The sequence below is a fragment of the Lactuca serriola genome, chromosome 7 (genome assembly GCF_051521515.1).
Source record: "Lactuca serriola cultivar US96UC23 chromosome 7, Lser_US96UC23_V15, whole genome shotgun sequence".
Lineage (NCBI taxonomy): Eukaryota > Viridiplantae > Streptophyta > Magnoliopsida > Asterales > Asteraceae > Lactuca > Lactuca serriola.
Genome location: NC_136414.1, coordinates 153,118,639 through 153,262,817, shown reverse-complemented (window position 1 = coordinate 153,262,817; position 144,179 = coordinate 153,118,639). Strand labels below are relative to the sequence as shown.

The 144,179-nt window shown below is 37.1% G+C and overlaps 2 protein-coding genes, 1 long non-coding RNA gene and 1 pseudogene across 3 annotated transcripts; 1 reads left to right on the top strand and 3 right to left on the bottom strand.

Moving 5' to 3' along the window:
* Positions 1–8,728: 8,728 nt before the first annotated feature.
* Positions 8,729–12,321, bottom strand: LOC145061600 (putative LRR receptor-like serine/threonine-protein kinase At4g37250). Its single transcript, XM_079009134.1, has 2 exons — positions 10,641–12,321; positions 8,729–9,536 (listed from the first exon to the last, which is right to left on the bottom strand). Exons 1-2 carry the CDS (start codon positions 12,226–12,228, stop codon positions 8,911–8,913), a joined length of 2,214 nt encoding a protein of 737 aa, XP_078865260.1. The 5' UTR covers positions 12,229–12,321; the 3' UTR covers positions 8,729–8,910.
* Positions 12,322–59,941: 47,620 nt separating this feature from the next.
* LOC145062894 (reticulon-like protein B11) lies at positions 59,942–90,580 on the bottom strand. Its single transcript, XM_079010487.1, has 7 exons — positions 90,364–90,580; positions 89,981–90,161; positions 89,628–89,769; positions 89,458–89,527; positions 89,172–89,360; positions 87,767–87,841; positions 59,942–59,972 (listed from the first exon to the last, which is right to left on the bottom strand). The coding sequence occupies exons 1-5, from the start codon at positions 90,413–90,415 to the stop codon at positions 89,194–89,196; spliced, it is 612 nt and encodes a 203-aa protein (XP_078866613.1). The 5' UTR covers positions 90,416–90,580; the 3' UTR covers positions 59,942–59,972; positions 87,767–87,841; positions 89,172–89,193.
* LOC145064991 (uncharacterized) lies at positions 62,892–63,701 on the top strand. The gene is made up of 2 exons (XR_013688187.1): positions 62,892–63,202; positions 63,318–63,701. It is a non-coding gene; the product is annotated as an uncharacterized LOC145064991 (long non-coding RNA).
* Positions 90,581–114,643: 24,063 nt separating the features above from the next.
* On the bottom strand, positions 114,644–116,716 carry LOC145064465 (pyruvate dehydrogenase E1 component subunit alpha-3, chloroplastic-like; annotated as a pseudogene).
* Between the last annotated feature and the right edge of the window lie 27,463 nt (positions 116,717–144,179).

Genomic DNA, 144,179 nt, shown 5'->3' with positions numbered 1-144,179 from the left:
CATAAGGGTGCATGAAGTGGTGCTTTTTTTGGGGGGTTGGCGGTAGCTGTTGTACCACCTTCGCCAATAATACGAGTTGAAAATGGTACCACTTAAATGGTCGTATACGACTTGATGAACCCTTGAATCTTCCAATTGCTCTAATTTTTAATGTTTTAAATATTCATGTAACGCCTTGTTCTTGCTATGTATTTAATTTATAATTTATTCTATTTTATACAGTAACTCGACAAGTTAGGAGCCCCAAACTCATCGAGTAGAGATCGCAAGGGATGCGTATTTTGAGTAACATACTCGACGAGTTGGGAGGCCTTAACTCGACGAGTAGGCTGGCAGAGATGAAACCCTAATTTTCGGGGGTTGCACCCTATTTAAACACCTTAAACATTTCATGTTGGCCTCATTTCCAGCCTCCAAGTCCCAAACCCTAAATCTCGAAACCCTAATGCTATTGTGAGTGTTTGTGAGCCATTCTAAGTGTTTTAGTGTGTGCATTAAAGCCATTGGAAGAAGAAAAAGCTTGAGGACACAAGAAGGAGTTTGTAGATCCAGAATCCTTACCTCATCCATGACATTTTGCTGGTATAAAGCTTGAACCTTGATTTGTAGTTGAGTATATATCCTTTTTGGGTTATTTTGCTTAGTTTCGTCCAAATGATATGATTCTTGGGATTTGGACATCCCAAGTGGAGAACACTTCAGATCTAAGGTCTTGAGGGGTTTTCATGGCATAAAGGTGCCAACTTTATGGCCATGGAAGTCCCATGCAACCTTTAGACCATCATTTTGGCCTTTTGAAGCTTTTATGGCCATGCATGTGGATAAAGTTTAAGACTTTACATGATCATTTAGTCCCTAGAGTCCGGATCTATGATCTAATAGTTTATCTTGTAGCTTTGGTTGTTTTTAGATCAAGAAATTGGCCTTTTGGGGTTAGGGGTAGAGCTTATTTCTTCTAGAGTGGGTTTTAATGGGTAAAGTTGGAAACTTTACCCTCCTAGATGTATTTTCGGCCCAGAGCTGGAATATGGGACTTTGACTTGAAGAATAAGGGCTTAATGCATTAAGAAGGGTTGACAGACTGATGAACTCGACGGATCCATAAGGGAACTCGGCGAGTTGGTTTGGGAATGTTCCCAATTCTGTTGAAAAAGAAGGAACTCGGCGAGTCCATAGGGGAACTCGACGATTTGTATTGGGAAAGTCTCGATTCTATTGAGAACGAATAAATTGACGAGTTAGAGGAAAAATCAACAAGTTGGATCGCGATATAACGATTCTGTGATTCTTAGAAACTCGGCGAGTTGAATGGCAACTCGACGAGTTGAGTCAACTCGTGGCGTTGACTTTGACCAAAGTTGACCCCTAAGGGTTATGAGTATGAAATGACATCTAAGGGATTGTTTTGGGTTCAGGGAGTGAGTAGAGCTGATTCTGGGGAAGAGACGTTTCAGCTATCATCCGACATTAGAGGTGAGTTTCCTCCTGTATGAACGGGTCGAAGGCACCAATGTCGGCTCGTATATTTATGTTAGTAGGTTCCAGACTATGGTCCGATGTAGGGCGGTGCCCTATGTATGCTTATATGATTTTCGGATCGCGGTCAGATGCAGGGCAATGCCTGAGGAATGTTTGTATGCTTGATGTCTTCATGATTCTTGCATGTGTCTGTATTTGTATGTTTCTTGCTTTCGAATTTCGGTCCAATACCGGGCGAGGCCCGAGGAATGTTTATTTGTTTATGTTATGTGATTATTTTGTGTATTTGTAGATATGTTTATATGTATATCGAGCTTTGCTCGATGTCGGGCGGGGCCCGATGCCGGACATTGTCCGATGTTGGGCGGGGCCCAATGAAGGGGCAGGGCCCACGATATGTTTATATGTGATTATATGACTATGTGTATGGTATGTGGTAGTTTGGGGAGACTCACTAAGCTTCATGCTTACACTTTTCAGTTTTGGTTTCGGTTTCAGGTATTTCCGGTAGCAAAGGAAAGGGCTTGGGATGACTATATTGCACACACTGTGATGTTTTTTAGCCTGAGATGTTTTACTTTGATATATTTGATAGATGTTTTGATATGAATATATCGTTTACGATGTTTTAAGATACTATGACTTATGTTTTGATGAGACGATTTTGATAACTATGGTTTTATTTAATAATTAAAAAAAATTTGGTTATGCTTTTTGGGATGTTTCGGTTCATTTGTTTTTTTAATAGAATTTTCTATTATAAATACCTCATATATCCTACTATTTCAAAACCAAATCTTTCTTTCTTTCAATTTTATTCCATTTTACTCTATTATCTCTACATTTCTATTCAAAATATGAAAATGAATATCATTCTTAGGTCTGTTGTAGAATGGTCCAAAATCAATGAAGTGGCGTTGGCTAAAGTATACGTTGACACTTTCGAAAATGGGCAAGTTACGCAACATATATCGTCATTTTTTTGGGGATTAGTTTCGGTTCATTTAAAGCAGCAGCTTGGGAGTTCGGATCGTTCAACACATCAAATTGCTTTCAAATGGAAAGATATACAATAACAATTAACATAGTTTAATGTTGTTTTCACCTACAAGATGAACACCCGGGAGCTCGAAGTTTCCAGCGAAGAAGTTTTAAACGTAACAAAAAGTGAGTATCACGAACAACATAAAATTAAAGATTTTTATTACGAGGCAGCATGTAATATTTTAAAAAAATGTTTTTCCTTTTTTAGAATTTAAGTATGCCTTTTAGTTTGCCGTTTGTAGTATGTTTTTTTAGTTATTTTGTTTGTCGTTAGGATTTAATTGATGTTATTGTAGTGTGATTTTTTCATTAAATTTTATTTTTAAAGACTAGAAAAAAATTTAAAAATGTTGTGTTTATTTTATTTTTTATTTTCTAAATAAATAAATAAATAATGTTATGTTTTATTTAATTTTATATTTTCTAATTTAATTAAATTAAAAATAGTGATGTGACAAGTGAGTTCAGTGGGTTGGACAAATACAATTTTCATGTGTTGTAGTTTGATGGAAGAGAAATGAGAGAGAGAAAAAGTGATATAAAACTGATGTGGAGCTGATATGATAGTAGGTCAAATGAGCTGGAATGAAAGTAGTCCTTCCACCCCAAGCCTAATGAAATAGACTACACTATGAACACCTTTATAACTTAAGTTTTGAAATAAAGCTTCATATCTCTTTCAAAAGTAAAGAATTAAGTTGTTGGATCATTATGTCCTTTTTTTGTAATCTCATTGTTGAATTTGGTGTGGACGATAAGGTAAGATTTAAATGGATTCAGAAAAGCAAATAAAAGTATAAAACTGAAATGCCACGAAGGGCCCGGTCCTTTTAGTAGATTTGTCATAAATCGATCACTACTAGAAAATATGCATTTAATGACACATATTTTTGTGTCATTAAATAGTACAAATGACAAACAAATGATTATCACTAAAACATCAATCATAAATGATGATGACATGCATTTGTGTATCATATATTTACGACCCGCATTGTATTTCATAATTTGTTGACAAATAGTTTGGATGTTATGATTTTTGAAAGATTTTATAGAACATGTATTATTTTACAAATATTGAAATTAAATCATACATTTAATGTTTCATAATACAAAATAAAATATCATACACAAAAAAATACAATTTATTGCACACAATATAATATGTCAAATACAAATAATTATTCCAATGATAAATAAATATAATACATTGATAATATGGGTTACATATTCCTACAATTTGTAAAGTTTGTAACTACGTTGAGAAAGTTCTTCACATACTCATTTACTCAAATCAACAACCACCTTGTAATTAACATCGATACTAGATGAAAATGTAACGACCCTTGGTGACCAGAAATATTTCTTTTGGAAACAAGCATGTGCAACTCAACCTAAATGGAGTATTAGAAACAAACAACAACCAATAAATATACACTTGAATTGTTCATTACCGCATGAAGATTAAGAATTAAGATTTGAGAAAATTAAAACGCCATTGTAAGTTGGAACATACCTAAATGGAAAACCCTAGTACCAACAACACTTTTCAATTTTGTGGCCCTATATGCACCAATCCTTCGATTTCAGTAAAAAACGAAACCTTAACCCTTCGATTTCGATTTCGATTTCATGGCCTTGTAAGTAGAAACCCTTCATTTCCAGTAAGAACCGAAAACCCTAGTTCCAACAATAGTTAATTATGTGGCCATGTCGGCACAAATCGTTCGATTTCCTGTGAGAATTGAAGCAATGGGGATTGAACTATGGAAGATATGGGTCGATTAAGGGATGACAAAAGTCCTAGTTCTTCCTGGATTTTGTGAGGAAGGGACATCTTTGAAGTGTGGTTTAGGATTTATAAGACGACACTTAGACTAAGATGACATGCATATTTCATAAAGTTTATTGCGTATATATATTTTTTATTATGATACTGAAACATGACATATAAAAATGAGTGTTATGGTGTCATTAAAGGCCGAGTTTTAGTAAGTCTTTTCAAAGGGAATTGATTTGTACACAACACTTTTTTTCCGTACACAACAATTTGTGTTTTAAAGTGTTGTATTGTATAACTCTATAATGCATAAATTGTTATGTATGACAAAAAATTGTTGTGTACGAATCAGTTCCCCTTTTCAAATCATATCTTAGACCACAATTAAGACCTTAACTCTGCTTGGAAATGGTTAATGGCTCCAAGCCACATTTTAGTCTTAATAAAGATGTCACGATGCATGATTTACTACTTTGAGGCTTAAAATCATAACAGGGCAAAAAGATGGTTAGGAGACTTACCTGAAAATTATAGTTCTCATGTGTCAATTGAAAAAAAATAATAAAAAAAAAAAAAAACAAACCCGATGGGAACTCAATATCTCGGCTTGCTCCTACTTACTAATTCGAGATTTTCTTTAAAAAAAAAAAAAATTCGTTGGTTTAAGTTTGATCATACCTTATGGAAATTGATTTGGCTCGGTGGCCATATGTATTTTTGAACCGCTAATTTGTAATAAGCGTGCGTACCATATGCAATATGTGAAATACAGTGTTTATTTGTACTTCAATCCTCATTTTAGACGTATTCAATTTATCATGTATGGAATCCTACTATCCGTATTCGTGTCATGTTAACGTTTTTCCTTTTTAATATTGGAATCCTACTACCCGTATTTTGTCCCTCTTGTAAAGACATATTATATTAATGTTTTTCCATATGAAATACGGGAATCGTACAACTCTTATTTTATTCTCGTATTATATTAATGTTTTTCTAGTAGGGACTACTACTTATCAAAGTAATGGTTGTCCCCATTTCAACCTCTTGTCCTTTAATTTCTTTTAGTTTTTTTTGTTGTTTTTGAGTATATCGATCATCTTACGTGAGAATCTATGTTGGTCTATGTAGGTTTTGGTTAAAATCTTGTTTTGATGGGAGGGTTTTTTTTCTTGATTTTCTTGGTTATCACTTGTTTGACATATTCCATGTATTGATTTTTCCTACATTTATTCTTTGATTGTGTTAGAAAACTTGATTTTTCTATATTAGAAAATATGTTTTTTCATCGACTTCGAACGCGTGTAAGGAGACTTAACGACATATTACATATCTAAATCAGAGTTAATGCCATGGCATTGTGTGTAGCTAGCAAATTGCCGACATCGACATAGCTGCTGACACATCACACATAGATGTTGACATGGGCCTTTATTCATGAACCAAAAGCGTTGATCACTTGAGTTCCATAAACATTATTATGTTTAAAAGAGTTTCCAATTATATTAACACGAAAAACATCTACTATAATAAATGAAGGTTTTTTTGTCACATGTCATCTTCTCCTTCATTTGGACACATGTCATATTCTAACATTTTTAAATTTTTTATTTTCCACTTGTCATTTTATTAAATTAAAATTCCACATTTAATATGTAAGGTAATATATATGTAAAGGTATTTATTAGAAATGGTTTATATATGTAATGTATCTAATACATTAAAACCTCTTTAATTTTAATAATTGAAAAGATTCATCATTTTTCTTATAAATTCAAACTTTTCAAATTGTTAATATTTCATATTTAATTTTTTTTTAATAAACTCATGTAATACATGGTCTCGCACCTAGTTTGTATATCCAATCATGATGAAGTGTATACAATTAATTCGATTTAATCCATTTCAAGAAATAGTTTTAAAGGTATAATAAATATATTGTCCCCTTATTCACATAAAAAATCAAAAACACTTACCCACTTAGACTCGAAGGAGTGGGAGTGATGTTTCCCTCACTTTTGGTGGGTTATACCGTTCTTTTCCTCATCTAAAAGTCAAGGAATTGGTGGGAAGCCCTTCCCTTATATATATATATATATATATATATATATATATATATATATATATATATATATATATATATATATATATATATATATATATATATATATATATATATATATATATATTAAGTAAAATAATTTTTTTTGCTTTATAATTATTAAATTAATATCAAACATAAAATTTTAATTAAAAATAAAAAACATTTCATTAAGTAAAATAAAAATTACATTAACCCATGTATTTAAATAAGTAGAAAAAAAACCGCAAAAAAAAAAAAAAAAAAAAAAAAAAAAAATCAAACAACCTACAACATAGTAAAAATTATTAATTAATATCCTAATTTTATCTAAACCTAGATACGTCAGTACTTGGAATCATCGTCTTCGTCCTCGCCTTGATCATCTGCATCATTCTCCCCAGCGTCACTCTCGGCGTCGGAATCTTCACTCTCGACGAACATATCAGAATCCTCATCTGATTCGTCAAACAAATCATCGTGAGATAACTCGTGGGGGGGCTGAATATGAGCCCTATAAATGTGCTCCACCAAATCAACACGAAGGGCCTAATGAATGTCGTGATTGTGTATTTCTCTTCTATTCACCCTATACTCTTGTGTACCAACGGCTACTACTTCGACATTTGGCAAAACTTCATTTTCGTTGTATCGGCATATCTCTTTTCCTTCGTCTTCAAGAATCATATTATGCAATATGATACATGCATACATTACATGTTGTAACCTTTTCACCTCATATGACCTTGCCCCGACCGTTAGTACTTGCCAACGTCTCTTAAGTACACCAAATGCTCGCTCCACATCTTTCCTGGCTGACTCTTGCACCTCTTTAAATTTTTTCCTTTTCGGGTCGTTAAGGACATGTAAACGATTTCATAAAAATAGACAAGGGAGGATATATATCGTCAGTAAGATAGTATCCACGCTTATATGCTACCCCATTTGCTTGAAAAGGTACATCGTGTGACTTCTAAGGTAGATATCGTTGAATACAGGCGACCGGTCTAGCACGTTGATCTCATTGTTTGCACCACCTGGATCAAAGAATGCATGTCATATCCAAAGATCATGTGATGCGATAGCCTATAGAATGATCGTCGACTCTTTGTGGTCGTCTCTCATGTACTGACCACGCCATGCGTTGGGGCATAATGACCAACTCCAATGCATGCAATCGATACTACCTAGCATTCCAGAGAATCCATGTTTGCCATCATGCACTGTATACAATTGGTGGATTGATAGTTAGTTTGCGTAAATATCGTTGTCTGTAAACCAAACAGATCGCTTTGCAGAACTTGTACACAGAGTCCTTCACGGTACGCTCTGACATCCTAAAATACTCGTCCCATTTGTCTGCGCCCATGTCGTATGCTAGCTGACGAATTGAAGCCGTGCATTTTTGAATGTGAGAGAAACCTTTTTTTCCCTTGCATCCATTTTCCATTGGAAATATGGAAACCGGCCTTCCAAATCGCCAACAATACGTAAAAATAGTTCCTTCCTCATCCGGAACCGACGTCGATACTCTACGGCGTAGACAACGTCATCTGCAAAATAATCTTCTATAAGACGATCGTGTCCGGCTTCGTGATTTCTATGTAACGGCGGCTTTCTTAGGTTAAGTCGTGCACGTGATGTTTCGCCAAGTCGGTTTTGATAGTATGCAACCGTTTTCGCCATGACGGAACTGATAAACTTAGCCTCCTCTACTGCCGTCGAATCGAATGATGAAGATGATGACATTTTGAGTAATATTTTTTAGAAAGAAATATAGAGAAATATAGATTATGGTTTAAAAAATGATAAAATGTTTGAGTATTTATAGATTAAGAAAAGGGAAAGAAAAAAAGAAAAAAAAAAAAATATATATATATATATATATATATATATATATATATATATATATATATATATATATATATATATATATATATATATATATATATATATATGTTAACGGCTATATAGCCGTTTGAGTAAAAAAGAATTAAAAAAAAAAAAAAAAAAAAAAAATCATCGGCCAATGGTTAGAAGAGAGAGAGAGCGGGACTCTCTCCCCCCACTTGCTTCCCGCGGTTTCTTTCCCGCACCCACGATGAGGTGTGCACAGGTGCGGGATCGGTTCCCGCTCCTTTCCCTCATCCCACTCCATCCGGCCTTATACAAATTATACAGAATACACCAAGCGGAGATAACCGTATAGATTTCATTTATCATGCATACAATGATTTGTGAAACTAGCTAAACGACCCCTATATAGTCTTTAAATAGGGCCAATATTATTGTTATTTACTTTAAATAAGGCCGATAATTAGAAAACCATCTTTCAGAACTCAGAATTGAGGGGCAGAGAAGCCAATATACTAGTTATAAACTTAAGAAATAAGCTCTACTTTAATCGGTTAATAAGTCGAACATACAATATTTCTAGGTCAACGTTGATCCTTCTAAATCTACCACATCAAGTGAATGTGTAAAGACGCCACCTTTGACATGCTTTCCATCGATCCCTTTAGTCGCTTTATAATGAGCATGGAATTTTTTCAATCACTTGCAACGCCTCTCTCATTGAAGGTCTCTTTAGTGGGGCAAATGACGCACAACTAAACCCTAACTTAAAACATGTTAAAAGCGAATCTTTTTTCTCGTACACCTCAGCAATAGTAAGCCCATCAACCATCTTTAAAATCTTGGTCTTGTTGTCTTCGAGGATTGATGAGTCCATGTTCCACTGAGTTAACTCGTTATTCAAGAACACCTTCCCTGAAAGAAGCTCAAGCAGAACGATCCCAAATGAGTAAACATCCCACTTCGGGGTCTTCGTTGACTCGGGGGCATGATAAGGGGATGTGTTCCCATGTGAACTGAGTGCAAAATTGTTCTTAATCGTTGTTTCTTCATGTGATGAAGTTGATCTCCTGTTTCCATAGTTTCGAGTTGTAAAACTTGTTTTACCTGATATGAGCCATTCTAATCCAAAATCACTAATTACAGGATCCATTTCTGATGTCAGAAGGATGTTGCTTGGCTTTATGTTACCATGGACATGTTTCTTGTCGTGAATATAGGATAGTCCCTTTGCAATCCCTTTTGCTATCTTGAGCCGGACATCAAAAGATAAATGGGATGCAGAAGATCCACCCATTTCTGAAATTGATAAAAACAATGAATGTTCGAAAAATCAACAATACAATTTAACAAGTGCAATCGCTAACAACTTACTATATATCTTTAATTATAATTACAGTTGTTTTATCAAATATTATAACTCTAAACGATATATTTTTAATGATAAAACTGATGTTGGAGATTGATATTAAAAAAAAACTTGCATATATGCAACGTACAAGAGAGTGGGGATGAAAATGTTTGGCATATTATTTGTTTTTTATGTATGGAAAGATAAGGTGAAATTGCAAAAAGCCAATCCTTTGAGAAGTGAGAACCACAAACAGATGCAACAGAGATATTCTATTTGTTTTCATATAATTGGAGAGAAGCATATATATATATATATATATATATATATATATATATATATATATATATATATATATATATATATATATATATATATATATATATATATATATATATATATATATATATATATATATATATATATATATATAATTGAAAATACATAACTTATGTTCAAAATATAAAATTAAAAAGACTAATTAGTGTATAGTGTATATATTAATCAAATCCTGCTTACCTATATATCTAACATGAAAATATATATATCAAAACCAGTAGATGTAAACTGTGGGTTGAAAACTATATCTATCCAATACTTTATTTTTGTTAAAACTGATGTATCTCACAAATTAATTTAAAGCCCTAGAACTTAAAACCGAAAATGTGAGATATTTTCAGTTATTCTTTCAATAACACAATATGATTATTTAAGTTTAAGGAAAATGATATAAAAATGTACTGAAACATAAACTTATTCTTTTATTCTGTGTTCTTGAGTTAGGAAAAAATAAAAAAATTAAACAATTTCTTGTTCTAATTGAATTGTCCAAAAGAAAAAAAAAACAAACATTTTTACAATTATATAATTTGTTTCAAATTTTCTTCTAATTAAGACCACAGGGTAATTTTTTTTGCTATATTAATTATCATATTATTTTTGTGTATTTTTTGCAGGTGGCAGATAACGGCAACGTAAAAACTTATGTTAGCAGTAGTAGAAGAATCTATTATGCTAACATGTGCAGAAAAGTATAGAGAAAGGTGGCGTACTGTAAGCAGCGCCGGCTAAGCTTCCATTGGAGACATAATCGTAGATTACAAGCTTCTCATCTTCTCCCCAGTAAAACCCACGCATCTTCACCAAATTCCGGTGCCGGAACTTACCAATTACTCTCACTATCTTTTCAAACTCCCTCATCTTCTCCACAGCACTCTCGCCAATCCTCCGAACCGCAAACGCCATTTCTCCGACACCACCACCGCCCACCACCGCCTTGTACATAATGCTCCCACGGCTTGAACCCAATATGTACGCCGACGCCTTCAACAACGTCTCCATGTCCAACTCTGTCTCCCCATCCACCATAACCAAACATCTCTCCTTCTCTTCGTTGTTCATGTGATTTTTATTATGATGATTTCTGTTGTCATGGTCACCCTCGGGTTCGGATTCAGTTGCCGTTTCCGATGTTTCGTCTCTGATTATGAAAGGCAAGCAGGAGCAAGAAGTTGCAACGCCACCTTTGGGTTCTTCAATATTGATTTCTTTCTTGTTTTGGTTCGTTTTCGTTTTCCGAAAATGGTATGCGTATAGGAAAAGAACAGCGAGAAGCACGATAGCAGCTATATCTCCGATAACAATGGCTGTAATCTTTCCGGGCTTGACTTTCTGGCCGCCGTGAGTATTCGACTGTCTTGCTGTTTTGGGAATGGCTGCAATGGCTGCGGTGGCGGTGGCGGTGGCGGAACCGTCTGATGTAACATTTGTCGGGATTGAATGTGATGACGGAACTGTGCACATTCTCTTGAGCGGTTTCCCACACAAATCCAGGTTTCCGGCGAAGTGCTCTTCTTTCTGATTGTATAAAGGCAGCATTTCAGGGATTTGACCCGTTAGAGTGTTGAACGAGAGATCAACGACGGCGTTTGCCGGAATATTCTCTGCAAATGTCAGATACACCGGACCCGAAAGCTTGTTGTTCGAGAGATTCAAATACTTCAACCTCCCTCCTCCAAAATCCAAAGGCAAAGTACCATTAAACAAATTGGAAGATAAATCCAAAACTTCAACATAATCAAACCCACCTAGAACACTACCGGAGAAATAATTATTATTCAACGAAACCTGACTTAGTTTCTTCAAAGAACTCAAACTCTTCGGTAACTTCCCGATGAACCCATTATGGGAAAGATTAAGAACCTGAAGACTCTGCAACGCACCTATCAACTCCGGGAGCTTGCCGGAGATGAAGTTAGAAGACAAAGAAAGTGTTTGGAGCTCCGAACAGTTGAAAAGCGAAATGGGAAGAGTGCCATTGATTGCATTATCGGAGAGGTCAAGAGAACGAAGGTGTTGAAGACGACCAAAATCGTCAGGGATGGAACCCAGAAGGTGAGAGCTTGGGAGTAGCAAACTGGTGACGTAACCGTATTGGGGTTCACAGGTGACGCCGGACCATGAACATGGGGTGGCATCAGCATGGTTCCAGTTTTGGAGAAGTGTAGATGGGTGAGAGAGAAGAGAGTTTTTGAAAGAAAGGAGGATGGTTCCATCGGAGTTGAGACCAGAAACAGAAGAAATTAGCACCGGAATGGCGAAGAAGAAGAAGAAGCGGTGAAGGAGAGGAGTTGTACTCATGATGATATGATTGTTGTTAGTCAATTTTCTGCCTCATAAAAATAGAGGCGCAAAGATATTTAAAGAGAGAGAGAGAAAGAGAGTGACTACTCTTTCAAGTTTAAGCACAAATTAAGGTATATAAAGAGAGAAAGAGAGAGACTACTCTTTCAAGTTTTATTTGTTTCAATTCTAATTTCCATATGAAAAGTACTAATTGATATAATGTGACCTAGTTGTTTAACTACTAATTACACGAGATTACGTTTTATTCCCGGTCTTTTTTGTTTGTCTTTAATTGGTAGATTTCATTTTACATAAGAGGTTACCTCTTCTATGTTTTGTTTTTTGATTTTAATTCTCGATACTTGTTTTTTATGCTTGTATTATAATTTTTACATTGTATTGTAAAGCTCATTTTGACTTGTTTGTTTGTATCATTTATACCCTATGTTGAACTTATCCCACAACTTGTTGGTGCTCATGTAGCCTTTCGACCACAATTTCGACCACAACGGAACACCATGCCGCTAAAGGCTGTCTAGTCGGCCCTGCGATTTGGAGACCCTAACGTGACAACAGTCAACAATTTTCATTTCCTTTCCCCACTATTTTTTTCGTTGGTTTTTAATAAAATGAAATATATTTTCGTTAACCTCCTATAAACACCTACTTAATCTCCAATATTTTTACATAGCCATTTTATTCTATATTATTAAAAAAAATTATATAAGTTTGATAACTGAAAGAGGAATCATCTTCGTTATCATCTTCATCTGGCCATTGGTCAATGGATAATGACACAATTTTTCACAACAAGCATAGGAGTATCAACCCTTATTTTGACTCATGAAGCTAAAAGTCTATGTCTAAAAAGGAGAAGAGTTGTTTTAAACATAGATCATGAGGTTGCACACGAATGTCTCATATGAGACTATTTTTCTAAAATGTCACATATGATGTTTATATGTTTAGAAGATTAGTCTTGATGAGCACACAACTATTCTAACAGACAGTTCATGATTTTGAGAGAGAGTTTCTATTTTATAGATTAACATGTGATACGAGAGATGGAAGAGCTTTACTTTATTACATAAGCGTACATCCACATTTCGATAAATAAGATATGGCATTGCCACCGACTCTTGGGATAAGTATTTAAAGAAGCCTAAGAAAACTTCACGTGAAAATATTTATAAGTTTTCTGAAGGTGTCATTAGACTTTATGACACATTATCTGTGTAAACCTACATGAAATGAAATTCAACAATTGTATGAGGCGCATGAAACCAAACATGGTTGTCTTATAATTCTTGGAACCTATTGGTTGTATGCATTGGGATGAACAAATTGCACTAATGCATAGTGATATCAATACATACGATACAATCGTCCACACCCAAATACAATTTTAGAAGTTGTGGTGTCATGTGATTTATGGGATTGACATGCATTTTTTGGAGTTGTCTATTTTAAAACATCAATGTTCTTGATCAATCGTTGATGTTCAACGACAACTTAAATAAATGGCACATGTGTATTTTTTTGAAGGTAATAGTGAACAATACAAGCCCATATTATCTTATGATGAGATATGTCCCGACTTAGTATGCTACATTTGTCAAATTAGTCACATGTCTATAAGATGAAAGTGAAAAAAGTCCAAGGCTTCAAAAGAGGCTACAAGAAATGATGTGGAACGAGCATTTGGTATCCATAAACAACATTGGCAAATAATGAAAAAACCTACGTGGGCATGGTCTCTTGAAATAATAAGAAACATAATCTACATAACATGATTTTAGAAGACAAAGGTTATATGGTTTGTATCAACGATGAAACCGATATTAAATGGTTTTATGCCCAAGAAAATATTTAGGAAATATATACCCAAGAAACACTTAATAACCTTCGATTAGAGTTGGCAAAACATATTCACTCCACTTAGTTATCCAATGACAAAGAATACTAGATATTTGTATTTTAATTTTTTTATTGTTATTATTTGAGTAAAATATATTTTTGGTCCCCATCGTACGTATAACATCCCAAAAATTATTTTTGGTCCCCATCGTACGTATAACATCCCAAAAATTATAAGGTAAAATTTTCATTTTTAATTCAACAAGAAACACCAATTATCTTTTTTCCAATCATTCAAAAGTATTTCAGAATAAAAACAGTTATCAGAGTACAATCCCAAAATCATATAGTTGCGGAAACATGGGTGGATGCGCTGCGATCAAGCAGGGCCCTTCCCTTCGAATCGGAAGTACCTGAAACCATAACCATAAAACTATAAGCACAAAGCTTAGTGAGTTCCCCAAAGTACCACATACCAAGCCTACAGTTGGGCTTAACCCTGAGGTATAATCCAACCCAATATACAGATATGGGCCCCACCCTAGGCTGTATTTCAACCCGATAAACACATATGGGCCCCGCCTTGAGGTATATTTCAACCCAATCATACAATAATGGGCCCCGCTATGGGGTCTATTTCAACCCGAAAATACAATAATGGGCCTCTCCCTGTGGTGTATTTCAATCTAGCATACAATCACATATAAGCTACATAGCAGCTATCATCCTAAATAATACAATAATGGGCCGACATTCGTGCCTTCAACCCACGGATACAGTGAGAATACTCACCTCAATCTGAGATAACCAAAACACACGCACTGCTGCTACCAAAATCCTCATATTAAACACAACAAAAATATCACTAATCAATAATTTAATATAATTTCCCAATATCCAAGGTCTCAAACCATATTCTATACTTCTAATAGGTAAAAGACCATTTTAACCTTATCATATCTGATCCAATAACCTATGGCCCAAACTCCAATAGACCCAAGGCCGAAAGGCCCAAAAGAAGACCTCGTGAGTACGCCTTGCGTACCCAAGTCGTACGCCATGCATATGGCCCATTTAAGCACAAGGTTCAACGCGCTAAATCTGAAGGATGGGGACTTCATGCAATACGTTGAGCGTACGCAAACATACACCCAACATACTCATCAGATTACCAAAACTTCATATTAAGCACTTAATGCTTAAGACCAAAACGTCCAAACTCAGATCTAACCTCTAAATAAGGTCTTCATCCATAAAGTAACCAACTTTACTCCTTTGCATGCCTTAATGGGACACAAAACCCATTTTTATCCATCAAAACCCATCAAGATGGTATTTTTTTGGTTCCTAATAACTCCATAATGGATAAGGTTTCCAACTTTATCCATTACAATGGTCCAACCAACCAAGATCTAGTCTTTAAATATCAAAGGGACCAAAAGTGGATCTTTTCCTACTAAAACCATTAAGTCCAAGTCTCAAGATTTTAGATTGTAATCAATATGATGTTTAGATGGATAAAGTTTCCAAGTTTATCCATAATAAGGTCACAAACTTTCAATATCTAAAATCTATGCACTAAAGTAAACAAAAGCTCATAACACCCAAGACTAGCTAGATCTATCAAATGCATCATCAAGATTCAAACTTTATACCTCTAAAAGAAAGATCAAGGTAAACAAAGTTTTGGATATACAAGCTCCAAAGTAACCAACACTTCTCCAATGAGATCCTTCTTCTCCAAGATGCACCAAGAACACTAAAAAGTACTTAAAAACACCTTCTTTTTACTCACAAGGCTCAAACTAGGGTTAGGGTTTCAAGGGAGGGTGTTGGAGAGGTGGAGGCAGATAATGGAATGAGTTTGGGGAAGTTGAGGAGCTAAAATAGGTCTCAAACCTCGAAAATAAGGTTTGGTCACTGATCGTGTGCGCCCAATGTACTCCTGATATGTCCAACATACTCAGGGATACCCTAGTACGCCCAACGTACTTCTCCGTACGCCCATCGCACGCAGCTTAACCCAAAATTACCCTAACTACAAATAGTCATAACTTCAACGTTTCAACTCCAATTTCGACGATCCTTATATCCACGGAAAAGTAATGAGAAGGTCTATAACCCCATCAACTCTCCTTAGTCTTAAAACTTTCCAAACATAAATCCAAAATCCATAACAGACCCAAACTATCGCTTTACGGTTATACCCTTGGGCTCCAAAGCACCAACCGAACTCTCGAATCACCTAATCTACATTACCCACATCCATATGGTTCATAATCTCTCTTTTCCACAAGGTTTGAAGCGTTATGATAACTGATCTTTGGGTCAAGGCCCCGATGAAACGATTCGAAACAGGGTGTTACAACTCTTCCCCTACTTAAATTAGATTTTGTCCTCAAAATCACCCCTTACCACCTTCCTGGCAGCCAGAAAACCCGACCAATTCCTCTCGAACCCCGGTCCATCGAAGAGACTGGCTTATATTCAAACCGACCTTCCAATGCTACCAACGAAACCCAACTTTAACAGAACTCATACACCCTAATGGAGAACGAATTATTGATCCACTAACTTATTCAATACAAAAAAAAACAGCACATTACTACTATAACTTCGAAACCCCCAAAACTTTACATGACCTCTTTATAGGCAGAACCATTCTAAAACATAATCAATAGATCCTCTCTCTGCAATCTCAACTGAAAGACATCCTTCCAATCCAAAATTATCCAACTGATACCCTTAGCGGGTAGAATCTTTGACCATAGCATGTTGTTGAAAAGATCTTTCATACAAGAAAAGGCGACTCCAAACGTGAGTCCCAACCCTTTGTGCCAACGCAGAACATGACTCACTTTCCGAAATCCAAAGACTTACACTTGCATATATCCGAAATCTTATGATTCCACGAAGACCTTCCACTAAACCAAGATATAAAATCCCCAATCCACCATGGAGACTAACAGTCTCACACCTAGTCCCACTACAAGGCTCCGACTAAGAGTCTAAATAATAAGGGCTTCCCTAGCCTAACCATCACACTGATACCAATCACTAACTATAGATTCATCCCACTCTAAACACGATCTAATACCTTGCTTAATCCAATTTCCATTGGGTCTCACCCACTCTAGCATAACCCTACGGGCCTCGCCCATAGGTCTCACCAGCCTGTACAATCGAACAAGCCTAACCTTCCCTTGGATCCAATGATCCTCATACCAAAACAAGATAAATCCTCTAACAATATTGTCTACCTCGACCTAGGCATGTGTTGATCCTTCCTCATCCCAACGCCCACTCCTGTATTGGCCTACCTCATTCCGATGAATGTTGCGACTATATCACAAACTTATAACACTTCCTCGTCAACATATCATCCTTGTGTATGCTACAGCTACCCCGTAGTCTTACAACACTCATGTATCATCCATGAGCCTGAATCATGGTCTTGATCTCCGTATACCATACCAAACCATAATCAAACATGGGTCAAACCACATTGACTACATCCCAATCAGGTGTTCGGGTCTTGCTTCGAACCCCAAATCCTTCATCAGATAAGAACAGGCACATAGGCTCTAATAAAACCCTCAACGTGTATCCAGTCACACATCTGCCATGCGTTACTACGAATACTCCAACCTATCATTGAAAGTTTCTGATCCTCAACCTTGTGTGTCCTCTATCCAAACTGCCACTTGAATTGGCTTCCTTTTCGAATAGGATGTGGGAATCTCCTAGGTTTCACACCTAATTTTATTCCCGGAAATCCAAACGGTTCTCCTGCACTTGGATATAACTACACCTTGCCAACCTTAATAAAAACAGTGAATAATGAATTCCCTTGCTGAAACTGACTGGTCACCAATCCAACATCCCACTTACCGAAGGGTCTATGCAATCCTAACCATATTCAACCGATACGATTTCAAAATTTCTTTGGCATTTCCAATGTGTAAACAAGTTCACACTACCTCCATCATCATCCTATTACTACCCTTCCTTCCCTAGCAATGGTAGCGATCAAACACAAAAGTCCTTCCATAAACGATCGTCATCCCTATCGAGGGATGCAACACTTCTAAACTCTAACTTCATTGTTGAACTAATCATGCTAATTTGTCTACTGGTATTCCAAGCGATACCCCTCAATTGTTTCCACCAATGACCCACAACAAACTACCTGACCATCTAAATCCAGCTCAATAAGACGTACCCACCATAACTCTTGACATGCAAAAATGGCATATATCAATGCTTAATAAAATCAATCGGGCAATAACAGAGAACTAAACCAAAGATAATGCTCTCCACACACAAGAACATGTATCCAAAGCACACACACACACACACACACACACACATATATATATATATATATATATATATATATATATATATATGTGTGTGTGTGTGTGTGTGCATATATAAATATATATATATATATATATATATATATATATATATGGTTAATAAGGCACGAAGAAAGCAAAAGATGACATACCCACGATAGAATGTGCTGGAACTCTGGCCTCCCCGGACTGAAGCTGCAATGCTCGAATCCTTTTTGTTGGGGCTTCTGCCTTACCCTTACGACCTTCAGTGATCCTCAAAGTAACTAGAGCATGTGCACTCACTGCTCCAACCATCACCCTCGGACAGTCGTCCTTATACTATCCTACCTTGTTGCAGTGAAAACACATTGGAACCGATCCACAAAAGAAATCCCTACTAAAATGACCCATAAGACCACAACTGAAACATCCTCCTCCTGTCTCCCGACATCCTCCTTCATGTGTTCTCCCACACTTGGCACAATGACCCCGACCCTTATGGCTTCCCAAACAAGAATCCTGAGTCTAGGTCTCTTCCCCCAATCCACTGCGATCTGAATCTGCTCTGACTTCCTCTTCCTGAGGTGCTCCAAATTAATCTCCTGCAATCGTGTTGTAGCTATCATGTCATTTAGGATCTTGTACCCTGTCAAGCTCAAAAAATCACCGATGTCATCCCTCAACATATCATGATACCTTGCATTTTATATCTCCTCGTCTGCCGCATATTATGGAACCAACAAAGCCCTCTCTTGAAAGAGGGAGTTTACGTCATTAACTGTCCAACCATAATCTTGACCTGAAAGGCCCCAATTTTCTCATCCAAAAACTCCATAATCATAGTGTGGTACGCGTACTAACACTCTTGCTTAATCTCCTTGATCCCATCCTTGATCGTACCAAAGATCACAGGAGTTTGCTCTAAAATACTGCAGTGGTCTCTGACAAGATGAACTCATGTACCCGCTCATCAGTCAGCTCAACACCAAAACCTGAGCCTAAACCAGAACCCTAACCTCCCCCACGAGTGCTCATCACCAGTCTCAAAAGAAACCAAACAATAATCAGAACATACCTAAAAATCCTCATCCACAGGCTTCCTAGATTCTCTATGACTCCCCTCGATTCGAGTATAGATCTTGTAATTTATGTAGTACAGGCCCAATACTACATTTCAAACCTATACATACTTTCCTCAAGATTTATCTCGAATCCTCTAAGTCACCTTCTCAAATCGGTACTCCAAGCACTTGCTAAACAGAGCAGCCAAACCCACTAAATCACTTCCTAGGCTCTTCTAGGTTCTGACCTCACCCTTCCATCAGCTGCTGAAGAACTCCCACTAATATCAGCTAACTACTTCATGAATATAATCACATGCCACAAAGCTTAGATAATCCTTAGAGTAATAGACTCAACCCTACAACGGTTAGACTTAAACGAGAGTTACGCAATAGAGTCAAACCCATCACTCTGAGATTATTTTACCTTCGTAACATGTGACTTGACATATTCACTTAATAGTTAACTCACATCACTAAGAGCTCCACAAAGCACAAAGAAAGCAACATCCGTGCAGTAACCTCCACTCTCACTGTGTAACAACTAGAAAAAAAAATTGAGTCAAACAAAGGTTAATGGGTTTTGTGTATAAGTGTACCCACAACGAATATATGTTGCAATAAAAATCATTGAAAGCCAAGAAGGCATCAATTGTATGATTTAAATATATACATATGCCTTGAAAATCATATTCGTAACAAACACCCGAAAGTTAATAAGATAGATCAAGAATTTCGAAAATTCCATTTGCATTTAAGGTGTTTAAAGCCAAGAATGAAAACCCTTGTGAAGGAATACCACTCAGACCAGAAACTCTTTGCTTTGGGAGTTCTCGGTTAGGACCGAGGACTCTAGTGTTCTCGGCCCCTCTTGGACCGAAATCTCCGCATGTTCTCGGTAGCACATAAGGCCGAAAACCCATGTCCTCGTTAATAAGGATCTCGGTTGGGAGGAAAAAGACGAAAATTGACCTAATGAGTTGATGTCTCACCCTTTTCCCATGCCAAACATTAGCCAACAAACATCAATGTTATTATTCAAAGTATAACCAAGCAAACATCGCATCCACCTCTTCCTTTTATATTCGGCCGAGAAGGCTTCTCACCTCACCATCGGTAAGCATTTTCGTGATAACCTAGTGTTTCTATACATTTTTATGTTAGTTTCATCATATTTACACACATTATTATGTATTAAACCCTTAGGATAATATCATTCTCAAGGAAGTTCATCAACCTCATTTAAGTGTTTAGGCTTGGAATTTTCACCTCATCTCTTCAAACAACCCACAAGTCCACTCAAGGTGAGTTTATACCCCCATTTTTTTGAGATTTTCATGTTTTAGGGGGGGGGATACAAGTCAAAATTGGTTTATTACACAAATGCTTGCATGCTTTATCTTTATGTTGAAGTATAAGACATTATTTGCACAATATATAATTATCACTAGCCTTTATACAATTATTTCTGATGTATTTGTTTTGAAATCAAAAACTAACAAGAACTTAACACATTCTATGTTATAAAAAGAAAAATCATAATAAAAATTATGGTTTGTAAAACTACATGATTTTGAAACTTTTTATAAAAGATAGCCTTTCTAACAAAAAGGGGTACTTTATTGTCATTTTACTATTTTGTTGGGTTACAGACCAAAAACATTATGTGTGACCATCTATTTTGACACAAGATAATAACTTTATATTTGTATAAAAGATTATATAAATAGTTTCAACAAACAAACAGGATAAACTATAATTTGTATAGTTTGGAGTCACAAAACTACACTATCATTTCCTAAGAATCAAATCATTATCTAAAGCTATAATTATTTCATTTACAAGCAAAAGGAGTTTTCAGTAAACGTAAATCGACGGATACAATATTGTGAGTCAGTTAGCTTCACCGTACCTACTAGAGTACACGCTAAAGTCCTAAATTATAACCAGAGTCTCTTGTAAGGAGAGCATGACACTTGTGTATAGATCTATACGGGATTAACAACCCCGCACCTAAACTGTTAGCTACAGTTAGACCAAACTATATGTAATATTGAGTTACCTAATCAGTCCTCGTTAATTTAATTAGTCTCTTTTGATCACAAAATTAATTCTTGATCAATACCAATTAAATAATATGATTTTTCAATTATAATATTATACTTATAATATATTAATAGATCACAAATAACCTCTTTCTCAATTATCCATCGTATCAGATTGTTTTGGTGAAGGCAACCTGAAATAGACCATGCTACTATCGGTTCAAGTACATACCAATTATAGTTATGGGCTTAGACACCTAATCCAACAAAATCCTCGTCAGATGATACCTTGAACATAAGTTGGTCTTGGAGAACCAAGACACACCCTGCAGCTAGTCGAACAAAACATCTATCCTCAGGAGTGGATAACGGTTCTTCACCGTTGCTTTTCTCAACTCTCAGTAGTCAATGAACATCTTGCGTGAACTATCCTTCTTTTTCACAAATAGGATCGGTGCTCCCCAGGGTGAACTACTGATTCTGATGAATCCCTTGTCTAATAGCTCCTGAAGGTGTGTAGATAACTCCTGCATCTCACGAGGTGCCAACCGATAGGGTACACGAGATATCGGAGCCGCCGTCAAAACCAAGTCAATCCGAAACTAGACTTGCCTCTCCGAGGCACTCCAGGAAAATCCTTTGGGAACACATTGGGATAGTCTCGAATGATCAGCCCATCAGCAACCATATTCTTTCCCTCCTCTAGGGTATCCAACACATAAGCCACAAAACCTAAATAGCCCTGTTGAAGATACCTCCTCGCTCTCGTAGCTGAATAGAGAGCTTGTCCACTTAGGGTTTAAACCCTCGCAGTCAATCATCGCCCCATTAGGGCTCAACCAATCCGTACCCATGATAACCTTGTCTCATGTAGAGGGATATGAGCCAAATCAACCGAATACCTCTCACGAAATAACTCCAACACACAACCCTGATGAAACCTCAATACTCGTATTGGATGATCGTCGGTGATATATACCTTTAACAGATAATCAAGCTCCTCAAGAGTGTCACTAAATCTCTTTTTCAGTGCGAGAGATACGAACGATCTCATGGTGCCTGCATAAAAAAAATAAATAGATTTGGAGCATTGTTCATGAGGAACGTCCCTTTAGAACAACATATACAATAAGCATAACATCAAAAACAATAAATGAGATAAAGAGAAGATACATACAAGTAACCACATCTGGAGTTGCACGTGCCTCCTCGGATGTTAGCTAAAAAGCTTGATTCCTCATAAATGGTGCATCTGCCTTGCCCTGGTGGCCGTCAGCAATCTTCAATGCAACTGGAGCAGATGCTGCAACCACTCCTCCTGCCAAACTCAGACAACTGTACTTTTTTGTGTCCCCTCTTATTTCAATGGAAGCGAAGCATATCAAATACCTGGGTGGTGGTGGTGTAATCCCTACTAAAGTGACCACTCTTGCCGCACTTCTAGCAGCCGGAACCACCAACCTTGCAAACCCCCTCGTGTGACTTGTCGCACTTTCCATAGCGGCTTCGGCCATACTGGCCCCTCGATCGAGAATCAAAAACCTTGGGCTTCTTTGTTGAGCCCTCAGATACCTGAAACTCAACCGACCTCCTCTTCCTTACAGCCTCTAAATCAATCTCTCATTCCAGGGCTCTTGTTACCATGTGCTCCAAGGTCTTGCAACTGGACATGCTCATAAAATCCAGTATCTCATCCTTCAGCGTATCATGGTACCTTGCCTTCTTCATTTCCTCATCCGTTACATACTGCAGAACCAATAAACCCCTCTCATGGAACATGGCGGTGATCTTTGTCATATTCTCAGTAGTCTAACGAAGGTCCAGAAACTCCCTTTCCAATTGTTGATCCTTTATCACTGGAGAAAACTCAGCCCTAAGTCTCATCCCAAAATCATCCCACGTCATCATCTCGATAACCTTGCCTCCCAAGGCATAGTCTATCTCCTCCCACCAATCACGAGCTCTATCCTTTAGTAGACAAGATGCAAATCTGACCTTCAACCCCTCGGGGTAGAAGCTAATCCGGAAGGCGTTTTCCATTTCTGCCAACCAACGTCTACTAACAATAGGTTCCTTCTTCCCGAAGAACTTAAGAGCTTCACATGCACAAAACTCGTGAAAATTCATAGAGTGTGTACCGACCATCAACATCATCTCAGTATGGAATGCGCCCATACGCTCATCCAGAATCCCCATGATGTACTCCTCGACCATACTAAAGATCACAGGAGTCTGCTCCAGAATACTGTGGTTAATCTCAAAAGATATGAACTCTCTAATCCGCTCATCATTCAGGTCGGCCCCAGAGCCCAAACCCGATCCATCACAACAACTAGAACCTCCTCGAGTGACCACCGTATAGAAAAATAACCAATGCAAATTAGCAAAAAAATACTCGAATAATCCCACACTCTACAAGTTCCTTAGTATCCTCGTGACTTCCCTTGACTTGAGTATAGATCATGTGCTTTCAGTAGTATGGGCCCAATAATACCTTCCACACATATCTGTAATTTCCTCAAGAATTGCCCTGATTCCCCTAATTTACTTCCTTACTACCAAAACACCCTCCAGAACATTGAGCTCTTCCCCTTGGAACCGAAAGTATCTAAAAAACATTTTAAACATAAACCGTAAGCACAAAGCTTAGTGAGTTTCCCTAAAATACCACATACGATACATACATATCAGCTTCAAGCTATAATTGGTTTATTTCGCCTCTGGTTTATTTCACCCCGGAGTCTATTTCAACTCAATTCGTGTTTTTCAACTGAACGGGTCTATTTCACCCCTAAGTCCCTACTGAATATGTTGGTATTTTTCAACCATACGGGTCTATTTCACCCCCTTGTCTATTTTACCCTAGATACATATAGCATGCAGGTGGTAAACAGGCTACACATTGCACAACCCAGATTACGCCCTTCATAACCAGGCTGTTTTTTCAACTTCCACTTTAAGGAATTAATACCTTAAGGCCAGACATCCAATTCTCTAAGTCCACTTTAAGGTCTTAATGCTTTTTCATGGCTCAAGAGGTTATAAAACCTAACCCTAAGTCCAAAAACCAATCATAAGCTTAAGATGTCTTGCATGAATTGATGGGAGTGCCCAAATTCCCATTTTTATGACTCCCCAAACTCAAATACAACAGAATAAGTGCTCATAAGGTATGGAGTAGCTCATACTCCATAAAACCAAAGTCCTGGGACCAAAATCACATCAAACCATGAACCAACTCAAGATCTAACGAAATAAAACATAAAGGTTTAATCTTTATACCACCTAGAGGTGAATGATAAAGCACAAATATGGATCTTCAAGCTTAAACCCTTTCAATGCTTCTCCAAAGGGCTCCCTTCTTCACAAAACACACAAAAATCACACTAAGGCCTTAAACTCTCACAAATAGGGCTAGGGTTTCAAGAGGACTGATGGAGAAGGTGGAGACTGGTGGTAAGAAGGGCCTCCAAAAGTTTAAGGTCATTAAATATGGCCCAAGACCCCAAAATTAGGGTTTTCACCATACACAGTCACGCCCTGCGTCTTGCATTAAGTCCCACGTCCAAGTTAATGAGTTATGTCAGGCATAACTCGGCTAACTACACCCCACATACAACCAACATTTACAAAATAAATAAATTTTAAATATAAAGAAATGCACATGGAAAGCAGGTGTTACAACGGACCTATGTATTTAACAACAAAGGAGGTGCTCAGGTTGTGAATGACATGATTGATGGCTTTGTTGTTGTTCCATGTCATAATAATTTCATCAACATACATAAACATGTAAAAGAGTGTACCATGATTCGAGTAGATAAATAGAGATGGGTCTGTTTTAGAGCCTTGGAAGCCAAGAGGAAGGAGAGCTAATGCGAGCTTGTGAAACCAATATCTAGTGTCTGCTTGAGACCATAGAGGGATTTGTGGAGGAGGCAAACATGATCTGGTTTGTGAGGATCTACAAAGTCTTGAGGTTGTTTTAAATACACTATTTCTTTTAGGTCAATGTGTAAAAATGTGTTTTGGACATCAAGTTGCCGGAGAGACCATTGTTTAGTAACCTCAATTGAGAGAACAACTTTGATGGTGATGTATTTCACCACTAGACTAAATGTCTCTATGTAGTCAATTCTCGGTTGTTGTTTGAAACCTTTTGAAACAAAACACGCTTTGTAGCGTTAAATCATCCCGTGTTGATCCCGCTTAATTTTGTATACCATTTGCAACCTATAATGTTGGAACCAGTAATATAAGTAACTAACAACCAAGTGTTATTATGGAGTAGTGTCGAGTATTCATCAACCATGGCCTTACACCAATGATAATGTTTGTTAGCCTTAGTAAAACTTGAGGGTTCTTAGGTGGTGGAGGTGGTGTGGAAAGATGCATGATCAAAGGGTTTGGTTTGTTTGGGATTTTGGCAAAGATGAGCGAAAAGGGAGGACAAGTGGGGTTGGTTTGGCTGTTGGTGGGTTGGGTTTCAGGGCTTTCGGGACTATTTGTAGGATTGTTGGGACTGTTTTGAGGGCTATCGGAGTTGTTTTGAGAGATGGTGGGACTGTTTTGACAAAGCAATCAAATGTGAAGGCTTAATGTGAAGAGTTAGGTGTGTTGTGGAGACAAGAGTAGGTTTGCGTTAGAATGGTATTAGGTGTAGTAGGGATAGGTATAGGAATGGGTGAGGAGGTTGGATAGAATAAGATATAGGGGTTTGGTGGATTGGTGGGTGAGGAGTTCGGTGATAATGTTGAAAAACAAAACAAATGTTCATTAAAGCAAACAGGACGATCAATGTAGATATACTCGGATCGAAGGTCGAAGCATCGATAACCGTGATGGAGAGTGTTATAGCCAAGAAAAATGTCACACCCCCAAACCAGGCGGCGGAAACGTTCGGGGGATGTCGTGACTCAATTGAATACCATAACATTGAATATATATGAAACGTAACAACATTCGTCACCATGCATTAATATAGTACAACCAGTAGAGTTTACATGAAGTACATTGTTTAAACATTACATTCCCAAAATAAATTGTTCGATTCGTACATAAATAAACTGCAAGCCATCACTGAATATGATTTCCTTTGATTCAATGGTTCCCTGAGAATACAAGTATTTTGAAAAACGTCAACATATGAAATGTTGGTGAGTTCATAAGTTGTATTTGAAAAACAATGTTTCGTATCGTTTGAAAACCACCAGAAAATCCGATATTTTCTGAAAAGAGAAGCTTTTGAAAACGTTTGTGAAGATCCATAAGTATGCTTGTTTGTTTCTATACTTGTAAAAAAATTGTGCATTGAAGTTGTATGTATTTCGAATCTGTATGTATTGAAAAACCCTAGGAAAACCCGATGTTTTCCTAATTCTTTGAATTCCATGAATTTACAATGAAACCATTGCAACGCATGAAGTTATCATTACCAGACGACATTGGATTATGATTATCTGCTACAAACACGCGTTACACAAACGACTCGTCTATAGCAATACTAACGATCCCGTAGGCGTCGTCCGTACTAATCACGTTATCCAACCGCCCTGACTACGTGTAGTCCCACATCCGAAGAGAAAGAGGACACGAAGGCCTCGATGACTCCATTAGCCGGTTGGGGATAAAAAGGTACGAGGGGTCCGAGACCCGCCTCGCATAAAAGGCAGACTCTACTAGCGACACTAAAGGACCCTTGGGGACCAGTAGTCTACAAGCCATTGAAAGTCCGGTTACGTCGTGTCGGATCGGTAAAACCCAACACTTCGTAAGATTGAAGTCTTTGGGCCTTAAGATCAGGTCGTCGGGCTAGCTAGGCTCAACGAACAAGATTTTACACTTGTGGGGCCCAAAGATAGTGCGTAGACGTCTGTGCACATTCGCATGTATAATGAATTCCAAATCGTTAGTTGTATGAATCGTAGTGTTGTAGTATCGTAGTGTCGTCGTGTTAGTAGTTTCGGATTTTTATTGGTTCGAGACCGAACCAATTCGTTTAACAACGACTTTTGGTGTTGTAATGTATTGTATTTTGTCGATAGTCGTGGTACCATTATTTGGTCAAATTGCATGTATTGAATTAGTCTTGAAAATTTTCTGTTTTCAGCCCCTCCTTGTTTGTAAAATTTACTTTTTCAACCCTTTATTCAAATACTTTCCGGTTTGGTCCTTAAATCAATTTTCTTGACATTTTAACACCAAAAATTTTTGAAATAAATATTTTCCAGCATATTTTTCATAGAAAACAGCTTAAGTCCCTAAAATTTCAGTTTTCTCGGTTATAACCCTTCTTTTTCGCAAGTTTGACAATTTTGGCCCAAATTGTAAAATTTTTGCAACTTTGGTCCTTTTTAATTTAAAAAGCATTTTAAACCTTTGAAAAGGACTTGGATCACTTATGGTCCACTGTTTTACAGAAAATCACAGTTTTGGCCTTCCAAAACAGAAAAATTCGCATAATGGACCTCATTGGGCCGAAATTGTCATTTTTAGCCCATTAAGCTTGAAATTTATATTTTTAATTCTCTAAATGAGTATATTTCCAGAAATTGTTTTATTGAAACTTTTTTGACACACTTCATCCATCAGAATTCGTGATATGTCAATTTGGGCCCTTAATTTTGTATTTTTCACATTTTAGGCCCAAAATTTGTGTTTTTAGCCCAAAGAAAATTGTTACTAAACCACTTAGCTATTTTTCTTGAAACACTTGGTATGTAGAAATACATTTGATGCTAAAATCATTTAACATAAGATATATCTCGGTTTTGAGGGGTTTTATGGCTAGATCCAACATTATAGCACACAAAAGCATACATGTAAGCATGGAAATCATACAAGGCATACAAAACACATATAGATCTACACTTTCACTTGTATTCCCCCCCCCCCCACCCACAAAACTCATGAAAACAGAAAATAGGGGTATGAAGCTCACCTTGGGTGTGGGGGCTCGGTTTTGCAAAGAAAATGGAAGGAAAATGAAGTGATTTTCGGCCTTAGCACCCTTCCTTGGTAGATCTCGAGTTTGGTGACTTCTAAGGTGTATGATCACAATTTGGAATAGATTTAGAAGAGGTTTTTGATGGAATGAAATAGCTAGATCATATATATAAGTAAAAACTTACCTAAGATGATGATTAACTTGCAAGATCCTCTTGAGAGCTCCTAATTTTCGAGATTTTTGGAGTGGGGAGGAAGGAGTGTTCTTGAGTGATCTAGAGAGAATTTGTGAGAGATTTGTGAATGTGTGTGTGTGTGTGTTTCGGCCGAGAGTGAGAGGGAGGAGAGAAGAGAAGTGATTTTGAAGTGATGTGCATGGAGGTATGTGAGATATTTTGCATGGAAGTCCTTTGGATAACAATGATGTGGCACAACAAGTCAACTCTTCCATCCTCTTGGGCTTGTGCATTTGGGCCGAGAATTTGGAAAGAAAAGGAAAAATTTGGGCCTTTGCCCCTAAGCCCAACATTAGTGTTAATCTTGAGTATGTTTTAAGTCTAAAGAAATGTGGTAGGATTTTCATATTTTTATTGGACTAGTTTAGGTTATTCATGTATCAAGGCTTTTAATTCTTTTCATTCTAGGTCCAACATAGCCCAAAATGTTGAAACAAATAGATGTGGGTCCAATTAGAGCCCATTTAAGAGTTCTAAACCCAAGATAGTCAAATTGGAAGTTTATTGGTCCATTAGGTCCAATAAGGAAGTTCTAGTCCAAAATGGACCTAAGTAAGAACTTCTAGGGTTTCTAATTGTTTGATGACTATTTGTAGTACTTGTATGATGTATTTGATTGAAGTTTTTGATGTCATAATCATAGGTGTTACACACGTTCTTAAGTTTTTTATTCACATTAGCTTTAATGTATAGTTTACAAGACACAAAATTTCCAGTTGTGACATCATCCCCCCGTTAGAGGGAATTTCGTCCCGAAATTCTGTTTGAAAGCTAGATTTGAGACTGCTAGAATAGGTGAGGGTACTTTTGCTTCATTTGGTCTTCGCGTTCCCAAGTGAATTCTGGCCCACGCTTCGCGTTCCACCGTACCTTCACGATTGGGATGCGGCTCTGTTTAGTACGCTTCACCTCCCTGTCCATGATTTCGACTGGTTCTTCGACGAACAGGAGATTCTCATTGATTTCGATTTCGTCAAGCGGAATGACAAGGGTTTCGTCTGATAGGCACTTCTTTAGGTTTGAGACATGGAACACGGGGTGTACACCGTTTAGCTCCGTGGGTAGTTGTAGTCTGTAGGCTACCGGACCTATTCGGGCGACGATTTCGAAAGGTCCAATGTAGGGTTCAGCTTTCCCCGTTTTCCAAAACGTATAACCCCTTTCCAGGGTGAGACCTTCAACAATACTCGATCACCGACCTGGAATTCTAAGGGCTTTCGCCGTTTGTCAGCGTAGCTCTTTTGTCGGTCGCGCGATGCTTGTAATCGAGCTTTGATCTGAACGATCTTTTCTGTGGTTTCGCGAATGATCTCCGGTCCTGTTAGTGCCCTGTCCGACGTATGCGTTCTTGCTAGTTGGGTGTCACCTACTTCAGCCCAACATAACGGTGATCTACATTTACGCCCGTACAGTGCTTCAAAAGGAGCCACCTTGATGCTCGAATGGTAACTATTGTTATATGAGAATTCGATCAACGGTAGGTGGGTATCCCAAGACTTTCCAAAGTCTATCACACATGCACGAAGCATGTCTTCAAGCGTTTGAATGGTTCGTTCACTTTGACCGTCCGTTTGTGGGTAATATGCGGTGCTCATATCGAGATGAGTTCCCATTGCCTTGTGGAGTGATTGCCAAAAGTGCGATGTGAACCTACTGTCCCTATCCGAGATGATAGATTTTGGCACTCCATGGAGTCTTACGATTTCTCGTAGGTACAACCGCGTCAGTCTTTCCATCTTGTAGGATTCTTTGATTGGCAGGAAATGGACAGATTTCGTCAGTCGGTCGATTATTACCCATATGGTGTCCAGTCTGTCCGACGTCTTGGGCAGCTTGGTCACGAAATCCATAGAAATACCCTCCCATTTCCACTCAGGGATTGCCGGTTTCTGTAACAATCCTGAAGGTTTCTGGTACTCCACCTTTACTTTGGCGCACGTAAGGCACTTACCAACATAGGTCGCGATTTCCGCCTTCATGTTAGGCCACCAATAGTGTTGTTTAATGTCCAAATACATCTTGTCCGATCCAGGATGAATGGAGTATCGTGTCTTGTGGGCTTCCTTCATAACGGTCTCCCTAAATCCTCCGATTTTTGGGACCCAAATACGGTTCATGAAGTAGTATACCCCATTCTCTCTTGCCTCTAGGTTCTTTTCCATCCCGCGCAATGCCTCGCTAATTCTATTTTCCGCTTTCATAGCCTCCGGCTGGACTGATGCAATTTGAGTGGCCAGATGAGATTGAATGGTTATCGAGTGCGTTTTCGTACGGCGATTAGTGTACTCCTTCCGACTTAATGCATCAGCTACCACGTTGGCCTTACCTAGATGGTACTTGATCTCGCATTCGTAGTCGTTTAGCAATTCCACCCATCTTCGCTGTCTCATGTTCAGCTCCTTCTGATTCAAGATGTGCTGGAGGCTCTTGTGGTCTGTGAAGATGGTGCACTTTGTACCGTACAGGTAGTGCCTCCAAATTTTTAGAGCAAAGACCACGGCTCCCAGTTCTAGGTCATGGGTCGTGTAATTTACCTCGTGCGTCTTTAGTTGGCGGGACGCATATGCTATCACTCTTCCACGTTGCATGAGAACGCAACCTAAGCCCTGATTCGACGCGTCACAGTAGACTACAAAATCTTCCGTTCCTTCAGGTAGTGATAGTACAGGAGCGCTACAAAGAGCTTGCTTCAAGGTTCAAAACGCAATCTCTTGTCGGTCTGTCCACTTGAATGGCACGCCCTTTTGTGTAAGCAAGGTAAGCGGCTTGGCGATCTTAGAGAAGTTTTGGATGAATCTCCTATAGTAGCCTGCTAGGCCTAAGAACTGACGAATTTCTGTGGGCGTAGTCGGAGTTGCCCATCCTTCCACAGCTTTGACCTTAGAGGGGTCCACATGAATTCCGTCTTGGCTAACCACGTGGCCTAGGAAATTCACACTCCGAAGCCAGAACTCACACTTGGAGAGTTTGGCGTAAAGCTTTTCTGATCGCAGAGTGTCTAGAATTTGCCGTAGATGTTGGCCATGCTCCTCTTTGCTTCGAGAATAGACGAGGATGTCATCGATAAATACAATGACGAAGTTGTCAAGGAATGGTCGACAGATTCGATTCATTAGGTCCATAAATGCGGCAGGTGCATTTGTTAGACCGAAGGGCATTACGACGAATTCATAATGTCCATAGCGGGTTCGGAAAGCGGTTTTGGGAATATCCTCTTCTCGGACCTTGAGTTGGTGGTATCCAAACCGTAGATCTATTTTGGAGAAATAACTAGCTCCTTGGAGCTGGTCGAATAGATCATCGATTCGTGGGAGTGGGTAGCGGTTTTTAACAGTGAGTTTATTCAACTCTCTGTAATCGATGCACATTCTAAAGGATCCGTCCTTCTTTTTGACAAAGAGCACCGGGGCTCCCCACGGCGAGTAGCTAGGTCGGATAAATCCCTTGTCCAGAAGCTCACTGAGTTGGCTGGACAATTCCTGCATTTCAGCAGGAGCCAACCGATATGGTGATTTAGCGAGAGGAGTCGCTCCTGGAACAAGGTCGATTCGGAACTCAACCTGTCTCTCTGGGGGTACTCCTGGTAGATCTTCAGGAAACACGTCCGGGAATTCACACGCTACCGGAATATCTTGGATGTTAGTTTCTTCTTTGGTCCTGTCCACTATGTGAGCCAAGAACGCCAAATTGTTCTTTTGCAGATGTTTTTGTGCTTTGATGCACGAGATAAGACGAAGATTCGTGCTAGGTTTGTCTTTGTAAATTACTAGGGTTTCGTGATTCGGAAGACGAAGGCGAACGGCCTTCTCGCGGCACAAAATCTCAGCATGGTGGGGGCTTAACCAATCCATGCCGATAATTACATCAAAACTCCTAATTGATACTGGCATTAGGTCTATTCGAAAAACGTGCTGGTTAAGGGTTAGGATACATCCGGTGTAGATCTCCTCAGTGGATTCGGTTTTCCTATTGGCCATTTCCACCGTATATGTTTCATTTAGCTTCTGGGGTTGTTGTTTTAATAAATGTTTAAACTTCTCGCTTACGAAACTTCGCTCCGCTCCGGTATCAAATAAGATGCATGCATAAGTGTGGTTTAGGAGGAACGTACCGGTTACAACTGCAGGATCCTGGACTGCATCACTCTGATCCATAGTCAGCATTCTTCCTGCTCCTCTGTTTCCTGAGTTGTTGTTAGGGCAATCTCGGCAGAAATGCCCCGTCCTTCCACACCCGAAGCAGGTGTGGCTAGGCCCTGCATTATTGCCGCCGGCATTGGTGTTGTTGTTATTGCGGTAGTTGTTGTTGTTGTTGTTGTTGTTCTGGTTGTTTCCCTGACTTTGGTTCCTAGGAGGGTACGTCCTGCAGAACCTTGCAGTGTGTCCCCTTCGGTTGCAACTGGTGCAATGGAGTTCCCTGCATTCTCCGTGATGGTGGAGGCCGCACTTATTTCAACTGGGAAGATTACCGGAGTAGGGTCTTGAAGCATTTGAAGCAGCTGAGGCTGGAGCATGTGGTGTGGCTGGAACCGGTGCGGTGACAGCGTTAACTGCCACTGTTTGCTGCCTTTTAGAGGTCTCGGGGCCCTGACGCCCCTTCCTCTTGGGGTTCTTCCCTCTCCTGCCATCACCCTCCTTTTTCTTCTCAGTCTCTACTGGCTTCTCACCCCTTTTGTTGTTATGATCGTACAACCTCTTGGCCAATCTCTTCGCACTGTCAAATGTTTCAGGGTTCGCAGCTATCACATTTCCTTGAATGGGGGATGTCAGTCCCCAGATGAATCGTTCAACCTTCTTTCCTTCCGACGTGATCATACCCGGGCACAATAAAGATAATTCGCTGAATCTCGAGATGTAGGCGTCGATGTTCGCATTCTGCACCGTGAGGTTCCATAGTTCCTGCTCCATCCTTTGTATTTCGCCTCGAGGGCAGTACTCAGCCATTAACATTTCTTTCATTTCTGCCCAGGGGATAAAGTTGGCGACAGGGAGCGTCATAGCTTCCACGTGTCCGTTCCACCAAGTGAGTGCTTGGTCCACGAAAGTGCAGGCCGCGAACTTCACTTTCATCTGCTCGGGGCAATCACATATCTCGAATACCGACTCTACCTTCTCGATCCATCGCTTCAGAGTGATCACTCCTCCAGTGTCGTTGAAATTTCGTGGTTTGGCGTTTGTGAAGTCCTTGTAGGTACATGTTTTGGTAGGTCCTTGATTCATCCCGTTGTTCGAACTTCCTGCCCCTTGCCCGTTGCCTCCTCCATTATTCCCCTGATGGAGTTGTGTCATAGCTGCGGTGACCGCAGCAGAAACGGCTGCCTGGAATGTTGTGGAGTCAACTTCGGGTGGAGTTGGCCCTGGGTTTCCGCGAGTAGGTCGGAGAGGCATCTTTCTGTCACGAAACGGAAAGATGTTGAGTGTACGTGGTCTCTGTGAGGTCGTGATCCTACTAACTAGATGTATGGTACGAACCTAAACATTACTACCATCGGGCATACAATCATAACGTCTCAACACATAACAACTGGTAGTATCATAGCAAGACACACAAAAGTTCATTAATATTATTCACATTTAATACAAGAAAATTTGCTCGTAAGAGCATACATAAGTGACACTAATCCGACAGCATAACGGCTCCATGAGTAGTGTAGTTACTTAAACATAGAGCCGAAGTACATAATATAGTTCCTAATGTCCTACCATGGTAAGCCCATCCTTAATCACGACGTGCTGCGTCTGGAGGTGGTGCCGAAGATGTGGATGGTCCCTGAAGACGAGCCACTAGGCGTTCTGTGTCCTGAAGTCGAGACGCCCACCTTACCTGCCTTATGTGAAACTCCCGGAGGACATCACGTGTCTCCTGCTCCGCCCGCTCGACCCTAGTCCACAACTGGCGCACTTGATCAGCAGTGCCCTGAGCAAGGTCGCCGGTGTCCCGTAATCGTCTCACCATGACCGGTAGGGCTCGGTCGGCCGGTCCTCCGTCCCTCAGATCAAAGAACTCCCGTGACATGCCAAACGGGGGTCGCTGTCCCTGATGTCTGCACCATCTCCAAAGATCGATGCCCCAAGGAGGGGTAGGTCCAGTGGGACCCACACGATAAGCAGGCACCCTGATCGGGTAAGGGGGGTCGATGACCTCGGACTCTGCGTCCGACTCACCCCCTTCGCTATCATCGAGCTCCTCTTCGAAATGCTCTTCGTCTTCTTCGGGTTCGGCAGGCTCGCCCTCGACTTCTGCCTCCGGTTCTCCGTCAGATTCTTCTTCGGGGTCTTCCTCAGGTTCCTCTTCAGGCTCTTCCTCAGGCTCCTCCTCCTCCTCTAGCCACCCGTTGTTTCCCTGATTAGGGAAATAGGGGTCTCCAGGGTGATGAAAACCAGCCATGCTGTCTGCGCGAGTATGTAAATATGCTAACATTATTCCTAGGATGCTATGACTATTGTACAGACCAAGCAAACGTTCTCTTGTTGGTGATAAAGGGTATAGTTTTAGGTTCCCTAGCTATCCCGATCTCATCAAGACGTGGGTTAGTTTTACTTTGGAGAGAATGTAGTTGATCAGACTACATTCACTCCTTGGTATCACTAAGAACAGTCCCGAATTAACCGAGATACCAGCATTATTGTGTTTGATTCGGCGTTAGGTTCTTATCCCTAATGCAAGCAAGCGTGTTTTATTTACTTGTTTTGTTCAGAGTTCTGTTAGTCCCTCTTTTTGGTTTATAGTTGCATATCAATGTGTGGCTCGACATGCTAGTTCACTATAAACAAAGCTCTGATACCAACCTGTCACACCCCCAAACCAAGCGGCGGAAACGTTCGGGGGCTGTCGTGACTCAATTGAATACCATAACATTGAATATATATGAAACGTAACAACATTTGTCACCATGCATTAATATAGTACAACCAGTAGAGTTTACATGAAGTACATTGTTTAAACATTACATTCCCAAAATAAATTGTTCGATTCGTACATAAATAAACTGCAAGCCATCACTGAATATGATTTCCTTTGATTCACTGGTTCCCTGAGAATACAAGTATTTTGAAAAACGTCAACATATGAAATGTTGGTGAGTTCATAAGTTGTATTTGAAAAACAATGTTTCGTATCGTTTGAAAACCACCAGAAAATCCGATATTTTCTGAAAAGAGAAGCTTTTGAAAACGTTTGTGAAGATCCATAAGTATGCTTGTTTGTTTCTATACTTGTAAAAAAATTGTGCATTGAAGTTGTATGTATTTCGAATCTGTATGTATTGAAAAACCCTAGGAAAACCCGATGTTTTCCTAATTCTTTGAATTCCATGAATTTACATTGAAACCATTGCAACGCATGAAGTTATCATTACCAGACGACATTGGATTATGATTATCTGCTACAAACACGCGTTACACAAACGACTCGTCTATAGCAATACTAACGATCCCGTAGGCGTCGTCCGTACTAATCACGTTATCCAACCGCCCTGACTACGTGTAGTCCCACATCCGAAGAGAAAGAGGACACGAAGGCCTCGATGACTCCATTAGCCGGTTGGGGATAAAAAGGTATGAGGGGTCCCAGACCCGCCTCGCATAAAAGGCAGACTCTACTAGCGACACTAAAGGACCCTTGGGGACCAGTAGTCTACAAGCCATTGAAAGTCCGGTTACGTCGTGTCGGATCGGTAAAACCCAACACTTCGTAAGATTGAAGTCTTTGGGCCTTAAGATCAGGTCGTCGGGCTAGCTAGGCTCAACGAACAAGATTTTACACTTGTGGGGCCCAAAGATAGTGCGTAGACGTCTGTGCACATTCGCATGTATAATGAATTCCAAATCGTTAGTTGTATGAATCGTAGTGTTGTAGTATCGTAGTGTCGTCGTGTTAGTAGTTTCGGATTTTTATTGGTTCGAGACCGAACCAATTCGTTTAACAACGACTTTTGGTGTTGTAATGTATTGTATTTTGTCGATAGTCGTGGTACCATTATTTGGTCAAATTGCATGTATTGAATTAGTCTTGAAAATTTTCTGTTTTCAGCCCCTCCTTGTTTGTAAAATTTACTTTTTCAACCCTTTATTCAAATACTTTCCGGTTTGGTCCTTAAATCAATTTTCTTGACATTTTAACACCAAAAATTTTTGAAATAAATATTTTCCAGCATATTTTTCATAGAAAACAGCTTAAGTCCCTAAAATTTCAGTTTTCTCGGTTATAACCCTTCTTTTTCGCAAGTTTGACAATTTTGGCCCAAATTGTAAAATTTTTGCAACTTTGGTCCTTTTTAATTTAAAAAGCATTTTAAACCTTTGAAAAGGACTTGGATCACTTATGGTCCACTGTTTTACAGAAAATCACAGTTTTGGCCTTCCAAAACAGAAAAATTCGCATAATGGACCTCATTGGGCCGAAATTGTCATTTTTAGCCCATTAAGCTTGAAATTTATATTTTTAATTCTCTAAATGAGTATATTTCCAGAAATTGTTTTATTGAAACTGTTTTGACACACTTCATCCATCAGAATTCGTGATATGTCAATTTGGGCCCTTAATTTTGTATTTTTCACATTTTAGGCCCAAAATTTGTGTTTTTAGCCCAAAGAAAATTGTTACTAAACCACTTAGCTATTTTTCTTGAAACACTTGGTATGTAGAAATACATTTGATGCTAAAATCATTTAACATAAGATATATCTCGGTTTTGAGGGGTTTTATGGCTAGATCCAACATTATAGCACACAAAAGCATACATGTAAGCATGGAAATCATACAAGGCATACAAAACACATATAGATCTACACTTTCACTTGTATTCCCCCCCCCCCCCCACCCCACCCACAAAACTCATGAAAACAGAAAATAGGGGTATGAAGCTCACCTTGGGTGTGGGGGCTCGGTTTTGCAAAGAAAATGGAAGGAAAATGAAGTGATTTTCGGCCTTAGCACCCTTCCTTGGTAGATCTCGAGTTTGGTGACTTCTAAGGTGTATGATCACAATTTGGAATAGATTTAGAAGAGGTTTTTGATGGAATGAAATAGCTAGATCATATATATAAGTAAAAACTTACCTAAGATGATGATTAACTTGCAAGATCCTCTTGAGAGCTCCTAATTTTCGAGATTTTTGGAGTGGGGAGGAAGGAGTGTTCTTGAGTGATCTAGAGTGTTAATCTTGAGCAAGGTTCTAAATGGCGTGAGGCGTGGCGTGGCGGCAAGGCCAAGCCTCAAGCTTAACGAGCCATGGCGAGCCACGGCGTTTTTCAAGGCGTGATGTAAGGCGGCAATTTTTTATTAATTTAAAATTATATTATCACATAAATATAAATTTATATTAAATATAACTACTTTTTAGAAGTGTTAAATCAATAACTAATAACAAAAAGTTAACAAAAACCACAATACTTGTATCTCCGGTTTGAAAAGACATAACAAAGAGAAAAAAACTGTGTCTCAAACGAAAAAACACGCGCCATAACACGCCATAACGCGCCATGGCGCGCCTTATCACGCCTTGCCACACGTTACGCCTAACAGCAACGTTATGAAGCTTTTCGTAACGGCGAAGCCACGCCTCACGCCATGGCGCGCCTTGGCGCGCGCCGTGGCGCGCCTTTTAGAACACTGATCTTGAGTATGTTTTAAGTCTAAAGAAATGTGGTAGGATTTTCATATTTTTATTGGACTAGTTTAGGTTATTCATGTATCAAGGCTTTTAATTCTTTTCATTCTAGGTCCAACATAGCCCAAAATGTTGAAACAAATAGATGTGGGTCCAATTAGAGCCCATTTAAGAGTTCTAAACCCAAGATAGTCAAATTGGAAGTTTATTGGTCCATTAGGTCCAATAAGGAAGTTCTAGTCCAAAATGGACCTAAGTAAGAACTTCTAGGGTTTCTAATTGTTTGATGACTATTTGTAGTACTTGTATGATGTATTTGATTGAAGTTTTTGATGTCATAATCATAGGTGTTACACACGTTCTTAAGTTTTTTATTCACATTAGCTTTAATGTATAGTTTACAAGACACAAAATTTCCAGTTGTGACAAAAAATGCAAGAGATATATAAATAATCCATTTTGTTGGAATTATATGATCGAATATGAGGATAACATTAGCATCCGAATACACAAAGGAAAGAGAAATCGAGTTGGTGTTTAAAGAGATATTCAAACAGAGAGAAGGTGGAGGTGGCTCGGGAGGGCATGCGATTTATGAGGTAGAATGCGGTTTCAAAGGAAAAGTGAGAAAAACGCTGAGGAACATGAGATTGTGTCATGAGGGTGAGGCCAATTTTGACAATGTGATGGTGATGACTTTTAATGATTTCGTTTTGTTCGCTGGTATGAGGGCACAAAATAAGGTGAATGACACCGACTGAGGACAAAAAGTGGGATAATTTCCAAGACTCCCCGCCTCAATCAGTTTGAACGGATTTGAGTTTAGTACAAAATTGGCATTCAACCATTTTTACAAAGTGTGTAAAAAAATGAAGGCATCAAATTTACATTTTAAAGGAAACAACCACATGAATTTGGAAAAATGATCAACACATATAAGAAAATAAGAATGGCCATCAAATAAGGGTAGGAGTGTGGGACCACAAACATCAGAAAAAAAAGGTCTAAAACACGAGTACTTTTATAAGAAGAAGATTGCAAATTAAGTTTGGAAGACTTGCCAATAGAACAAGCATTATAATGAAAATCAAAAATTTTATTGGAAATAGGTAAACAATATTTAGAAAGCATAGATTGACATAGATGAGAGTGAGGATGCCTGAGATGTTGATGCCAAGTGGTTGTGCTTGCATGAATTGTAGAAAAAGCAACTTTGGGATGTGGAAGAGTTATGGGAAGTTTTATTGAACAGAGGCCACCATCACTTGGACCCGTGAGGAGGATAGTGTGAGTATTCGAATCCTTGATAACAAAAAAAAGAAGCATGAAATTCAAAATAGACATGTTTATAATGACAAAATTTTTAGACAGAAAGAAGATGTGTCTTGATCTTAGTGACATGAAGGATGTTGTCTAGTTGACATGTTTTGGTAGGTGGGTAAAGTTTTGAAAAACCAATATGAAGGATAGGAAGGGTGTAAACCCCCCCCCCCCCCCCCAATTCTTGAGTATTAATTTATGGTTAATAATTCTCATGATTTAAAGGTCTACTCGACGAGTTGGTTGTCCTGACTCATTGAGTAGCAACGGCTTGGTCCACGTGTTTAAGTGACCTACTCACCGAGTCTAAGAAGGGACTCAAAGAGTAGGATCTGGAGGATGAACCCTAATTTTCGGGGTTTTGCACCCTATTTAAGGGATCATTAGCCTCCTTTGGCCTCCTTTCAGTCCCTTGAGAGCTCAGCAAACCCTAATACATGTATGTGTGCTCCATTTGTGTGTTTTAAGCTTTGGAAGAGGATTCTTGGTGAGAAGAGCTTGGAGAACAAGTGACTAGAAGCAAGGAACGTGTGGGAATCAGAAATCTACCTCAGTTAGCATCAATTGAAGGTACCAAGTCGTTATCTTGACCTCATTACCTTCTAGATCTCATTTAGGTGAAGATTAGGACTTTTCTTGCATATTATGAAGCTATTCTTGGGTATGAGCTCAGATCTGAAGTTGTAACTTCATATCTGAACTCTCTTTGGTCTCTAAGTCCATAAACCTCTCAGCTTTGACAAGTATGAACCCCTCCTTAAGTGTAAAACTCCATTGCAAGCTTGGTTTTGTCATTATAAGACTTTAGATCCTTGAATGCACGTAATGTTGCAACTTTACGTGATAAACATGCCTTGGGAAGCTGGATCTACAATATGGAACCTTAGCATGGCTTAAAAAGCATCTGAGTGGATAATGGACTGAATGGACTCGATGAGTTTCATGATCAACTCAGGGAGTCCGAAGAAGATTTTCGTGTACTCGGCGAGTTAGTAGGGTGACTCGGCGAGTCAGTTAGGGTTTTCCCGACTTTTAGCACGCATGAACTCAGCGAGTTGTAGGGAAACTCGATGAGTCGGACAAGGAGTTTACGGCCGCAAACATTAGGGAACTCGACGAGTCACTCAAGTGACTCGGCGAGTTGACGGGTTATGCAAGGAACTCGATGAGTGGCTGGTTGTACTCGGCGAGTAGAGGTCAACATGGACTATTGACCTTAATCATTGAATTTGACTTCGACCAAAGGTTGACTATTTGACTTTTGGGGCATTTTGGGAGATTGGAAATTTATGAGTATGGTTCTATGGTGAACATAGGTGGTGGACTTTCTGGCGGATCCGAGAGTTTGAGCTTATCCTTCGAGTCGGCAGTTGCGAGGTGAGTTATCCTCATGGTACTCAAGGGTCTAAGGAACCAAGGTCGGCCCTTTGATTTGTTATTTGGGATTGTTACTGTTGTGATATGTTAGCTTGGTAACCTGGTAGATATAATGGTTGTATGCTAGTGTGATCTATTAGATCTGTATCCTGGTAGATCAGATGTGATTATGCATAGTGACTTATAGTTGGGTCTGACTTTGTCTATATGTTGGTAGGAGATTACCTGTTATATGTGCACATGATTGATTGGTAGTTGAGGGTATTCCATCCCGAGGATGATAGGACCCTAGTATGTTGTCTTTTTAGACTATTATATGATTATCTGGTATAGGTGCACATGTTTGATTGGTTATGTTGGCATTCCAACCTGATGGTTGAGGGCCTGGGGTATTCCATCCCGAAGGATGACTGGACCCATAGTATTTGTTATATATATAAGTATAGTATGTTGGCATTCCAACCCGATGGTTGAGGGTCTGGGGTATTCCAACCCGATGGTTGATTGGACCCATAGTATGTTGGCATTCCAACCCGATGGTTGAAGGCCTGGGGTATTCCATCCCGATGGATGATTAGACCCATAGTATATGTTCTATATGTATTGTGTGTCGGCATTCCAACCCGGTGGTCGTGGGCCGAGATTATTTCATCCCGATGGATAATTGGACCTATAGTATGTTGTTTGTTAGTGTATGTGTATTGGTGTATGTATGGGTATTTTAGGGGTGACTCACTAAACTTTTGGGCTTACAGTTTCAGTTTATTGTTTCAGGTTCAGCGGATGACCGCGGGAAGGTGAAGGCGTGACTGTACACTTCCTCGATTGATTATTATGATTTCTAGGATCTCTGGTGTTTAAACTATTTTGAAAACAAATTGTAATAACTGAATGGTTTTAAATGATTTAAAAAGTTTTAAATTGGCTTGAATTTTATCAATGTTACAAAGGGCCTTACCATTTCCAACATGTAGATTGTCATCCCCATAGTAGGATGCTGTTGAAGTGAAACTTGTCATGTCTGGTGCCACATGATTGCTAGAGCTTGAGTTCGAAAGCCAAGAAGTAGAGGTGGTTGAGTAATTATCCATATAGTTTTTGGATGACTGTTGTCTTCCCCAAATGGCGGATGGATCTCGATTTCGGCGTTAGGATGGAATATGACTAAGCCCGCACCTATTATAAGTATCATACACTGGGTTTTGATTAGAGGCCCAATTGAACTGATTTGAATTTCATTTTCCGCCTCCTTGTTTACGATTTCCATATCCACCACAGTTTCTAAACCCACCTTGGTTTTTGTTGTTATTAGGAGTTCCAGAGTTGTTTGTGTAGTATGTGTGGTGGATTTGTGTAGATGAAGCAGTAGGCGTTGGTTGGAGTTGAAATCTGAGATGAGACACAAGATTTTGTATAACATGAATTGTATTTTTTGGAAGAGAATCTCCTATGGTTGTGTCGAAAGCGAGGGATTAAGACGAAGGAACCTCAGAAACTAGTTTCTGAATAAGAAACTCATGATCAGCCAAGAGTATAGGAAGTTCGGAGAAGAAGATGGTAAAGTGCTTGGAAATGAGACTTTTTGACTCTATTATACTCATCCTAAAGACCTAAAAAAACTAACATAACAATATTTTTGTCAGACATGGTTTGCCTAATGTTAGAAAGAGCAGTGGCATACTTTTGTGCTCTAGGGAGGTAGGCAGCAGAAGTCTCATCATCTTTCATTTGTATTTTCAACAATTGTTTTTTTAACTTAAATTCTCTTGATTAAGTGTTAGGGGCACACGAGAAGTTGTACCTTGGACATGTTGGAATGATGCTTCTGATATGTTAGACATGAGGAGCATATGAATATGTGCATCATAAAATTGAATGGCTAGGATTGGAAGTAGTAGTAACGGGATCTCCTTCTTTACCTGGTTTTGTGACCAGAGGTGAAGGGCATCGGATTGTACCTTCAACATAGCCAAAAATATTGTTGGTGATGAGAAAGGGTTGAATCATAATAGCCTTCAAGTATCCATAGTTCTTAGGAGAAAGGGTGAAACCAAACTTATGGGAGTTGTGAGATATCTTTTCTACTAAAGAGAATTCGGTGAGAGTAGCCATGATGAAGAGAAGTAGCAGACAAGGGTAGTGGACAGCAGGTGGTAGTATCTGGTAAGAGGCAGTGGTAGAGATGTAGGTGGCGGCTAGATTAGGGTTAGGGTAGGAGGCGCCGATTTTTAGAGAGATGATTATTGGCTTTGATACCAAGTTGAACTTCATAATTGTGAATTGTATTACATTTTGAAAGGTAAAATATACAAAGTATATATAGAATAAACATTTATACAAAGGACCTTCTAATATAAATATTTATCTAAAATATATGATCAGGGAGGCTCAAATTGAGGCAGTCAAGGTGGAGAACAGGTTTAAAAAGAGAGTTAGAGGTCAGATTTCAGCTTTTTTCAGAGATATTTGGGGGTTATTGACTCGTTTTGGTCGGGTTTTGGTTCAATATTCTGGTGGTACATGACATCTATTCTTGGATGAGGTTCACAAATCCAAGTTTTTTATTCATTTGGGTGTGACCAAGATGTACAAAGACCTTTGTGAGGATTATCGGTGGTCGTGTATGAAGAGGGATGTGACATGTACGTAGAGAAGTTTTTGACTTGCTGGAAAGTCAAGCTTGAGTGTTAGAAGCATCATGAAAAGCTATAGCCTTTGGATATCTCGATGTGGAAATGGGATCATATCACGATGGATTTGATCATGAAGTTGTCGAGGACTCCTCAAAATGTTGATGCAATTTGGTTCAACATCGATATGTTGACCAAGAGTGCCACTTTATTGCTATTCACAAGAGCTCCTCAGCCGAGAAGCTAGTAGATATCTATGTCTGAGAGTTGGCTTCCTTCCATGGTGTACCAGTTTAGTGGTTTCCAACAGGGATTTCGTATTTACTTCTAGATTTTGGAAGTGGTTTCATAAGGATATGGGCACCCAACTTCACTTCAGCATCACATATCACCCTCAGAACGGTGGACAGAGTGAGAGGACTATTAAGACTCTAGAGGATATGCTGAGGGGATGTGTTATCGACTTCGGTGGGAGTTGGGGTTTATATCTTCCTTTGGTAGAGTTCTCCTACAACAACAATTTTCACTCTTGTATAGGTATTTCTCCTTTCAAGATGTTTTATGGTAGGAAGTGTAGGACCACGATTTTGTTAAGGATTCTATGCATCAAGTACACTATAAACTAGGCAGCGTAACAATCAAAACTATGATATACCTAAGTGTACATGCAACCTACGGATCTATGGTTTCATACTAATTACATCTACCCTAGAAAACCAAAAACACGGAGGAAGAATCACATACCTCTTTTGCAGCAAAAGACCTTCGTGCTTGAGCTCTCATGCATGCCACCTTGTTTCGATGTAAAGGACCCAAACCATAATCCCTCTATTGGTTCATGCCTAATGAACTCAAAGGAGTATAATAAAAAACAACTAGTAGGAAACAAACTATAAGGAGAGTTTATCCACAAGGAGGGAGAAAGAAGCGGCGAAAATTCAAGCCAAGAATGAGCAAGGAAGAATAAATCTCTAAGGCCCTATTTATAGCGTTGGATACCTTCTAGGGTTTTATCCTCAAGCCCATGTGGGATGGATAACCCTAAGAACGAAATTCCCTTTATCCTAAGGGAATTTTCATCCACCATCTTTCTTTTTATGGTTCTGGAATATTCCTGATTAATTATCTATTAAACAAGTGATATTCAACCCTTTTATTAAGTAATTCCCAAATTGTTTTTCCAATTAGTGTCTAATCAATTATTAAACCAAAATAATTAATAAACTAATTCGTCTTATATTTATTCTACTTAATTTGAGTCTTGAGGGTAACCCAAAAGGACCCTGCCATTATTAGAAATATTACAAATAGTTAATAACCTTGGACACTCTTTCTAATAGTCTCCTACTTGGACAAGTCATTAACTATATATTGTCCAATACTTCTCTAATAACTAATAGAGATAATGCCATCCAATGCATCTTTCGAAATCTGATCTAATCAGTTTCGGTCCTCAAATAATAGATCAACTATTCCTTCGTTCTCATGATATGTGTATGAATTAGAGACATGGATAATGGTATATCTCAAAATTCAAGATTATATTTCCCGAACACATCAATTTCAATTACGACCCGACCAGATATTCATGATGTCAGCATCAAATCATCGAGGGGACCATAGATATCGTTTCTTCTATTAAGGCAAAAGGGACGAATAAGCTTTGACTACATAACTTTTGTTTATTTCATCATATCATATATAGACATACGCTTTATTGCTACCAGTTACGGATAGTGTTGGAATATACCAATACACAACATAATCATAACGCAAAACCCCACACGTATCTAGGTTTGAAGAATAGAAGCTATTATCATCTTAGAATGACTCGTGACAGTACCCATGAAATAATATCCAAGTGCGGGTTTTTCCAATACTTAAATCTCCTTTAAGTACTCATGAGTGTCGGTGCAATCACTATGATATGCCTAATTACTACGGTCAATCCACCAATACTCATGACAGTCTTAAATCACTACTTACTGCCAAGAGTATGACCGATTATGGAGGTTTGAGTAAATTAATACTCGGGAAGTGGGTTCTAAACATGCAAAAGTGAAACACAGTAATAAATTAACATAAATGATAGCATCGCCATCACTTTATTAAGTCTCCACAAAATAAACAACAAATCGATTACAATTCATATAGCTAAATATTTCAATAAATAATCAAACTAACAACTAAACAATTACAACATATCATCAACAAATCTAATACCTATTGATCTAGTACGACTATCATGCTTGATCCTTGATAATGGCTTCATGAACGGATCAGTTGGATTATCCTCTGAAGACACTCTGTTCACGATAATATCTCCATCCTTGACTCGCTTTCTCATGTAGTGGTATTTCCTAAGTATATGTATTGATTTAACATAGTCCTTGGGCTCTTTAGTCAATACAACCGCACCCCCATTGTCACAAAAGATTTCCAAATGATCCTTGATGCTCGGAACGACAGCAAGATTAGCAATGTAATTCTTCAACCATGTAGATTCTTTTGGGTATCAACTGGCTACTATATACTCTAACTGATAAGTAGATTCCACCATTATCTTCTGCTTGGAACTCTTCCAAGTGACTGCTCCTCCATTTAGCAAGAACACCCATCCTCACTGTAAACAAGAATTATCTCTATCAGTCTGGAAACTTGCATCTGTATAACCAGTAACTCTTAACTCGTCTTTACTACCATATACCAAGAACATATCCTTTGTTCTTCTTAGGTATTTTAGAATGTTCTTTAGTACTGTCCAATGATTGTCGCATGGGTTTTCCTGAAAGCGACTCACCATGCTCAAAGCATACCAAGTACATACGCAGCCTCTCCTAGATCCTTCATAGGGAAACAACTCCCAATCCACACCTTAGCACCTTGAAACGTGGGGATATTGTTTCCTATAAGGAGTATGTCATCCACATACAACACTAGAAAGACTATTATACTCCTACTAGCTTTGATATAGACGCACGACTCATCTTCAGCTGTATAAAAACCAAACTATTTAACCTTTTTATGAAAGAAAAGATTTCATCTGTGAGACACTTGTTTAAGTCCATATTTGGACCTTTCAAGCTTACACACTCTATACGGATATTTTGGAACTATGAAACCCTCAGGCTCTGCCATATACACACCCCCTGATACTTTTCCATTAAGGAAAGTGGTTTTCGCATCCATTTGACATACTTCATACTCATATAATGTTGCTATGGCAAGGAATATTCTAATATACTTGATCTTGGATGCTGGCCAGAAGGTTTCCTCATAATCAATCCCTTGAGTATGAGTATAACCTTTTACAACCAACCTAGTCTTGATTGTGTGCACATTCCCATCCGTGTATGTCTTCTTCTTGAAGATCCATTTACAACCAATAGTTTTAATGACAGCTGTAGGATCAACCAAATTCCAAACATGGTTGTCATACATGGACTGAATCTCACTCTCCATGCTTTACTTCCACTTAGCAGCCTCAGTGCCTTCCATCGCTTCCTTATAGTTATATGGCTCATCCAAATCAACCAGTGTGCGATCATTGATCAGTATGTCTCCCTATGAGGTAATATGGAATCCATAAAACTCAGGAGGAAGAAGAACTTTATTGGATTTGCGAAGGAGAGGTGGAGATAAATCATTTTGTTCAACATAGGGGTGAGCATTTGGACCGGTGGACCGAACCGGACCAGACCGGACCGTTTTTTTGGACCCCCAGGCCAGTTCTCGGTTCTAAGATTTCTCGCCGGTCCGGTCCGGTTTTTTCCCGGTCCGGTCCAGTTTTTACCGGGTTTAGAACCGGTTGGACATGATTAAGATTTTTGTGACGTTTTTTAAACGCATATAACTCATTCGTTTTAAGTCGGATTGACCTGCGGTTTTTTCCAACATTTAGTTTACAATTTGTAGATGAATTTAGACTATAATTTTGTTTATTTTGGTATTATATTCAGCGTGTTACAATCCTTCAAAGTAGAGCTATCAAAGCTGAAAAAATTCAGCTTTTCAGCAACATTTTATAAGCTGTGACGTTTTTTAAACACCCATAACTCATTCGTTTTAAGTCGGATTGACCTCCGATTTTTTCTAACATTTAGTTTACAGTTTGTAGATGAGTTTGGACTATAATTTTGTTTATTTTGGTATTATATTCACTGATCTACAATCCTTTAAAGTAGAGCTATCAAAGTTGAAAAAATTCAGCTTTTTAGCAAGATTTTATAATCTGTGACGTTTTTAAACACCCATAACTCATTCGTTTTAAGTCGGATTGACCTACGGTTTTTTCCAACATTTAGTTTACAATTTGTAGATGAATTTAGACTATAATTTTGTTTATTTTGGTATTATATTCATTGAGTTAAAATCCTTCAAAGTAGAGCTATCAAAGCTAAAATATTTCAGATTTTTAGTATTATTTTATACTATAATTCCGAGTCCGCGTTTAGCACTTGTGGTAGAGTTGTAAGTGAGTATCAAACTAGTTTATCGACATTGATAGTTGAAGCTTTGTTATGCACCCAAGATTGGGTGATAAAGTTTACAAATCCGATAGTTGACAACGTTGGTGACATCTTGAATGATGATGATATAGCTTTGGGTAAAAAAAATTACAATCTTTATTCTTTTTTTATACAATTATTACTTTTTATTAAACACTAACAACATTTTCATTTGTGTTTATATAGAGATTGCACAAGCTTTAAATATGTTACATATGGATGACAATGATATGGGGACGAGGCCAATGGAAGATTAGATTATGAGTTTATGAAATTTGTTAGTTTGATTGATTTTAAAGTTTAAACTATGATTTTTTTTGTTACGGTAATACTTTTGTATGTTTGTCTTAAAATTGTTTAACTTTTGTTCGTGAACTTGATTTATATGTTAGTTGCTTTTATTTGGAAAATTAATTTTTACAAATTGCAAGTTATAATATTATACATCAATGTAGATTAGTTAGGCATGAAACGGAAACATATTAATTTTGCAAGTTATAATATTATACATCAATGTAGATTACTTATTATACTCTATGCAATTAAAGTTGTACCGGTCCAAACGGGTCCAAAAACCGGAAAACCCGGACACGGACACGGACACGACTCATCTGGTCCAGTCCATGGTCCACAAAATTCTCCATAACCGGTCCGGTCCAAGAGCCGGTCCGGTCCGGTCCGGTTCGGTCCGGGCCGGTCCAAATGCTCACCCCTAGTTCAACATGTTGTTCTACCTCAAGTTGAGGTTCCTCAATAGGTTGTTATGCCTCATTTTGAGTGCTAGTGTCAACTATAGGTTCTTCTTCACTTGACTCTTGATGTTATTCAAGGTCGATATGGCTCCTACTGGCCTCTTTGCAAAGGAGATCTCTCCCGAGGAAGAATCCCCTTCAAGTAACAAACACCTTGTTCTTAAATGGCTTGTAGAATAAGCATCCAAAAGATTTTTATGGATAACCAATGAAGTAATACTTCTATGATTTGGGTTCGAGTTTATTGTTTACCTCAGGACAAACAAATGCCTCACAACCCCAAACTTTTACATGTACTAGAGAGGGACATGTCGCACTCCTTATCTAAGAGGGTGTTTTAGCAACCTTTTTATTTGGTATGAGGTTTAGGATGTGGGTGGCTATCTCTGACGCATACCCCTACCAAGATATCGAAAGTGTAGCTAGACTCATCATAGATCAAACCATATCTAATAATGTTCGATTTCTTCTCTCATCCACACCATTTAACTGTGGTGTTCTAGGAGGATAAAATTGTGAAACTATTCCACAATACATAAGATGATCATAGAATTCAAGGCTTAAATATTCTCCATACCTCTCGAATCAGAGCATCTTGATCTTTATGCCTAATTGGTTCTCTACTTCGTTTTGAAACTCTTTAAACACTTCGAAGGTTTCTGAATTATGTTTGATTTTATATATATATATATATATATATATATATATATATATATATATATATATATATATATATATATATATATATATATCTTCTAAAAGAGTCAGTGAAAGCCACAAAGTATCTTTCACCATGTCTTGTGGCAGATTTGAATGGTCCACAAACATCTGTGTGGATGAGGTCCAACAAATCCTTGCCTATTTCATAGTGACCTATGAATTGCACCTTTTTCATCTTCCCAAGTAAGAAACACTCACATACATCATCTGACAGGAGGTCAAATGATTCCAAGATCCCATCTGATTAGAGCTTGGAAATGTGTTTCTTGTTTATATGGCCAAGTCGACAATGCCATAAACATGATTTATCTAATTTAATATTAGATGAACCAACATTCAATAATAGTTTATCAATTTACCTACCCCAACAAAACTTTCATATATACCTTTACAAGGGCTAGCTTTGAATATAAAACAGCCATTTTTATAAACTAAAATATCACCATTATCATTGTCAAAAGAAAACCAATAACCATCCTTATAAAGTACATGAAAAGAAATAATGCTATGTGCTATATTAGGCGAAAAGCAACAATTAAATAAACTAAGATAAAAACCACCACCAAGCACGAGCTCATAGTTCCCAATTCTTGTAATAGCTGACTTGTGCATGTTTTCCATGATTAGGTTGAGCTCCTCATGCCTCAACTTCCTACTTTGTCTTAGTCCCTACATCTCAGAGAAAATGTGAGTACCGCATCCTATATCAAGAATGCAATAGTTAGAAGTATATATGTTATGGAGTTCTATCACAAACATACATAAGGTGCCAATCATCTAGACTTTTCCCTTCTTGAGGTCCTCTAGGTATTTAGGGAAACTACGTTTCTAGTGTCCCTTGTATTGGAAATAAAAACAAATCCCCTCATTTGGATCAGTATAGGGATCTATCTTAGTATGGAATTTTCTCTTTGGACCTCGGTTATATTATCCAACCTTATCCTTTCCCTTTCCTTTGGGATGACAAACCCTTTTTCCTTTTAGCATCTCCATGATCAATGGCCAAGGTGAGGTTGACGAACTTGACATTCTCGTGAATACTAGCTTCATCTGCTATTAACAAGTCATGAAATGCCATGACGGTCATATTGGGATCATCCATTTTGTTCACTAGGAACTCTTTAAATGAAGTGGGAAGAGAGCATACAATTTAATCCATGATCTACTCCTTCATAATCCCAACACCTAAATCATTCAGTCTCTCAAAGTATGTTTTCATCTTATGAAAGTGCACACTTATAGATTCCCTATATTTATACTTGTAGTCCATAGGAGATTTGGTGCTCTCAAACTTTTCAATTCTCACATTGAGAGGATTGGAGGGAATTTCATAGTTATGAGTTAGAGGAGGAGGAAGAGGATTGGTGTTGTTGTTGATTGGGATCAACATTAAAAGATAAGATGCCAATTAGTTTGATGTAGAAAATCCTTAATAAATAATTACCCTAAATTAAATTATTAAATTAAGGCTAGGATCCATATTTGGATCTATTATGCCTAAAGCAATGTCGTAGACACACCATAAAGTTTTTTAGGTGGGTAAATCCCTTTGCCAATTTCAATCACCACGAAATTCCTAGATCTTTGAATTCATTGACTATAAGTGGCATGTTAATCTCAGATTATGTTCATCTTAAATTCAATGATGGGGATGCCACAAACCACTGAACAGATAATGAATCAACCAGACAAAATTGCATGCTCCATGGCTCAAGTTACACTTGAGATTCGTAAGTTCCATATCATTCTCTACTTAAACTCTTCAATTGACATGTCAGTTAACCACACGAGCTACATCAACAAGTTATAAAGAGAATGTGCAATTTTAATGGATAACATAAGATTAACATTTTAATTAGGAAAACATTATTTTATTTTATACTTGTATTTCAAATACTTTTTGATTGACCATTATCACTATCAAACCCTTTCGGTAACTCCATTCTCAAATTGCAATAGGGCGGTGAGGGTGGTAAACGTGAAGCATATTAAAAACCGAGCTCATTAGGAATCACAAAGACCTCCTTAAACTCCTACATCAGAATGAGTGAGCCTAGTCATGGTAAGACTGACAATATCAATATTTAAAACATATTAGGACGCATGTTGCAGTTCTCTTATACATACAATAGATATGAATCTCATATATATATATATATATATATATATATATATATATATATATATATATATATATATATATATATAAGAGATAAATTTAAAACTCTTTAAATTTAGTTGTCTATTATTAATTGTAACTAAATGAAAGGATGCAATATAATAATTAATAAATCATGAGGGGTTAGTATTCAATATTCATAAATCTCTATTATAAATAATATTAAATATTAATTTAACCATTCAAATAATAAATAAATTTTCAAATTCAAATAATCATATTTAAATAATATTTATTGTTTTTCCAGATTTAAAACATTTCAAATTTGGTATTTATACATATTAAATAATCTTTAAGTTTGAAAAATAAAGGGAAATCCTAAATCCAGGTTGGTCACGTCGTGAGTACAAGGCTCTCACATCGTGACCTGCAACAAAGATTTCTTTCGAAATTTCATCTTCTTTTCAGTTTCAAACAAGCATTTATAGAAAATATGGATTAAGGATGCATATAATTATGAACCAATGGCTATGATACCACTGGTAGGGATTCTATGCATCAAGTACACTATAAACTAGGTAATGGAACAATCAAATCTATGATATACCTAAGTGAATATGAAACTTATGGATCTTTGGTTTCATACTAATTACATCTACCCTAGAAACCGAAAATACAAAGGAAGAATTGCATACCTCTTTTCCAGCCAAAGACCTTCTCGCTTGAGCTCTCGTGTGTGCCACGTTGTTTGGATGTAAAGGACCCAAACCATAATCCATATCTTGTTTTCATACCCAATGAACTCAAAAGAGTAGTATCAAAAACAACTCGAAGGGGATAAACTATAAGGAGAGTTTGTCCACAAGGAGGGAGAGAAGTGGCGAAAATTTAAGCCAAGAATGAACAAGGTAGACTGAATCCCTAAGGCCATATTTATAGCCTTGGATACCTTCAAGGGTTTTATCCTCAAACCCATGTGGTATGGATAAATCTAAGAACAAAATTCCCTTTATCCCAAGGGAATTAAATCCACCAACCTTTTTTCTAGGGTTCTGGAATATTCCTGATTAATCAACAATTAAATAATTGATATTTTACCATTTTATTAATTAAACTATTAATTAATTCCCAAATTATTTTTCCAATTAGTATCTAGTTAATTATTAAACCACAATAGTTAATAAACTAATTCCTCCTTTATTTATTCTGCTTAATTTGAGTCTTGAGGGCTGCCATTATTATAAATATTACCAATAGTTAATGACCTTGGACATTCTTTCCAATAGATTTTTTAGGGAAAGGTTGGCCAGAGGGTTATGGGGACCACTGATGTCATGGTCAAGACAACTAGGCTCATTCACCAGGAATATATGAGACTGCAGACTATATAGAGTTAGCAGAAGAGGTATACAGATAGAAAACATTTTGAGTTAGAGTTTCAGGTTAGATATTTACTCCTTCTGAACGTGTCACATTGGAAATGTTTCACCTTGTAAATGTGTAATTCGGTTTCAAAATAGGGGAAAGTTGGGACCTAGTTATGTCGAGCCGTTTCATATCCTTTCTCCTTTGGTTAAGGTTTCCTACCGACCGGATTTGGATGAGGAACTTAGTAAGATTCATAAAAAATTTCATGTTTCTTAGTTTATAAAGTGAATTGGTGATGAGTCGGTACTCAGTAGTAGTACTCTTGGAGGATATTCAGGTGGATGAGCACTTGAAGTATCTAGAGATGTGAATTTTGATTTTGGAGAGAAATATGAACACCTTGCCTAACAAGATGATGGGGTTGGTGAAGGCGCAGTACCAGCACTGGAAGGGCAGTAGTAGCATTGTAAGGGTTCTTAGTGGACTTGGGATCATGAGCAGTTTATACGCGAGAACTACCTTGAGTTATTTATGAAAGTAGATTTTTAGGACGAAATCTAAGTCAAGTGGGGTAGGGTTGTAACACCTGATTCCCTGGTATGTATTTCAATTGATTAAGTATTTGGTTTATTGAAAAATTTAGGGTTTCTTGTTGGGTATGGCATGTCACTTTTGGGTGTGGCACACTTAGCACGTAGCAGGCATGGCGCGACATAAGTAACATGTGTGGTGCACTTTTATTGATGGGTCAAACCCCAGGCCTCGGTATTAGGGCCCAATTTAAGGGCACTAATCCCTAGGGTTTCATCATTAGCCTCCTTCATCTCAAAGAAAGCCTAAAGTGAAACCATATCCCTCTCTTGTGCGTTTGAGTGATTTTGATGCTTGTTGGTGTTTCTTGAAGAATAGGATAACATTATGGTGTAAAGGAAAGCTTTCTCCAAAGAAGATCCGGCCTTATCTTATGCTTATGGACCATTATGAGTCATAAAGTCTTTACTTTTATGCATTTCTTCCATAAATTTAGGTTGTTGGTGATGTTGTGGTCATTTTGATCCCTTAATCTTGTTGTTCTTGGAGTTTGAAGAATTCCATAACCTTGTTTTGGTAACGTTGTACTTTCTAGAGATTTCTTTATGGATAAAAAGATCATGCAAGTGTTTTCCTTAAGCCATGCACAAGGATTTGGCCTTTAGAGTGGAAACTTTATCCATTAAGACCATTTTTAGTTTCAAATATGAAAGTTTGGGTCTTTGAACTCAAGGGATTAAGAGTTGAAAGAAAAAGGTTGTAAAGTTGTTGGACGTTGCGCGCTTTTTGGACCAAATGCGACTATTTTGACATGTAGAGGGTCGCGATGCAACAGGTCAAGGGTCACAGTGTTCTTGGGCGTTGACCATTGAATTTTTAACCAACTTGACTGTTGTTCAAATTTGGTTGGTTTTGAGCTATAGATTGAAGTTGGACCTCTTTTTTGTTTAAGTGGTTAGTTTATTTAAGGAGATGTGCTAGCATGACTATGGTTCATTATCAGGTGAGTTTTATCACTATACCATGTAGAAAATATATGTATTGGATTGATAAATTGCCTTTGTAAATTTTTCATGAGATACTATGGTTGGACTGTAGCAATTGTATGAAACACTATGGTTGGACCAAAGTATTTGTATGAAAGACTATGGTTGGTCCATAGCAGTTATATAAAAGCCAATTATTGGACCATAAAAGTTGTATGAAAGACTATGGTTGGACCATAGCACTTGCATGAAAGACTATGGTTGGACCATAACAATCAAGACTACAGTTGGACTATAGCAACGAAAGTGAATGTAAGACGATGTTTGGATTGTGGAATTTACATAAGTTGCCTTTAATGTTTGGTAAATTCTGTTTATAAATATGAAAATTACCAAAAGGTTCACTTATTTAGTTTTAGATATAGTAACTTTTTTTATCATTTATATAAATATGTTTTAAAAAACATTAAACCATTATATTAAAAAAATATTTTTTTTTACATATGATTATATTAATAACATTACAGTTTATATTTTCCCAAAAAACATATATTAATAATATAAAAAATAACTAGATAAAAGCATCAAAAATATAATATAAATTTGTATGTAATATTAAATGTTTCCATTATTATGGAGGATGGAGTAGCTCGGTTTGGATGATTTTGGGTTAAGGGTATCGGGGTACCTCCAAGATAACTACTCCCCTTCATGTGGTACCGTTAGATTGGTGCCTCTTTGGTGCTTCAAGCGGCTTATGTAGCCCGCTGACTTCCCCCCTCTCTATAGTCTCTCTCTCTCTCTCTCTCTCTAACTTTTCTTGTACTTTATGTTTCTTTATTTGTACCATAGTTGTTTTGTATATTTTTAATTGAGTAGGTTGAGTGTGTTGAGAAATATGTTTTTTTCATGTGTTATGGGTTGGGAAAGATTGAAGAGAGAGGATAGAGAAAAAAAAATGATACAGAGCTAATATGGAAGTAGGTTGAGTTGGTTGGGAGGGAACCATTCCTTCCTTCTTTACTGGCTAATATGCCTTGCAGAGAAGAAGAAAGAAATAATAATAAGATAACATGTTATTGCATGGTGAAGGGAAAATGAGAAAAAGGTAGCATATATATTTGGTTATTGAGTGGTGAAGGAAACTGAGAAAAAAGTTCCATATATATTCGGTTGGTGATGGTAGAAATAACCTTTTCTAGAAGGAGGTATGGATTGGAAGCGAGTCTTTGGGATCTTTGTTTCCGAGATTGGCTACCCTTGATAGTAACCCTAATTGTCTCAATGCAAATAAACATGAAGATGGTGATTGGAAATGGTTTTGGAGATCAGAGTTGAGAGGTGGTGCACAATCGGCCCAACTCTCGGCTGTGTTGGTTTTCTTAGTTATAGTTGATTTTTGAGACAATAAGCATTTGTGGGTTTGGTATATTTCTTATAATATCGAATTTACAGTAAAAGACACAACGTTGTTAATTGATGAGTTGTTTTTACCTCATGGTGTGATTGAAATAAGGTGGAATAGGCTAATTCCTATTAAAGTAAATATATTTAGATGGAGAGCTTGTATGAATCGGCTCCCCACTGAATATAGTTTGCTTCTTAGAGTTGTTAATGTTTCGAGCTCTTTTTGCCCTATATGTTCAGATTAAGTGGAGACAATTGATCATATTTTTCTCGAGTGTATGGTTGCTAGAGCCTTGATGCAGAAGATAAGTCATTGGTGTGATTTTAGTAGCTCTTTGTTGAGTTTGGTTCAAGGGTTTCATTCTTTCATAGATTTGGTTAACTTAAGTTCTACCAAAAAACGGTTCTAAGGCGATCCTTTGCACAACTTAGTGGTCTATTTGTAATTTCATAAACAAATGCATGTTTAATACAATGAGACCTAGACAAGATAGAATTTTTGATGATATTTTTGCTTTTACTTTTTAATTTAGAAGTGGATCGGAAACATAAACTTCACATTAGTTGGAATTTATGGCTTCGGAGCCCCATTTTGAACATTTCGATGTAACTATTTTTGTTTTGGCTCTAGTTCCTTGCTAGGGTCTTCCGGTTATATATTTATTCAGTCGTTCAAAAATAATATGGGTTAAATGGTAAAATATATATTTTTTTATTTCTAGTAAAGAGTTTTAAATAAAGGGAAAATGTCATTTTAACCCAGCATGTCATGTTTGTTTTAAAAGTTCACTCAAGTTTTTTTTTTACTTTAAGGGAATAAAGTCTGAATTTACCTGCTAAAAAGGTACCTTAACTTGTAATTACCGGTTTCCAGCTTAATCTCACTTAAAATTTAAAAACAAAATCCACATTACATTTGCATTTAATGATTATACACGTAATATTCCCAACACAAAAATGTTGGCTGTGGTGGGATGAGCTTGATTTCTCCACTGTATGCGAAGCAGTAGATCCTTATTACTTCACATGAACAACTATCATCCACACAGAAACACTTTTAGAAGATGCATTACCTACAAAATATTGGAAGATGGAAGCAGTTGTCTGTAATGAAGATGTTCAAGAGGTAGTACAAACAAACTTTTAGGAGCAGATATAGACCCAAAAGTTAATGATAATAGAGAAGAAGAAGCCATGGATGATGATCAGAAAAAAGAACTTCAATGGTGAACAAGAATCAACATGGCTAAAACAAAGTGATGGTATTACAAACAATTAAATAAACAAATCAGAAAAGATAAAGATACAAAGTGTGTCTTTAGCTGATTTTTTTACTACGGATCAAATCAGAGGCTATTTGTTGAGTTTTACCCCTCAAAAGGACGTAGTATCAGGAAACATAATACAATCAGTTGCTCAAAACAGATGCCAGCTTACCATGGATAAACACCCTGATTTCACCACTAGAATCTTTTACGATTCCATTCCCGATGGACTTTTGTGGTTGCCACCATTGTAGTTGTGATTGCTAGTCAAACTATGATATCGGCTTCATTTTCGTACATCACTTTAGGGATGAAAGTGGGTCCAAACCCAGAAAGGTAGACCTGGACCCGAAAACCCGGGAACCGGTTAACGAGATTTCGTAGGACCGAAAACCGGACCATTATATAAGAAACGATTCTGATTCGGTTCCAGGTAAGGTACCAGGTAAAGTGGGTCTAGAATCAGAAAACCTAGAAATATCAAAGTGGGTCGGATGGAACAGGATAAAGTGAGTCTAGAACCGGAAAACCCAAGAAAACAGAAATTTTTTGGTAATTACTTAGTAGTTGAACTTTGAAAATTTTCAACTTTGATATCGCAACTTTGGGGGACTGTAAGTCATTGAATATTAAACCAAAAATAACAAATTTATAGTCCAAAATATACAAACTCTAAACTATATGTTGCAAAAAAAAACCTCAACGAATTAAATATGCATTTTTTAAAATTTCACAAAATATACAAAAATAAATTTGAAAAACAGAAAATTCGCAGCTTTGATATCCTGATTTGGGAGACTATAAATCAATGAATTTGAAACCAAAAATGACAAAATTAAAATCTAAAAACATGTACAAACTCTATACTATACTTTGGAAAAAACCACATGCTATTCCGACTTCAAAGGAATTAAATATACATGTTTTAAAACTATCAAAGAATACAAAAAAACTAAAAAACTTAAAATTCCCAGCTTTGATATTCTGATTTTGGGAGATTGTAAGTCAATGAATATAAACCAAAAAATGACAAAATTATAGTTTAAAATCATGTACAAACTATAAACTACATTTTAAAAAAAATCATGCCAATTTGACTTCAAACGAATGAACGATGCATGTTTTAAACTTTTGACAGAAACCGGTTTCGACCTCTAAAACTGGTTCCGGTTCTTATCACGGTTCAGGTTCTTATCACGGTTCAGGTTCTTAAACCCGGTTTACCCGGACCTGAAGGACCCGAAACCCGGATAAAGCTATTCCTTAAACCCAGGACCCGGGCCAGTTTTACATGTTCCGGTTCTAACGGTTCTAGTTCGATTCCGGCTCTGATCCAGTTTTCCGGTTCTAAATCTCATCCCTAATTCAAAATCAATTTCGAAGCTTTTAATTAATTCATAGGTCATTCAAAGGCTACATGCACCAAAATTACTTATTAAAGATACAAAACTACAATAAATTAATAAGCGTTTTCAATAAGCAGTTTCAAACACCGCTACATGTATAAGCTCCAAAGCATTTAGTTTAACAGAATTTATATATGGTATTATAAAGTATTTTACTTTAATTAAAAGTGCATTAACTATGAAACTGATAATCAATATTATTATCTGATCCACATCAACACAACCCTTTTCTGAATTTTATAATATTTTATTTTGACCATGTAGCTTTTTTAAATTCCAAAAACAAAATATTGTCAACACACAAAATCAAGAAAAAAGTTTCCTGAAGTAAAAGCCATGAACTAAATTATTAAAAACAACATTAACTTTTTTGTTGGGCTGCTTTTGGCTGTTTATAGAGGTAGAGTTGGGCTGCAACATTCTCTTTTTGAATTTAAAAACTCTTTGGTTTTCAAAAAATTAATATTTTAATTTTCTATAACATGAAACTTATAAATGGCTTATATTAACAACAAAAAACATTAGTACGAGTGAAAATAATATTAACTGATATTAGAACCAAAAATATGTCCGTTACAAATTTAAAACTTAATCCAAGTATGCAATTACCAAGTGTTAAAAAACAATGTCGTTAAAAGTTATAATCTTCTCTAATAAATGAAGGTTTTTTTGCCATTTGTCACACTCTCATTCATTTTGCCACATGTCATTTTATGGTTATTTTGAATTAATTTTTATTCCATATCTAATTTTGTGGTTTTCCTATTTTATTAAATTCCATATGGTATTTAAATTTAATAATAAATGCATATCAATTTCATTAATAAACTTTCCTTATAATTTCAAAATTACCAAGTTAAAGTTTTTTAATAATTTCTTTTAATTATTTATCTAAATTATTTCTATAAATTTAAAAGAGAAAAAAAACACTTGAATTTTTATAATTCAATTTTTTTTTCAATTTTCTTATAGATTCAAACTTCTTAAATGTTTAGAATTTTATATTTAATTTTTATTTTAAATAAACTCATATAATACATGGGTCTCACACCTAGTTATGAACAAATAATTAAACAAGCATAATCATGAAAAATATAGTTTTTATGTTTGATAACTCACAAATGGAATATGCAATCAAAACAAAATTATATATATAAAGAAAAGTATCCAAGAAGCTTGAAGGTAAATAAATGGCTTCCATTAACACCCAAAAAAAAACCATGATTATCTCTCTTTGCATTCACCAAACTTTCACACCCTCAAAAACTACCATGATCTCAACAAGCCATAGCAAAAACCTGTAAATATATTAGTGTTATAATAAAATATTAAAATATGTTAAATAGATAATCCAAGCTACATTTGAACCACTTAGATGTCATTTGTTACACAAATGACAAGACAAACATGACTCCATTTAATATTCCTTAAACTGTGTGAATAAGTCTGATATTAACAAAATTACAATTTCTTGTTACACCTAATAATAATAATAATAATAATAATAAAATAAAAAATAATTTTCATCATAAAAAGTAATACTAATAAAACCAAAATTTTGAAGGTAGTTGATTTGACATTAAATGAAAACACATTAGTCAAAGTTGGTTCCAGGTGCTTTTGTAAGCTTAAAACACTAAAAGGTAGAGTAAATTACAAATTTGGTCCCTATATTTTATAATTTGGTACAAAATTTAATTTTGTTTGCAACTTATGCAACTTCTGTTGAATAGTATTAAATCACAAGGGTTGTTTTAATTTTGAAGAATGAAGAATGAAGAATGATAAGGATTTAAATTTTAGGGTCCTATAAAGAAGAGGAAGCAGGTGAAAGCAACAAGGGCATAATCGTCTAATAGATTAAACTAATGGGTTGTTAAGTTTAGCAACCTAGGGACTAAACACGTGATAAAACATTGAAGTAAAGACCAAAATTGCCTAAGAGATACCTTTTTGGACCTAAACCTTAAAAATAAAAAAAAATAAAAAAAAGCAACTAAGCATAAGATCAAAAATGTAATTTAGTCTAGAGTAGATAACATAAAAAAAATCTGTAAAAACAATCTATGGTATTTTATTAACGTAAAAGTTATTATTATTATTATTATTATTATTATTATTATTATTATTATTATTATTATTATTATTATTATTGTTATTTTTGCAATTAAGCCCAAAAAAAGATAAACGTTTGCAAAAAATTGTTCCCGGCTAATACATGTTTTAAGGGTTTTTCTGAAAAATTTAAGGACTTTTCTGAAAATAAACAATTATATATAGCTTTTTCGTTAATAGGGTTAAATTTTAAGAACTTTTTCTGAAAAAAAAAAAGCTTTTTATATCTACTAAATTAATAAAGAAAAATCATATTTATTTATTAAAAAACTCAAAAATAAAGATACCATCTACATCCTTTTCAATAAAAAACAATCTATTTTTTATTTATTAAAAACTACAATAATGAAAATGTATACATCATTTTTGGGTTGTTTTGTGATTTCTTCAATAAATATATATCATTTTTAGCATGTGTTTTTATAACTAATGTATCTTAATGATTGTAGTTATCATATACAATAGATGACTTTGTTATTTGTGGTACGAAGCTGAAGAGTGTTTATAGGCCATATGTTACCAATATTTGAGTTTTGGGTGTAAAAAAGAAATGAATTGGGTGTAAAGAATGACAATGGATAAAGTTTTTACTTTTTAGAAATAATCAAATTAAGTTCAAGTTGTTCTACAACACATAACATAAATGCTAACATGGTTAAATAGTTACAAAGAATTAGTAACACATGCAAACATGGTTATATAAAAGATAGTAACCATTTCATAGAGTCTATTAATTTGGCCACTTATCTCAATTGAATTTTATTCAGATTAAAACATGCTATAAGACGACCAAATAAATAAAGAGAAATGTCATTGTGCACTTGCTCATACAATTTCAAAGAAACGACATCATTTTTTCCTAACTTTCTTTAGGCACCAATTCAATAAACTTGTTACTATTATAGGGTCTTTTAGCAACACCTTGTTATAACCATAAATATTTTAAACTCTGATTAAAACGATGTCGTCTAGTATTATTACACAAGCAGCTGTGTATTGTCGTCAACCTTGTATTCAATAACACAATGACCAAAATGTGATTATACCACATGCATCATAGTGTAAAATTGCATGGGCGGCTTAGAAACATACATCTCTATGTTGAATCGCACTGCAACCAAAACAAGAAACAAATTTCATGCATCACACTATGAATTCAAAGGATGTAATGAAATCTCTAGAGAGTAGAGAGAAATATTGTATATAAGCACTTTCCTTTATCAGAGTCTCAGAGATTTATGAAGTACCTCTTCTTTTCTATAAAACAAAACTATGTGTTACAAATTCATTTTTTCAAAGTCCAAGAAAAACATATTGGAAATGGAGAATTTGTATTGAAATCAATATCCAGAAACATAAAAAACAAGATTAGTGTTATGGTTAGGATTAGACCTTCATTTATAGGAAAAGTGGTTAAGGCAATATGATGGAGAAAACATGATGAGAAAGATGTTGTCACACCCCCAGTTGTGGCGACAAAACACGCCGAGCTATGCAACCAAATTTATGGATCACAGGTAAACCGAATATATAGCAAAAATACAACAATAAATAAAATAGCATTCATGTTCCATCATGATATTTGAATACAATTTTTTTACAAATAATAATAATACATGAATTGCCTTAACAGATAAACATATAATACAACAGCAAATAGACTAGGTCACCTATAATCCAATCTGTCTTGAATGTTTATTTAGTGATTTCTGAGATCACATGTAGTTTTGAGGGCCAGCACAAGGTTTGTGAGGGTTACAGGTTTTCTGCAACGATTCTTGAACTTTAAAATACTCTCGGGACCGTTTCGTAACGAATTTAAACTAGTGGGGGTTGTTTGGTAGTTTGATTAACCAAAGTATGACCTATTTGGTTTTGAGTCTTGGATTGGTATTGTTAAGAAATCTGTATGGGAGGGGCTATTTTGAATAAATGGAGTCAAGGTTTTGGGTTGGGACTGATTTTCTAACGTATTGTTAAATGAGGGTCGATTTTGATTAATTTAAATTCATGTTTGAATTCTCTTTGACTTTTGACTTGGTCAAAATCAAAACCCGTTATCAGTGTTGAAGCCCTGGAGAATTAGACGATCGACTGATCTTGACCTCGAGAGGGAGGAACGAGAGACTGCAGGCGAAGGGAACTCGAATAAACGATACACACCTCCGGTATTGGTTCAAAATAGGAGAAAAAAATGAGGGCAAGGTTCGATTGGGGTTCTTCATCCACATCAGATCGAGAATATGAAGGGAACACGTACAGGAATCTCACAATAGAGCATCCGTTTCGACTGATTCAGAAGACAATTGATTGAAAACAGCAACAGAAACGAGGAAAGGGGGAAGGACTTCGGTCTCCTGTTGATCTGAGAAGAAGGAAACACGAAATCAGGTGAGTGGATGGGGTGTTGCTTCCGTTTTCTTTTCCTTTGTTTTTTCCTTTTTGTTTGTTTTGACAGAAATCAAAGGAGGAACAAAATGGATGTTTGGGTTTTGATGTTTGATAGGGGGAAAGACAACCACCAAAGGTGAGAAGGGTTGCCTCTGTGGTGATCGACGGGAACAGGTGAAAGCAAAAATCACGAGGCTACTGCCTCCTTGCTCATTGGGAGGAAACAACACCTCCGATGAGTAGTTTCTGGCAGCAATCGATGGAGGAATCAGGCAGCAGCAAAACCAATTCTCAGGGGGGTTTTGGATGGTTCGATTGACAGCTTGATTTTGAGGAAGGAAACACGTTTCCTTTGTGTTTGTATGTAGTATTGTCTAACAAAATTGCTTACTTTGTACGTAGCTTTGGTTTTGGTTTGTGTGTAGCTTTGCATGTGTAATAAGCAATGGCTATCAAATTTGTGTATCTATAAATTTTTTAGGGATTTTGGAGAGTATAACTCTATTTTTTTTTTGGAAAATGACTTATATGGATAACTATGTTTCAAAATCGTTCAGAAAATATCAATGAAGTTTGGTGTGTCCAAAAAACACCAAGTAAAGCATTTGTACAAAAAACACCAACGAAATACATTCTTTGTTCAAATTTGACCTTGTGGTAACCGGCAATTACCGGTAAAAATAGGTAAAGAAAAAAAACAATAGGAAATGACTCAAACGGGAAACTATGTTTCAAAATCGTTCAAAAAACACCATCCAAGTTTGGTATGTTCAAAAAACATCATCCAATTACTTTTTGTACATAAAACACAAAAAACTATATGTTTTGTTCAAATATTACCCACCGGTAACTGACTCTTACAGGTCAAATGATGACTTGGCTTAACTATTATAACATGGTATAATAAGTATTGACAAAACAATAAATGATATATTCCTCCTTTAAAAGTCGATTTAGGGTTTTTTCATGAACGAATGACTTTCCCCTATGATTGCTCTTCTTCTTCTAAAGTGATGATCTCAAACTCAAGTCCAAAACCCTAATTCTTGACTTAAGGCAAAAAGTGCTCCAATGGGCCTCCCTCCCCACTAAGGCCCAAATCCATAAAAGCCCAAAAAAGCATCCAAGCCCAACTACAAGGCATCTAAGGCCTAATAGGCTGCTCATTGTTAAAAGAGTTTATAGTCTTGACTGGTCTATAGATAGGCACGTCTCTTGTCCCTTCCTTGTTATTTTATTGTTTCGTATCATTTCTTTTGCCTGTTTCCTGGGATATGGTTCCGATACTTGTGTACGATGTATTCGAATTTATATTCGTTTATAACAAGTCGTGGTGTCTATAACGCCCATTTGGTGATGGATAATGTAGGTTTTGGGGACCGAGTGTTCGGTTTGTGTTGGAGCCCAAGCACATATCAGTAAGTATCAATTCGAGCCTTTATGAGGTTTAGGTTTATGTTATAAATTTTGTAAGGCAAGGGGGAGTTGATAGAAGTGTAGAGCTTCTCATTTGCTTCCTATGGATATAAAGAATGACGAAATTGGACTTAGAATGAAGAAGTTATGGCCTTCAGAAGATTTGTGGTTCTTGACCCTAGCCGAGTACAATGGGCGTACGCTAGGAGTATGCCGGGCGTACTGGCTTGAAATCCAGATCGTAGAGGCTTCAACATATACTGGGCATATGCATGGACTTGTTTAACTTAGGCCTCGGGCCCACCTGATTGTAGCAGGTCATTTTTTGGGCTTAAGGCCATGTTGGGGGTTCTTGGGCCATATTGGGCCTTAAAGACCTTGTAGTTAGGCTTGGATGCCTTTTTGGGCTTTTTACGGATTTGGGCATTAGTCGGAGGGAGGCTTATTGAGGCAAGGGTAAAGGAGCCCTTTTTGCCTTAAGTCAAGTATTAGGGTTTTGGACTTGAGTTTGAGATCATCACTTTAAAAGAAGAAGAGCAATCATAGGAGAATATGAAGTCCATTTGTTCATTAAGAAACCCTAAATCGATTTTTAAAGGAGGATTATATCATTTATTGTTTTGTCAATAATTATTACGCCATGTCATAATAGTTTCATTTAACCTGTAAGAGTCAGTTACTGGTGGGTAATATTTGAACAAAACATATAGTTTGTTGGTGTTTTTTGTACAAAAAGTTTACTTGGATGGTGTTTTTTGAACATACCAAACTTGGATGGTGTTTTTTGAACGATTTTGAAACATAGTTACCCCTTTGAGTCATTTCCTCTTGTTTTTTTCCTTTACTTATTTTTTTACCGTTAATTGTCGGTTACACAAGGTCAAATTTGAACAAAGAATGTACTTTGTTGGTGTTTTTTGTACAAATGCTTTACTTGGATGGTGTCTTTTGGACACACCAAACTAGAATGGTATTTTTTGAACAATTTTGACACATAGTTACCTATATAAGTCATTTTCCCCTATTGTTTTATGTGTGTGTTGTGTGGGTTGATTGTGTGTATATTTTCATACATTGTTGGTCCTATGGTGAATGTATTTGTACACGTGTACGTTTTTAGGTATTTTGGTAACAATTTCATATACATATAATGTATATTTATTTACTTTATAGGTTATATATGTATATCATTTTATGGGTTAAATGGACTTAGGCTTTATATAAATAATAACCCAAAGTTTTTATCATATTAGTTTTATTATTAAGGTTAGTAAATTATCTATGAAATACATATAAATTTTAGTATATAATAATATTGGAATGTCTTGCTTCTTATTATATATATATATATATATATATATATATATATATATATATATATATATATATATATATATATATATTAGACACATGTATATAGTATATTTTTTAAAAACTTTAGTAAACATATTTTTCATTTGACCATGAAAACATGTCGTGTATATATATATATATATATATATATATATATATATATATATATATATATATATATAAACACACAATTTATATATTAATAGATCTTGATATGTAAAAATCATTATATATATATATATATATATATATATATATATATATATATATATATATATATATATATATGCACACAAACACACAATTTATATATTAATAGATCTTGATATGTAAAAATCATTATAAATGTGTTTGTTTATTGTTTCGGTCGTGGTGATTCCTAAAACATAGATAAAATTGAATTTCCATTGAAAAATGTTAAAATTAATAAATTGAGGTTGCATGCCCATTTATATGTGATTTATGATTTTTATGAACTGGTTCAAAACGTATGATTTTTTTTTGGAATTTTATAAATATATTTCAAGTATGAAGATAAATAATATTCCCTCCGTCCCAAAATTATAGTTCATCTTTCTTTTTTGGTTTGTCCCAAAATAATAGTCCACTTCTAAAAATAAATAACATTTTTACCAAAATACCCATCAATACTACTTAACCAACTAAGCATTTAATGGAACATTAAATGCAAAGTAAGGACAAAATTGTCATTTTATTATATAAAGTTAGTGGTAATTAATGTTTTTCTTAATCTGTGTGTTTTTGTCTGTGGACAATAATATTGGGACGGAGGGAGTAGAATATGACCTGAGTACAAAAACTTCTCGAAATTTTCCATCTGAGGTGTGCAAGTCCCTCAATAGATAGAAACGGTTTTGACAATTTTAAGAAATACAATATTATGTTGGTTTTGGATTCTTAAAACGGTCATATCTTTTACATACGAACTCTGTTTTGGACGTTATTTATATTTTCAGAAAGAGGGAAAATCGTAATACGAGACTAGAGCGTTTTTTTGTCTTCAACTGCTTAATACAAAATTTCAGTTTTTCAGACACATTCTTAAGGTTGCAGTTTAAGCTATTTGATTTGTTTGCTAGTTTACGAATTTAGAGGTAAGATATCATATGGTATCTTATAATAGTTCTAATGAACTCATTTATTTTCCATTAGATTCACTAAAACTCAATGAATCAAATTACCAAGAGGTTTACTATGAACTTGACCGTTTACAGTCTTTGACTTAAATTCCGGGATGTCACAGATGTCAAGATCGTATAAAACCGACAACTCATAGGATTTATTAATGAGTCCATTTCTATGTTTTCAAAATGTGACCATTCCAAGGCATTATAATTTCTACAATTATACTTATTTGTTTTCTAGGATTTCACAACCCTTTGATGTTCTGCCAATTGGGCTGCAGTGGTTGGATTTGTTCCTTCATCAGTGGTTAAACCACTGGGAGGGGATGGAGAATCATCAGTAAGAATATTGGAAACATGAAGAGTTTTTAGATAAAACAACATCTTTTGTTTCCATCTTCGAAAATCTAAGCCTTTAAATTTCTCAGGCTTTTCCACATGTGTTTTGATGATGGAATTTTGATCCATTCTTCAACTTTTGTTTTCTATCTTAGATTGTTATGACAGTGGTATATAATCAAAATCAAATATATAATTGTAAATGAAACGAAATCAAACAGATGTGTTACATGAATCACAATCCAAAAAACATAGTTGAATGTAGAATTAATATAGAATACATTCACGAAATTTGTAGAAGATTGAGGCCAACTTTGTAGTGTCAGAAGACAGAAATTTCCAGAGTATAGATCTGTCTTGAGGATACAACAATCAATCAAGAACAAATCTTGATTCTGGTGAAATTGTCTATGTTCGCATCTTGAATGAAGAGTTCAAAAATAGAAAGAGAAAGAGATTTTATCTAACACTGAAATCTGTGTTTGGTCATATATATATATATATATATATATATATATATATATATATATATATATATATATATATATATATATTCCTTCTTAATAAAAGAATCCTTTAGTTACACATGTCATATCCTCCACCCAAATCCTCTCTAAGTTAAATTACTGGTTTGTCCTTCCTCTAATAATAATCTACATCCATCTGTCTAGAACCCGATCAATTCTTTTCCTTTTTTTGTTATCCCAATAAATCAGGGAAGTCATTCATCTCTCCATAAAATCAAAATCAAAATTCAAATCCTCCCAAATTCAAGCCATAATTTACACACTGACAATCAAAATCGACGAGATATATGAATCGATTTGCTTATCTTTTTAATTGTTCTATTTCTTTCTCAGTTTTACAATGAAAACCTGATGTCTTCTTTTTATCGATCAAACACTTATGCTTGTCTTTGTTTTTGTTGGTTGCAATGAAGATGTTGTATGTTATATAATGAAGTTGAAAGAGAGATAATAGTTTTAAAATGAAAATTTTATGTACTTTGAGGGGGTTTTATTTTCATTTTTTGTAAAAATATTTTAATTTTTGCAATATATTGGTTACTTATTATGGTTTCTAATGTCATTTTGTAAAGAGTTAGACTCTTCGTATATTGATTTCTAATGTAATTTTTGCAATATAATGGTTACTTATTATGGTTTCTATCTTGATTTCAAGATCAAGAAAAAGAGTTTGATAAACTTGAAAGGTGATGTCGCATCCATTGTTGGGATTATAGGAATAGGATTTGGAAAATGTATTATGTGCATCTTTACTTGGTTACATGCCCACATTACAAGGTGTTTTAAAAAGAAAGACGAAGAATTATAAAAAAAAAAAAAAAAAAAAAAAAGAAGGCAAGACAAATGACAAGCTTGGAAGGACATTTCCTAAGAAAAGCAATACAATTTCAGAGGTGCCTTTTTTTTTTAATTTAGATTAAAACTTCCATTTATATTAGTATTAAAACTTATTATATTTGTATAACCATTTATGATTAGATGCATCTAGATCATAACACAAACATATTACTTTCACTTCACATGGCAATCTTTTTATTAATAACATGTATTTGTGGTGAAAAAAAGAAAGATCAGAATATGGAAGATTTGATGTAAAAATAGAGGAAAATGACAATATAGTCTTTTTAAGATATTTTATAAAAAATGGGGTTATTGTTAGTGGTTTGATGGGTAATGACAGCAAAAGGAGAATAGGGTTAAGTGATATGGCAATTTGATCTTTTAATTAGCAAAATAGATAGGAGTGAAAGTTAAAATGATGAATTGTTTTACTCGGTAAAAATAAAAATTAAAAATTGAAGTGTTTTGACGCTGTCAAGTTAACTTTTATGATAAAAACATATATAAAGTAAAATTTGAAAACGTTTTTTTAATTCTTTTCAATGTATATTATTTAATATAGGAATTAAATAGTACATGATGATTAAGAACCCTTTGTATTTCTGGGAAACTAAATCCTATACATGTTTATAGACCATATATTTCACATAAAAATATAATTTCATAGTAGTTTCATTAAGAAATATATAAGTTTTGATTTATTTCACCATTTAATAACCAAACATTAAACTTAAAGCCGAAAAACAATATGGAAAACTTCTAAATTGAAAGTTTAATGTCACAGTAAATCCTTGAAACAAAATACAATGCACCATATAGTCTATTCAAACTCGAGTTTATTCATGATTAATTTGATGTCAATTTATAATCACCGAGTGGTTTAGTAACTGATATACTATATTTCATTTATTTTTTTCCAAGTTTTAAAGGCTTTTAACTGAAAAGACGGAAACCATTAAATACATTTAAAAGGAAACTATAATTTGAATCCATACCAATTAATTGAATAAAAATTTGAAATAATTGTTATCTCTACCAAATTTGTTAATAAGAATCCCATTAAATCACGACATGCATTATATTTCATATTTGATTTTCACATAGACTCTCACAAATACTTTGTAGAAATTGAAGAACAATAGATCAAGATTTCCATAACTTTTCATCATTAAACAAAATTTAAATCTTATTAATTTAATAAAAAAATTTAAATCTTTCATCCGTGGTTTCCACGGGTTGTAACCTAGTATATATATATATATATATATATATATATATATATATATATATATATATATATATATAGGAAAGTTCAATTGAGAAAAATAAAAAATGTTAAGAATGGGGGAATCATTCTCAGCCAATCATTTATTTTTGCCGCAGAAGCCTCCAACATACCGGTGGAAATGGGAAAGGAATGCATATGTGTTTCCCAACAAAACATGTTTCCTTAAACTATTCTAATCATTACCTTAATATATATAAAAACATAGTTTTTTATTTATTTTTTTATTTTTTAAGGAATTATTTTTATCGAAAAATAATATTAAATATATATCAAAATTCATAATTTTTTATTCTCTATAAATAGACATCTATATTGATATAGTTTTAAGATAAATTAAAAATTTTATTTTTTTTATAGTTTCAGTTTTCGTTATTCATAAGTGAATAAAAACAAATCAGTTTTTTCCTATAGTACATCGTTATTCACTTATGAATAAAAAGTATGATTAATTTTTTTTGTACAGTTTAGGTATCTTTCATATGTGAATATAGCATATAATAAACATAATATATTCATATTTAAATATTAGACGATACATTCACTTGTGAATATTACATAATATATTCACTTGTGAATGTTAGATGATATATTCACTTATAAATATTAGATGATATTTTCATATGTGAATATTATATAATATTACATGGTATATAACATGAGAATAGTACATAGTATATTCACTTATCAATATTAGATCGTATATTCACTTATGAATAATAGTTGGTATATTCATATGCGAATATTGCACAGTATATTCATATATGAATATTACAAGGTGTTTTAAAAAATATATATAATTTTTATATGTTATTCACATATGAATAACATACAGACTTGCATATTTGTTTTGTGTTTTAATAATCACATATTGATTCAGGTGAGAAAATATATTCATATGTGAATATAACGTGGTAATTTAGTTTATGCATTTCATCAGATGGTTGGAGTGCATACAAGTTAACTTTTTTAAAAATGTGATAAATATGATACTTTGACTATTTAAATCTTACAAAATAGTAGATTGGTAGAGAAATATATGAAAATTTTCAAACAAAAAATGATTTGATCTTTTTCTAACCTTAATTTCGATGTTTATTTGATGATCGATGTTGAATGAATTATACAAATTGAATTTTTTGTTGATTATCAATGATGTTGCTCTAATGATGCGACGTAGATATTGAAGATATGTTCGTATTCAAGCAGAATTGAAGGTTGGATTGAAAGAGCAAAAAACGAATTTTTGTTGTCAACTGTTGAATGGTGTTGATAAATGTGTTATTGACGAAGATCGATGATTGATTAACACAGGATGACGTTGATCGATGATTTAATTGAAGAAATCTGGATGTTTGTTGAAGGTTAGAGGAGAAATTTGGATGATAAACGATCGATTAGAATGGATTTCAACTGTTATCTAATTCTCTACACTTACGTATTTGTGATTGAAGGCTATTATATCATATTTACAAGTTTGTCACCATATCCTTTATGTTTAGAGCTATTTAAATGATTGGCTGAGAATGATTCCCTCATTCTTAACCTTTTTTTTTCTCAATTGAACCCTCCTCTCTCTCTCTCTCTCTCTCTCTCTATATATATATATATATATATATATATATATATATATATATATATATGTGTGTGTGTGTGTGTGTGTGTGTGTGTGTGATGCCAAATGGCAGTAAATAACTACCTTTCCCTCCAAAAAAATTGCTAACCAAAATTAAATGTTAAACCAATTAAATGAATTTATCAGATTCAATATAAAATAAAAAAGTCAAAATTGAAATTAATATATAAAACTATTTAATTAGTCAAGGAGACCATATCTAACCCAAACGCTTTAGCTCAACCTTTTGATCTAAATATTAAAGTATTAGAAAAGAAACTTTATAAAGATGAAAATGTTTGCTTCCTTCTTCCAATGTGGGACAAGTCCCACTTTTGTATTTTAGAACAAAGTTCCAACATAGAGAGTTTAAATTCCTACTGATCACCATTAGACCACTTTGATTGGTGTAAGATATATGTAGAGTTCCCTATCAACTCTCTAAATGAGACCTTATGGAGAGAAAGAAGATACACTAACATTGGCGTCCTCCACCGATTGGTCCACAACCAACGTGAGATAAATCAAATTTTTAATGTTCCTATATTACAGAAAGTGATACCCAAGTTTGCACCTAAGAATTCACTCGTTAATTCTTACATTCTTAGCTTTAGGAAAAACGTTTGAAGATAATAATTATTCAAATATGGTTATGATGTAGCTGAAAGTCTTAGGTACCAAACCTGGACATGTTCCTAAATCATTGATGTTATGTGGCCTACCTCTCATTGTCACATGTTGGTCTGCTGTGCGGTGTAGACACTGTAGTTTTTACTTTTTTGTTGTTGAAAATCCAAAAAAAAGTGATTTATACCTTCTGTTTAATTTTTCTAAATATATTACACAACTTAAACACTAATTGTTGGATATGTTTACCATATTTATTCAAATTAGAACATTCATTAAAACTATGTGTAGCAATTATCGACCATTAATTATTTTTGATGCTATTAAACAAAATCATAATTAAGCAATGGAGTTTATAAATCAGGAACCTTGGTGATTGAGAAAGTGACATCATGTGTCACAAGAGAAGATAGCAACTCATCAGTTGACTGATGCCACAGGCTCTCTTGGTTACAACTTTGAAACTCTTTAATGCTTTGTGGTTCCTCCTTCATGGTTGATTTTGGCAATGGGTCAAATATCGCATCTGATAGTTGATTCCTGAAAAATATAACATTAGTTTAATATAATATTTTTCGTTTAAAATTTGAACTATTGTTGTGAAAACTAATTTATCCTACATACTACGTAGTACAATGATCGAACGTAGTGGCTTCATACGTGTTTTCAGATGAACTTGAGGTAAACATATTTGGGTTTCGATTTGTACCATCACAAACATTTTCAGGCTAACAAGTGAGATCCTCGTTTTTCGATGAACTTTCTCCCTGTTGCATCTCAACTATCAGTTACATTTTTTGAACAGCAAGATTAAAATATTAATGGATTAAGTCCTTAATTGATTAAGCCTTTAATGGGTTAAGTAGGAACACTTAACCCTAATTGTCATTTTATGTGAAACCCTAATCTGACTTGAGCTTTGTGCTGGGCCTTCCTATTGGGCTTTGGCAATTGGATTATTAATAGATCATCCAAGAATGATCATATGTACTAGAATATGTTGATGAGCTTTAGGGTAAGGCCCATATGAGGGGTTAGGCCCAATTTGGAAAATTAGGCCATAGATGGGCCATAGTGGGGCCTTCATGACTATGTGATATTATGCCATGGGAATTGGATGGGAATAATTAGATGGGACTTAAGGAAATACCATGAAGAGGTCTGGGCCCAATTTGGAAAATTGGGCCATGTGTTGGGCTTTAGCCCATTACTTGACTATTGGGTTTTGTAGTGTGAGTTCGACCTTGGGCTTGGAACCCAATTATTAATTGGGTATTGTTTGATGTTGACAGTTCGGGAAGCTGTCAACCAGCAGTGGAAGTTTTATCTGTGAGACTTCAGCAGTGCCATGTGAGTTCTCCTCACTATATCAACAGGGCCTAAGGCACCAATGTCGGCCCTTATCAGATTTGTATTCAAGTTTATTGTATGCTATGCTTATTGATTTGCATCCTTGTAATTGGGATGGTGATATGTTTAATACCTGGTAGTTAGGGTGTTGTCATGTTATTATGATCTGTTAGATCGGTATCCTGGTTATAGTATGCTTGTATGCTGTTATGATCTGTTAGATCGGTATCCTGGTAGATAGGATGTTGTTATGCTATTATGATTGTTATATTGGTATCCTGGTAGATAGGATGTTGTTATGCCATTATGATTGTTATATCGGTATCCTGGTATATAGGATGGTGCTATGTTAGTGACCTGGTTAGATCGGTATCCTGGTTATAGGATGTTGCTATGATTGGTGAGCTATTATATTGGTATGAGTGTTATATATATGCAAGTGTATGATATTTATGTACACATGCTTGTTGGATTTGGGGTGGGGTTGAGGCGGTCCTGCTATGTGCTGGAGGCCAACATACCCAAGGCGGTCCGGATAACCAGAAGGCCCTATAAAGGGATTCAGTCATACCGAAGACCCGGCGAGCGGTCCGGATAGGCTGTAGGCCCTACGAGGCGATCCAGACGTGCCGAAGGCTCGGAGAGTAGTTCAGATAGACTGAAGTCCTGTGAGGCGGTCCAGTCAGGCTGATAACTCATTATGCATGTTGTTCTGTATTGATTATATGATATGGTTATGTTTGTATGGTGTTGGTATTTTGGGGAAACTCACTAAGCTTCGGGCTTATAGTTGTTGATTTTGTTTTAGGCACTTCTGATGATTGCGAGAAGGCGAAGGCGTGATCATGCACCTCCTCATATTTTCATGATTGATTCTGGGGATACTCTGATGTCTGAACTATTTTGAAAACAAACTATAATAACTTAATGGTTTTAAATGTTTCGAAAATTTTAAATTTGGCTTGAATTTTATGGGTGTTACAAGTTGGTATCAGAGCCTTGGTTTGAGTGAATTGGAGGGACAGTCGTGTGAATCCAGTCTCAAATCAAGGAAAGGTTTTCAAAATGATTTCTAAAATGGTTTTCAAAATAAGTAAAGGAGGATGCAGGGTGTACGATCAGCCGGATCCAGTAAGTAGACCCCAAAATACCGTACAGTTATTTGATTATGTGATATGTTAGAACAGCATGCTAGTGCTAAGCTAAGGATCTTCAGGAATTGCATGATAGAGTTGCCTGATTACATGATGCCTACTAGCCTAGGGTTTCCTTTTTATGAGATTGACATCATTACTGTAGTTGTTTAGTGTATGCATCACAGTTATACATAATTAAGATCTTATAGCCTGAGAATGTTTGATTTGGCCTTATGTTCTATTCTTGTTGATTGGGAGCTTAGGGTAGGATTGGATATTCGAAAGTCTATAGGGTCCGGAGTTATGTATGGCTAGCATACACTAGTGTTGTAAGGTTGGTGGAAGTTTCATGGATGGGTGGGTTGTGTGAGGTCGGTAGGCCAATTTTGTGATATTTAACATTCCTCTAGGAGTGAGGATTGAGCGCTCGCTATGATTATGTATATTGTTAGGGTGTTGTGGTGATACTTGAGACAAATATGGGTAGGTGTGGAAGGTAGTATGGGCCCGTACTACTGAAAGCACAGGACCCATACGCGTAGCAAGGAAGTCACAACCCCTAGGGTTGGGTTTGGGAGTTGGTTCCCTGTTATTATATGGGTTATTAGAGATCTTTTTGGTGTATTTCTATAATGGTGGTCACGAGACGTCTTGTGACCGGATCCAGGATAGGATTGGGAGCTGGCAGCCAGGATAGGCCAGCATTGTCAGAGGACCATGTTAGTGAGATCATCCGGGAGGAGGTGATCGGGGTTGTCTGGAAATAGTTTTCGGGGATGTTTTGGTCTATCAAGACCGCCATGGTTGAGTATTTTGACGAGCGCGATGCAGCCATTGCCGAGATGGTTATCGCAACAGCTATAGCAGCTGTAACGACGACAAGGGGGAGGAGGTGGGTAAGCTTTCCAGTACCGAGATTTGTTACTGGGACATATTCTGATGAGCAAAGGGCTGCAGTTATTTTTGATCAGGGAGATGTTCTGTACTTGTTACATTCTGTGGGTTAAGCAGGAAGTCTAGCACATGCGTTTCTAGATTTGAGGCTTCGGGGGTTTTGCTCGAGGCCGGAATGTGAGTCGCGAGGACTCCGGAAAGGAGTAATGGTTATGTTCAAATGGATTTATGCAACTAAAAGTAGGGTGGTTAAGTGGTAGGATTGGAATGTCGTTTTCCAGGGCAAGGATTGTGCTCTTCCAGTTTACGGGCTTGAAGGATTGAGCAGGTTTGTGACCCCAGGATCAAGTTGTATTCAGCTCGGGGCCAGTTAGTCGCAGGGATTGGCGACAGTATTTCAGCGCGGTGGAGCGAGGGTGGATCGAAGTGGCCTAAGTATCTTATGAGATATGATTCGTCTTGGGTCTCTTGTGTCGGATAGTAAGGATTGATTATGCAAGCTATTGCACTTTTGGTATTGTAGACTATGTTTTGGGAGTAGTTGTAGCCCGGTTTAGGGCAAGGGTTGTCTCCGCTACTGCAATTTAGTTGTGGGTGATTGAGTTGGGCAGTGAGTCAGGGTGTGAGGCCTTGAAGGATGTGAGTTCTAGAGCCGAGAGCGAGATGATTGTTGGAACACTTTGGGAAGAAAGGTATTATGTGGGAGGTCTGTAGACTGGGTCCCACAGGATGGTCACTCAGCATTGTCAAGATTCAGTAGTTCAGTGACCGTTATTGGTTAGCGGTGGAAGACGCTAAGGTAAGTACGCGCGCCACACATGACACACGAGCCATGCACCAAGAATTAATTATTTTGTAAGTTTTGTATCTTCTGCATATGGGCTCCATTTTTTATGTTCTTTATACCCATGCATAACTATTGCCAAGTACTATAACTTTCCTTTAGGTTGTTTTAGCAAATTCCAAACTTATTTTTAGCCCATTATTTGTAAAGAGGGTGTATTCTAAATTATTTTTCAAAAATCAAATATCTTTCATGTGGGCTTCGTTTTTGGTGTTCTCTGTATTATCGATTTTATAACGAGGAGTACTTCGATTCTCCTTTACATAGTTTTTGCTAAAACTCAACCGATTTTTCTTTAACTTTTTACAACACACATCTTTTGTGAACGATTGATTTTAAAACTTTATAAAAATCATAACTTCTCCCTAAGAAGTTAGATTCTTATGAGATTTATATTTCTGAGATCCGTACGACGTATACTTTTGGAATATGTTATTATTTATACAAAATATCACAATTTTTTGCTCACTTGTTTTATAGTTTTCGTACGTTTGGATTGATTTTTCTTATATATTGGAATGAGAAATCTTGTATTTTTTTATCATAGATTGATAAATATTTCATATTAAGTCTATTATATTTGACGTTCGTTATGTTTGGTGAGTAGCTGTTGGCAACAATTTTTGCAATTGTCATATACTCCTCTCATTGAAGGAATTTCATCATGAAATTCTATTTGTAGTGCTTACCAATAGGCACTAACCAATAATCGAGGGTAATCTTGTCATGTTAATTTTGCATGGGTATATTATGAGTTGTGTGCAGTCCAAGGTTGGGCATATGACCAGGTAAATTATTTTACTCTGACTCGTAACCAAGGAAGAACAAAGAATAAGGCGGAGTTGGCATTCTAACGCTACAGAATTCTAGTTATAACCTTACAACATACGCTTTGTCAAGTATAGAATATAAATATAGTCTCTCAAGTTATAGCTGAAAGAATTGACTCCTATATGTAAATCGTATGTATTCCATGATTGGTAAACAGTTTGACTATTGTTTCTTCTTCTAGGCTCACTATTTCATGGGAAAATCGGAAATAAACAGAAGTAAACATTTTATGAGGTGATATTCTCAGTCTATTTTGGATGAGTTGACTTCCTAGGGTTTTCTTTGTTTGCCTATTTTACACTAATAGGAAACCTAGGAATGTCATTGGAAATTCTTCGGAAAATCTGTACAAATGTTCATCATTCTGAGATTCCATTTGTTTCTTATATTACTATTTTGGGAGAGATCAATATAACCTAGTTTCTGATTTTTTGGGATAAGCAATTTGTTTCCTAATACTTGGGTTCATAAAGAATCTCAAATGGTACTACTTAAATGTCAGGATTGTAACCACTTATAGCAAGTAAAACTTAAGTGAAGATAGACAAGTATGTTGTATGTTGCCAAGACCTGCCGATTCTACAACTCATTGAGTATTTAACTTTAACAAATCATAAACTCTTATTTGTTACTTTCACACCCCAAAACCAAGAACGGCGGAAACGTTCTGGGGCGGAGGACGTCATATGTAGTATCACAACAATTGAATGATAGAAAACAAAGCAACAACATTCTTTATATATATATATATATATATATATATATATATATATATATATATATATATAATATATATATATATAATATATATAATATATATATATATATATATATATATACATATGTAAAAGTGATTACATCAAGATCAAAACATTACATGCGGTTATAGTATAAAAGTATCAAAAGATAAAACGAGAAACTACTGCTCCGTCTTCACGAACTCCAGTTGGATACCTGTCTTAATATTATTCCTGAGAATACAAGTATTTTGAAATCGAGTATCAGCTATAAAGCTGGTGAGTGCATAAGATTTAGTTTAAAGTAATAAACTTCTTTGACATTTGAACAAGTTTGAAAGACTGACAAGAAAACCATATGTTTCCTTAAAAGTAAAGTATTACCGAAACAATTTCTTCTATAATCATTTAGTTTATATTACTTACATATATTCAATACGAGATGGATAGTCGGTTGTGTGATTAGGTTGTACCCCCACATCCAAACAAGGAAAAGGAAAGTAAAACTGGGTTCACACAATCTCCAATCTATCTAGTCTTTATTATATATAACCTTACGTATAAACTGAAGGATTATAGTTATAGTTAAAAGTAATTTATGATATACGGATTCTAACTAAGTGGTGAGTTATTATCCATGAAAACTTAGCTTATACACGTTATGATATAATCAAGATTGGGCGGATAATAAAATGTGTGGTTCTACCCTAATTTCCCATCCAAAAAGGAAAAGAAATTAAGTTAGAAATCTCGCATTCTATTGTCTACCAGATCTTCATTATATATAACTCGGGAATGTATAAGCGAGGAAATCATAATAATAACCTTCTCACAAATCCTTATTAATGAACTAGAGTTCCTAGTAAATGTTACTAGAATACCTAGAAAATGTTACCATGAACCTAGGAAAACCCTTATTCCCTAACTGTTATTGAACTGTGGTTTTATCCCCTAAAACCGTTATACTGAAGGATGGCGTACTGTGATATGGAATAGTTATCTTGTAACCCTCCAAAAGTACGACTTAATGAATGTATAAATATACTATGGAATAGCATACTTAGTTTTATATCTCATAAAACCATTCCTGTATTGGATATTATGCTATTGAAAGCAAGTTCAGTCTCAGTTCATAGTATAATAAATATACTACGAAAAGACTATAGTATGATCTTTATGTTCTTCTGATTAGTACTTTGAAAAGACTGTCTCGTGATTCACATAGTACATACTTATTATACATAATCAGAAAAGGACGAACAATTGATTGTGCGATCCTGTCGGACCCCCACATCCAAACAAGGAAAAGGAAAGTAAAACAGAGTTCACATATTCAGCCGTCTATCAGTTTCTCATTGTACATAACTTCTGGGTACATACTAGGCAATCATAGAAACTACTACCTATGTTCGTTTTATGTTTGGGTATTGGTACTATGCGCGCGTACCCACCTATGTTTGGTGTCGTGGTACTATGCTCGTATACCCATGTTAACTGAAGGTACGGTACCGTGCCCGGGTACCCCTTTTATACGTGTGGTACATTGGAAGATGTACCTTTTTGAATTCCTTAAGTTTAGTTCGTATTATTGTTCGTACATTCTGAATAGATAACTAACAAGTATTATATCTCTATGTATAACTATGACATCCATGAACTACCAAGTGAAACGTATTGATCTACCAAGTAATGAACATTGACTCTGTAACTATACTCCTTATAGTTACTAGTAAGTTCTTTATATCTAACTGACTGAACTGAGCTGAAAGAATACCATTGCTACCCAAGGTATTAACTGACTTCTAGAACTTTTATATCTACATACATATACATGATATACTAGTAATATTTAAACGACATTCGGACAAACAACCTTACTCCAAACCCACATCCAAACAAGGATAAGGAATTAGGGCTGGTAGTCAGTCCTAAGACCTTTAAACACTACTTGTATAACTATATCTATATAGACATCAATTTTACACAACATAAGTTAAAAAGATTTTATAAAACATTTAAAAGCATTTTCTAATATTAAAGGAGTTAAAAACCATTTAAAAGTATTTTCCAATATTTAAAAGCATTTTGATGACTTGATTTCATTTACTACATTTAAAGAGTATTATATATTATGAACATAATTTGTTGTGATTAGACTTGTATTCCTCCCTTAAAATAGTGAAAAGTGACAAAATGTAGGGGTATGAACTCACCTGTAGTGAGTGGATTGGATGGAAGTGTCGGACAATGTGCTAGGTGTCAAGTGGAGACTTGAACACACACACACACTGATCCTATTAACATATAAAGACATATATATATATATATATATATATATATATATATATATATATATGTATATATAATTAGTGATTATAACACTAATTAAACAAGTATTAACACTCTAAATCATGGAAATCACTTCGATTCAAATGTTATAATTACTTAGGGTTGCATCTAAGCGTTGAAATGCATTGCATTGGAGTTTATGGCCTAGGGACCACTCCCCTTGGAGTTTACGGCCCTAGTGGGTTTACGGCCGTAAACCCAAGGCAAACTCCACAAACTCGAAGTTTTAGGTCCTTATCTCAATGGTGGTTGGTTCTAGTCTAGGTTCTAAGTAAAAGGAAGGAAATTAGGGCAACATTGCACCCTTATAGGGAGTTTACGGCCTTGGGAGATCCTTGGTTGTAAACTCTCTTCCAATCCTTACTTCTTGATGTTTCTAAGATCCTACAACATCCATTGAAGGTTCAAGGTCTAGGGCTTGGTAACTAGAGGATTTTAAGGTCCAATTGATCAACAATATTGAGTTTACCTCCAAGGGAGATCTTGGGCCTTAACTCATGATCTTCATGTGTTCTTGGTGATTTCAAGGTCTAAACAATTTGATTCATGTATACAACAAGCTAAGGGTAGTGTACTTACGATATAGAAGCTTGAAAGGGTTGGTTTTGGCCAAGAACACTAGTGTGTGTTCTTGGTGTTTCTTGAAGATCTAAACAAACATGATTTTCATGGATGAAATCATGAGATGATGCAAGTTTAAGAGATGTAACAACAAATTAACGGATGGATACTTACAACTTTCGATGATCTAGGATGAAGGGTGTGATGATAGTTGAGAGAGTTTGAAGGAAAATCAGCCAAGAAATGATAAAAATGGCCATAACTTGCATATAAGGGGTGAGTTTACGGCCCACATGGAGTTTACGGCCGTAAACTCCTTTGTGGTGGCCGTGAACTCCTGATTTCTGTGTTGGAGGCTCGATCATTATTCCGTGGTTCTAGCTGGTACTTCCTAGCACTCATTTCTTGAGTGTATTGGGCTCAGAACACTCAAACATGCTCTAAACAATGCCAAATGTTAGCAGGAGTGAGTATGACTTAAGGTTGCTTGGACTGGCTTTTAAAGCAAAAAAATTTCGGGTTGTCACAGTTACTTAAACGACAAGGAACTTACCGGTTATCATGGGTAGGTAGGTTGTGTCTCTCTTGCTAATCCTGAATGCTCTACATTGGGCATTCTTTTTCTTGAATTTTTCTTTATTTTGTACAATCTCTTTTGAAATGACCTTGATGTCCACATCTATAATAGTTGTGATTACCACCAGAACCAACTACTCTGTTCGTGGCACGTGTTGCTCTTCTGCGGGACTTGGTGTGTAGCCCTTTCCACCGCAGTTGTTATAAACTAGTTCTCTACATGCACCCATGTGATGTAGTGGCACTTATTGCATAACGCAAGATTTCATGCATATTGTCTTCGTGGAGGGGGTGATGTAGTATGAGCTTTCTAGATATCTCATTGTTCTCCTGAGGATCAACTTGGATTTCCTTTGGGATCACCATTATAACTCCTCTAGTTAGTCTTGACCTTTTCACGTCGTTTTGTCTGACCGATGCTTCTCTACATATTGTCTGTTCTGTTAGGTCGAAAGCCAACTTCTTAGCATCATCGAAATGCATGGTATAAGTTACTAAATAATTTCCTACTACAGTTATATGATAGTTCTTTCTCTAATTTTTTGTCTCCTCTTTGGTACAAAATTCTGCTATGAGCATTTTCTTCATTCTTTTCCCAAGAAATTGTGTAACTTGCGTCTATGCCTAGGGTCTTGATGTGGGTATTACACCAAGTAAGAGATGCATATTATTTGCTATGAGGCAATTCTTGGAGATTTATATTGCCAATGAGATAGCCAACCATAACCTGCCTTTTCTAGAGGGTTGCATCCTTACACATCCTACCGAGTATAATTCTATGGACATATAGCGCTTTACCAATGGTCATTATATGGCTAGGGAGTCCATGGGGAGGAGTTTGAAGTCTCTTATTATGAGGTTGATCTATCGACTCTTCGAGACTTGGATCCTAGGGCTCTAGCTTTGTTGCGTACGGTTGAGAGCAGCCCTATGGATGGTTCTTGGAGTATTCCGGTCGACGACCCGATTGTGCCTCTTCAGCAGGTAGAGCCTGAGTCTGCACTGCGTAGACAGAAGCGTGTTATGTGGGCTACAGCAGCAGCTCAACCGGACCTGAGCAGGAGATCGACCTATGCTACCTAATCTAGCGTATCGAGGTTTTAGATAGGCGACAACAGAGTTTTGACAAGGGCGGCGAGGATGATTATTTGTGATATGTTTATCTTTTGTATGTTTGTTATGTTTTATATGTTTTTAGACTATTTGGTTTGTACGATATATTTTGTATGGTGTTACTAATATATGATTTTCCCTATGTTCTAAGTTATGTAATGTTGTTTAAGCCTCTTAGAACCTAAAAGTGTGTAGTCTATCAATTCTTGTATTAAAGTTTAGTAGTGCATTTGGTTTGACCATAAAAAACATAGTTGATCAGTCTACATTTAGTTGTGGTTTGGCCCTTGTAATATAAAACTTTCTTAGGGTATTTAATCTAAAACCTCGAGTCCAAGATAATCCCGGTGTATTTTATATCTAAAGTTTTCTTATTTTAAATTTTTGTTATGTACCTCTAGACTATCAAGTAAGGATCAGCCAAGTAGGAATAGTCGGAGGGTAAGACTATTTTAGCATATAACCATTCTGAAATCCAACAACCCAAGACGATAGTTCCAGCCTAAGCACCTCTCTCGTCAGTAGTGTATCAGTAGTGTAATTAGGAATAATACTTGTATTTGTATGTTTGAGGACAAACCTTATCATAGTATAAGCCCTAGTTATAGTCATAATTTTCTAAGAAAGTACTAGTTCACTATAGCCAATGGCTCTAATACCAATCTATCACGGCCCCGACCGAAGGCGGAAATGTCGGGTTGTGCGACGTTCGATGTTGGATCACAGTCATTGAACAATACAATAATATGACATTACTTGTGAATATTTCATTACCAAAATACCGGTATTACATTAGTTTGAAAGCCTTGAACATTAGGTTTACATAATAAAATATATTACTAGCTTATATCTTTGCATCTTGGTCTCTAGTGATGCAATCTTCCATCCTTCGATTCCTTAGGAATACATGCGATTTTGAAAACGTCAACATAATGTTGGTGAGTTCACAGGACTGAATTGTAATAACTAGAAAATACATTTTCATACAAACTATGTTTAGTTGTATATAAGTATTTTTAAATTCAATGTTGGAGTAACTTTAATTAAAAATAACATTCTATTATTTAGGTACTATTGCTTTCATATTCCTTTTTGGTGTTCATAGTAGGTTAACATGATACCGTCATATTCAACCTATGTAGTTGTTTACTTTAAGTAGGTCAGGAAGATATTGTCCCATTCAACCTATGTAGTTGATTTGCTTTGTCCCGGTACCTTTAACTCATAAGTAGTATGCTACTTTTAATAGGCAATGTAACTTTCGTGCTTTTCCGTTCTTCATGATATAATTTGTATGACAGGCATTCCCCTATCAAATATATATATATATATATATATATATATATATATATATATATATATATATATATATATATATATAAAATATGTGTGTGTGTGTATACTACCTATTATCTTTATGAAATTTCCTTTTCAATTGTATGTATAGTAATACTACTTTCAAGGCGCTCCCCTTTAGGTAGTTTAATTAATTAAGGCTGGCCGAACAATGTTATAATGAGTTCCTGTAATCGAGCTTTTGACAATTGAAATGCCCCATACGACGCTTCATCAGACATCGTAATAAGTTTAGACATTTATCCCTGTCGTGGTTGTAGTTAGCAACCACATGCGGGAGTGTCAACCCCGTATAGATCTATACATAACTCTCCTGCTTACTTAAGATTTAACGATTATAGGCTTTCGGGGTATCGGCTAAAATTTAATTAGCATAATATGATGAACTTGTTGTCTCATTTAACACTTGTTTTGTTTAGCCTTATAGTATACTTTGGTTTCCATATCTTTGCTTATATAATTATATTTAACTATACAATTATAATAGTTTAGTTGTTTTGAAGGATATCCGGGCAGAGTAACGATTAGGTACGGTGCTACTCGAGAGATTTTGCATGGTAACAACTAGGTATAATATTATTTGAGGTATTTGACCAGAGTAACGGCTAAGTATAATATTATTCTTAGAATTTGGGCAGAGTAACTACTAGGCATAATGTTATCCTAAACGTTTGTGCATCATAACGATTGGACATAATATTATCCATAACAGTTGGGCAGAATAACTACCGGGCATAATATTATTCTAATGAGTGTCAACCCCATAGCGTGCTTTTCGGACTTTGGGTTGCGTCAGGACTTGCGAGAGGGAGAGAGCTCTGAACTCGAGAGTATGAGTGAGTGGTTTTGGGGTGCAGAATGAGTCTACTTCGACCTTCTATTTATAGTAGGTTTGGAAGCACGCGTCACACGATCCTTATGGGTGCACGCCGCTCTTTTGCGTGTTGGCTCCACCCGGGCACGGACACGTGTCTCGCTCTCATCAGGCCTCGTCTCTTGGACCTTCGTGAATCCGACATTAGTACGTGTTCCACGTGCGACGCGCGAGCCGCACGCCTAGAATTAATTATTTTGTAAACTTATATATTCTGCATACGTGCTCCGTTTTGAACGTTCTTTACTTACACGTATAGCTATCATCGAGTACTACAACTTTCCTTTAGGTTGTTTTAGCAAATTCCAAACTTATTTTAGGCCATTATTTGTAGGGGGGGGGGGGGGGGGTATTTTAAATTATTTTTCAAAAATCATATCTCCCTCATGTGGGCCCGTTTTTTGCGTTCTTCGTCTCATCGGTTTATAACGAGGAGTACTTCGATTCTTTTTTACATAGCTTTTGCTAAAACTCAATCAATTTTTCTTTAACTTTTTACGAAACGCATCCGGTTGATTTTAAAACTTTAGAAAAATCATAACTTCTCCATATGAACTCAGATTCTTATGAAATTTATATTTACGAGGTCGGGACGACGTGTACATTTGGAAATATGTTATTATTTATACAAAATAATACATTTTTCCCGCACTTTATTTTTATAGTTTTTGGACGTTTTGACTGATTTTATTATATATTGAAATACGAAATCTTGTATTTTTATCATAAATTGATAAATATTTCATACTAAGTCTATTATATTTGACGTTCGTTATGTTTGATGATCAGTTATCGGTGACAATTTTTACAATTGTCACACTAGCTTTTACTCCATGAATTATAATTGCAGCAACCGCGTCTTCATTTTCCACATAAAAGCCTTCCATATCTAAATATAAAAGAAACGGAGATAAAGGATCGTCTTGTCTTAACTCCTTTGCAATGTAGGTCATGAGTCTGGCTTCCATCAGCAAAACTGAATTTGTGGCCAAATTCAATGTAGCTTTTATCTAAAGTATCCATTTCTTCCTGAAACCCATAAATGTCATAATTTGTAATAAATACGAATCATTAGCCTTTTACAAATTCAACATTCAATAGAGCCAACTTTTTTTTTCTCTTCTTGTGTCATTCAACGATCACATTGAACATTAACGGCCCATTCAAGAATTTGCCTATATTTAACAAATGAAATACTTTAAAGTTTAAATGAAACCGGACCATAATCAACATCCTCCGGTTTCAACAAAATAGGTTTTATGATACGAGTCAACCCTTTCAAGAACAATCGCCATGATGTTTGGTGTCACCTCTAAGATAGCTTATGAGATCAAGAATCTATCTAATTTACTTAACTTCTCACCATTCCTACTAACACTTGTAAAATTATATCCCCCAAAATGGAAAATCATACAACCTTCCATTACTAATAAACTCATTAAAATGATTAGATGTGGTTTGTCAAAAAACTTGATCCAAACCTTTCATCAAGGCTCCAAACTGCGTTAAAATCTCTTAATATCATATATTTCCCATGATGTTAGTTCATAAATTTAACAATACAATCCTATAAATCTTTTTTTCCTTTATTCATCTTGTGGCACATACACATTGATCATATAACAATGAAGTTTATGAAAACCCCACTAAACTAAAGAATCTTCATTCTAAAAAGATCTAAACGAGTCATACGTGTTTTTTGTAACCCCAAAAAGTTAACATTATTTTTATACAATATTCATTTATCAACAATACTTAAATTAAGAGTATAAGTGTAAATAACATTTTACTTTTTATAAGGATATTTAAATAAACAAGGACTAAACAACTTATCAAAAACTTATAATTCAAGGTAACAAGTATTTTTTTTTTTTTATAATTTTTCTATTCAAACAATTTCAAGGCTTCTGATTAAATAATAGATGAACGTTGACCGATTCAAAGATCACCTATGAATGATTTTATTCTGAGATTAGCGGATAGCCCCTAAAATGGTTTATTAACAGTAATCAACTACAATAAATAAATAAGTATTTTAAATAAGCAAAATTTCAAACACCCTTACATGTATAACAGTATAAGCTCCAAAGCATTTCGTTTAACAGAATTTAAATATAGTATTATATAAAGTATTTTACTTTAATTAAAAGTGTATTAAATATGAAACTAATAATCAAATATTATTCTTTGATCCACATCAACACAACTCTTTTCTGAATTTTATAATATTTTATTTTGACCATGTAGCTTTTTTAAATTCCATAAAACATGTTTCCTCAAGTAAAAGCCACAAACTAAATTACTAAAAGCACCATTAACTTTTTTGTTGGGCTGCTTTTGGCTGTTTGTAGAGGTCGAGTTGGGCTGCAACATTCTCTTTTTGAATTTCAAAACTCTTTGGTTTTCAAAAACTTAATATATTAATTTTCTATAACCTGAAACTTATAAATGGCTTATATTAAAAAAAAAAAAAAATTAATACGAGAGAAAGTAATATTAACTGATACTAGGACAAAAAATAAGTCCGTTACAAATTTAAAACTTTATCCAAGTATGTAATTACAAAGTGTTAGTCAACAATGTCGTTAAAACTTATAATTATGAACAAACAATTAAGCAAGCATAATCATGAAAAATATAGTGTTTCTGTTTGATAAATCACGAATAGAAGAATCAACCAAAACAAAAGTAGTATATATAAAGAAAACTATCCAAGAAGCTTGAAGGTAAATAAATGGCTTCCATTAACACCCAAAAAAAAAAAAAAAAAAAAAAAAAAAAAAAAAAAACCATGATTATCTCTCTCTTTGCATTCACCAAACTTTCACACCCTCAAAAACTACCATGATCTCAACAAGCCATAGCAAAAACCTGTAAATATGTTAGTGTTATAATAATATATTAAAGAGTAAATTACTGAAATCGTCCTTGTGGTTGGTCAAAATTGCACGTTTGGTCCCTAACTTTTTTTTTGCACTCGGATCGTCCCTGTGGTTTGATTTTGTTGCATTTTTCGTCCCTTACATACATAAAGTTAGGGACCAAACATGCAATTTTTACCAAACCATGGGGACGAAAAATGCAACAAAATCAAACCATAGGGACGATCCGAATGCAAAAAAAAAAAGTTAGGGACCAAACGTGCAATTTTGACCAAACCACAGGGACGATTTCGGTAATTTACTCTATATTAAAATATGTTAAAATATTTAGTTAGAAAATCCAAGCAACATTCAAACCACTTAGATGCCGTTTGTTACACAAGTTGTTGCTTAAAATGATCAAACAAGGTTTTCCTCATCAAAAAAATAATAAAAATTAAAAATTAAAAACTTGTTCATTTCCTTCTAGTATATTCCAGTCTAATCAAGTTAAATTTATAAAGAAAACATTGAAAATAGATGAAACTTGACAAACTTTGGAAGGTACTTGATTCTACATTCAAAAGTCAAATCTTAGACACTTTAAGTCAAAGTTAATCACTAAAATGTAGACTAAGTTACAAATTTGGTCCCTGTTTTTTATAATTTGGTCCAAAATACAATTTCTTTTGCACCTTTTGCAGTTTTCTGTTGAATAGTATTAAATCACAAGGGTTGTTTTAATTTTGAGGAATGAAGAATGGGTAAGGATTTATTTTTTAGGGTTCTATAAAGAAGAGGAAGAAGATGAAAGCAACAAGGGCATAATCGTCTAATCGATTTAACTAATGGGCTTTTCAAATACTTGATAAAACAGTGTAATAAAGACCCAAATTGCATAAAAGATTCCTTTTTGGACAAAAAAAAATAAGCACAGGATCAAAAATGCAATTTAGTCTAGAGTAGATTACAAAATTGCAAAATTCAGCTATACTCAAGGACCAAAAATAGTCTTTTTACTTGACACAGGGACCAAAAACGTTACAAGAACCTCAAATAGGGACACAATTGCAAGAGAAAATAATTTTTGGGACCAAAAATGCAAAAATCAGCTATACTCAGGAATCAAAAATAGTCATTTGAATTGAAACAGGGACCAAAAACATGACAAGAACATCAAAGAGGGACCAAAATTGCAAAAATCAGGTATACACAGGGACTAAAAATGTAATTTACTCTTTGTTCTTTTAATGTAAAGGGAAACAAGCACACAGAGCATCCTACTAAAAACTTCTGGGACAAAATATTGATAATGTGCAAAGAGGAAAGAGAGATTTTACCTTGTTAACATGTACTTATTGGCTACTGATTCTTCTTTTGCTTATATTGTACAGAAGGTATCATTTTAAAGACAATATCAGCTTTCCTCAAGACTGGAAGCAAAATCTTGTGTACTACAATTAACTTTCCATCCACTTGAGACTGGAACATGTCATATAAGAAAGGTACTGATAAACTAAAAAGTACACCTGAAATGAAGTAAAGAATTGGAACATGTTATGGGAAGTTTTATGTTTCAAAAGCATATAGACAATATTTTGCATAGAAAGAAATAAAAAAACTCACCTATATAGATCAATGTAAGGAAGTTGAAAAAGCTACCAATATAAGAAATCAGCCATAAGCTGGAGACAACCTGAGGAATCAAACACAAATTATGTGATTGTATAATTGTAATCCAATGTTTGAAACAAAAATTTCAAGAAAGCAGAAGGAGAATGTTGATAGGATCTTACCAGCATCAATGCTTTCAAGTTTCCATCAACTGCAATTGCATGTGCGAGTGAGAAGACATGATTTACCCACACTTGCATCTCATCAGCAGCAATAAGAACAGTTTCCTCTGAAATGTCCAGTTCAGGAATTGGAGGGAGAGGTCTACATTTAGCAATTATATGTATAGAAAATCTTAGAATGTGGACTCCGAGATCGGATTCATGTATGCAAATCTAAGTAAAGCGTGCTCTAATATTGATATGGAAGAAGTGTTGATTTATGTAGACTTGTTAAAACTTCTTGCGCCAAAATTGAATATGGTTTTAATCAATTGGTGATCTGTAATTAGTCTCCAAAGACATATTAGACAAACCTATTGAGAAGGGATGCAGATTTAGCCCAGAGAAAGAGTATAACAACCAAAAGCAGTAGATTATTGGCGATGAATGCGATGATGTTATATCCTCCTTTTTCAAATAGGAACCACAGGATGCTGGAACCGATTAATACCGCTCCTCCTCCGTAATAATTCCTCCATAGCAATATATCAGCAACTGCACAACCAAAATTCGCAACAACGATTCAATTGATTGCATCAGGTAGAGAAAATAAATCGCAGATATCACGATCCCAATCGAATTACATCACAAAATGCATACAGATATTCAATTGACTATTGTAACTGAATGAATCGTTTCTCAGATTGAGATTGGCAGCGATTACAATCAAAGTGCGATGAGATGAAATGAGATAGACCTGGGCCACCTCCGAGAGCGTTATGGACTGAAATCCGACCAAAATCGCCCATGGCGAGTAGGGTTTGTGACGAAGAAACTGACGGATACCAGAGAGAGAGAGAGAGAGAGAGAGAGAGAGAGAGTGGAGGGAGACAATGTGAAGAGAGATTTTGGAGAGGGTGACTTCGTAAATTTCAACAGACCAAGATTCACATAACTACACACTTGGATCCATAGGTATACACTTTAGATGAAATTTCCTCTTAAAAAGCATAAATTTGTCGATTTTTATAGCTAATGTTCTACTATTTTGGCTCTATTTAAAATAAAATAAATTAAATTAAAAATTAACGAAAAACGTGGAATATCATATAAAACGACGAATTGACCCATTATAGCTAGTAACCACTATTTGCAAATGGTAACAAATCTACGTGACATTAAATGAGGTTATGTGGCAGCTGACTCAACCCGTCATTTTATTTGATACATTGAAACATTAAGAAACAAAACCAAAAACATCATCCAAGCTAGGTCAAAGATGGCGTTCTCCTCCACCATCTCCAACAATAGTGCTAATCGGTCATCCAAGCAAGGTCGAAGAAGGTGTGATTGTGATGATCCAATTAGTAGGTGAACTTTAAGGAAACCGAAAAACCTTGGAAGGAGATTCATTGGTTGCCCCAATTTCAAGGTGAGTTAGTAACCACTATTTGCAACTGGTAACAAATCTATGTGGCATTAAATGAGGTTATGGGGCAGCTGACTCAACACCTCATTTTATTTAATACATTGAAACAGTAAGAAACAAAGCCAAAAACTTATATCGATCATCCAAGCTAGGTCGAAGATGGCGTTCTCCTCCACCATCTCCAACAATAGTGCTAATCGGTCATCCAAGCAAGGTCGAATAAGGTGTGATTGTGATGATCCAATTAGTAGGTGGACTTCAAGGAAACCGAAAAACCCTGGAAGGAGATTCATTGGTTGCCCCGATTTCAAGGTGAGTATCTTCAATTATTTGAAATTAAACATAATATAAGTTACAATGTTCAAAATGTCGTTCAACGCAGGATAAGGAGGTGATTGCAAATTTTTTGAGTGGACGAATCCTCCATTACCAAACCAATGGTACAAAGACATGTTGTTCGATTTTCACAACCAAGGATTTCAAGTGAATTTGACGAATTTAAAGACTTTCTGGAAGAAGAAGAAGTTGTGGTAAAAAGTAGTGCAAGGTGAAGGTAGAATTGTTGTTGGGTTGGAAGATTTAGTGTTTGTTGGTTTGATTGTAATTGTTTGGTTTATAGTTATGTAATTTTAGGATATTTAATTATGTTTTATGAAATGTATAGATTCCCTATTTATTTTACAATGGAATGGTATATCAAATCTATGAAATTTGGTTTGTTCCGAAGGTATGTGTTGACAAGTAGTATGGTTTGATTACAAGTAGTATGGTGTATTCATAATACAATCTGCATTCACATTATAAACAAATAAACATTCCAAAGTAATACCAAACCACAAATTACATTCATAATACCAAGCATTCATAATACCAAGCCACCATTTTTGTTACAAGTATTATGACACAGTGGTTAACATGCTAAAAAATGAACAAAATGGGCAATCATGACTTAATTAACTACGACATCCCCAATTTTCTTGTCCCGAAAAAATTGTTCTATTTATTTATGCTTATTTTAAAAACAGAGTTTATTTATAAATGCGGAATTAGATCCCGTAAAAGTATTTTCGAAGAAATGTTTTTCTTTATTTATTATAACTTTAGGATGTGATAACTGATACAAGAAACATAGCATAAACATAATCCTTACAGGACTTATGTTAACTTATTGTACTGATGGCCTAAACTCCTTGAATCTTGTAACAACCCAAAAACTAGATAAAATTTTTCATTTTTAAAAATGGGAATTTCATTCATGATTCATTTAAAAAGAAATCCATTACATCAATTCATGACAAAAGATCAGAGTATCCATAACAATAAATGCGGAAAATGATGGAGAGTGAATGATGCGCAATCAAGTCGGACCCTTCCCCTTAGTACCGGAAGTACCTGAAAGCACCTAAACAAACTGTAAGCAAAAACTTAGAGAGCTTCCCAAAATAACGCATACCAATCATGCAAATAGGCCCAACCCTGGGGTTCATTTCCAACACAACACAAATATGGGCCCCCTCCCTAAGGCCTCGCCCTGGGGTATATTTCAACCCAACATATCACAGTGGGCCCCGCCTTGGGGAATATTTCAACCCGACATATCATATTGGGCCCCTGCCATGGGGTGTGTTTCAACCCGATTACAACATATAATACACAACGACTAACATTTTGCATAAACAGATAATGGGTCGACCTTAGTGCCTTCGACCCGTAATATTGGGAAGAGACTCACCTCGGTCTGCTGAGAACAATAGCTGCTCGGCTACCAATCCAAAAATCTCACATTGTATAAATATACAAATTACCCTAATTAGGATTATGACACAACCTAGCCAAGGGTCCAAAATCCTAAGTCCAAATTCCTCCAATATGGCCCAAAATCCTTTCTTCCTAAATGGGCCTAACATCCAAGGTACAAACCAATAATGGGCCACAAGGCCCATTAGGCCCAACCATGTCACATGTAACATCCGTAGATTAGGGCTAGTCAATTTAAGGACAATAAGCGTCAAAAAATGACTTTTTGATGGAAGATTATTTTGAAGGAATAATCTTAACTAAGTTGTAGTATATGTTACAAGGATTCCGTACATATAAAGAACGCCGAAATCCGAGTTATAACGAAGAAGTTAAGACCTGTCGAAGTTTCGCGACAGAACCAACACGACATAGCGCGACGTAAAAAGTGAATTTACGTTAGAGCGATATTTATCCTTAGCGATCTAAACAAAAGTCGTAGAATACGTTAAACCGTGAGCGTGCATAAAAAGAACGTCCAAATCTGACTTCGTATGAGGAAGTTATGATTTTTCTAAGTTTCGACTTAGCGGTATGCAGCCTGAATACTCGATTTGAGATCGAGCGGTTTTTAGCCAAAACAATCTAAACAAGAATCGAAGATCTCGTTAATAGTAGTGAAACAATAAAAAGATAGGCGAAAACGGACGTCAAATGAAAAAGTTACGAATTTATAACGGAATTTTCTTGTCCCGGCCTACTAAAAATAAATAATAAAAATAAATTCAAAATTAGCCGACGGAGTCTAAACGAAAGTTGTAGAGCGTAGTCTCACCTACGCGGGGATATAAAGAACGTCGAAAACGAAGCTCGTATGAGGGAGATATGAATTTTTGAAGTTTATTAAATAAATTCGATATTAAATTTAAATATAAATTTCCGATATTATCCAAAGGGGGGAGTCAGCGAGCTTATCCAAATTACACCCAGCGTAATTCGGTGGTTCAGCCCCTATAAAAGGGATGCGAGGGCAGCCTAGTTCTTTGCTCATTTCTTCCCTTTCTCTCACGTTTTTGCATCGTTTTTCGTGCAAGAAATATCCCGAAGCCCCGATATCATTCCCGAGCCCCAAAGAAAGTACCGAGGCCCCGAAGATCCCAAGAAGTGAAATTCCCTAGCCGAAGCTCTGCCTGCGAGGAGCCCGGTTTTTGTGAAGATCTTCCAAATCTACCGAATAATACTACTTTTACAAGTTGCAGTGTTGTCTGATCATCTTCTGATCAAGTGAGTGTATAGTTGCTTTCTTCTAACACATAAATATAAAGTATTAGCTATGAAATATGTGCTATGTGTTGTATATATATATATATATTTTTCTATTTGAGATGGGCTTGGAATTGATGTTTTTTTTATACGGGTGTTAAATGATTTAAACTGTATATGTATTTTATATCTACAAATGTGTCGGGTAGAATATGGGTAGATGAAATAGCGGCGATTATGAGACATAGTGCCTATTGAGTAAAGCCTTGGTGACGATGCGACTTCGTGCCTATTGAGTAAGCTTTGGTGACGATGTGACTTCGTGCCTATTGAGTAAACCCTGGCGACTATGTGACTTTGTGCCTATTGATAAACCTTGGTGACGATGTGACTTCGTGCCTATTGTATAAACCTTGGTGACTATGGAGCTAGCGCCTGATAGCTATGGATTTAGTATCTGATAGATAAGCTTTGACAGCAATGGACTTCGTGCCAATTCCTTAGGTAAATCCTTAGGAATGAATGAATGAAGGATAGTGGATTCTTAGGGTAAACCCTTGAGAAAATAAAGTAGATATGGGGATGGGTATTTGGGTTGATTGTTTGATAATTGAATATAATAAATTTATTATTGTGGGTTGAAAACCCTATATGCTCACCAGGCTCCCAAGCCTGACCCACTCAGTTTTCTTTGCATTACAAGTAATGACACAAGAGTATAAGTTGGTGGACCTGACGAGAGATTTTGGATTATATATCAGTAGTTATAAATTACTATTGTAAGGTCTATTTTATATTGTTTATGCTTTTGGTCTGTATCGGAACATGACATCCCGAGGTTTTATTATTTAATGAAAATACATTCTCTTTGAGAAACGTTTTGATAAATTTTAGAAGATTTTGTTTTGGGAACAAATTCCGCAACTCTTTTAATCAAAGGATTACTCTGATTTTATAAAAACAAAGCATAAACAAATCGGTCTTTTCTGACCGTGAAATTGGGGATGTCACACCACATATGGTCCAAAACAAGTACAAAGGCCTAACAACTCTTAATGGGTCCAGGCCCAATGCTGAATAGGGCTCAAATAGCTTAAAAGCCCAACGAAGCCCAAACTCCACTTGGATCCTTTGGTTGTACGTGCAACGTAAAATCATTACACCTAACATACAAGCTGGTTTTGCACAAATGACCATTAAGTGCTTAATTAATGTAGTCATTTCGTCCAACTCCAGATCTAGGTCTTATTAGAGGTCCTAGGGCATAAATTTGGCAACTTTATTCCTTTGCATGCCATGTGGGAACCCAACACTTCATTTTATCCATTAATACTCTCTTTAAGACATTAAACCCATGCATGGTGCCATAACAACCATCAAGTTAGCATTTTTATGCTTTTAACTAGACAAAGGGACCTAAATCTAACATCCTTAAACCCTAGAGTAGAGTTGCTCAAACTCATAAAAGAGGATCCATGGACCAAAAATGAACTCATAACTAGCCTTAACTCATTCTAGAAAAAGGAATAAGCAAGGTCTGGAGTTTTTACCTCCAAGAGCTCCCCAAGATGAAGTAGATGTAGGATCTATAAGCTCACACACGTTTAAGACTTGACCACTACCTTCTCCTTCTTTCAAACCCACTAAAATGCCCGCCAAAAACACTTTTAAGCTCAAGGATCACACTCTTTTGCAAAACTAGGGTTTTGGGACGATAAGAGGCAATGGAGGCTGTTTATGGTAAGGTACAAATAGCATAAGAGTGTTTAAATAAGGTCCTTGCTGTAAAATTAAGGCTTTGGTCTTAAGCCACGTACGTCCCACATACTGCTTGATACGCCCCGCGTACATGGTGCATGCTCGCGTCCAGTCCTCCCTAGTACACTAAGCGTTAGAATATATATATATATATATATATATATATATATATATATATATATATATATATATATATATATATATATATATATATATGCCCAACGTAAATAAGGACCCTCCATGCAAAATAAAATTTATTCTAAGGGTAAAAAGGGTAAATACATGCATTCCGACCATTACAAATCTCCCAATGGATTGTACATTTGTATTGTTTCCTGTGATACAAAGAAATTGAGTGGGTCGGGTTGGGAAACCTAGTGAGTACATAGGGATTTCAATTCCACAATATTATATATATATATATATATATATATATATATATATGTGTGTGTGTGTGTGTGTGTGAATTGTTACCAAACAATATATAGATGTGCCTACGACTTGGATATCTATAAACCCCCATACCTAAACATACTCACCGTAATCGATTCTCATATATCCTAGTCTACGGTTATCAGGAAGAATTAATTCGCCTAATGAACCTTTTAGAATATACATACATACCATTACGGTTGCCTGATCTGGACCCACCATTTATGGTCATCCAAAAGATTATGCAGATATACCATTACAGTTGCCTAATCTGAACCCACCATTTCTGGTCATCCAAAAAATTATGTAGACATACCATTACAGTTATCTGATCTGGACTCACCATCCCTAGTCATCCAAAAGTAATATTATATTGTACTCCAGTACAGAACTACCATACATCAACACTTGATAGTGTCATATGACAGAGTTCTACTCTCTGTTCCAAACGCATATACCCTTCACATGATGCTACCCACTATTAAACTTAATTTGAACTAAGCATCCTTTTATAAGTCTTATTTCCTTAACAGGCAAGACTACCCGACTTATGAACCTTTTTTTAAATACCAACTGTATTTTAGGCAACCTTATCCTAATATTAAAATAGAGTATTTATATTTGCTTTATATTTTTCACAAATAATACTTTTATTATTTATTTTCATGTAATAATATTATTTATATACTATAACACATATAGAACCATATATGGTTCGCACCTTGTATATAAACATATATATTTCTAACATATATTTCAGGAAATAAGCATATAGTTCACATACATACTTTCTAACATATATTTAATACTTGTATTAAAATCATGTTCATGAAAGGGACTATGCACTCACCTGACTTAGGTGACTGGAGATTTCAGTAGCGTTTCGCCAAAATACTTGACTTTTCCTCTGACGTGACTCATGTACGAGTGTAACTAAGTCTTAGTCTAATATTCTTGGTGAATAATGATAATCTATATTACTCACTAATCCTAATGTCTACGTCAAGATCTATCAAGTAAGGAACAACCAGGTAGGATCATATCGTAGGTAGGGTCCGTTTGGTATATAGAGTATACTGATTGGAAGTCTCAACACCTCACTAAATCCAGCCTAGACATCATTCTCGTAAGTAGATCAATCGGTATAATGGCTTGGAATTACTGATAAATCGTATATATATAGGTTCATAATAACGACTTATGACTATAAATACGAGTAACACTGAAAGCAAAAGATTGTAGCTTAACTTACAGAGTATACTGATAAAAACCCGACAATTATGCAGGCAGAACTCAAATCTGGGAGCTTCTATTCACCAACTATCAGACACTATAAGGCTTGACTGAAGGGGTCGAGAACTAGAAAGTAAAAGGGACGAGAGGTACAAAAGAAATATAGAGAATTCTGAAAGAAAATGTGTGAGAAAATTACTAAATTTCGACTATAATTTATAGCTGAATTTGAATTGCACGCCGCGCACCTGGTGTGTGCATTTCACGCAAATTATCGGAAGAGGTGAAATGGAAGCTTCTCTGTGGTGACATGTGTCTAATTCTTGTCGTATGTAAGATGCATGTTGTGCATGTGGTCGGCGCACGCAAGTACACGAGGATAATTCTTATTTCTTTAAAAAATCATATCATCTCCATACGAGCTCCGTTTTCAACGCCTTTTATATCCACGTGTAGCTATCGATGAGATCTACAACTTTCATTTACACTCCGTCGGCTAATTTGGAATTTATTTTTAAAGTTATATTTTTAACAGACTTAGACTGTTAAAGTCCAGTAAAAATTCATAACTATCTCATATGGTATCCGTTTTCGACTGTCCTTATCTTAACGGATAAGTGTTGACGAGAATCTCGTTTAGATTGTTTTTCCTAGTAATCGACTGATTTCAATTTTGATTTACGAGTCATATACTGATACGTTGAAATATTAGAAAATTCATAACTTCCTCTCACGAAGTCATTTTTATAATTTATAACATCTTAATTGACTAGACAGAATCGGCGGTGTTACGTTAACCAAAGAGTTATAAACAAAATCCAACAAAATTACTTAATTACGAAAAGAGCATTCATGACTTAATTGCCCTATTCTAAACTAAGAGCATTATATGCACCCATACTAAATTTGTCCACCACCTGATTCTTTATCTTCAACTGAGTGATCCTCTATGATGGCTTCCTCCTCCTGATTGCTTCGTTGTTCCTCCTGATTTCTTGGGTGTTTTTCCTCCTAACTTCTTGGGTATCATCAATACCCTCTTCCTTCTCTTCACTCTATTCATGTCAAGACTGAGTATCACCGATGCCATTGTCTTGGGTCTCTAGTATTGACTGAGTCTCTTCTTGAACATTAGAATCCTAAATAAAGAACAAATAATTTAGAGAAAATGACTTAATTGAACACACCTTAAGAAGTAAAAACTAACAATTGGATTAATAGATCCAAACTCCTTTAGTTGAGATTCATTAATCCCAAGACAAGCCATTATTTCAGCATCACTATACTTTGAAGCCATCAAATTTTCAATGGAGATTACAATATATCAATATCTGATATATCCATGCCATCCCCTTCACATGTTCCAGTTTCAAAGTTAAACTCAGCTTTAGTCTCAAAGTCAAACTCAAGTTTACTCTCAAACTCAAATTGTGGGCCCTTTGAACTTTCATGCATCTCACCTCTACCACTTGATGGCTCTTTAGAACCACCTCCATTGACTCTACCGCCTGTTGGATCCATTCTTCCTCCCCTTCACCACTTCTACAATGTGTAAGATCAACGTCTAACTTAGGTCTTTGGATCATGGATCACCTTGGGATTTTTGCAAGATACCTTATTGTGACTCTTTTCTAGGTGGATTTTATATTGGAAAGTTCTACCCTTATATGGTACTTGTGAAAACTTGTCCTCATAATCAGAAACATGTCTCTTTCTCTTGATGCATGGCCTTCTTGGAATCCTTCTTTCAATAGGCGAGAGTGGCTTTGTATAAAGAGATTCCATCCACAAATTTCTTCCACTGACTGGCAGTATGTTAAAAGCGTAAGTCAATAGGTATTTCTCCTTATCAAACCAAGTGCTGGTGAAATTCACATGATCTTGTTATGTATACCAAATAGGGGCTTAGGCATATACACATGGTATCCCTGTTACCTCCCACAACTTACATGTACACCAATTTCTCTGTAACTCAACTCCATAAGAGTACAAACCAGTCATCACTTCAAAAGCAGTAACACCACTAGGATGAACATACCAGCCTTATAATTAAAAGTAAATTAGCATATAAAAGATATTTTCCATCTTGTAAAGTAGTTATGAGTGCTTACTTCAAACCTTCACCAAATTCATCCATCTTCTTAATTGTTGTTAGACATACTTGGGTATTGCATTTATGTCCTTCCTCCTTCGAGTTGTATAATCTTTCCATCATGTAAAGTATAATTTCCTCAAGCATGGTAAGTATAGGTTTCTTTCTAGTATCCATGATGACTACATTGAAACATACAACCATTCCATTTTCTATTGCCTCACATGTTAATCCTCAACCAAAGAAGGTCATGCACCAATAACTAGGATATATTCCCATTAAATGTTCATAAGCATATGAGCTGATATCCCTAATCCTTTTTATATTCATCTTGAATTCCTCTTCAATAGTTAATTTTGCAGCATCCCAAAACATGTTTTTGAACTACACACCACGATATACATCTCTAAATTTGGCATATATGTATGGAACATTGTACGTGTTTTTCAAGTGGTGGGATTTCCTTTGTAGCCTCAAAAAGACCTTTTTTTATAACAAACACAATTACATTAGTCAATTAACAATGAAGTATCTTGTATATAATTGTAATTAAATAATAAAGTATATATGAAGTACCTTGTGTTGATCAGAAATTACTGTCATACCCCTTCCACCATCCAATTCTAAGTCATGTGCAACCAAATCCAAGAACCATTTATAGTTTGGCTTGTTCTCAATGTCAACCACAAACCAAAAGATATGATACACTTGATTATTTGCATCCCCCTATAGCAGTTAACAATTCTCCCTACATTGACCCTTTAAAAAAGAACCATCTAGTCCAATAACCCTATGAAAACCAAACTTCCATTCGTCTTTTATTGCTTTAAAAAACGATATATACATTCTTTGGAAAGAAGTTTTCTTATCAAGGTTTTGACTAACACAAATTTTAATTGTACTACCTGGATTTGATGTCAACAACTCACCACCATAATCCCATACTCTAGCATAGTGGTCACTCAATTTCCCTTCTATCAAATACATGGCCCTATACTTTGCTCTATATCAGTTAAACCAAGACACATTGCAATGGAATTTGCTTTGGATAACTGCCTGTATTTTCTTACACTTCAACTTAGGCTTCCTAATCATAAATTGGTTTCCTAACCATGTTGGATCCATAAGGTTGGCATTACTCTAACTCCTAACATACCTATGTTGGTCATAAAGTTTCTTAATATGAAATGACCTCTTTTTTCTCATCCAAGAAGCCCTAACAATAAAGGGATAATGAGTTTTTTGGATCACTAACACATGCAACAACTAGCCTAATACTATCACATTTCTTGAACTTTATCTTATAACTAGTATAAATAGCATGGTTGGTTAAATATAAGTTAAGTTGATGAGGTGATTCATACCTCTCTCCAAGAAGTTCTTTCATTTTATTTCATTTAATCCTTGGAGTATGAGTATTGTACTCACACTCAACCTCATAATCTTTGTCACTTTCACTTGATACTTCTTCATCAGTCCCATATATGTCATCGGACCCACTCCCTTCTCGATTTATGTCAAAGTGATATTTTTCGTCCACAACATCATATTCATTTAGCTCAGCATCATCTTCAATATGTTTAATTTAAAGGGTTGCAAGTCATCACCTTCTTCACCAGCCTCATTGGGACACAAGTTGTTCAAAAACACGTCAGTGCATCTCCTAGTTTACTTCTTCTTGAAATCCTTGTCTATTTCAACATCAATAATTTCAATATCCCAAACGTCTTTCATTTACAGGGCTTGGAAGACTCGAACTCGCGTCGTCTGTGTTGTCGTCTCCTTCAGAGGTAAACCCTAGTTTCCATAGAGGGGAATTTGTGTTAGCTCTATTTCTTACTGTTTCAATGTATTAAATAAGGTAGGTGTCGAGTTAGCTGCCCACATAACCTTATTTAATGCCATATTGACTAGTTACAAGTTGCAAGAGTGGTTACCAGCTAAAATAGGTCAATTTGTTGTTTTATCTAGTATCCCATGCTTTTTCGTTAACATTTTTTAGTTTATGACTTTTCATAAATATGGCCAAAATAATAGGACTTTATTGGAAATATCCTATTTTTTATATTATTAAAAATATTTTCAAATTTAATTTTAACTAATTTGATAATTAAATTATTATATTGTGGGGAAATTAAGTAATCTAAACATATTTTAGAGTGTTTTATAACTAATAACCATGTTTTAGTTTTTAAAACTAACCACTTTCTTTTGGATCATTTCGGAGCAAGTCAAAATAGGACAAGTCCACTACTGTAGCCTAATAATATATATATATATATATATATATATATATATATATATATATATATATATATATATATATAATGTACCCCATGAAAGTCTGTCATGACGTGACTAGCATGACAACAACTCGTCTAGCAAGGTGACTGCTCACTCGACCAGAAAAAGAGAGAGAATAGTTGAACGGCTCTAACCGGCTATCCATACAGGTCAGCAGGAGAAAGTGCCAAGACAAGTACTTGGCGAGACAGATGATAGGCTCAAATATCCTCATGGGATGAGGTGGATGAAAATTGGTTAGAGATCATCTAGAATTTTCGTCCAAAGGTGACTGGATAAGGAGATAAGGCGGTTTGATTATTATACTAATTAATCTAGGCTTTATCCCAAAACCCTAGCTTTTTCCCCAAGATTCCTTCAGCTATATAAACATCCCCTAGCCTTCAATTTTTGGATACCACTTCATTGTTGAGATCTAATGATGAAACTTACATATCTCTTTCCTCTCTCTTCAAGTATTCTAGTTACTAGGGTTGGGTATGAACAATCAGAAACTACTAGAAAAACAGCCTTTTACGACGCTCATTGCGCGTCGTAAAACACTCAGACGATGCGCAAATGCACGTCAAGAAAGGCCATGTCATAAAGAGAGACGACGCGCATTTACGACGCGCGGTTATGACACGCAATGCGTATCAAGGAAGGCCCTGTCATAAAGGAAGACGACACACATTTGCGTGTCGTAACCTTACGACGCGCGTGTTTATGACACGCAATGCGTATCAAGGAAGCCCTTGTCAAAAAAGGCCATGTCATAAATGAAGATGACACACATTTTTGCGTATCATAATTTTAAATGTTCTAAAAAATATATTTATATATTTATTAATTTTTAAATTAAATTTGCATTTAATGTCTCATAATAGAAATAAAATATCATATACAAAAAATACAATCCATTGCATAAAATTTAATGTCATACAATTCTATTTCTTACAATATCTAAATTTGCATCTAATCTACTATGTACATCAAATTCCAACTAAGTAAAGTTGCATCTTGCCTTTCATAATTCTTTAAGACTAATGCTCCAAGCAGCTGATTATATGGATAAGCAACTGTACATTGGCCCAAATCTTCAATTGCATTGATACGAGCTTGGTTTAGGATATGAATATCTTGAAAACTATTAGACGAAAAAAAAAAATTATAGGAAAATACCATTTATTTTTTAATACTAAGTAGAATTTATACCCAGAGAGGAAAAAGGTTGTACTTTTATCTGCATTGCATATCAGTCCTATTACGTCCTGAAGACTTACAGTTGTAAGCTCACCCAATTTATCTGCACCAATAGACTGTTAAGATGAAAAATCAGATTATTAATAATAGAAACACATGCAAGTTCGTTTCTAGTTCTTTATCACATCAAGTTTCTAGCCTATATACTCTGTTTAAACCCTTTGTTCAGATCAATAAAGCAAGTATTCAACTTCACCAAAACTACAACATTCAACTTTGAAAAGCTCAAAATAGTTGGAAACAGATGTAACAGCAATACCTATGATAAAACCATCATATATGAATATTATTGAGGTTGTGGTTAAATATCTACCTTTCCCCGTGTTTGTTTCTACTAATTCCAACATATAGCTATCCTGCCCAAAATAAGCAGATAATGGTTTAAAAGACTGATTTCATATATAATATCTTGGCTGGTTGTCCAAGTTTCATTCACAGGTTTTCCAAGTTTCAGGTTGGGAAGAAACACAAACAACAACACATAGTATGTATCAAAAAAACAAGATAGGAGCCAATCATTCTATGACACAAAGAAAAATAGCCCTAGAGAACTATAAAAAAAAAATATGAAACAAATGAATGAAATTGCATTGCTATTTCTTTAATACTTTGTAACACCGTGATTTCCAAAAACAAAATTTTTATTTAAATAATCAATTTAATATTAAAACACTTGTTTAAAATCTTATTCACATTCGGATTACAAAACATAGTTACATTTTCGTTATAATAGAAGACCAGGATCCTCCAAAACACAACTCTTTCTTCGGTGTGTACAATCGAACCGTTGCCATCCCGCGTTACTGTAAGAACCTGAAACAACATAACATAAACAACGTAAGCACGAAGCTTAGTGAGTTCCCCAATATACACTTACGCACATACGCCTTTCCAGGCCCTGACCTTCCGGTCCTCATTATCACACATTCTGGCCCATAACATATTCGCCTTCCGGCCCATATCATATTGCCTTCCGGCCCACATAACATACATAGCACATATAACATATAACTTACCACACATAGCATACATATCACATAACATATCCGACCTTCCGGTCACACAGTCAAACCCTTCCGGGTACAGTATAGTGAGAAGACTCACCTCGCGGACACTGGAAGATATCAACTCCTAAAGTCCCTTGCACTTGATCCTCCGAGCTACAAGCTCCCTGTAACATCATATATCCCTTATTAATACTTCTATCTTCCACGTTAACTGACCCTAAGAAATCACACCAGTCAACTCTGGTCAACAGTCCATTGTCAGCTCGACTGGACTCGGCGAGTTCCCTGGCGACTCGGCGAGTCTGGTCGTCCTTCAATCCTCTTAGATTCCCCTTCTACTCGTCGAGTATCCTCTTTGACTCGACGAGTCACTCCTGGAAGAATCGCGGGGCCACCCCGACTCCACTCGCCGAGTCTGAAGAACAACTCGGCGAGTCCCAGTAAATCTTCAAGCTACTCGCCGAGTCTGATCATCCGACTCGGCGAGTCCACGCCATGCAGTCGATCAAACTGCTTCCTGAGATACATATTTTCCCGAATATACAAACATAGGACCTTCTGGACCTCTAAGGGTACTAATACAGGGTTATAAACGTTGGATAACAACACAACAATCCATCTAGACTCCAAATGGTTCCATAAACCCTAAATCTATATACACATCAATCACAGGAGAATGTAATCCGAATTATTACCTGAATGATGTACCTTCCAGTTCCCCAAACTTCAGAACTCGAACTCCCTGCAGTTCCTTTAGCCAAAACCCTTCTCCTCCTTGCACAACAATTCCTTCAAGGTCACCAATGGCCTTCAAGCTTGCTCTAGCCGCCCCAGTCGCCTAGGATTCTTCCCAATCGATCCAAAGTCGTGAAATGACGGCATAATAACCCTTATATACGACCCAATACTGAACGGCTAGGGTTTCCGCTGAACAGCGTCGACTCGCCGAGTCCATATCTGGACTCGTCGAGTCCAGTCGTGAACCCGCGACCAACCTGCGACCCTACTCGGCGAGTCTGGCTCCAACTCGTCGAGTCTCCCCTTTAAAACACCCCCAAAATGCAACTTAACAATACTTGAGATTTTGGGCTGTTACAATTCTCCCCCACTAGAATTAGACTTCGCCCTCGAAGTCTCACTCTGAAAATAGTTCTGGCTGCTGCTCTCGCATCTCACGTTTCGGCTTCCCTAGACACTACCGATCTCTTCCGAGGCCGCCACCGAACCAATACCAGAGGTACCTCCTTGTTCCTCAGAACCTTGATCTTCCGATCTCCGACGGCCACTGGCCTCTCGGCGTAACACAGGCTCGCATCCACCTAATCGTTCTCTAGAAGAACCACTGCTGACTCATCTGCTATACATCTCTTCAATTGCGACACATACAAGTGTCATGGATCTGTCCCAATTCCGTTGGCAGCCCCAAACGGTAGGCCACCCTTCCTACATTCGCACCTTCACGAAAAGACCCAACATACCGCCCCCCCCCCCCATTTACTCCTCTTCCTAAATCGAAACACCCCGTCAGAAATACGAAATCGCCGACCTGAAACACATGCTCGTAACGGCGTCTGCCTGCATAACTTTCCTGTTAACTCTAGACGATCACTAACTCTCTTTAACCTGCTGAGTCTGCTTGTCAACTAAAGTACGAACTCTGAACTGCTCATCACTCTCTGTAATCGGAAATTACCCAAGATGCACTCTGCTCCAAATCTCAACGATCACTCACCCCATAAGGGTTAGGAAACCCTGAACCACCGGATCCCCGATCCAAAGCCCACTTTGCCCATTCCGGACCGACTGAGAGATCCGTTCTCCCTCTCAGATCAACTCTCACAAATTCCCTCTTGCCATCACATACACATACTGGACTAGTCCCAACACTCGCAGGGTGAAAAACCCGATTCACTGATGATATCCTCGAACATCTCCCAAGACGAACCACTAATATCCGTCCTATACCCTGATCAGAATCACACTGAAAATTCAAGATTCTCTATTCCCTTGCATCCTTTCTGAGTCTCGTTAATCATCCCAACCCGGATGGGTTCCTACTTCACTGCCGCAAACACAATGCTCGAAACCATACTTGAAATACTCTAATCATAATTCTGCTCTGCAGCTTTCACTTTCGTGAACTTGCACCCCTTCGGAGTTACACACCTTCCTCTTTCCCTTTTTCCAAGGAACCCTCTTGGCCATAATGCCACTCCAACCGGTGCCACGGTGCTCGCCCCAAGCGACACCACCCTTTTTGCATAATCGCTATCCACATACTCTGGTTCTCATTGCAGGGGCTCTCAATCTCATGTACTCTCTACACTCATCAAAATCACTGCCTCCGCTAAACAAGATCAATAACCCGGGGCCAGACCTTCTAATGCAATCACACTGCAACATACGCGATCCGCAAATCTCAAACTAATCCAGCAATACCAACAGAGTCTCCAGCATGACTGGACCGACTCTCATAACACATACTAGCCACTCGAGGCTATATCTCTGTGGGTCCGTACACCCAACTCTGCGAACCCTCGGGTTCTAACTCTGGAACCTTCCGGTTCCAGCTCTAGAAACATGCACAACATAATCCCGGTTACTTACTCAAGCTTGATCCCGGCCTTCTCTCAGGCCTCCACAATCGAATGCCCTAGGTCTGTATCCCGCCCCGCATACCCGACACTCGCTCTCGTCGGCCTATACTCCGCGCTGACAACCACTGCTGAATCCCAACAGCTAAGCACCCTCACATACTCATCGATCTCCCTGAGAATTTTCTAATTCTCCCCCACTAAAGCACTGACTAACTGCCACCGATCGTCATTAACGATCTTACCGAACAATCCTGTACAAAGAGAACAATTACACACTGACTGCTTCCCACAAGCACAAGCAACCCTCAGCAAAACACACCTCCTCCCTGATCAACCCACTCACAAGAATCTAGTCCTTCAATCATCCACTCCACGACTGTAGATGCTACCCGACAATCAACCCAGTGCCGCATCTCCCCTAACAACCCCCACGGACGATAACCAAAGGAATCCGCGACAATAACCCATAACCAAACCCACAATCTGCCCAAAGGATGAACACCACATCGAAAACCGCACAAGACTACTGACACTAAAACACCAATTATAACCATACCCAACCATCAGGGAACAACGAATGCCGCATCGAAATCCATACAAGATACCAGCACAAACAATACGCCAAATCAATGCAAGACAATTAAGACATCATGAAAGCATCATACCCGCAGCTGTCTCCGACACTGCTCCGTCTCCCTCTGCCGCACGCAGATAAACACGACCCTGAGCCCTCTGGGGCTCCGCTTCATCCTGTCCTCCTCAAATCCCGAATTGGCACTGACTGCCAACAATCCCGTGCACAGTGCCCCTCCTTTCCGCACTTGCGGCATGCACCACCGGACCCGCAAGCTCCGATGTAACCCCTTTTTACTCGACCTTCGACACCTATGGTCTCATGATTTCCTACTGCATCTCTATACTCCACTTATTACTACTCCTGACAATTTTTTTTTTTTTTTTTTTTTGCTTTCTTACATACTGCACCCGGTTCTCCCCCACTAAGGTTCGAACCAACACCAATTAGTATACAATCAACCCACGACTACCTTTCACCAGCGAAATCGTACCTGCCCCAGAAAAGTGCTGTGCAACACCCGATAGTCCCTCCCCTTATGGAGTCAATCAATCCCCTATACTCTGAACCTCTAGCTAACTCCCCAAGAACTTCTCATCACGGCTGCCTCTAATCGTCCCAAATCCCATACTGATCTAATACTAAGCACCTACACTGCTCGATAACATATCTGGCTCGTAGACTGCACCGCAGCATCATCGTTCCTCTCGTCTCAACTCATCAATCCGTATCCAACGCCGGATTTGTCCCAAGGACAGGGACTTACTCTCAACATAGACGACAACTCTCCGCACTGCAAAACTCGTCTGAACTCTTCCCTGCTACCACTATAACCCAACCTGTTATTCTCAATTAGGTGTGGTGTGGTTCTCGACTACCTCAGCCCCAACTGACTGTCTGTTCACGGTAAATCTCTGTCTCGCGGTACACCCGCTACCTGATGCTCTGAGGGAAGTCATTATCGATAACTACCTGCAGGGTGTACTCCCAAATCCAGAACTGAAACACCAGACCTCTCGCGTCTTGCACACGAGCATAAATGACACTACCCACCCAAAAGGTGACCTCTCCTTTGTCGTCTGATTGCTCGACTCAACTGAAATTCTCCCCTGTCTTTGACTCTTACCAAAATACTCTGATAGGCACTTGTCTTTCCCCTCGAGGAACGCCTCTCCGTACTCAATCATGGTCTACAGGCCTGAAACCCATAGCGTCCAATCTCTACCTCATCGGTCATAACCGGATAACAAGATAGCCACAAGCATCATCCACTACGAACCATGGTACTCATCCCATGACATCCCTCCTCAACATGCTTCGGTGTATGGTACCTGAACCATAGCACCACTCCCCAATCTGCTCCAATGTATAGCACTCGGACCACAACATCTATCTCAATCTGTTCCGATGTATGGTGCCCGGACCATAACATCACTCTGTATCCGCTCCGATGTGTGGTATCCGAACCATAACATCACCCCTCAATCTGTTCCTTAGGACCTTTAGGATGCTCCCTGTATCAAGTATGGGTCCTCTGCTTTCAGTAGTACGGGCCCATACTACCTGCCACATCTACCCATACTTTCCACACGGACCATCCCAGAGTTCCTAAATATCTGATCGACCTGCTCTTTTTCACCAATCCCATCTTGCATGCTCGCTCCCCAGCGAAATCCTCTACTCTACCCGCGCACCCATCTTGGCTAGGTTTAATCTCTAGCCCATTCCGCCGTCCTCCCACTTCTTTGCTATCAGCTGCTGAAGAGCTCCTGATGATGCCAAACATCTACCTCCTGAGTATCGTCATACTCACTTAGTAGCTGTCTCCCATCATCGAGAACTCCACAAAGCACGAAGCAAGCAGCATTCGAGCATCGAAGCATACATAGGACTCCTTAGCTGTGATAGCTCCACCTTCTCGGCTCATCCTCGGAAGTACCACTGTACTCTGTAGCTCTACCCCTCGTGCGTTCTAACTAGATACCCTCACTCATCACATACACACAAAAGCATAACGCACATATAACAGCAAACCCTAGACTAAGGCATCACAAATCAGGCCACTCTAGTCCTAAGATGTGAAATACCTAGCCTGTCTCTAGCATGCAATAATGTCTCATAAAGTGCATAATAGATATTTCATAATACAAAAGTAAGGGTATTTTGGGAAATCACCGTTTGGCTCTGGCTGATTGTACACACTGCTCTTTCTTGCTTTCTCTTTGAACTCTTATTCACTTTTAGAAAACTATTTATTTGAAAACCTTTTCTTAATTCCTCAGTTTGAGTCCAGACTCACCTGTAGGCGCGTCCGAATCCCTCAAACCAAGGCTCTGATACCAATTTGTAACACCGTGATTTCCAAAAACAAAATTTTCATTTAAATAATCAATTTAATATTAAAACACTTGTTTTTGGAAATCACGGTGTTACAAATTGGTATCAGAGCCTTGGTTTGAGGGATTCGGACGCGCCTACAGGTGAGTCTGGACTCAAACTGAGGAATTAAGAAAAGGTTTTCAAATAAATAGTTTTCTAAAAGTGAATAAGAGTTCAAAGAGAAAGCAAGAAAGAGCAGTGTGTACAATCAGCCAGAGCCAAACGGTGATTTCCCAAAATACCCTTACTTTTGTATTATGAAATATCTATTATGCACTTTATGAGACATTATTGCATGCTAGAGACAGGCTAGGTATTTCACATCTTAGGACTAGAGTGGCCTGATTTGTGATGCCTTAGTCTAGGGTTTGCTGTTATATGTGCGTTATGCTTTTGTGTGTATGTGATGAGTGAGGGTATCTAGTTAGAACGCACGAGGGGTAGAGCTACAGAGTACAGTGGTACTTCCGAGGATGAGTCGAGAAGGTGGAGCTATCACAGCTAAGGAGTCCTATGTATGCTTCGATGCTCGAATGTTGCTTGCTTCGTGCTTTGTGGAGTTCTCGATGATGGGAGACAGCTACTAAGTGAGTAAGGGTATTTTGGGAAATCACCGTTTGGCTCTGGCTGATTGTACACACTGCTCTTTCTTGCTTTCTCTTTGAACTCTTATTCACTTTTAGAAAACTATTTATTTGAAAACCTTTTCTTAATTCCTCAGTTTGAGTCCAGACTCACCTGTAGGCGCGTCCGAATCCCTCAAACCAAGGCTCTGATACCAATTTGTAACACCGTGATTTCCAAAAACAAAATTTTCATTTAAATAATCAATTTAATATTAAAACACTTGTTTAAAATCTTATTCACATTCGGATTACAAAACATAGTTACATTTTCGTTATAATAGAAGACCAGGATCCTCCAAAACACAACTCTTTCTTCGGTGTGTACAATCGAACCGTTGCCATCCCGCGTTACTGTAAGAACCTGAAACAACATAACATAAACAACGTAAGCACGAAGCTTAGTGAGTTCCCCAATATACACTTACGCACATACGCCTTTCCAGGCCCTGACCTTCCGGTCCTCATTATCACACATTCTGGCCCATAACATATTCGCCTTCCGGCCCATATCATATTGCCTTCCGGCCCACATAACATACATACACATAGCATACATATCACATAACATATCCGACCTTCCGGTCACACAGTCAAACCCTTCCGGGTACAGTATAGTGAGAAGACTCACCTCGCGGACACTGGAAGATATCAACTCCTAAAGTCCCTTGCACTTGATCCTCCGAGCTACAAGCTCCCTGTAACATCATATATCCCTTATTAATACTTCTATCTTCCACGTTAACTGACCCTAAGAAATCACACCAGTCAACTCTGGTCAACAGTCCATTGTCAGCTCGACTGGACTCGGCGAGTTCCCTGGCGACTCGGCGAGTCTGGTCGTCCTTCAATCCTCTTAGATTCCCCTTCTACTCGTCGAGTATCCTCTTTGACTCGACGAGTCACTCCTAGAAGAATCGCGGGGCCACCCCGACTCCACTCGCCGAGTCTGAAGAACAACTCGGCGAGTCCCAGTAAATCTTCAAGCTACTCGCCGAGTCTGATCATCCGACTCGGCGAGTCCACGCCATGCAGTCGATCAAACTGCTTCCTGAGATACATATTTTCCCGAATATACAAACATAGGACCTTCTGGACCTCTAAGGGTACTAATACAGGGTTATAAACGTTGGATAACAACACAACAATCCATCTAGACTCCAAATGGTTCCATAAACCCTAAATCTATATACACATCAATCACAGGAGAATGTAATCCGAATTATTACCTGAATGATGTACCTTCCAGTTCCCCAAACTTCAGAACTCGAACTCCCTGCAGTTCCTTTAGCCAAAACCCTTCTTCTCCTTGCACAACAATTCCTTCAAGGTCACCAATGGCCTTCAAGCTTGCTCTAGCCGCCCCAGTCGCCTAGGGTTCTTCCCAATTGATCCAAAGTCGTGAAATGACGGCATAATAACCCTTATATACGACCCAATACTGAACGGCTAGGGTTTCCGCTGAACAGCGTCGACTCGCCGAGTCCATATCTGGACTCGTCGAGTCCAGTCGTGAACCCGCGACCAACCTGCGACCCTACTCGGCGAGTCTGGCTCCAACTCGTCGAGTCTCCCCTTTAAAACACCCCCAAAATGCAACTTAACAATACTTGAGATTTTGGGCTGTTACATACTTACTGCATAGATTAAGACATGAAAAAGATATCAGTAAAAGACCAAAAGGCCCTTGTGTGAAAGTAGCTGGATTACTCACGTCTTTCTTCTCTTAAGGCAAAAGAAAAGGATCCCTGACACTAAGTCCAGCAACAATTGTAAGAATAGGATCAAAGCAACGAAAAAAGCACCCATTATCAGCATTTTCCCTAATTTCGGATCTAATGGAAGTATTTTGGACCTAGAACAAATTAAAGTTCTATCATTTAGCAATTTTAATCATTCATTAAGATTCAAGTCATCAAGAACAGTTAACACTTACAGCTTATGGCTCTGGAGGCTGCAAAGCAGCTGATAAAAACTCTCCAATACTTCCAACTTCCCAACTTATTATTTGCAAACACATTGAGGGTAAAGCAACATACATATTAGTCAAATTACAGCTAATGGCTCTAGAAACATTCCCCTGGTTGCACATGCCCTGCCCTACCCCTTCTCTAAACCAACAAAAAAAAGCAACATAGAAATTAGTCAACTACCTTGACCAACAAAGTCAAAGGGTAAAAAGGTAACTTACTTGGCGAGCAGATGCTTGTGATATGCATGAAGGCAACAAACAAGGAGTGTTTTTCAAGGCATCAAAGGGTAAAAAGGTAACTTACTTAGAGAATCACGAGCTTTTGAGCTATAATTCTCAAAGTTTGATTCAATGCATCCTAACATATTCACATCAAAATTTAAACTTGTTTTAGTCTTTAGAATCAAAAGTTAAATTAGGTTTGACTTAATTTTACCAGAATCCAGATAAAGATTACCTCAACAAGTGATGTACGAAGAGCCTCCCATGTCACAGTCTTAATTTCATGATATACAAATGTAGGAAGAGCCTCCCCTGTCACAGCCTTAATATCAGGCCTGAAGTACTTGACTGAATCCAGATAAGAAAGATAAACATGCCGATGATTTGGCTGCGGACACTCTGCTCCAAATTCTTGAACATACATACCAAATAGACACACTTCTACACCTTCAATTTTCTGAAACAACAGAACTACCTAAAACAAGAAAAGCCTAGTTTAGGGATTCACATACATACCAGAACCACAAGATAACGAATTGCGTAATTTGAACTTTTTATTTTTTTTTCTTATTAAGTCACTAAAATTTGAAAAATCCATCCAATGATAGCTGTTTGGAATTTCAGTAGATTTTAGGAAGAGATGCTATAATAAACAAATCAACGAAAGTGGTACGTTGCTTGCAGTTTAAATACCTTAGACTTATACCCAAACTCCACAGGGTAATTTTCCTCTTGAAAGATCTCAAAAAATCGTTTCTTGACTTCCAACTTCTTGTCCACAGAAGAGACCACTCTGACAACAAGTGCTTCTGCTCCAGGAACCTGATAATAAAGAAAATGTAAGATACATACTTTGTTCATTCACAATGTATGGTATGGAGTTGTCTTAAATAATGTCCTGGTTTCTGTTTTTGGGATTATAACATCGCCATTCACCTTATCATAAGTTTTCCCATAGAACCTTGCGCGCTCTAGTCTCTCCTGCTTCACTTTTCCAAACAACCTGCTCTCTATATGATCACTGGGTATGGTTTCTATTTTTGGTAAATCTTTTGCGCTAAGCACAGCACTCTGTGCTAGAGGCGTCCGCTCTCTATGTGATCACCTTATCATAAGTTTTAATTTCTCATAAAACAAACTCAATGGCATAATAAATATATTACATATACAAAAGTTAGATAGAAATACCTCAAATATCAAGTCCTTTCTGGTGATCATGCCAATCACACGAGAAGCACGTGGAACTACAAATATATGCCTCAATCCTAATTGACGGAATAGATTGTGACTTTTAGTCCTTAGAATAGCAGCTACATCAGCAACTTTCACCACACAAGTGAAGTAACAAACCTATCAAGTGTACAACCAATCATTACATGCAAATATCAAACACAAACGTAATGTTTGGTTATCATGGAATAGCGATGGAATGAAATTTTTTTAATAAAGAACTTTTATTTACAGATACACAAAATTAAACATAATACAACTCATTAGAACCCAAATAAGATTTTAATATAAAAGATAACTTTCTAGTTATTTTTAGGAATAAAATTATGAATTTTTTTCTTAATAAAAGAGATTTGTATCAGTAAAGGCTACAGGGATGCGTACTTTCTTTTTATGGTTTCATCCAAGATAGTTGATGCACAACCAACAATCTTTTCCATTGGTAGTTCCCAACTGCTCAATATGATTCCAACCATATAATGAATAATGCGAGAATATAAATAAATGGACAAATTGCAGGAGATGTACTTTATGTCCATCCAATTACAACATTGTACTTTCTTTTGTTTCATATCAAGACATTATACTTTGAAAATTACAAACCAACTACTGTTCCAGACAGTATGAAAGCAAATGACCATTTTACCCTTTCTCCCAACAAATACCCATCAAGCTTTTCCATCATTCTTTTCAAAAATGTGATTTATTTATTTATTTATTTATTATTTTTTGTGTATCTAATAAAAAACATCTAAATGGAACTTAACAAATCTATTCAGGAACAAGAAAAAGCAGCTCACACATCGATTTCTTTTTAACTGATTAATTTTAGATAAACAAGACACTGACAATAAAAGAGAGATAATCAAAAGGAATCCATTAAAACAACAAAAACAAAATCATATATAACTCTATGTAACCGATATGATTAACAATTCATAATAATAATAATAATAAGATAGACAACATGAGAAGAAAAGAAACAAAAGCTTAGCAATAGACTAGACCTGAGCAGTGCCTTCAGTAAACTTAGGATCCTCACACCTGTAACTTCCATCAGGTCCAATTGCAAACCCTCTTGGATCTGCAAGCACATTTTCCAGCAGTTGGCTTCTTGAAGGAGCAGGGCTTTCATCTACAAACTCCACAGCTTCCTCAACCACCTCATTTATCTTCTTCTCTATCGCCTTTAAATCTGCTTCACTTGCCAATTTGTTTTCAGTCAGGTATTTCTTCAATCCTGTTATTGGATCCCTTGTTGCATAATGAGCCTTCTCAGCTGCAATTCACAATATAAATATACAATCACAACAAATTTCAATGTTACGTATATACAAGAGTAAAAGACTAAAAGCAACTCACCTGGGTCACGAAGCTCATAAGGATCAGCCAAAGAGTGTCCTCTGAATCTGTAAGTCTCACATTCAACCAAAGTTGGGCCTTCTCCTCTCCTAGCTCTCCTAATAGCCTCTTTTGCTACCTCCTTCACCTTCAACACATCCATGCCATCAACATGGACACCTGGTATCCCAAAAGCTGGACCCTTCTTCCAGATTTTTGGATCTGAAGTTGAACGCAGATGGGACATCCCAATTGCCCACATATTGTTCTCCACCACAAATATGATAGGCAATTTCCATAGAGCTGTCATGTTCAAACACTCAAAGAACTGCCCATCATTTCAGGTCCCATCTCCAAAGAATGCCAATGTTACATGATCACAATCTGCTTCTTTCAACACTTCTCTCCTGTACTTGCTACTGAATGTTGCACCTGTGGTAACAGGGATGCCTTCTCCTATAAAGGCAAACCCTCCAGGAACATTGTGTTTAGCAGAGAACATGTGCATGGATCCACCCTGACCACGGCAACACCCTGTTTTCTTCCTAAACAACTCACTCATCACAGCACGAGCAGGCACCCCCTTGCTTAGAGCATGAACATGATCACGGTAGGTGCTCACAACACTATCCTCTTTCTTCAACAGCTTGATGAACCCTGAGAAACAGCTTATTGCCCGTTGTATAAATGGACAAAACCAAACATTTCCCCCCTGTAATACATCTGAGCACACATGTCCTCGAAAGCTCTCCCCAATATCATGTCCTCATATACTTCTAAACCTTCTTCTTTGGTGAGCAGCTGCAGAGTAAAATACAAAAATCAATTTGTTGGATCCCATATCAAACAGTGTTTTTGATCTATTAGACGTCATGCTGGTGACGACGGGTTTATAGAATCCGGGCCTGAAGCGAAATTAACAAAAAAAAATGCAAAACAGAAGCAAAATCGAATACCTAATATCTGATGTTTATTTCCTTTAGTTTGGTAATCTTGTCAAACACAGATCGAGGGTAAGTAGTTTGACAAAATAATTGTTTAAGCTCCAGGTCTGAAGCCAGACAAGGTGTCAATTTCTCAAGAATGATAAAAGGATACAGAGAAAAGGGAGATGGGTAACAGATTAATAGTAGAAGACGGTTAAAGGCTTACACGATATGGATGTAACCAAGAGAACAATCACCTTGAAGCTGCAATACAACTGTTGCCTCCTTTCCAACATTGTACACCTGTAAAATTTCCAATTATTTGACACAACATATTATCTAATTTCATAAATCCTTAATGAATAAGAACAAATCTTGAAAATTAGGAGTTCTAAGATACCTTAAAAGTGATAGGAAAGATGCTTTGTTTCTTGTGCTTTTGCTTGAAACTGTTAAATAGAAATGTAGAGATAAAGCCCAAAACTGAACTGGAAGCCCTAACCAGAACACATCAATAAGAACACAATTATGAAAAACTGAAAAATCAAAAATCGAATCGGTCACCAATCAACTGCAGGTGGGTACACTATTGGAAAGCAGTAAGACGCCTTACACTTTATAGTAGCCAAGGCTTCATACTCATTCTCCATGCGTTCCAAATGCTCATAAGGCTCAACTCCAAAAGCAACCACCTCTGAGAGAGCCAAGGGATCTATATCCATGTAAGTTAGCAAGGGCATTTTAGTCATTATAGGTCTTCAAATCCTCCTCTTAATTTTTGGTCCCTTTGTTTAGCTATTTTTGAAAGTACTCAACCACCAAAAACCTCCTGCTTGATTTCCAGAACAAAATAAAAAAATATATGTTGAAAATTCATAATTAAAATTAGAAATTCAACAAGGAAATTCGTAAACTGTAAAAATAGACGTGTTGAAATAAAAAACAACATGAATCTCTATTAATTTATGATTATCTCTTCAGATGGAGGAGGTGGTAGCAGGCCTTTAAATCCCAACCAAAAATCAGTTTCCTGCTTTGACCGAGTTCTCATCTTCGATGTCTAGTTTAAAAGTCGTGTCTCTGAAAGATTAATAAAACATAGAAGAAGGCAAGAGGTGCAGGTATAGTAGGGTCGTGGCAGAACATGGTAGGAGGAAGAGCTTAATACAGGTACCACTTGTGGCCATACAAACAGAAATAAAGCTATCAATCATCAGTCTTAGAGACCTCTGTTTCACTTGTTGCATATACATGCCCTGAGTTATTCCATGTGTACCTACTTGTGAAATAACTTGTGTCCAGTGCACTCTCTGATGAAGGCACAAATGCAACCTGACACAAAACATAACTATTTCTATTTTCTACTTTCTTTTAAATGATTAGATCAAACAAAGTTTAATAATCAATGTATTTCATGCACCTTTTTCCTGGCAAGGGTATCCCACTTAATATCCCTAAAATACGGATGTTGTTTCACCCGCATTTATCAAATTATTCAGCTTCCTATTCACAATGATTAATGTTGATCAAGAAAAAGAAGAAAGCAAAGCTCGGTTGCTCCCCTAGCTCCAAGTCTCTGGTTAGGATCTTCTGTCAGTAAAATATCAAGTAAAAAACAGTGAAGAAAAGGTAAGATTACAGCAACTAACAAAGAAGTGAAAGTAGGACCCCAACCCCACTTGAGGGTGCTCTGCAATGAAAGGAGGAATGCCAACAATCAGATCAAATAGTATTACACCAATAGATCACCAATCCGCTGATGTACCTGAAAGATATTTGAATAAAACATTTTAATGCATGAGATTTTATAAGCAATTCATGTCATTATTATATCAAGTTAGTTGTGAACAAACCATGTCCAGTTCCTAAAAGAATCTCGGGTATAAAATAGTCTGGAGTTCCAACAGCAAAGCGGTTTTTGCGTCTTTTTTGCTGAGTCTCAGTGGCAGACAGAGATGGAGATGGAGATGGAGATGAGAGAGATAACTGAGTCTCATTATCACCTAATATTGATGTGTCACTCACTGTTGGACCAAATAAATCGTTTGTACTGTTAATTAGACCAACCTTTGATAGCCCAAAATCTGTTAACTGCTCACAAAACACAAAACAATTATTACTGAATAGTTATTTGTATGTTTATAACCAAAACCAAAACCCAGAAGCAACTTATAATAGATATATAGATAAACTACCTTAATATGACCATCATGTGCAATCAATAAATTATCCGGTTTTAGATCACGGTGAACCACACGCAGAGAATGTAGATACTCCAAATCAAGCACCTGCAGTGCACAATATATCAAAACTCAACAAACTTCCATTCATTCATTTGTCTGTCTATTACTCTATTATAATTTATAGCATCCTACTTTCAAAAATATATTCTACCCAATTATATTTATAGCAATATCCTTCAAAAAAGAAAAAAATTGGAAGTAATGATACAACTTGCATTATGGGAGAGGTTTGTTATTTAAAATAATCAAAGGGTGTTAGATTGTAGGGGGCTTAATGTTATTTTTATTGTTTAGTGTCTACCTTTCGTAACAACCTATTGACCAAGTTGAATAATAGTGTGTGTGTGTGTGTGTGTATATATATATATATATATGTGTGTGTGTGTGTGTGTGTGTGTATGCCTCATCAATTTTCTTCACCAGAGGAGCAAGACATTTAGCAACCAATCCAGACACGTCACGAGCTGCATCATCAAGCTGTTGTAGAACAGTATTGGACAATCTCAACTCAAGGTCATTGTCAAGTTTAAACCCCTCTTTGTTTAATTCATTTAATAGTTCTGAATTTGCCATATATCTATAGTCTTTGTCCTTCCCAGTCATCTGAAAATTCAACCATGAACACCTCAATACATGCTAAATACGGTATACATATAACCCAAAGAAAAATCTCCACAAATAAAGGATAGAACTCCATAGCTTCTTACCTTCTCTAGGATACCAGGTATGGATGAATTTTCCATCTTTACACAAGTCTATAACAATCTTATATTACCTGTGCAAATACATATACATGAAACAAATAGAAAGTTAGAAGCCACATGGATAATGTTTTTTGCATGTATCAGACAAATAGAAATTCAGAAGCCACGTAGATAATGTTTCTTGCCCTTTAGAATTCACGCACATTCTAGTTTTCTATTATGTTGTTCCATCATTCAAAACAAAATTACAATTTTTTGTATAGGAAAAAGAATCTTTTGGACTACAGATTTGTCAATTTGTCTTGATAATTTTATGATAAGCCATAAGTAACCCTAAATTTCCAATTTGTATGTGTTTTGAACCAATTTGTCAAAATTAAGTACTATTCAGAGAATAAAAGTCAACATGAGGGGGAGAATCACCAAATCAAGGGCAAAATCGACATAACCAAGAAAAAATTCGAACAATAGAAAAGATAATTTAACACCATATATGTTTATATAGTGAATAATGCCGATTTGAGAGAGACGTGGTTTGAAGTTTCATAAAATCTCATGTTTGAAAGCCCTATGTCGACTCTTTTTGGACTGTGGTCTTGATTATTGTAGTTAGAATCACATATTTGGGGGTGTGATCGAGCCCACTAAGTTTTAGATGATATTAGCATACCTTCAACACAAGGAAGATGACGTTCTTGAGAGGGAGGCTTGTAGTGCGAGACAAATCACAAAGAAGATCTGATGGTCGTTAAACCAGACCTAGGGCTTGTAAACTTGAGCATCTGTGGCGGTCTCCATCGAGGTAAGGTTAGCCCAAGCTCGCCGGCTAAAAGAGATGAGTCGAGATCGCTGGTGGATGAGGTGAGCCAAGGCAGTGAACGTTACAGAGAGCACTCCCATCTTGAAAAGAACCCTAGAATGATCCCTTGGATTTTTTGATAAAATAAATAGTCCGGAGGTGCATTCAAGAATTATAAAGCGACATACTTACACGACACGCCCTTTATGATGGGTGCGCTCCGTGTTTTTATTTTTATTTTTTTCTGACACAAATTTTTGGGCACGCAAAAATGCGCGTCCAAAATCCTTCAAAATTTTGGAGAGATGACATTATTTTTACATCACAAACGTTTGCGTATCGTAAATTCGTGCGCGTCATTAATGGCCTTTTTTCTAGTAGTGAGAGGCACGACACTTGTGGTGCTCGCTCCCAAAAGCTTTGAAGAAAGGATTCTTGATTGTTTACTACAACAATCAACAATGTATGTAATCTTCCTCGAGAATTCACATTTTATTAGGAAATTTTGTAGTTTGATAGTTCATAGTATGTTGCCTTTATGTGAAGACATAGATCTGTTGGAAATAGTGTCCAAGGTCATTACCGATTGGTAATATTTCTAATAATAATAGGGTCCTTTTGGGTTGCCCTCAAGACCCAAATTGAGTACAATAAATAAAGGAGAAATTGGTTTATTAATTATTATGGTTAATTATTAATTATAAACTAATTTGAAATAATTTTGGGAATTAATTAACAGTTTAATTAATTAAAGGGTTGAATATTCATTAATTGATAGTTGGTTAATCAGGAATGTTCCAGAACCCTTTATGGAATTAGGGTTGGATGAAAATCACTCCATCCTACATGGGAAAGGTAGTGAATTTCGTTCTAGGTATTCCATCCCACATGGGAAGCAGTATAAAACCTAGGAAAGGATCCAAGGCTATAAATAGGGCCTTAGGGATTTCATTCTTCCTTGCACCTTGGCTTGAAGTTTCGCCAACCCTTCTTCCTCCCCCTCTTACGGACGATTTATAACCCTCTTAAGGTTTGTGAAATTGACCCTTCTCCTAGTTATTTTTATTCCGCTCTTTGGTGTCATTGGGTGTGATACCTTTAGAGGGATTCTGGTTTGGGTCCTCACATCCAAGCAACTTCGTGGAGGACAAGATCTCAAGCATGGAGATCAAGGGCTGCATAAGAGGTATGTTTTTCTTCCATATGTTTTTATGTTTTCATAGGGTAGATGTAATTAGTATGAAGCCATTGATCCTAGGTTGCATGCACACTTAGGTATATCGTAGTTTCGATTTTTCTGCTACCTAGTTTAAAGTGTATTTGATGCGTAGAAAACCCAACAGTGGTATCAAAGCCATTGGTTCATAATTACATTCACCCTAGATCCATATTTTCTGCAAATGCTTGTTTGAATTTGAATGAAATAAGAATGATTAAGAAATTCGTAATTGTTAAAAGCTATGGAGAGCTTGCTGCTCACTACGTGAGCTTGCCGGATTAGGGTTTCCCTTTTTTCTTTTATTTTTCAAATTTGAAGGTTTATTTGATATGGATAAATAACAAATTTAAAATGCTTTAAATTTGAAAAATTTATAAATAATATTTGAATATGATTATTTAAATTTGAATTTTTATTTATTATTTAAATAGTGAATTTAAATATTTAATATTATTTAAAATAGAGAATTATAAATTTGGATATTAACCCCTCATGATTTATTAATTGTTAAATTGCTTCATCGCAATTAATTAGAATTAATAATAGACAACTAAATTTAAAGAGTTTTAAATTTACCCCTTATATATATATATATATATATATATATATATATATATATATATATATATATATATATATATATATATATATATATTAGAATTGTGTCTATTATATGTATAAGAAATTTACAACATGCGTCCTTTCATGTTTTAAATATTGGCATTGTCAGTCTTACCGTGACTAGGCTCATCCATTCTGATGTAGGGGTTTAAGGAGGTCTCTATGATTTCTAATGAGGTTGGTTTTTAATATGCTTCGCGCTTACCACCCTCACCGCCCTATTGCATTTTGAGAATGGTGTTACTAAAAGGGTTTGATAATTATAATATGGTCAATCTAAAAGTATTCTAAATACAAGTATAAACAAAATCCTGTTTTATTAATGAAATATGAAGTTCATATTATACATGAAAATTGCACATTTTTTTATATTTTATTGATGGAGGTCGTGTGATTCACCGACACATCAATTTAGAGTATAGTTGAGAATGATATGGAACTCGCGAATCTTAAGCATAACTTGAGTCGGGGACCATGCGATTTTGCATGGTTAATTCACAATCTATTTAATGTGAATCTTATGTTATCCATAAAAGTTTCACATTCTCTTTATAACTTGTTGATTGAGCTCGTGTGGTTAACCGGTACGTCAATTTGAGAGTATAGGTAGAGAATGATGTGGAACTCATGAATCTTAAGTGTAACTTGAGCCATGGACCATGTGATTTTGTATGGTCGATTCACAATCTGTTTAGTGATCCGTGGCGACCCCACCATTGAATTTGAGATGAACAAAATTTGAGATTAACATGCCATTGATAGTCAGTGAATATCAAAGATCTAGGCTTTCATGGTGATCGAAATTGGCAAAGGGTTTTGCCTATCTAAATAACTTTATGGTGTGTTTACGGCATCCCTTTACACATCATGAAGCCAAATATGGATCCTAACCTTTTAAAATAATTTTATTTAGGGTGATTATTTTTTAAGGATAAGTAAAACAAACTGTAATAGAAATTGATATTGAATGTTGTCTATAACCTTATCCACTAAAATCTACTGCTATAAAATCTTTAAAAGGATTAGAAATGAGGATGACCATTCTTGTTCAAATTCGTAGCTTGGGAATAGTTCTCATAAGCGGAAGGAAAGATCATGCCTTTGATAAAGATTTTCCTACGTTACGTTGCATTCTAATATATTAGAAAGAGCAATTATCAAGTGTATGTTGTAAACTGACATATTGAAGTAAAATGGAATTTCCTTGAGTTAGGAGTTGAATAGGGTTAGTAAACTACTTGACATGTACATATAATCAGGTCACTCTGATTTTGATATGAACAACTTGGAATGACCATGAAGGAGTTGTGTAGCATGTTGAGGTTTCTTTTTGGAACTAACGTGGCCAATCATAGAAACTCAAAATTCAAAACACTCCCATATTTTTACTATCATGAATAGAAGTGTCAAGAAGAAGAAAGCGAATTGTCCATGGGTTAAAAGGTGATTAGTGTTGGTATATCTAATCTAGGCCCAAATACCAAAGACAAAGGAAGGTTTATTCTAAGACATGTTTTGATAACAATTCATGGACATTTGATGTGTTATCTCGTTAGAGAACCCATCAAGAATTTTGGATAATTGTTTAACAATCCTTTTGAGAAAAAAGTTTATGTTGCTCGAAGGGCATTCTTCCAAGAGAGGCAGTTGATATACAAAAGGGATAGTGGGAACTGTACTGATCTTGATTAGATTCAAGAGTCAACCAAAGTTGGGCCTAGCATTCAATTCATGAATGAAATAGCTATTAAGGAAACTGACATATTTCCACCTTTTTCCTTATATATCTTATAGAGGATGTCATACATCTAGTTGTATAAGATTTTATATTACTGAGGTATATGAGTCACTGGTAGATAGCAATCAGATTTACCACCTATCTGAAGCTATGGTAGGCACTAAAGGCTACAAAATGGAAGGAAAACATGAAGAGCGAGATTCAATCTATGTATGTGAAAACTTAGTAGATAGAGCACTTGACCTTAACCATTACTTGTAAGTGGATCTTCAAGAAGAGACAAGCATGGATAGGAACAAACACATAATCAAACCAAGATAGGTTGTGAAGAATGTCTAAGCTTGAGAAGTTCCTTATGGACCGAAACTAGCATCTCGTAATTGGAATCTTTGTTTCAATGAGAAAAGTTCAAGGAGTTTGAATTTCGAGAAATAAAGATGAGCCATATATATGTAAAAGCTAGTGGGGGTAATTGGAATCTTTGTTTCAATGTATGGTATGTCAATGTTAGCGGGAGCATTGTAGTCACCCTTGTATTGTACATAGATAATTTATGATTCATAGGAAACTATATTCTAACTTAGCAAGTGTAAAAACTTGGATTAGTATGAGAATTATTTCGCTATGATATACATAGAAGATATAGAACACGTACATAATATAAGGATCTATGGAGATAGATCAAAGTGATTCATTGGATTAAGCCAAAGTACATGGACTCTTGACGAAAGTTAACATGCAAAACTTGGAAAGGTTCGTGCTTAATACGACATGACATTGAGCGGTGATAATGTCCTAGTTCTACTATTGAGATAAAGGAAATGAGTCGTGTCCTACATGATTCTCCTACGGGATCGATCATATATGTTATGACATATACCAGATCTGATGATTGTATGCTCTGAGCATGAAAAGTTGGATTAGATCAATTTGGAATGAATCAACCAATCAATATCAAGAACATTCTTAAGTGTCCTAGGATGACAGAGGAAATGATCTTGATAGTATGGAAGAGGTCATTGTAAAAGTTACATTGATGCTAAGTTCCACACTGATAAAGACGATTTCGTTCGCGGTCGGAATTCGTGCTTTTACTAAATGGTGATGTATTAGCTTGGAAGATTACCAAGTAATACATCATAGTGGATTTGACAAACTTAAAGTTTATTGCAGTAGGTTAAATTGCAAAGAAGACATTGTATCAGAAAAAGATTCATTAGTGACATCTTTGTTGAAATTCAATCATTGATGGTCCTTATGAAGTCTCTTTTGACTATTAGGGTGAACTTACCTCGATTATGGATCCCAAGACACACAAGATCACATGATACATACTCATTAAGTACCATTACATTTAATATTTTTTCGAATGTAAAGACATCAAAGTTAACAAATTTTAAAAGATAATCTTGTCGATCCATTCCATAAGCCAATTTCACTGACAAGTCTGACTGTCAAACAAAGTCAAAAGGCATTAGATTTGAAAATAAATTGGCTTGAACACTCTTAGTTTAGTTTGTTTTAAACTTGAGAACTTAAAGCAGTATAATTATTAATTCGATTTGGCGATGATTAAGTGGGGATCTTAATATATGACGGAGTCCGGTGATTTCAATTAGCTTATTGTAGTGTTCTCCTTTTGCATGTTTAGAACCCACTTCCCGAGTATTAATTTACTCAAACGTCCACATTCAGTCATACTCTTGGAAATAAGTAGTGATTCAAGATTGTCATGAGCATTAGTAGATTGTCTATAGTGATTGGACATAGCATAGAGATTAGGCTAACACTCATGAGTACTTACTAGAGACTTATGTATTGGACCAACCCACGCTTAGAGATTACATCATGGATCCAGTCACGAGTAATTCTAAGACAATAATATCTTTTATTATTCAAACCTAGATACATGTGGGGTTTTGCTCTATGATTCTGTTATGCATTGGTCTACTCCAACATTATCTGTAGCTGGTAGTTATAAAGGGTATGTATATGTATGACATGATGAAGTAGACAAAAACTATGTAGTCGACGTTTATTTGTTCCTTCTGTCTTAACATGAGAAGCGGTATCTATGGGACCCTCGATGATTTGGTGTTTACATCTAAAGAGCTTGGTCGAGCCCTGAATGAAATTGATGTGTTCAATTTAGTATTCAGATGCAGTCATCACAAATCTATATCGAGAAACATAATCTTGAATTCTGAGATTGACCATTATCTATGTCTCAAATTCATACAGATATCAGAGAAAAAAGGAATAGTTTATCACTTATCTAAGGGTTGAATCTTGATTAGATCAAGAGATCGGTAGTTGCATTGGATGGCTAACTATATGTTGATTATTGGAGAAGTATTGGACCTCGTATAGTTGATGACTTGTCCAAGTTGGAGACTATTGGAAATAGTGTCCAATGTCATTAACTATCGGTAATATTTCTAATAATAACAGGGTCCTTTTAGGTTTCCGTCAAGACCCAAATTGAGTAGAATAAATAAATGAGAAATTGGTTTATTAATTATTATGGTTAATAATTAATTGGAAACTAATTGGAAATAAATTCAGGGAATTAATTAACAGTTTAATTAATTAAAGGGTTGAATATTCATTAATCAATAGTTGGTTAATCTGGAATGTTCCAGAACCCTTATGGAATTTGGGTTGGATGAAAATCACTCCATCCCACATGGGAAAATGAGTGAATTTCGTTCTATGTATTCCATCCCACATGGGAAGGAGTATAAAACCTAGGAAAGGATCCAAGTTTCGCTAACCCTTATTCCTCCCCCTCTTAGGGATGATTTCTAACCATCTTAGGGTTTGTGAAATTGACCCTTCTCCTAGTTATTTTTATTCCACTCTTTGGTGTCATTGGGTGTAATACCTTTAGAGGGATTCTGGTTTGGGTCCTCTCATCCAAGCAACTTCGTAGAAGACAAGATCTCAAGCATGGAGCTCAAGGGCTTCATAAGAGGTATGTTTTTCTTCCTTATGTTTTTATGTTTTCATAGGGTAGATGTAATTAGTATGAAGCCATATATCCTAGGGTGCATATACACTTAGGTATACTAGGGGTGATCCATTGATTTTTAATGTCTAGGGCAAAGTAATAAAATAATGCCCCTATGTTTATACAAAATGAGTGAGATATAAAAACACACATATAACTACAAAAAAAAACATATATAACTAACAAAACAACGTATTCAACAACATATAATTAGTTTTCAAGCTAAATTTTCTTCTTCTAGGGTGGTAATGCCTTTTCTTAGAACATTGCACATTGCTTCAAAAACCATTTGTCACATTTCCTTGTTATTTCATGCACTTGCTCTTTTCCAAAAAAAATTAGGTTGAAAAATGTCTTTTGTTCTCAATTTTTATTCCTTCTCTTGCCACATTTGCTAGCTCATTATATGTTTCTATGGTATTTCACTAAGATCCTACTAACTAAAATTCAATGAAAAGATTCCACCATTTTAATACACTTTTAACTATAAAAAACAAAGAAATGTGAGTAGAGATATTGATGATATAAGATTAAAAGACCAAATAAGTTTTTTCAATCTCAGGAAAACTAAAATACATTATACTAAAAACACAAAGCGGAAATCTAAAATAAGAATCTTTCCTAATTTACCCTTGGTATCTCTAAACTAGGAAAAAAAACAAACTAAAGTCAATGCTATTGAGTCATTAAGATCATACAATGTTATAATATCTTTAATTCCTATTTACACCTATTGTTTCAAATCCAAATAAGTTACCGAAGTTTGTGTTTTTTCAGTTTCAATATGTAAAGTGATATAGAAAATGAATCATAGAATCAGAAATGTAAATCAATTTAAAAATGAAAAAAATAAAATAAAATAAAATCAACTAAGTCTGATAGCAACAAATAACAATGGAAAAATTGTATACTACTGCCCCTAGTTGATGCCTCAAAATGTTCAAAATAATCAAAAGTTCAAAACTCAATAGAAAAATATTCCTCCTGAATAACATAAACAGACCATAAAAATTCAGACCGGAACTCCATAAATTCATACATAAAACCATAGAACTTATACATGAAGCAAACCATAAAAATCATGCCTAGAACAACTCCTAATTTTGAACTAAAAAATTAAGCACGTATTCCAACTCTTACAGTCTTACTCTTGAATCAAACCCCAAGAAATTAAAAATCAAACATCCAGAACCAAACTACTATAATCAATTAAACAGACAAATATGAAATCAAAGATGCATATTTCAAACAAAACAAATATATTCCGAACAAATTAGGAATCAGAAATAGAAGAATAGAACCGATAATTACCTCTTTACCTGATGGCTTTGAACCGAAGAACGCCAAGTATACAACTTCAACGATCGAACTCCAAAAGAAATAGTGATAAAAATAGAAGAATTTAAAATTGGGAATCAGAAAAATAAGAAATACAAAAAAAGACAATTTTTGTTCAAACCCCAACTCATAAAAATCGTCAAATCGCTAATCAGATATAGGAGAAAGAGAAATCAAAAAGTAGAAATTAGATTTAGAACCAATCGATTTAAAGAAGAAGTTGACTCCTCGATCTTCAACAAAGTTCATTTTTCTACGCGTCGCTCGAGCGCGTGCTTTGTACCTTTCCTCTAGCCTAGCATCGAAGAACAGATTTCAAAAGTTGGGCTAAATCTTTTGGACAAAACAACTATATACATCATTACGTACAAGACCAAATGATGCCCCATCAGATGTAACATCCGGAATTTCAGGTATTATAATTATTCATTTTATTTTGAGTTTTGTGGAAGAACTCGACGAGTTGGTGCGAAGACTCGCCGAGTAGAGACGCGATTTCTCACCCGGATTAATGACCGGACTCGACGAGTCACATTGGTGGACTCGGCGAGTCTGCGCTGTTTAATGAAACCCTAATTTCTCGAGTTTGGGGCCTATTTAAAGGGCCTTATGGCCGTCATTTGTGCTCACCAGTCCCCAGAGTGAAACCCTAGTGAGCTTGAGCGTTTGGAGTGAGATAAGGAGCCATTGTTGACCTTGGAGGTGTTATCTAGCAAGGGAAAGGAAGCAATAGCCAAGGGGAAACAAGAGGATCACCTTCTTGAAGATCTAAGGTCCAGAACATCACGTTTGAGGTACTATTTTTCGAACCATTCTCTGTTATGGTGATGTTCATGTTGATTTAGGGCTTATTGAGCCCTTTTGTGGCTAGATCTAGTGCTTCCTTGGTCCCTTAAGCGAGTTAGGTTCTGGATCGGGACCCTTGGAGGTCCAGAGTGTCCCTTTGTCCAAGCTTTTTATGAATCCATGGAGGTTTTGGATTGGGGTCTTTGTGCTTGAGGTCAAAACACCATTTATGAGTCATTAGGTGTGTTATGATCACCAAGACATGAACTTTACGTGATGAATAAGCTTGGAAGGATTGGATATATGAGTTAGTGAAACAGATCTAACCTCAGAAGGTCGTTTGGAGTTGTGCATGGAATGCACTCGCCGAGTCCATTTCCAGACTCGACGAGTTGGTGCGGGTTGTTTAGTGATTTCGAACCAGGGTTTGAGTAACCGAGTCGGGTGAGTGACTCGCGGAGTCGGAAGGGACTCAGAGGAATCAGGTTCCCGTAGAGACTCGGCGAGTCCACGCTAGACTTGGCGAGTTGAGTTGACCGTTGACCATTGACCAGAGTTGACCAGTGTTGAATTGATAGAGTTAGTCAACCTTAGTTGGGAAAGTGTTAATTAGAGATGTATTTTGTTATAGGAGGACTATAACTCGGGAGATCGAGCACTAGTGATTTCAGGGAGTAGCGAGTTATCGAGATACTTGAGGTGAGACTTCTCACTATACTTTACCTTGAGTAGGTAATCAGAGTTATGTGACAAAGTATTTGTATGCTATATGTATGTTATATGTTGTACTGCATTATTTCTATGTGATTTATGTTGTGCATGTTTATAGAGTTGGAACCGGAAGGTTCACAGAGTTAGAACCAGAGGGGTTCACAGAGTAGGGTCCACGGACCCATAGAGTTATAGCCTCGAGTGGCTAATATGTGCTATGTGTGGTATTTTGGGGAACTCACTAAGCTTTGTGCTTACAGTGTTTGGTGTTATTTGTTTCAGGTACTAGTGATGACCGCCGGAAGGCGCTGGCCTGATCAGTACACACACGAGATTTTTATATTATGAGATCTTGGGATTTTTATATTATGAGATCTTGGGATTTTTATATGTTATGGATTTTAGTTTCAAACACTAATGTTTTTATGAATACTAAATGAATTATGCTTTTATAAAATGCAAAAAATTGTTTTGAAATTTACGGTGTTACAAGTTGGTAAAAGATTTTTGAAAAACGCAGAGCAGAGTCGTGTGTACGATCAGTCCGCTCCCGAACGATGATTTCCTAAGATAGCCTCATATTATGTGTTATGATATTGATATGATGTATTCTCATGCTAGAGTAGGCTAGGTGCTCCTATTAGGACTAGAGTGGCCTGATTTGTGATGCCTTAGCCTAGGGAGAGGTGAGCTGCTATGAGATGCTTGAAAGTCAGTAGGTAGCAGCGAGGAGCTTATGAGAGATATGTTAGAGAGTGGATTATGCATAATAGAGTACTTGGAACTTGGGATCCAAAGAGGAGGACTTGGGGTGTATTCTGATACGGTGCAGACAGTAGTATTGGGCCCGTACTACTGAAAGCACCGGGGCGGTGTACAACCCAAGTAAGAATCTTTGGAATGCCAAGGATCAAGGAGGGATGAGTTGTCGAGTGTGAGTATGCTCGAATGGATTCTAATTTATCGTATGTTGTATTTCAGAGGTAGATCATGGTGAGGACACATCTTATGCCTGAGAGCAGTGGGGCCAGTGATGAGGAGATCCGCCGGATCATCCATGAGGAGGTGGCTGCGGCCATCAGAGCAGAGATACCAGAGATGTTCGGGTCTATTAAGACCACGTTGATTGAGACTTTCGACGAGCGTTATGGTGCTCTTTCTGAGGCTGCTGTTGCAGCGGCCACCGCAGCTATTGATGTCGCAAGGCCGCAGGTGGTGATGCGTTGCTGTTCCGAGAGTTCAGCAACACAAAACCGCCGGAATTTGACGGGACCCAGGACCCGGTGGCGGCTATGAGATGGATTTCAAACATAGATGGGTGTTTCTTTACTTGCTAATCTCCTGAGCATTTGAGAGTCCGGTTCGCGCTGAACCAGCTTCGCTTGGGAGCGAAGGACTGGTGGAAGTTTGTGACGGCGCACTTTACGCCTGGTGAGCTTGCGGTAGTGACCTGGGAGAGGTTCACTGCCATGTTCCGAGATGAGTACGTTCCCCAGGTGGAGAGGGAGCGTTTGGCCCAGGAGTTTCTGACCTTCAAGCAGGGTACTGAGTCTGTTACAGTGATTACCAGGATGTTCCACGAGAGGGCGATGTTCTGCCTTGAGCACGTGTCCATTGAGCAGGCACGTATGAGCCGATATTTGAATATCTTGAGGAGAGACATTCGGGAGTTCGTGACGAACTCCTTGTACCGGACATTTTCCGAGCTTTAGGCAAATGCCCGGAAGAAGGAGATTGAGCTAGAGACTCAGGCTAGGGAGGAGGCGGAGTCTCAGGGGAGGGATCGGCGACCGACACAGTCCCAGCCAGCAGCCAAGCGGGCTAAGCCCGCTGATCCCAAATCAGGGAGCCAGAAGGGCCGCACTTGTGGAAAGTGCGGCAAGGGTCATGATGGAGTTTGTAGAGCTGGATCTTGCTACAAGTGTGGCAAGGAGGGGCATATGGCCAAGGACTGCCCCAAGGGGTTTGCAATGTGTTTTCACTGCAACCAGACCGGACACCGGAAGGCAGAGTGTCTGCAGTTGCGGGGATCAGCTCAGGGAGCACCTCAGGGATCTGCCCCTGCCGCCATCAGAGCTAACAAGAGTCGGCCAGTGAAGGCCGAGACGTCGAGGGCACGAGGGAGAGCCTTTCAGTTGACCGCGAAGGAGGTCCGCGCAATGCCCGATGTCATGGCTGGTGTGTATTCTTTCATGTATTTATTTTGATGTTGAGATATTATGCTTATATTATGTTATGCGTAGGTACTTTTCTTGTGAATTCTGTACCTGCTTTGGTGTTATTTGACTCGGGTGCGAGTCGGTCTTTTGTATCTTTGGCTTTTAGTCAGCATATCAGTATTAGTCGTGAGGCGTTGAGTCGGCCTCTGAGAGTTTCCATAGCTGACGAGAGAGTGATATATGCCACGGAGGTGATCCGTGGGTGCGTATTCGAGATTTTCGGTGTTGAGTTCCCGATTGATTTGTTTCCTATCGCAATGGGTGATGTCTGTGTCATTTTGGGCATGGACTGGTTGAGCAGATTCGGTGCGGTTATCGACTGCGAGCGACAGCTGGTGACCATACGAGACCCCAGTGGGGGAGTTCTTACGGTGTACGGCGAGGGTACACGTTCTGGGTCAGCGTTTCGTTCGGCCGCTAGGGTGAGGTAGTGTCTACAGCAGGGCTATAAGGGCTTTGTGGCGTATGTGATGGATACGCGGGTTGATTCAGAGAGGCCGAGGTCAGTTAAGGAGGTTCCGATAGTGCGCGAGTTCCCGGATGTATTTCCAGAGGAGTTGCCGGGTGTGCCTCCCGTGAGGCAGGTGGAGTTCAGTATCGATTTGGTTTCGGGGGCCGCGCCTATTGCCAAGGTGCCTTATCGCCTTGCACCTCCAAAGATGCAAGAGTTATCCTTGCAGCTTCAGGAGCTGCTGGGAAAGGGATTTATTCGGCCGAGCAGCTCGCCATGGGGAGCGCCTATCCTTTTTGTCAAGAAGAAGGATGGTTCACACCGGATGTGTATTGATTACCGGGAGTTTAATAAGCTGACGGTCAAGAACCGTTACCCATTGCCGAGGGTCGACGATTTGTTCGATCAGTTGCAGGGAGCATCTTGGTTCTCCAAGATCGATTTGAGGTCTGGATATCATCAGGTGAGGGTGCGAGACGAGGACATCCAGAAGACAGCGTTCAGGATGCGGTATGGGCATTACGAGTTTATGGTGATGCCTTTCGGGCTCACCAATGCCCCGGCAGTGTTCATGGATCTCATGAACCGAGTGTGCAGGCCGATGTTGGATCGGTCGGTGATTGTATTCATCGACGACATTTTGGTATATTCGAGATCTAGAGAGCAGCATGAGAAGCATTTGAGGGAGATCCTCGGAGTTCTGAGATCAGAGAGGCTTTATGCCAAATTCTCCAAGTGTGATTTCTGGTTACGAGAAGTCCAGTTCCTAGGGCATCTCGTTAACCAGAAAGGGATATTGGTCGACCCGGCCAAAGTTGAGGCAGTGATGAGTTGGGAGGTGCCGAGGTCACCCTCCGAGATCAGGAGTTTCTTAGGGTTGGCAGGTTATTATCGGAGATTTATCAGGGATTTCTCTAAGATCGCAGTGCCACTCACCAGGTTGACCCGGAAGGGCGTCGCTTTTTCATGGGGCCCCGAGCAGCTGGCCTCCTTTGAGACGCTTCGCCAAAGGTTATGCGAAGCCCCGGTGTTAGCCCTCCCGGAGGGGATGGAGGACTTTGTGGTATACTGTGATGCGTCGATCTTGGGGTTGGGAGCAGTGTTGATGCAGAGAGGACATGTGATAGCATACGCATAGAGGCAGTTGAAGCCTCATGAGACGAGGTATCCCACCCATGATCTAGAGTTGGGGGCAGTGGTGTTCGCCCTCAAAATTTGGTGTCACTACCTGTATGGGGTTCGGTGTACGATATACACGGACCATAAGAGCCTGAAGTATTTGATGGATCAGCCTAACCTAAAAATGCGGCAGAGGAGGTGGTTGGATGTGGTCAAGGATTATGATTGTGAGATCCTGTACCATCCGGGCAAGGCTAATGTGGTAGCCGACGCCCTGAGTCGCAGGGCGGAGAGCGCCCCATTGCTGGATTTATGTTTGCGGTTGACCGTGATGGCTCCGGTGTTGGACGCCATTCGAGGAGCACAGGCTGAGGCCATGAGATTGGAGAACCAGAAGAGAGAGCGAGTTATTGGATTGGTATCGGAGTTCGTTACCGATGGTCGGGGGCTTATGACATTTCAGAGGCGTATATGGGTACCGTTTGTGGGAGGGACGCGTACCATTTTGATGGAAGAGGCTCATCGGTCGAAATTCTCGATCCATCCTGGGGCCACTAAGATGTATTTAGACCTGAGGAGAGAGTATTGGTGGCCCTGTATGAAGAGGGATGTTGCGTGGTTTGTGGAAAGGTGCTTAACCTGTCGTAGGGTTAAGGCAGACCACCAGAGACCGCATGGTAAGTTGCAGCCGTTGAAGGTTCCCGAATGGAAGTGGGAACAGATTACTATGGATTTTATCACCAAATTGCCAAGGACTGCTAGGGGAGTCGATGCAATTTAGGTGATTATGGACAAGTTGACAAAGAGCGCCCACTTCCTTGCTATCAGTGAAAGTTCTTCCATAGAGAAATTAGCAGAGATGTACGTGAGGGAAGTGGTATCTCGACATGGAGTGCCGATCGCGATTGTTTCAGACCGGGAAGTGCGTTTTACTTCCAGATTCTGGAAGAAGTTTCACGAGGAGTTGGGTACTAGGCTGCATTTTAGTACCACATATCACCCCCAGACTGACGGACAGAGTGAGCGGACGATTCAAACGCTCGAGGACATGCTCCGGGCATGTGTGTTGGACTTCGGGGGAGTTGGGACACGTATTTGCCCTTGGAAGAGTTTTCCTACAACAACAGCCATCATTCGAGCATTGGTATGCCGCCCTTTGAGTTGTTGTATGGGAGGAGGTGTCGTACCCCCATTTGCTGGGGAGAGGTCGGGCAGCGTGTTATGGGTAGCACAGAGATTGTGCTTTAGACGACAGAGCAGATACAGCGGGTCAGGCAGAGATTTTTGACCGCTCAGAGCCACCAGAAGAGTTATGCGGATAGACGTCGATCCGAGCTCGAGTTCCAGGTCGGTGATTATGTTCTCCTGAAGGTATCTCCTTGGAAAGGAGTGATCCGATTCAAGAAGAGGGGCAAGCTAGGGCCCCGGTATATTGGGCCGTTCAGAGTGATCGCGAGGGTGGGCAGGGTAGCGTATCGTTTGGAACTACCTGCGGAATTGGAGCGGATTCATAATACCTTCCATGTGTCTTAGTTGAGGAAGTGTATAGCCAACGAGTCCGCGGTAGTGCCGTTAGAGGACATTCAGGTGGATGCGAGCCTGAACTACGTAGAGAGACCAGTTGTGATTGTGGATCGAAAGATCAAGGTTCTGAGGAACAAGGAGGTGCCTCTGGTACAGGTTCAGTGGCAACATCGGAAGGGATCTGAGTTGACCTGGGAGCCAGAGCGTGAGATGCGGGAGCAGCATTCGGAGCTATTTCAGGAATGAGACTTCGAGGGTGAAGTCAGATTCAAGTGGGGGAGAATTGTAACATCCGGAATTTCAGGTATTATAATTATTCATTTTATTTTGAGTTTTGTGGAAGAACTCGACGAGTTGGTGCGAAGACTCGCCGAGTAGAGACGCGATTTCTCACCCGGATTAATGACCGGACTCGACGAGTCACATTGGTGGACTCGGCGAGTCTGCGCTGTTTAATGAAAACCTAATTTCCCGGGTTTAGGGCCTATTTAAAGGGCCTTATGTCCGTCATTTGTGCTCACCAGTCCCCAGAGTGAAACCCTAGTGAGCTTGAGCGTTTGGAGTGAGATAAGGAGCCATTGTTGACCTTGGACGTGTTATCTAGCAAGGGAAAGGAAGCAATAGCCAAGGGGAAACAAGAGGATCACCTTCTTGAAGATCTAAGGTCCAGAACATCACGTTTGAGGTACTATTTTTCGAACCATTCTCTGTTATGGTGATGTTCATGTTGATTTAGGGCTTATTGAGCCCTTTTGTGGCTAGATCTAGTGCTTCCTTGGTCCCTTAAGCGAGTTAGGTTCTGGATCGGGACCCTTGGAGGTCCAGAGTGTCCCTTTGTCCAAGCTTTTTATGAATCCATGGAGGTTTTGGATTGGGGTCTTTGTGCTTGAGGTCAAAACACCATTTATGAGTCATTAGGTGTGTTATGATCACCAAGACATGAACTTTACGTGATGAATAAGCTTGGAAGGATTGGATATATGAGTTAGTGAAACAGATCTAACCTCAGAAGGTCGTTTGGAGTTGTGCATGGAATGCACTCGCCGAGTCCATTTCCAGACTCGACGAGTTGGTGCGGGTTGTTTAGTGATTTCGAACCAGGGTTTGAGTAACCGAGTCGGGTGAGTGACTCGCGGAGTCGGAAGGGACTCAGAGGAATCAGGTCCCCGTAGAGACTCGGCGAGTTGAGTTGACCGTTGACCATTGACCAGAGTTGACCAGTGTTGACTTGATAGGGTTAGTCAACCTTAGTTGGGAAAGTGTTAATTAGATATGTATTGTGTTATAGGAGGACTATATCTCAGGAGATCGAGCACTAGTGATTTCAGGGATTAGCGAGTTATCGAGATACACGAGGTGAGTATTCTCACTATACTTTACCTTGAGTAGGTAATCAGAGTTATGTGATAGAGTATTTGTATGCTATATGTATGTTATGTGTTGTACTGCATTATTTCTATGTGATTTATGTTGTGCATGTTTATGGAGTTGGAACCGGAAGGTTCACAAAGTTAGAACCAGAGGGGTTCACAGAGTAGGGTCCACGGACCCACAGAGTTATAGCCTCGAGTGGCTAATATGTGCTATGTGTGGTATTTTGGGGAACTCACTAAGCTTTGTGCTTAAAGTGTTTGGTGTTATTTGTTTCAGGTACTAGTGATGACCGCGGGAAGGCGCCGGCCTGATCAGTAGACACACGGGATTTTTATATTATGAGATCTTGGGATTTTTATATGTTATGGATTTGAGTTTGAAACACTGATGTTTTATGAATACTAAATGAATTATGCTTTTATAAAATGTGAAAAATTGTTTTGAAATTTACGGTGTTACATCAGATCTGATGCTCTGGGCCTCAGCCCATCTCACCCATATATCGGGTCGCCCCTGGGTATATCGTAGTTTCAATTTTTCCGCCACCTAGGTGTATTTGATGCGCAGAAAAGCCAACAAGATCCTCCTTAGGTTGCATGTGCCCTAGTCATTTAATTGTTAAATGTTTTTCAGCTTAGAGCATTGTTTTGTAACCTACATTCTCCATCAATTAGTATGGTTTATGCTAGTTTTGTTAATTCAAAGTATGTTACCTTAATGTGAAGATATAGATCCTAATTAGGTTGCATGTGCCTAATCTTAATTGTTAAGTGATTTTCAGCTTGGGCATTTTTTGTTGTAACCTAATAAACCCATCAGATTAACCCTTTTAAAATTTGTTCTTAAGAGTCTTCCTACCTACTATCTCTCCTTATTCAAGGCTCCATCATGTGTCATTAATTCAATGAAAAAATATGCCAAAATTTTATATGGAGCGGAAGCAATAACAGACGAAATATTCACTAGATTGCCTAGGAAAAAATTATTGCACCCAAAAGTAACGATGGTCTCGATGTCGGTTGGCTAAGAACTCATAATTTGGTTTTACTTTCGAAATGGTGGTGGTGTTTAAGATCGGGTGATGGTGATCTCTGGTGTGACACCATTATGAGCATTCACAACCTTGCTAACAAACCTCTTGATACCTTATCTAAAAAGTCCCTACAATGTGTGTTGAACAATATTTACAAGCCCTTTAGAACCAATAAAGTTCCATGATATTTTATCCATTCACATCGGAAATAGAAACTCCACGATGTTCTGGAAAGATATTTGGTTGGGCTCTATCAAATTTCAAGATAGATTTCCTAATCTCTATGCTCTCGAATTGAATAAATCTTGTCTCCTTGATGATAAATGCTTATCCGTTGGTGTTACCTAGACTAGGTCCTCCAGTCCCTGTAGTCAAGAGTCTAGATCAGAGCTATCAATCATATCATCAATGCTTGCCGATGTTCATCTTACCGATACCCAAGATAAGCTTCATTTCTTCATCATGCATGATGGATAATTCTCTACAAACTTGATGCATCACTTTTTAGACTCCAAAATACATCCTTATATTGGTACATCAATCAACTGGATAAAAATCGTCCCTCTTAAGGTATTCTGCCTCTTACGGTGTACAAAACTCGGGGGCATCCTGTGGCAGACACACTCTAGCACATAGATATTTAAGTATCATCTTCACTTTGCTCTCTATGTAATTCCTTCACTGCAACCATCATTCACCTCATAGTTGAGTGTAACTGTGCTACTCATAGTCGTTTATGTACATTTAAATGGTGTAAGGTATATGTCCCTAATGTTTCTTTGGTTGTGTAGTTCTAGATTTTGCAGGAAAATGGAGGAATTGTCCCAAAAAGAGATTGAAGTTCATTGTTCACCAACTTATCCCCTTCTCCAACTATGGTGTTCGATAATGTTATCTCCTTATCATTATCATGGTGCAAGCGCAAGGGTAAACTAGGTGACTTCATGTGGTCGAGCGGGAACATCTTTCCTTTTTCATAAAGTAGTGGCACTTTTTAAAGATCGATGCTTGTTATATTTTTTTCTCCTTAGTTATGTATCTATACCTTTATGTCCATGTTTTAGTTTCTTGCTAATTCATGATGTCTTTTTATACATTTGTCGTTTCAAAAACAATTATAGTTTACAATAGAGATATAGAATCATTTAATTAAGATCAACCGTTATACCCACCACTAACCACTATAGTGGTGGGTGCCACAACATCACCACTAACCACCAATAAAGTTATACGATACATGTAACATCATGTTTTGGATTGTTCCCATTTTGAGTTGGTGATCAATGGTCTATGTATTAGCAGGCTTCGGACCGTCGAGGAGTTGGGTTCTAGACTCAGTTGGAGTGGTTAAGGTATTTCAGATAGTTTGGGTATTCGGTTTGTGTTTCGGAATCTAAGGGGCATTATGGTAATTTTTCAGCTTGGGTTTTTATGGAAATGAAATGTTCGTTCGGGATATCTTAGGGTGAGTATGAATTGGTATCAGTATTGAGCGTCTTGGTCCCTTTATTTGGACATCAGGATCGTCGGAATCAGAGTTTTATCGAGAGAGTTACGACCTTCAGAAGAATTAGGGTTTGGGGAAAACCCTAGTACGTGGGGCGTACCAGGGAGGTACTCAGGGCGTACTAATGCGAAGATGGTTACGCAGGGCGTAGCGTTGAGAACGTGCATCGTAGAAGCAAAGTTGGGTCGGGGTGCGAGTCCTCGTACGTTGGGCATACGAGGTGGTATGCGGGGCACACGAGGGGCAGATTGAAAACCCTAATCTTAGGATTGTACCCTATATAAGCATAATTTTAGCCTCTTTCTTCATTTCCTAAGTCAGCCTCCACCCTCTAAAATACTAGAAATCATCATTAAGCTTTCATGGTGGCATCTTGAGCTTATGGTGTCCATTTTGGGTGCATTTGTTTAATTTCTAAGAAGATGGAGCTTGGTACAAGAATGAGAATCCAGGAAGGGCTTATGGATCTTGCTTATGTGTCTCATTTCCAGCTTGTTGGAGGTATAAAGCTTTGAACTTGATCTTTGATGTCTTAGATCTATCATTTATGAGTTTTGATTCATTTTGGTCCCAAGAATGAGATCTAGTAGTCTTAATTCCATTCCAGGAGCTCTGAGTTACCCCTCTTAGTGTTTCTAAGGTTCAAGGTCTATAAAGTTGGTACCTTTAGAGTTTAAATTCATACATGCATGAGTTAGAACCATTTCCATGGAAGTAGAGTGCTATATTTTAAGTTTGGGTTCATTTGGGGCATGTAAAGTCGTCAAGTCAGTTACTTTATGGGTCTAGACGTTATTTGGGACTCAGGTCTATGGTTTGGACTTATGGGCTAAGAATTAAGTGCTTAATGGAAAAACTGGGATCAAGATGGGAGTACGATGGGTGTACAAGCCAGTACACGCAACATACAAGCCATTAAGCGAGTACGCGCAGCGTACTGCTAAGTACGCCTTGCGTACTCAGTCAGATTGGACTTCAGAATTATGGGCCTTGGGTTGGGCCATTTCTTGGACTTAGTTATTGTGGGCCTTCGTAGACCATCTGGAAACAGGTTTTTGGACCAAGGAAATTAGGATAAGGCCCATTGGAGAGGTTTGGGCCCAATTTGGAAAATTAGGCCATAATTGGGCTTTGGATAATTATGGGTTAATGGGCCATCGGAATGCCAAGTGTTTTGGACTAGAAACATGGTTGGGCCTTAAGGTAAGGCCCATGTAAAGGCTTGGGCTAATTTGAAAAATTGGGCCATTGGTTGATCAATTGGCCTTTGGGCCTTTCAGATTATAGTTTGGGCCATAGTTGTGGACAAGACTGGGTTAGGGGTAAAATGGTCTTTTTACCCCAAGTATGAAGTTATAATTATAGTTTAGAAACTAATTGTTAATTGGGTATTTTTTGTTATTGGTAGTTTGAGGATTTGTCAGCCAATAGCCAAGGGTTTCTGTATGATTCGGTAGTTCAAGGTGAGCCTTCTCACTATATCCATGGGTCGAAGGCACCAATATCGGCCCATCATGTGTTATATGGTATGCTAGTTGTCTCTGTGATGCTTGCATGGAGGACCCTAGGGGGAGCCCGTGGCATTTGCATATCAGACCATGGGGGGAGCCCATGGTATTCCAAGTAAAGACCATGGGGGAGCCCATGGCATAATAGATAAAGACCATGGGGAAGCTCATGGAAACTATATGTATGTGCATGATAATCTGTGATTGTATGTGGTATGATATTTTGGGGAAACTCACTAAGCTTTGTGCTTACGGTTTTCAGTTTATGTTTTAGGTACTCCGGTTTTCAAATGGAAGAGCTCAAGATGATTGCAAAGCAGACACTACATGTTTCCGCATTCTGTGAATTACACTGGTTAAAAGATGTTTTGCAAAATATTGGTTACTCTGGTTTTATAGAAACAATATGTATTAACGATTTATTAATTTTAAAAACAAAAATTTTGATGTCGTGATTTTTGGGTTGTTACAAGTTGGTATCAGAGCCTTGGTTTGAAGGATTTGGACATACTCTCGGGTGTGTATGAACTCAAACTAAGGATTTGTAAAGTTTTTAAAAAGAAAAGTAATTTAAGGAAAAGGTTTTCTAAGATAAGAGAAAGGTGTGGTGCATGCAATTAGCCGATCTCAAGTAAGTTTTCCCAAAATACCCATACAAGTTATCTGTTATTATTTGATTTATGAATATGTGAAATGCATGGTAGTTAGGACTAAGGGTTTGCTCAGTTTTTGCATGATAGAATGCTAGGAGAGATGCCTTTGTATGTTTATTGTTAGAGGTGGTAGAATTGTATGCTAGAGATGATTAGTCAGTGATAGATTGGCTTGATATGTGTTATGCTTAGTGGTCTTGGGAGTATTGGATGCTATGATGTAATGGAAATATCTAATGGTATCAGTAACTGCTAAGTGTATGCTTTAAAAATTGTATACGGTTAGGATCTTATAGCCCTAGAATAATTGATTTGGCCTTATTTCATGTTCCTTGTCTGGTTGTGGTCCTGGGGTAGAGTCTATTATTCCACTAGGACTGGCAATCGTGTCGTGTTCGGGTTGGCGTGTCGCGGTTTGGCGGGTCAAAATATGTCAACCCAAACAAGACCTATTTAGATATACAGGTCATGGGTTGGCGAGTTTGGAACATATACCCATATATGACCCACCAACCCATTTATTTATACGGGTTCACAAGTTGGCGGGTTCGTGGGTCAGATTTGGGTTCGTGGGTCCGAATTTTAGATATTTAAGTCTTAAACATCCAAATGAAAATTAAAAACATTCATAGAAACATGTTACAAGCTTAGCCTTATACGTTACGACTTATGACCTTAGACCATCCACCACGAGTCATAATGTGAAAACAGTCAAATGGTCTATGAATAAATGGTATATATTATATAATACTTATTAAATATTAATACTTGATACATAAATACGTTTAATAATTAAATAATTTTTTTTATTAAGAATATAAACGGGTTGGCGGGTCAACCCATTTATTTTTCGAGAACCCCATATATGACCCGTTTAATAAACGAGTTGGCGGGTTGAAAAACTCAACCCAAACCCATTTATTTCGTGTCGTGTCACGGGTCGTGTCACGGGTCGTGTCACGTGTCGTGTCGAGAATTGTCAGCCCTATATTCGACAGTCTATTTGATCTTATTCTGTGTATAATTTGCATGCATAAGGCAGCCGCCAGTGAGGGTGGAAAGGGATAACATGAGTTGTGGTATCTGGGTTGAATGTTCTATGATAGTTTTATGGATTGGAGAGTTACTACACAAATTGAATATCATTACAATGAATATACATGAAACATAACATAAACTCACCATGCATTAATACATTACAACTGATATTGTTCACATCAAGTACATTGTTTAAATATTACATATCCATAGCTTAAATTGTTTGAAAGTTTTCAAAGCATAACACCCTAACATACTTGGTATTACTCTTCAGCTTACCTGTTACCCGAGAATACAAGTTATTTTGAAAACGTCAACATATGAAATGTTGGTGAGTTCATAAGCAGGGTTTTTATGAAAATGTTCTGTGCAGTTTATAAAACCCAGAAAATCTGATATTTTCTGAAATAAAACAATTGTTTATACTAAAGTGTGAAGATCCATAGGTTTGTGCATGAATGATTTCAAGGTGTGTATAAATGAGAAGTTTTTCATTATAGTTATTGAAAAGTACAAATGAATGGTGTTGACTTCCTCGAAAAACCCGATGTTTTCCGATAACATAATATGATTGTTTCGAATTAGTATACCGTCACAACAAATGATTTTGAATTCCTTTGATTACTCGGATAGTATTGGATTTATTTATGTGAGTCGTTATAACCATGCATGATAATGACTAGTTCGTCTGTCTTGGCATTCTAGCGAATGTCGGAATTGATCTTAAGATTTTGTCACCCTGGACTGGCCGAGTCTAACTATAGCGAACAGCTGAGGTGTGGGGGAGTCACCCCTGTATAGATCTATACACAAACTCTCGCTCTCCCTCCAGGAGACTTTGATTATAACTACAGACTACAAACAACCCTTAAAGGTGTCGCCCGTTATTACCCACTTAATCCAAACGAATTTGATTACCATTGATTGACAACCTATATTTGTTTACTTGAATTGAAGGTAAGCCTAACAAACGAGGAGAAGAGGATTATGAGGTCCTACTGATTACGTATGTTAATTAAGGCTGTTGGGTATACGAAGGACGCGTTGGCCCATTTTGCATTTGACTTATTTGGACCTTAATAGCAATACTAATGGGCCACTGAGGCCTAATAGCACATAAAAGCCATTGAGGGTCCCTTAAGCATGTAATTGGGTCACAGGAGGCCCAATAGACATGTGTTATTATTGTTAGGCCCAAAAGTCATGTCAATGGGTCACGAAGGCCCAATAAGCATGATTAGAATCTTTCAAGCCCAACAATTTGAATATTTACTTGTTTTAGGTATAGTATAATTGTCGGAAGTTTGATTGAACAATTGTTAAATCGCAACGGCACGAAGCTTGTCGATTGTTTATAATGATATTTGAAAATATATGTATCTTCTTCATTCTATTTTCATAAGTTATAATTTGGTATTTTTTGACCCAAATATCTTAATAATAAAATAATTGACTCAAAATATTAGTTTGACCTATTCAACCCTTCTTTAATAAAAATGACAATCTTAGTCCCTTTTAAAAAAAAGACATTTTAGGCCCTTAAACCATTTTCTTAGCATTTTTGACCCATAGACTTGTTTAAATAATGTTTTTAACTCAAATTTACTCTTTGGAATTTTCAGCCCCTTTAGTAAAGAATTTTCATTTAAAGTCCAAACTTTTCGCAACTTTTACAGTTTTGGCCCAAAATCCAAAAACTTTGCATTTTTTATCCCTTTTTGTCAAAAAGGTCATTTTAACTCTTGAAATAGATTTATTTACCCTTTTACCCACTGTTTTGAGAAATTTACCATTTCAATCCCTTGAAAACTATATTTTTCACAATTTTTGGGCCTATGGGCCGAAAAGCCCAAAAATTGGCCCATTAGGCTACAAATTACATTTCTAGTCCTTTGAAGAGCATAATATTCATAAAAACATTTATTTTAGATGTTTTGACTCTTTTGGTCCTTAAGAAAACCATGAATGACAACCTTTAACCCAACTTTTGTTTATTTGACAAATATAGCCCAAAAATGAGTTTTATGTTGTAATATGTTTATTATAACCTTGGAGGGTAATTGTTCTTGACTTGTTTAATGTAATATATCTTAGATTATCTTTATTTTCCTCGTTGAGCCATAGATCTCAAGATTTCTTTCCTTTTTGTCACTTATTTACCACATAAACACATGAAATCACACAAAACATACACATACACATAGATCTATGCTTTTTACTTGTATTCTCCCCCATAAAACTTGTTAAAACCGAAAATAGAGGGGTATGAACTCACCTTTGCTTGTTGTTTTCGATTTGAAGAAGAAAGAGAAGAGTTTGATGCTATTTTTTGGCCCTAGCAAGCTTTCTTGGGTTGATTTTGAACTTAAGAAGCTTCTAAGGAGTAGATCATGAAAATCGTGTGAGTTAGGAAGAAGTTTTAATGAAATAAAAAGACTAGGTTATGGATCTAAACAATAACTTACCAATGATGACGATTCTTATGGAATAACCTCCTAAATCTCAAAAATTTTGAAGGAGAAATGAAGGTGTTCTTGAGAGGATTTAGTAGTGAAATAAGTGTGTGTGTTGATACTCTCGGCCGAGAGTAAAAGAAGGAGAAGAGAGAGAGAGAGAG

Bases quoted from the DNA above. Each gene is read 5' to 3' on its own strand.
- LOC145061600 (XM_079009134.1), bottom strand. From the start codon at position 12,228: ATGAGTACAACTCCTCTCCTTCACCGCTTCTTCTTCTTCTTCGCCATT. The intron at 9,537-10,640 runs GTACGCCACCTT...TATCAATTTCAG, and splicing joins CTTAGCCGGCGCTGCTTACA to AAATGGGTGGATCTTCTGCA.
- LOC145062894 (XM_079010487.1), bottom strand. From the start codon at position 90,415: ATGGGCGATTTTGGTCGGATTTCAGTCCATAACGCTCTCGGAGGTGGC. The intron at 89,528-89,627 runs GTAAGATCCTAT...TTGATTCCTCAG, and splicing joins ACTTGAAAGCATTGATGCTG to GTTGTCTCCAGCTTATGGCT. The intron at 89,361-89,457 runs GTGAGTTTTTTT...ACTTCATTTCAG, and splicing joins CCTTACATTGATCTATATAG to GTGTACTTTTTAGTTTATCA.